Raw genomic sequence first — 144,179 nt, forward strand, 5'->3', positions numbered from 1 at the left:
AAGTGAGAGAAACTCCCAAGATCAGGAGGGCTTTAATAGGAAAAAGCCACCGATTTCCTTGTCTAGAGTGTTCAGAGGACCATGGCGGAAACTGGACAAAGGCTGAGGCAACCACCACAAGATTGGTTAGTTCTCTGGGCTATCACAGGCCAAGCCAATGGAGGGTCCCCTGGCTCCATGCTTGTCCCAGCGTCCCACCAGAGAAATGGTCATGATCTAGCCACAAGCTTCCCACCCAGTTAAGAGTGTGTGAAGCCCTCATCGTCTGACTTGTGCTTTGTTAGCTATTGACCCTGACTGCTAGCTGTTAACCCCGGTTAGTATTGCCAGCACTGACTTTGCAGATGTCTTCAATGTCAGTTAATTAGACTAAGCTCTCTTTGTTCTCATATTTACATGACCAGCCTGTAACTTCATTAGGCAGGAGACCTAACTCTCTCCAGCCACCAAGATACAGCTGAAGTTTGGGTTACTCCACACTTAGTTCCTCGTCTGTGGGGCGGTCTGCTGCGACAGCTCCTTGTTAGAATCCATCCCCACTTAAAAGCAAGCATATTGCAATTAGCCACATTAGAATAATGAATATATATGGAAAGACAACAATGCCTTGTATGTACCCTGAGGTCTTTGTGGGGATTAGCTGGCTGTCACTAGCCCAAAGTCATCTTTCCCCTTATTTCCTCTGCTTTGACTGTCTCATACCCAGCCATCAGACCACTTCCTTATCTTACTCAGTACTCCATACTCTCCCTCTTTAACCCTTAATGTTCTTTCTCAGCTCTCAGCGTCATTGTTACACTATGTGAAGGAATGGCCTCAATCACTCTGACCACAACAGGGACTAAAGGATGCAGGACTCTGTCTGTGCCCAAAGAAGATGTGGAAGTTGTATGCTGTACCAGGAACTTTGGGTTTCTGGAGATCAGCTGGAGGACAGGAATTCTCAGCCTGGGGAAGCCATGCGTCTACCTGGGAATTCCCTCCCTCACAGCAAACCAGAGCGGGCTCCAGAAAGGGACGGCTTGGGGTTTGATAGCAAGTTTGTGAAAATACTAATTGGGCCACAGTGGAGACATTTGCTTCTGTGTGAACCCCAAGATTAGCCCAACAGCAGATGAGAGACTTGGAATAGAATAGAAAACCAGGCATCCATAAATCCCTGGACCCCTAGCTTCAGGGATGAAGATGAGAGCCAGGGGAACTATGTTGCTCAGTGCATGCCAGAGCACGGATGAAGAAATAGCAGGTATGGTGTAGGTTATTGTAATTACTCCCCCTCAAACGGTAGAAACAAACTTATAGGCCAGTACTAATTTTGACATGTCAAAACCCCAAATAATACCTTAGCTGATAGAATATGGAAAATATATCAAAACTACAGATCAATATGACAATGTGGTGTTTATTTCAGAACTACGAGTGCCATTTAGTATCAAGGTGGTTAATGGCCCACTTCATTCCCTAGACAAATCTGGGGGAACATATAAAGTAAAACTGTGACAACAGATCCTGGGAAGGCATGGTAATTTAGTAAGCAGTCAGATATATGTCATGTAACATAAGAAGACAAGAAAATTTCCTTAATGTAATTAAGCAAAGGCAAATATAATTTTAACAGGAAAACATGAAAGACATTTCAATAAAAACAAGAAACTGGCTATTAATCCTGCAAGCCACATCCCTTGAGAGCTAGTTGAAGCCTTGTGAAGGCGTGGTTTGGGTACCCTAAGAGGGCTGAGTGAAGCTGAGGTGCATCTGAGTGTATGGACACTTGCTTTGCATACCCGATGACCAGGGCTCCAACCCGACAAAAGAGTGGATAACTAATGTGGTCTAAAACAGTTTTTAGATGAACAATATTTTTTTTTGTTAACTATGTACCTAGAAAACACAAAGGAAATAGAAAAAAAGTTGAGTAAAATTAAAATAAATTAATGACATGATTTGATTACACCCGAATACTGTAGCTATGGGAAGAAAGGTCACAAGGATTTAGGAAGAAAAAAAAAGAGCTCACAGTTTCTATGCAGTCTATTCGGAAAGAAAGTCACACATCCTCAGTCGCGAAGTGAACCTGGTTGACAGCAGGAAGCTCTCTGGGTGAGAAGGAGTTAACGCATGGGCACCACTGCCTACAGGTGCAGCTGAAACCCCAGACAGTGTGCCCAAAGCAGTGGTGTGAGGATGAGCTCATGGCAGTGGGCATACTGGGAGATTGACAGCTCGCCCCCAGCTGTGACTCAGCCCAGTGAAGCCCAAGCACAGAGGTGGCTTGGCAGAGACGGCTGCCGGAAGAACGTCCAACCAGTGCTCAGGGTTTGGGAATGGACATCTGAGTGCCAGAAAAGAAGTCACCAGACCAGTGGTCCCCAGCCTTCCTAACACTGCCACCCTTTAATACAGCTTCACATGCTGGGGTGAACAGCCCTAATCATAAAATTATTTCCGCTGCTACTCCATAGCTGTAAATTTGCTACCGTTATGAATCATGATGCAAATATTTTTAGAGACAGAAGTTTGCCAAAGGGACTGTGACCCACAGGTTGAGCACCTCTTAGAGGATTTGTTACATTTAGTCCCCCACTGGTGGTTTGGAGAAGTTCTGGGAACTTTTTGAGATAGGGTCCAGCAAGAGGAAGTAAGTCACTGCAGGAGGGGTCCAGGGGCTCTGTTATCCCTGTCTCCTTTGTTGCTGTGATAACACGGTCCCACTGCTATGAACTTAAAGAATTCTCCGTACTTTCCACGCACTGGTAGACCAGAAGGTTGGAACTCGGAGCCTCAAAAGATGTTTCCTTTCCTGAGTTCTTTACGTGCCACAGTGTGAGAAAGTAACTGACATGCTGCTGTGTCCTCCTTTTCTATGTTTCTCAAGCTCTGGTCCTCAGTAATGGAGCAGCATTAGCCGTGGGAGCTATGGGACCTGCAGACCTTACAACACTATGGGAGAGTTCATTTCTCAATTCATTAGAAGGGACCTCGGCTGCAAAGACTCTGTCATTCTCCTTCCTTTCTGGCTGGAGTATGTAGAGGTGTGTGGTGTGTTAAGCGGGCAGCATGTGAAGTGTGCGGAGTGTGTGAAGCGTGTGCAGAGTGTGAAGCATGCAGAGTGTGGAGAGTGGGGGGTGTGGAGAGTGGGGAGCACCTGCAGTGAGCAAGGCATTTAAAACCTGACTTCTTGCTGTATGATGAACAAGTGGAACCCTGAAAACTGGAAAATTCTGGAGCTCCAAAAATTTAATGGAACCGATTACTGATATGGAATATTCAATTGTTGGCGCAGAGGAGGAGACTCAGAGGTTAAGAGCACTGGCTGCTTTTCTAGAGGCCCCGGGGGTTTCATAGCCAGTACCCACACCGCAGCTTATAACCACCCGAAACTGCAGTTCCAGGGAGACCCAGTGCCCTCTTCTGGCCTGCCTCACTTAGGGTTTCTATGGCTGTGATGAAACGCCATGACCAAAAGAAATCGGGGAGGAAAGGGTTTATTTGGCTTATGCTTCCATATCATAATCCATCACTGAAGGAAGCCAGGTCAGGAACTCGATTCTGGCAGGACCCTGCAGGCTGTTGATTCAGAGGCCATGGAGGGGTGCTGCCTCCTGGCTTGCTGCACACGGCTTGCTCAGCCTGATTTGTTACAGAACCCAGGACCACCAGCCTAGGGATGGTCCCACCCACAATGAGGTGTGCCCCCATCAATCACTAGTTAGGAGAATACCTTACAGCTGGATATTTTGGAGCATTTTTCTTAACTGAGGTTCTCTCCTTTCAGGTAACTCTAGGTTGTGCCAAGCTGACGTAAAACCAGCCAGCACATGTCCTCTGTGGCCACTGCATGGATATGGTGCAGGGACACACATGCAGGATAAACACTCACACACATAAAATAAAAATAAGTCTTTTTTAAAGGAATGTTAAATTGTTGAAATAATCTAAAGCAAGAAACAAGAAAACAGAGGGAGGGAGCATAGTTGAACAAAATCCACATAATGAGTGGTAGACATCAAGCCAAACTCATCAATGGCTATATAAATTGAGAATTGTTTAAACAGATCAATAAAACATCATATTGTCAAAATCAATAAAACATCATATTCTAGCCATACACAATCTGGATAGAACTCCTCAAATAAAGAAATGCAAACTTTAGAGGTGAAAGTAGGCATGAGGTTTGGCTTAGTGTCCCTTAGACACTATGAAGGTTTGGAATGGAGCCTTCAGGTCTTCTAGGATGAAGTCAGGTCTTGAAGGATCTACTCTTAATGGGGTCATGGGGATTTCGCCTTCCTCTCTTTTTTAGTTTCCTGTCTGCCATGAGATGAGTAGCTTCCTCTGTCCCATCCTGTGATGTTCCATTTTTATCACAGGCCTGAAAACAATGCCTCAAAGTGGCTGAGGATCAAAACCTCGGAACCCATGAGCCAAGATAAAGCTTCCTTCCACAGAAGCCAATTTGTCTTGGGTATTTGTCACAGCAATGGGAAATTGTCCAGTACAGATGAATAGCAGATAGCGTGCCAATAAAAATCAGAAGGGAATCGGAGGGGAGCTACATTAATACAAAGATGTAGAATTCAGATCAAACATGGCCGCAAGCTGTTTAGACAGATCAATGAAGTGACAGACACTGTCAAAATCAATAGAAGAGATTAGTCCAACCGTAAGAGATCTAGATAAAAGTCATCAAATACGGTGTTTATACAGTATAGGAGGATGTTTAGAAATAGATAAGGAGGGACATTTCACTGTGATTAAAGGGGCAGTTCTACAAGCACACAACAAGGCTAAGCAGACATGTGCATAATAGCAGCTTCAAAACATATACTACTAAAAGGCAAAGCAGGCAAGTGCACAGAGAAATGCTAGCTCCTTCCTCCCTGCAGTGGACAGAGCAGGGAGATACCATCCTAGAGGGAATGATGAAGGCCAGAGACACTGTCATCTAAGTGTGTCCAACTGAGTGGCCACCTACAGGCCACCCGCTCACAAGGTCACCTGAAGTGCATGCTAAGACAGAACACACCCTGGTTCACTATGATGCCAGACTTCATAGACTTGAAAGAGAAGAAAGCATGTGATGTGTAGTTCCATACTGAAAGAACAGAGTCAGATTTTAAATTACCAGACAAAGAAGATCTTTGTAATGAGTAACCCACTTCTAAGGAACAAAATCAGTGGCTAGCCCCCACCCCACAAAAAAGAGTTCTAAGAGTGAACACAAATAAAATATATCATAGTTTATAGAACATAGTCAAAGAAGGGCTAGGAAAGATCTTTACAGACTTACTCACTTTATTAAAAATGAAGTCAGACCAGAGGGATGGCTCATTGGGTAAAGGTACTTGATATCAGGTCTAGTGACCTAAGTTCCACAAGGTGGAAAAAGTGAGCCCACTCCTGCAAGTTGTCCTCTGACCTCCAATATGCCAGGGCATAGGGGAATGCCCCCCCATACTCATAATACAGATAAATAAACAAATGTAGAAGACGATTTATAAAATGTCTCTAAAATCGATAACACAAACTTCTGTTAGAAATTAGGAGAAATTAATAACTTGTGGGATGAAAGATGATGAAAACAGGATAAATCATATCCCTTCATACTGGTGATGAACAGTTAAATATGAAATTAATAATGCGGTGTCATTTATAAAAGGAGTTACTTAAGGATAAATCTAACAAAACATCTATAAACCCTCTGGGCTAAAAATTACCCAGGCTCTGATTGAAGTAATCAAAGGAGAGCTAATAGAGGGGCATACTGCGCTAATGGACTAGAAGAGTCAGCAGAGAGAAATGTTAATTTCCTGCAAGTTTATCCACAGATTTAAATGAAATCCTGTTTAAAACTTAGCACGGTACTTTTGAGACGTGGAAGGGCTGTCTCTGAAATGTACACAGAGAAAGCAGCGCTGGCTAAGCAGTCTTTAAAATGTAAATCTAGGGGAACTAGATTTTTTCCTCCAATGCCAGCTTGCCCTGTGTGTCTGCATCCACTGCCAGCCCAGAGATCGATGGGCAGAAGGAAGAGCCAGGAATAGGCAGCCCAGGTAGGGCCAATCGATGCTACACAGTGGCTCAGCAGCAATTCAACACCGAAGAATGGTCTTCAACAAAAGATGAAGCCATCCAGCTGGCTCTTCACAAAGCAGTGAGCCTGGGAGGAAACTTCATGACTTAGACAGAGTTAACCCTGAATGGACCATATATCTAAATGTGGAAAGCACAACTTTAAAAAATTTAGGGATCCTGCATGACAAATACAAACCATCAAGTCACCCTGCATGCACATGTGAAATGTCATAATGGTGCCCATTATCCTGCACAATTATAACGTACAAAACATTTAGGAAGTGATATTAGAGAAAGGCTTTGTGTTCTAGTTTTATTCTGATGCTGTAATAAGACACTGTGAACAAAAACAGCTTAGGGGAGGATAGGGTTTCTTTCAGCTTATAGGTCACAGTTCATCATCAAGGGAAGTCAGAGTAGGAATCTTGAGGAAGAAACTTGAAGAAGAAATCATGGAGGCTGCTACTGGCTGGCTGGTTTTCTTGTAGACCTGTGCTTAACTATCTTTCTTATACAATCCAGGAATGCCTGCCAAGATAATGGTGCCACCCACAGTGGGCTGGGTGCTTGTGTATCAGCTAGAAATTAAGACTGACCCTATAGACATACCTGCAGGACAACCTGGTATGGAGAGTCTCGATTGAGACTCCATTTGCAGGTGACTCTAGACTTTGTCAAGACGACAGTTAAAGCTCACTGGGACATGCTGTGACTTGGGTTAAGTTACCCCAAAGTTTTTAGACATGATAGCTAGAGTAAAATACAAAGGAATAAAACTTAAAAGATAGAAGTCACAAAAACCAATCACTATTGTCTGGTAGAAGACCATATTGCATTGATTAAATGATTAAATGACAAATTTGTTGAGTGAAAGAACAGGTTCTGCAGACTGCATATGTGATGAATCCTTGTATCTAGAAAACACAAAGATCTCTGAAGATACAAGAATAAAAACAAAAGGGCACAACAAAAAGTGAGTGGAAGACTTCAACCCTTTACTAGGTGTTACTAATAGCACAAAAAGAAGCTGAGTTGTTAGCCAGCAGGTCAGGACAAGTTACAGTCACATTGAAGTCTTCCATGGCCCTTGGTGAGATAGCCAGATTAGAAGTACTAAGGAAGGCTGGAGAAATGGCTCAGCAGTTAAGAGTGCTGGCTGCTCTTGCAGAGGACCTGAATTCAATTCTCAGCACCCACATGATGACTTACAACCACCTGTAACTCCAGTTCTAGGGGATCTGGTGCCCCCTTCTGGCATCTGTGGGTTCTGCATACATATGATGCATATAACACACAAAATAAAAACAAATGACTCTTTAGAACTGCTGATGCATGAGTGCCCATAGGGACAGAGATTACAACCATAGCTTCCTGAGGGTTACTCCTATGGTTACTATTGCAGTAGAGGTTCCATTATTTTTCTGGGGCTCAAGACTAAACCCATGACCTCCCATATGGAAACTCCAGTTAACAATTTATCATAAAGTTTAACAGACACCTTTTGGGTACTTACTAAAAACCAAAATTCATCTCTGTGTCAAAGTATTTCAGGGCTCATTGTGGCTTTCTGTTCATGACTCCAGAGTGGAAGCAGTCCACTCATCCTGCAACACATGGACGGATGAGCAAACCGATGAGTTATGCTCATGGAGTGCTGGGAGGGCAGCAGGTGTGAGGCTTGAGGTCACCTCTGCTCACTAAGGCAATAGTTCTTAACCTTCCTAATGCCACAACCCCTTTATACTGTTTCTCATGCTATGGTGACCCCCAAGCATAAAATTGTTTTCACTGCTACTTCATAATTTTTATGCTGCTATGAATCATAATGTAAGCATCTGATATGCAGATGGTCTTAGGAGACCCCTGTGTAAGCATCATTTGACACCAAAGGGGTCATGACCCACAGGTTAACAACCTTGGCACTCAAGAATACAGATCTTCTTCTGTATCTAGGAAGGGCAGTAGGAGAAATATGATGTTTATTTAACCAATTCTGTGACACGGGGCCTTCAGCAACAAGTACCCAAAGTCCCAGAGAAAGATGCCCATTTCTATGTGAAGATTCAAAGAACAGTGGACCGTGGGGTGCTCTGAAGGAATTCACCTGTCTTCCCAGATTATTCCTGGCCCTCTGGGCATCCATCCCTCCTCTGGGGTGAGCAGCCCTTCCCTCTGGAAGGTGGAGAGTAGGGGAGATGTGGAGAGGTCCTGTCTGAGTTCCATTCCTTAGTGCTCTGGAGAAGTCTGTCTTATATAACTCTAGAGAAAGAACTTCTAGTTTCTACACTCTAATCCAGGGGTCAGGAGGGGCAGGAGGGGCAGGAGAGGTAGGAGGGGCAAGAGGGGCAGGAGGGGCAAGAGGGGCAGGAGGGGCAAGAGGGGCAGGAGGGGCAAGAGAGGTAGGAGAGTCCAGGAGGAGGGGCAGGAGGAACAGGAGGGGCAGGAGGGGCAAGAAGGGCAGGAAGGGAGGAGGGAAAGGAGGGGAAGGAGGAGGAGCAAGAGGGGCAGGAGGGATAGAAGCCGAGGAACACTAGAAAAAGCCTTGCTACAGAATCCCCCATCCCTGAAGTTCAATGTTTTCCACATGCCACGGCATCCTGTCTGTGACCTCTGAGGCTAACAGTGGGATGAAGGCTAGCACAGAACCAAGGCTAGAACAATACACTCTTCAGGAACACAAATACCCTAGACAGACACTAACACAGACAACTGGATGTCAATCAACCTTAAAAGCTAAGTAAAGTAGACAAAGCACAAGAAAGACAGAGCACAGATAAACACCTTGTCTGGGATGGCCTCTTATGAAGGCCAGAGATGGGGCTCTTCCCAGAAAATACAGTAACTTCTGAGAATGCAAATTCAACCAAACATTTATGGAATAAAATACATCGGTACCCTCCTGTACAAAAGAGCATGTGCAAGCCGCTCTGAGTACTGTTATGCCCCAGAAGAACACTGATGTCAACCCAGTCACTCACAGGAAGAGACAGGGAAGCCCACCAGCTGCTGCCCAGTAAATAATGGCACAGGGCCCTGACATCAGTGGCCACAGTGGACGGTCAGGATCTCTCCAGGAGTGACCAGCAGATTAAGAGCTGGGATCCACCCCTGTGCAGTCCACATTAACAAATTAAAAGACCCAAGTCATAAGCTTTCTGCAATTACTTCAGGTAAATTGATGAAGCTGAGCATTTGGATAGTGAAGAACATGGCATCCCCCAAATCTGGAGTAATAATAAATCTGAGAAAAATACAAATGACATCTTTTAAGTCATTATGAAGTTCCTGAAAAAATTTAATAAGACCCAAAGTTTCTGAGAGCTGTGCCATAGACACAGATAAAAGATGTTAACTTACTCAATAAATGAGGAAATCAGTTCAGTTCTAAGAATCCTAATGTTTTCTTCCCTTCCTTCCTTTGTCTCCTTTTTATGTTTTCTTCTCTTTCTGAGAGAGTTTGACTAACCCGGCTTCAAACAGACTAGAGAAGAGAGACAGCAAACAGCAAAGTCTGCTATAGACCAGTAAGAGGACAAAGAGGAAAACTCACTCAGACATTTAAAGACCAGCGCTGAGTCATTCCCATGATTCAAAAAGAAAGTGAAATTTGATTCTAATGCACAGCGTACACAAAACCTTTAGTTGCATTAAAGACTGAAATGCAAAAGACAAGCTAATGAAGCCTAGAAACCACTGTCGAGGAAGGTATTTATGCCCACGGGTTAGGAAGAGGCACAGAGACACAGTGGGATACAGGACTCTGATGATTTTGAACTCTAGTAGAAAGTGAAGGTGCGAAAACAAGTTGCACATAGGGAGAAAATAGCCCCCATGTTTAGGATTGATGGTGGATGTGTGCTAAAAGTGCATGACATCCACAATCAGGGAGAAGGAAAAGAAAAGCCAGTGCGAATAATGATCCCAGAAATCAAAGTCTAAACGACTGATATATTTATAAAATGATACCTGGTGTTCTTCATTAGCAGAGAAATGTGAACCAACTGGAGCAACTCTCTCTCTCTCTCTCTCTCTCTCTCTCTCTCTCTCTCTCTCTCTCTCTCTCTCTCTCTCTCTCCCTCCCTCCCTCCCTCCCTCTCTCTCTCCCTCCCTCTCTCTCTCTCTCCCTCCCTCCCTCTCTCTCTCTCTCTCTCTCTCTCTCTCTCTCTCTCTCTCTTTCTCTGTCTCTCTCACACACACACACACCATGAACATGGAGCCTGTCAGCTAGAGGATGCCCCTATGAGCTGCTGCTATCAGTGTGGTAAACCCATCATTAGCTGGTATGTACACACTCAGGATCTCTCACAATGTGACATATCCATTTTCTTTCTGTTCTTCCTCTCTGCCCATTTCTGTTGTGCTTTTTATTTCTTATGTCCTTTGTTTTGTTCCAGTGTGAGTGATGGATGGAACCCAGGACTCACACATGCAAGGCAAGTGCTCTATCACTGAGCTATACCCCCAGCCCCACAATGTTTCCAAGAAGACCTAGAGTTTGCAGCTGTTGCTCAGAGCAACTAGAGGCATGCACAAAAAAATACCTGCTGGCAAGTCCTCGGGCATGGACAGCAGGGTGGCTGAGGCCCACAGAGCCCAGCTGTGAAATGGCTCATAAGGCCTCAGTGTGCGCCACTAATGCCAAATACAGCTCTCAACGTATGGTATGGAGAAAACACATAAGCACATTGACCCACCAATTATCTCTACCACACCACTCTCAAAACATGGAAAAATAAAGGGTTTTCAGTCATCAAAGGAGGCTGTGGAGGCACAATGGTCCAGCCATGCTCCCATTCTTAGACTAGATAGATGGCCGCAGAGATGTCTATTGGAGCCCAGCTATCGTTATGATTATCTTTAAAGTGGACATGCTAGTTGTGACTCTCTTTCCAGTGTGCCTTTCAGAAGAGAGAACAATGTTTCTGGTCTATGTTGGATGTGGCATTGATGGGCTGTGGCAAAGCAGGCTTGGTGCCAGCAGAAGGGTGGGTGTCTTCCTTCAATGATTGGGTGACCATCCCCTTCTCTGGCCTCATGACTCAGAGCTTCTCTATGTATCCCGGATACAGTAAGATTTGAGCTCCTCGGTGTTCAAGCAACAGGAGTTCACGAACCATGCTCTGATTAGGAGAAGTGAAAGAATTCCTTCCTCGTGGGTCTCGTCTGTCTGGGTCTAGCATCATCAGATTCTGAGGGACAAGCCAGAGTGCCCTGCAGCTTTTTGAAAAGAGCAGGTGGAGATGGATTGTGAATCAATGTCTGCAAAGAATTTCCAGGGTCTCAGGGTTTCTAGCAGTATACAAGGACTTGACATACAGCAGTCAGCCTTGCCATCATTTCAGAGATCCAGGGGGTTGCTCTCTGCTGTCTGTAATCACCAGTTACCCTCAGAAGTTCACTAGCAGGACTTCCTGTTAAGTGCATTCTGAGAGACTGAGATAGGAAAACTGCTTTCCAGAAGGCTAAACTTAGGTTCCTATCAAGGCTCCTTGCTGAACAAGGCTGACTATATGTCTGTGTGTGTGATTATGTTTCTGTATGCATATCTGTATTTGCAGGGGGAATGTAGCTATGTGTGCATCTGAATGAGTGCGACTATGTATGTGTGTGTGTGTGTGTGTATGTGTGTGTGTGTGTTGGCCATGTGTGAATGCACCTGTGTGTGTATGTGTATGAGTGTGGCTGCCTGTGTACATACATGTGTTTGCATGTTTGGATGTGGATATTCTTGTGTGTATATGAATGCCCATTCTTGAGTGTGTCTATATTTCTGACTCTGTATATCTGCATGTGTGAGCATGTGTTTGCCTGCCTGTGTGTGCTGCATTAATAGTGTGCACTGTACTCGCAGGTATCCATGCTTTTGTATGCTGCAAAGCAAAACCCAAATCAAGTCACAGAAAGATATTCTTCCTGTCTGGTACCTGTGTTTCCCTTTTCTTTCCTAATGTCATTCTCTGTCCTTTGAAATGCATGCGGATCTTTCTAATAGCCAGACCAGCCTCTCCAGCTCCAGGGCACAGCAATGTCTTCACAGACCTGGATTCAATCTTTGTATGATGCAAACTGAGAGCAGCAGTGCCTACCACCTGCTCCTTTGGGACTTCAGCCATGTTTTTGTGTGGGAACACCAGACCTTGAGCAGAGACCCACTTCCCCTTCTGCCTGGGAGTAGGCAGCTGTAAGACAATGTTTACTAAAAACATGTTTACTAAAAACAATACAATGCCTGGGGGCATTAAGTTCCTGGAAAAGGCCTGCCCACAGAAACTGCCCTGACCTCGACCTTGTCCAAAGACTAACCGCCTCTTCTGCCACGCCCAGATCAGTTTTTGGGGTCAGAGCAGAACCAGCCAGGGTAGAGGAGAGAGCAGAAGCTTCTCTGGTGGGAGCCTTTCTTAGGAAGTTTTCTTGAACCTTTTTGGGGCCTGCTTAAAGTTTTCTTTACATCGTTGAACAAGTCTCTGTGTTGTCAATCCCCAACACCCTCCGCACGTTCTCGGACACAGGCCGCACAGCAGACGCGACAATTGGAGGTCCTACCGAGATCGTGAAAGCGAGGTAAGTGGACGGGGTCGTCCCTTTTGCCAGCCAGGGACAGATGGAGGAAAATAGGAAAAGAAACAATGGAAAATAGTCCCTGGAAGTTTAAATTACAGTATCACGTAAAAAAGTTACTTGAAGAACAGGGGACTACAACCATGGCAGGCTTTTTAAAATGGATTGATCGAGGGAGCCCATGGTTCATTACTGGGGAAGGCTTAAATGTCCCAGATTGGGAGGATGTTTGCTGTGATATTCAGAGAGCCGGGAGTTGGTGGCATACGCCTTTAATCCCAACAGTCCGGAGGCAGAGGTAGATAGGATGGAGGCCATCCTGGTCTATAGAGCCAGTTCCAGGACAGCCTCCAAAAGGATAGAGAGAAACCCAGTCAAAAAAAAAAAAAAACCAGGTAAAATAAGAAATAAAATAAAAAATCTCCAGTCTTTTGCCTGATCCACTGAGGTCAGGAAAGTAAAGGGGAACTGAGAGATCTAAAAGCCTGGCCAATAAGGCTATGCGGATGTGTTAAAAAGGGGTACCAAGCTAGGGGTACCGGATTAAATCTCCAGGCCTTCGCCTGACAAAGGTCAGGAAAGTAAGGGGACCCTGAGAGATCGCCCTCAGTTGGAGGGGGGATTGGATTAAATCTCTAGGCCTTAGCCTGACACTAAGGTGGGGGGGGGAAGGGGAACCCAGAGATTGCCCTCAATTGGAGGGTGGATTGTGTAAATCTTAAGGCTTTTTGCATGAGGGAATATTCTGGGTCCAAGAATGGATTTAAAATGGGTGAATAGCCGGGGTTGGCGGCACACGCCTTTAATCCCAGTACTCGGGAGACACAGGCAGGCAGATCTCTTGAGTTCAAGGCCAGCCTGGTTTACAAAGCAAGTCCCAGGACAGCCTCCAAATAATACAGAGAAAAAAAATTGGTAACAAGCTGGGCGGTGGTGGCACACGCCTTTAATCCCAGCACTTGGGAGGCAGAGGCAGGCGTATCTCTGTGAGTTCGAGGCCAGGCTGGACTGACAGGCTCAAACAATACAGAGAAACCCTGACTCAAAAAAATTGGTAACAGTAAAGAGGTAATGGTATTAAGTAAAGAAAAAGAAAAAGACAAAGGTATATAGAATGGAAAATTTTGTTTACATTTAAGTTCTATTTTGTGAGTCATCTCTAAAAACCTTTGGCCAAAAGCTTGGCCTCTCCATCTTGCATCTACAAAGTTACAAGGAGTAGGTACAGCTGTATCCCATGACTGTAGCTCAAATAGAGGAATGATAAAGAACATACAGGACTTTTTAACCCTTTTAGTTCAAGGATTGGCTGGAGTTGTTCTTTTATATAGATTTCAATTAAGGAAGCTTCATTGCAACAGACTAATCATGACCTAGGGAAAAAGGATGACTGAAAGATGCATGTATGTTCTGAATGTATGGTGTGGCCACACCGGTATGTATGAAATGTGATTGTGAATGCGTGAGTGTGAACTGCTTATATGATTAAAAGGATACTTAAATCCCTTCAAAAATAGTTAAGAAGCTACCTAGATTGCTTTAAATATAGCCAAAAGGAACATCCAGCCAGTCTGTTAACGTTTTAACAGAAAAATTTAAGATGCAAATGAGGCCTTGTCAGCTAGTGAGAGCTCTACAGGTTAGATTGGGAAAGACTGCTCACAGACTTCAAATAATTTTCAAAAGTTATTTGGACACAGTATAGTTTACAATCTTTGAGTGATTTTCAGAAGTTTTTGGGAAATATTTAATGGATATGTCCTTTTTAATGGGTATCTACAAATAATCTAAGTAGTAATCCCAATTTACCTAGATAGTCAACCAAGGAGGGTAGACAAATCCTTCTACTATTATGGTCCAGCTTCAACAGTTCAAAAAATTTTTTTAGAAAATAAAAAAGGGGGAATAATGTCCCCAGTCCCCATATGACTCATCAAATAATACACTCCTCATTTAAAAATTTTATAATGTGAATGCCAGTGAGCTTCAGACAGATTCTGACATGATGGAACTTGAGCAACCATTGCTCAGGTCAAATGGAGACATCCATGAACTAGACACTGGAGAAGACCCTAATTTGGGGTCGAGGGCATGTTTGTGTTTTCTTGTAGGAAAAGAATAAAAGCTTCGGCATGGAGCAGAGAAAAACTGGACCTGAGACCATGGGAGCCTACCTAAGCCAGTTTGAGATCTCCTAAATCAGTGTTCCTGAACCTTGATGTCATCGAATCTAGAGCCCAAGAAAGAAAGAAAACAGTCGGTTCGAGATTTCCAGTTTCTCAACAGACCTGCTGCATCAACCTTCCGGACCCATGAGTTTTCATCATGAAGCCAACAGAGAAAAAAGGACCCATTTAAAACATTTGGACATTGGTATGGACTGTGATGAGGGGCAAAAGCCTCTTTTCAGTAATTGAACAGGACATGGTCACTTGAAATATCAGACTTGATGGTTCCTGTTTCTGGAATCACGACTAGGCCAGTGTATTTTTCTAGAGAGATGCAACTTGTCCTAATGCGACAAAAAGGAGACTTTGACTCAAGTCGCATAATCAGCTGACGTTAAATCAACAAACTGCATCACCACAGGAACAAATTGGTGCTCTGTGGATAGTGCAACAAGCCTATTGTTCATATTTTTCATAATGCTACATGTGTAACATCAATGATTGTACCTAATGTATCTGTGCAAGTGCACTTTCTAAATGCTTTCCTGAGCAGATCTTGGAACAATTGTAAACTTTATCAAATTGTAAATGTAAATCACATGCGGGTTACCCTTGTAACAGAATGTAAATCACGTGTGGGTTACCCTTGTAACAGACGAAGGCTGGTAGAATGTTATGGCCCAGATCTGGTGATGGGTACGGTGATGGAGAGGCGCTATGTCAATGGGGGTCCTGGAAATGGTGGCAGTGGCGGTAGGCATTCTGGCTTTATGCCGAGCTCAAACGTGCCTTGTTCCAGAGGCAAGAGATCCGTAACCAAGTATTGCTTAGCCTAGCCCATGGCAATCCCGATAGCCATGAAGGTTGGTTACAGATGATTTAAAGTTGGGGTGCTCTGATGACGGGCAACCTGTGGGGAAGACCCCTCCCGCCTAAGACAGGGGTTCAAGGTCCCCCAAGGACAGGAAAGGGAGGGTGACCCTACTTGACCTAAGCCAGGAGTGCCTCATTTAAAAATAAAAAGGGGTGAATTGTGGGAACACCAGACCTTGAGCAGAGACCCACTTCCCCTTCTGCCTGGGAGTAGGCAGCTGTAAGACAATGTTTACTAAAAACATGTTTACTAAAAACAATACAATGCCTGGGGGCATTAAGTTCCTGGAAAAGGCCTGCCCACAGAAACTGCCCTGACCTCGACCTTGTCCAAAGACTAACCGCCTCTTCTGCCACGCCCAGATCAGTTTTTGGGGTCAGAGCAGAACCAGCCAGGGTAGAGGAGAGAGCAGAAGCTTCTCTGGTGGGAGCCTTTCTTAGGAAGTTTTCTTGAACCTTTTTGGGGCCTGCTTAAAGTTTTCTTTACATCGTTGAACAAGTCTCTGTGTTGTCAATCCCCAACACCCTCCGCACGTTCTCGGACACAGGCCGCACAGCAGACACGACATTTTTGATGGCACCCTCCTCACCTTGCAAAACTGCCTCACTCTAACATCTGAACCACTGTCCAGTCCTGGCATCAGAGCACAGTGAGACTCTGTGTGTAGAGGGCAGAGTTGCTACTGTCAAAACTTCTGTCGTGGGTGTTCAATCACAGTCTAGGTACCTCTATGTCTCTCTCAGAAACTGGGCCACATCTCCATCCACAATCTTTCCCTTAGGATAGAGAACTGACAGGACCCTGCTGTGACATTAGACTATACTCAGGTGTGGGGGGCAGAGGCAGAGACATGGGCAGGAAGTCCAGCATCCTTCCTATAGGTCATTGTCTCTGGACCAGTGTTGATGAGAAAGCATGCTATACTTCAGCCTTGCACTAGCCTGTCACACATTGCAAGAAAAGCTTATGGTCCTACCTAGTGCCTGCTTCTGCATCCCTTGGATAATGTGGTGTGTAGCCCACCCATCCCTCTGGAAATCTGTAAGAATGAGAGGTACCCTTTGGGAATTGACAGGCAATCCATGGCAGCTGTCTCTCCTACTGCAACTCTTTATGGGATTTGAAAGGTAGGCTCCCTCCCTCCTTCCCTCCCTCCCTCCCTCTCTCCCTGTTTCCCTCCATCTCTCTCCATTAAAGGCCCCACATACCACCAATGGTCTGATGTTCTGTCTTCTAATGCTCCCCCACTTAGGGTTGCCACACAGGCTTGAGGGGTAGAGATACAAAGTGGACTCTATGGCATAGAGTTCAGGGTGTGGACTGTTTCTCGTCATATCTGTTACTGAGATCTGTCATCAAGAGAGGAGGTAGAGCCCCTTCTGGTTTTGCTTGCTCATCACAACTTGAAACCTTTGCCCATCACCTTTAAAACAAGCCCTAGAAGAAGGCTGAGGTGCTGGGAGTCTCTGGAGACAGGAATCACATGGTGGTGAGCATTCTACCTAAGAAACCAAAACTTGGGAAGGCCAAGTACAGCCCATGACCCACTGGCAGGAGCAACTTTTGGTGGCAGGGAACCCTGGAAAAGGTAGGCACACAGGGCAGAACACTTGGATAGCGGGCCCTGCAGGGAAAGGAGAATAGGACAAAACCAAACACTCTACACCCTCAGTCCAGCAAAGAGTCTCAGCATCCACCACCTGAGACTGCTGTTGAGCCACCATAGACAATAGACAAAGCGACCAAGCTCAACTACAACAAACATGTCACTATCTCCACAGACACCTTGCAAAAGAAGATGCAATGAACACCCATCAGCACACACATTAGGAAAACGGAAAGTCAAGCAGTAGTTATGACATGAGTGATCAGAGTGGCAGATATCTAAAAGACTGACCACACCATCTGCAGCCCAGGATGAAGAGACCAGCCCCACACAGTAGCAGAGGGAACACAGAATAGCATAGCTGCTGCCTAAAATGCTATAAAATCAAGCACGCCTCTGCCATGCCATCCAGCAACAGGACTCTGATATTTACCCAAAGGAGCTGCAAACGTATGTCCACAAAAAACCTGCACATGGGTGTTTATAGCAGCTTTATTCATAATTGGCAAACTTGGAAGCAGCCAAGATGTCCTTCAGTCGGTGAAGGGATAAACAAACCGAGGCCCATCCAAACACTGGAATATTGTTCAGCACGAAAACGAAATGAGCTACCAAGCCAAGAAAAGACACGGAGAGGACTTAGATGCAGTTTATAGAGTGAAAGGAGCCAATTTGAATAGGCCACATGTGCTGTACAACCCCATCTCTGAGACATTCTGGAGAAGGCACAACTCTGGAGACAGGGGAACGATCAGTGATTTCCAGGGGCTGGAGACAAACAGGGATAAATAGACAGTGTGCGGAGGATTCTTGGGCTGGGGATCCCACTCAGCATGGCTTTATAGCGGTGCGTAGGTGCTATTATCTGAACCTGAAAGCTGTCTGGTCACAATGCGTTGTCACAATGTGTTCTTTAGTGAATGGTACAAGCTACGGGCTCTGGGTGACAGTGATGTGGGGTGGAAATCTATCCATTATGACTTGTAAGGATGTTGACAATGGGGGAGGCTGTTCCTGTGAGAGGGAGGGGTATGTAGGGTCATCTTTCCTCTTGAAAGTACAAACCCATCCCCCACATGTCTTTTGGAATCTGGACCACCTTCCTGCCTGCCCTGTGACAAAGGCCATCATCAGACACAGGTGCTGTCTCCCACCTGTTCACTGGCTTCTTGTCTCCTCTCAAAAAGAGTTTTGGCACGTCTGCTGCTCTTCCTGGCAGCTCTGGGCAGTGCCTACTTGGTGCAGAGCGTGATCTATGTTCCCCACAGCCTTCAGGCTGGACATGAGTTAGAAAGCACAGTGCCCAGCACGGGGCTTACCCACCAACCCTGCCATCCATGAGGAAGTGCAACCTCCATTTCCTGCCTACTGACACCTGTTGCTTATCCTTTACTAAAGTGATCATGAGACCAAATGCCCTAAAGGAAGCTGAACTTAAAGGACACAGAGAAGGGAAACCTACCACTGTAGACATCAGCATAACCTTCCTTAAGTCCCCACTGAATCTCAGGGGAGTCCTGTCCACTGCAGAAATTTCTGCCAGTGCCCATTCCCTGATTCTGTTGAACTTGGCTTATGAATGAAGGGAACTCGTGTCCTCAAGCGAAGGGAACTTGTATTCTCGAGTTCAGCACCACAGTGGCAATGAAGCCATGTGATCAACCAGGATACATATAGGGTGTTTTCAGTTCCTCCTTGGCCTCACCAACTCCAGAGCATTTATGGTGCAAATTCTACCCTTGGGTCCTCCATACACCTCTGCCCGCCCCTGGGAGCAGAGGCAGAGGCAAGGTGATGGGGCTTACCCCGAATGGTATTGGGCCCTTCACTTTGGGACGCACATCTGCAGAATTCCATTCTGACTCTCCACACCTGTCAGTCTGATATTCCCTTTGGTACCTTAGCCTCTGTGGTTCTCACTTGCCTGGTCTCCATTCATCCCCACACCTCTATGCACCATGAAAGCACTTCACCGCCTCCCCTACCCCTACCACTGCCATGAAGTTCAGCTGTCTGTAGTATTTCTTTCTCTGACTCCCCAGCTATCATCTGGACAGGGGCTCTGGCAATCTTATAGTCTGTCCAGGAACCTCTAGGGTGTGTTGTGCATCATTTGGCATGGGTTCCCTTGGATAGGAACCCATGTTCCCTGACTCACCCTGGGAATGGTAGAAGCATGTGCGGTCACTTTTGGGTTTAATGGAAAGGGCCACTTAGCTGAGATTAGAAGGTTTGCCCTCACCTGGGGTTGACTTGCATGTTTCTGAAGGCTTTCAAAGTGCCAAGAAAAGCAGGTTGCCTGTTTCTAATAATAATCTGTCCATCTTGAACAGAGGGTACAGTGGGGTCTCAGGCTGGCTTTCCAGAAATCTCACTCCAGGCCATGGGAAAATAAGCTTCCTGGCACAGGTGATATACTTTTCTGATGCTCTAGTCCCAACTCTTTCCTCTGTGCACACGTACCTACATAGTATGTAGGCATACAAGCACAATCGCTTGCACAAGCAAAGCAGGCATAAACAGACGTGCCCGCTTGTCTCTGCCCCTTTGGAGTGGAAGGAAAATAATGAGCTGGGTAGGGTTCTTGTGGCCACCAAATGTGGAAATAGTGACCTTAGAGTGGATCAACAGGACAGGACTAGCTGGGGGCAGGGACAGGGGCAGGGCCACAGTGTATGGATGTCAGATTGGGCTAACTCTTTGCTAGTAGGAGGCCAAGTGAGTAGTGAGTTCCCTTCCCTTCATCCCTTCATCCTTTCCTTCCTTCCCTCCCTCCTTCCCTCCCCCTTCCTTCTTTTGGGTCTGTAGCCCATACTCTCCTGGAACTCAACAAAGCCTCCGAGTCCCCTCTGCCTTAGTCTCCAAACCCAGCACCAGAAGCATTTTCCAACAGTTCATGCTCCCTGCTCATACTGCCTGCTCCAAGCACCTGGATGCCATCCACTCCCACAGTGAACCAGGGCCCCAGATTCTGGAGCCTGCCCTGAGTTGGGGGTGAGAGCTCTGTAGTTCAAGTCGCCCCCACAAAACTGTACCACAGGCTCGAGAGAGAGCTGATTTTTCACAACTCTTGGTTCTCCCGTCTCCCTCACTGGGCATCACTGGCTGACACCCACCCACAGTTTCCCTCCACTTAAGCCATATTTGAGAAAGCAATTGAAAACTCGACGAATGCGGGACCTCCACGACTTTTTTATTTAGGCCTGCGCTTGGTGAAGTTGAGGACTCCGTGCAGAGGCGCCTTGCTCATTATGTCTTTCTGGTGGGGCTCACTTTCAAGGTCAGGACAGCTGCCTATCTCTCAGTGCTCACCCTGCAAGCCAATCTCCAGGCCTCACCGTCCCAATCGGGTGCTCTCTCAAGCATGAACTATCAAATTATTGTCAATTCCGGCTGATTTTCTAACAGACAATGGAAAAGCCTTCTGTGGACTTCGTGTGTGACTCCTACCCACTTTCTTATTTATTCAAAAATAACAGTGAAAGGTCACGGGCCCAGCACACGCAGTTAGCTCTTTGCTGTTTATTGAGTTTTTATGCTTGGTTTAAAACTGAATTACTGGGGCATAAAGTGAAAATGCATTTATGCCCTTCAGGAAAATCTGTACATAAAAATTAAATTGTATTATGAAAAGCAGAGGGAGCCATGTGGGAGGCTCCGAGGAACTGATTAGGAGATCAAAGTGCCTGTGAGGACGGGTTCTGACAGCTCGGGATAGTCTCTGTGAGTGCACTTTTGTCATTCAGTGTCATCACCTGGAGGCCTTGCCTCATCCTGGGGGCACACTGCAAGGCAGGCATTTGTAGGACAGATAAGGTCAGAGTGGCAGGACCACAAAGAACACCCTGTCCTCAGTGGATCTCTCATTTACTAACCAATGCCTCAAAACAGAGTTCTGGTGTATTGCCCTTTGAGACTGTGTCTCTGGAATTCTGTAGTTACTCTGGGGTCTGTCACAGTCCAGAGGGGACGTATGGGGTTCCATGGGTACAAAGAAGCCTGGGCAATGGTAGATCCTGGGAACAGTGGCTGGACAGAGCCCCCAGGCTGCAAGTACTGTGGAATGCAGCTCCAGAGCAGTAGTCAGTCAAATTACCTGGCCCCTGCTTAGATGATGGAGGCCTTAACATGAGAGAGACAGGGGAGGAGGGTATTGCAGTGGGAGCAGGCATCGGAGGTAACAGCTGCCACGGAGTCAGCATGTAAGGCCTCTTTGACAGGGAGCACCTGCACACATCTGCAGACATTTCCCAAAGGTATTTCACCAGTTCCTCTTTAACAGAGAACTCAAGAGCTACAGATAGTAGAGAGCATGGATGCGGGCTCTTCCTCGGGTGACCAGCAAAAGTCTTAGATGGCCTGGGCCTGAGAGAATGAGTTGTACGTCTCCATGTAGATGATGGAACCATGAAGCTCAACACTGTCACCTCCATTCCCTGCTATGGGGGCTCTAAGCCCAGGGTCAAGAGAATACGGCCCGTGTTTCCATAGGCAGGCACTGCCATGGCTTGGTCATGCTCCACACTGGTGAGCACAGCGCCCCAGGGCTGGCAGTTTCTTTGTCACTTGTATATCAGCGACGGGCTTAAACATGTCTGCTGCTGTAGAGATTAGAAGAGCGGCTCTTGGTCTGGCACCCGGAGAGTGGCTACCAGAGGGGCCCAGGATGGTCATGGTTGTCACAGAGCACATTGTTGCTTGGAGCTTTCAAGGATATCTTCTATTTAAGTCAAAATATGCCCCCAGACGTAACATCAGGGCTATAGCCACTTAGGACTCCTGCAGCTCAAAGCCAGTCAAGTTGAAATCTCTCTTTGGGTGCAGGTGTCAGCTACAGCCCATGGTGGTACTCACGGACTGCAGTGACAAAGAAGGAACTGGCAGGTGGCAAATGAATTTACCCTTTAGGCCAGAGTTGGAAGAATGATTTACTGAGCAGACAGCAATGGGGCAACAAGCTGGGTAATAACTAGAGCAGTACCAGCAAGTGGGAGTGGGCTGTAGGCTCTCCATCTGGGATAAGCATGTGCGCGTGCGCGGTCAGGAGTGTTTCCTGGAATACCGTTCACACCAGACGAAGGGGAAGGGTTCTACTCTGGGAGCACGTGCAACTTCCAAACTTGTGATCTCTGCCGTGCAAAGAGAGAGGGGTTGTGTAAATCAGGGTTATGCAAATAAGGGCAGTCTAAGTTCTTCAAATGAGTCCTAGTGGAAGGGTCAGGTCACAGGGCACCACAGGGTGGGTTACCACATTCCTATCCTAAGGGTTTGGATCCCCTCTCTGAGCTTATGAAACTCGAAGGTGGGAACCAGGTCTGCTTTCTGGTCCCTTATGAATGACCTTGTAGTAGTGACAGTGAGCAGGTGAGGGGGAGTGGGGGCAAGGTACCAAGCAGTCGTGTCGTGAGAAATGGTATTTTCTTAACCATTTTAATCTGTAGATTAAGAACAGAAGGAGGGAAGCTTGGGTGGCATCCTCCTCTTCCTGGAGATGGCCACCACACCCTTCTTGGGAAAACTTCCAGCAGGCTCCAGGAGCTGGGAAGTCCCCTCTGTACACAGATCCATGCCACCTCCAGCTGCTCTTCTGAGCTCTACATATATGTGAGTGATCCCCCAGGGCCAGCGTCTAGGCTGTGAGGTCCTGCCTGCCTTGTCTACAGATTTCCTGTGGGGAAGGGTCTATCCCCACCAACTCCACACAACAGTGTGACCCTTCACTGTGTTGATGATGATTTGACCTTTCCCCCAGAAAGGTCACAGCGTCTAGTTACCTATGGCTCTGAAACTGAAGCAATTTCCAAACAGAGAGAAAATTTCGCTCCATCTGGGCCCCAACTGCGCCCAGTGATCCTGCAGCTAATGAGATGTTTTAGCTCCACAACGCTGGCTTGCTCCAGAGCCTTCAATCAATGAAGATCATTCTACCCCTTGACTGGCAAATTAATAGACTCGCCCTGGCCTTTCCCGGGAGTTTATGACTTCGAAATGACTGTGATGGTTACTCCGCTTTCATCTGACCGGAACAGGGCTGCCTGCTCAATGGGGAAGACTTAGCTGGGCAGAGGATGGCCAACTTCTCAGAGGCATGCAGGGGCCTCCACTTCTCACCCTCCACTTGCTGAGCTTATACCCGGACATAAGCACATTTCTGATCCTGTCAGAACAGGATTCACTAGGTAGCCAGTGTGACTCTGTCAAACATGAGAACAATTTTGCACATATTTGGATGTTGTGGATTCTGCAGTCTCTTCTGGCCCCCATCTGGAGCACTTCCCACAAAATGCTTTTAGGGTGTTTCCCATAGAAGTCACTTCTTTTGAAGTGATGCCCACTTGCCCCATGTGTGGGTGTCTCTGGGAGGCTTGATCTTCCATGTCTAGGACGTGATGTCAATGGCAGAACAGGGTAGCTGTGGCCTTCTCCAAAGCAGAACCTGTGTCCTGACCCCTGACCCAAGGTTTAAAAATTCTGGTACCTCCTCTCGTCACCTCCCCACACTCCATAATCACCAGCAACCCGAGCTTCATTCCTGAAGAGCACCCAGGATTCGAACATTCGCCCTGTCTCCTGTCTCTTCCGTGGATGGTGTCATCTTAGACACTGGCTTTCTTGCTATCTCTGCATAGATGCTTTGCACAGCCAAGGCACAACCATCTTTCTGTTGGTGGCTTTGAGTTCCAGACTCTCACAAACAGGGCTTTCAAGTTGATTCTTCTAGCTCTAAGCCTTGAGAACTGAAGGCTTTAAGGCCTCAAGCTTTCAAATGCAGAAGCTTATTGCTCAGGGTTTAAAGTGCCAACATCTAGCAACTGGAGCTACAGCCCCTGAGCTCTGGGTGCTGGGACCCATGGCAGCTCTCTGGGATGTTCTCGTGACTTACGACTGCAATCTTTGTAGCTTTGACTTCGTCTCCAGCTCCTCTGTCTTTCCTGATTCGCCATCCTTCTGTTGTTCTTAGTCTTAGTTTGTGCCTTTGGTCACTCTGGAACTCTGCAGCTGTCTCCTTGTGTGACAGCTCAGACCTTTGCATATCAAGATTCTTGCTTTTCTTTTTTCTTTTCTTTTCTTTTTTTTTTTTTTTTTTGGTTTTTTACGAGACAGGGTTTCTCTGTATTGTTTTGGAGGCTGTCGGTCCAGCCCGGCCTCGAACTCACAGAGATGTGCCTGCCTCTGCCTCTGAGTGCTGGAATTAAAGGAGTGCGCCACCACCGCCCGGCAAGATTCTTGCTTTTCAATGAGTCGCCGGAACTCTTTGATAGGCACCCACAAGGACTTCCCAGTTCTTGGGCAGTAGTGCAAAGACTTGCGAATTGCGGTAGCAAGGAAAGCAGGAGACTTTAATAAGAAAGAACTCACTTCCAAGGGAGTGGAAAGGGAGATTGTTTAGAAGCTCAGATCCTGAACCAAGGGCTGGGGTCTGTCTAGCTCATTTGCACAGCACTGGCTTCCTGCGCAGACTCTGTCTGCTGCCTCTCAGTAGGTGTGGGGCCATTCTTAGTCTCCTTTGTCAATAGGTCTCTCTGTTTGTTTGCTCATTTTGCATCCTCTTTTTCATGCCTTTTAGACCCCTTACTGCCCTACCCTCCCGCTTCATCTTCAGCTGCCTTCTGGTTGCTCTACCACTGTTGCTGCCTCCAGCACTAAGGCTAGAAGCCTCAGCTCCTTGTCTGGTCTTCTTGTGGCAAGCCAAGACTGGTGTACCTGTGAGAAATATCCCAATAGGCAAAGAGAACATCCAGGAAAGGCCATTTTCAGATCCAGTGTTGTACTGCCAAGGCAGGACAGGAAATAGGACAGATGCCCCCCCAGATTACTCTGATAACACTAAGAAATGGCTAGAGAAGAAGTGAGATGTACCTGTGCCTGGATGCCATCCCACCAATCAATCCATTTAAGCAACCACCAAGCTCCCACCACACCATTCACAGGCTTGGTTCTGTTTCCTGGATAGAAACAGTGGCAAGGTGAGCAGGTTGCTTGCCATTCATGAAGCCAGTCTTGACTAGAGTGGAGTCTTCCAAAGCCAGTGAAAAAAATACCTGGAGCAGTCATGAGTGGAAATGGATCCTGATGCTGGTATGACATCTGTGGCTGCCATGACAACAGTTCTTCTTGCAGACAGAGTATGGTTTCCTATAGGCTTCGATGACTGGTAACAGTCCAGCCAATCATCAAGAGAGGACAAGCTTCTTGGTTATTTGAAGGACATATAAATTAAAGGGAGCTCAGTGGAGGCCTGCATTTAACTATGACCTCTCTCTCTCTCTCTCTCTCTCTCTCTCTCTCAGTCTGTCTGTGGTGTGTGTGGAGAGGACAGAGGACAACCTTGGATGTCATTTCTCAGATTCTATCTGACCAATACTTTTTATTGAGGCAGGATCTTTCACTGACCTGCTCACCTGGAACTCACCAAGTAGGGTAGGCTGACTTGCCAGACAGTACCAGGGATTCACCTGTCTTCACCTTCCCACTGCTGCAATAACAAGTGTGTGGCCATGCATGGCCATTTGTACATGGGTTCTAGGGACTGAATTTAGTCCTTGTGCTTGGTAGGTTAGCGCTTTGCGACCTGAAGACCCTGCAACCCATTCTCGACATTCTTATCATCACAATAGCTTCACCATTGCTTAGCTCCTCGCCAAACACCCCTTTTCTCCAGTGGTGGAGGGTTTCCGTCTGCAGCCTCGTCATCAGCTCCACTGCAGGTGGAGTTTTTCATAGGGAACAATGGTCAGCTGTGTCCTGCCAGCTGGCTTCCTAATGACCACACAGAGACTTAATATGAATTACCAATGTTCAGCTGACAGCTTAGACTTGTTACTCTTACAATTAAATTACTCTTACAATTTAAATTAACCCATATTTTTATTTGTGTTCTACCACGTGGCTCTATACCTTATCTCAGTATGGGATGCACATCTTTTGCTTCCTCTGGATCTCACTCAAGATTCCTCAGACTCTGTCCTTCTCCCCAGCGTCCTCCTAGTCTGACTCTCCTGCCCAATCTCTTCCTGCCCAGCTGTTTATTAACCAATGAGAGTGATGCATATTTACATATACAAAGATTGCTCCACAGCAGTCCACTAACTCCTCTGCAGTCTCCCAACCTTTCTTGCTCACACTTTCCAAGGCACAGTGGCATCAGGCTCAGTCTGACCAGCCCTCAGTCATCCCCAGCCTTGCTGTCTGGAGCTCTATATATTTAAATCTTTCTCCTTGTTTCCCTTTCCTTCTCTTTCTTTCTTCTCTACCCAATTTGGTCCTCCTCAGCCAGCTCTCTTAGAGACCCTGGCCCCACTAGGCAGTTCCTTTGCAAGGCTCCTGCATTTGCTGTATCCATGGCTGCCTCTTTTCCCTCCTCAGACCCTAGAAACCACATATCCTCTCCTCACTCCATTGATCATGGAAAGCCTTATCTTGGGTCTGTCTTTCTGGTGCCTTTATGGAGAAACACTGGAAAGCCCTGAACCTAAGATCAGCTTGAGGTGCATTCTTCCTGTTTCCCAGGATTCCAGGAGAGCAGACTGGAGTCTGCGCCATACTGCTGGCCAGCATGGCACAAGGCAATTGAAGCCTTGCGCTTGCCAGATCAGCCTGATTGGTTCCCAAATTCACTGCACCATCACCCTGCGGTGGAGCAGTCTGTACTCTCCTTCATGTTGTCATCAGTAACTCAGTTCCAAGGACCCAAGGAGTGATATCTTCCTTCTAAAGCCATCAGCGCCTTCCATATTTCTAAAACAACGCTGAACACAGAACTCACCTCCTTTTCTGGTTTCTCTCAAGGGCTGCTCAGGCCATGGAGATGGGAACTGCTCAGGGTGGGAGACTCTCTGCTGAGGTGCCTGGCATTTAGCCTCTTGGCTCAGGCAGTAAGTTTTAATCATGGCGTGTTAGTTTGCTTCTAAATGGAACTGGTGGGAAATGTTAAGCGATATCTTCTCTAAACTCTCAGGAAGTGGTTGACCCCAATGACGGCCGACTCTGATAAACAAGAGGGAAATTAGCGGGTGTCAGTTGTGCTTAAAGCTAAGGATGATTGTGTGGGAGTCCAGCCAGTCGGTTTGAATCCACTCTGGTTCCCTGTCATTAACGAAACACAGGCACAAGCAAGATCAGGCTGTGAAGGAATGGCCAGCATCACTGGCCAGCTTTGTTGACTGGCAATTACAGAGGACCCCAAATGCCAGGCCAGATGCCCTTCTTTACCCATGCAAGAGGTCACAATAAGGTGAAAACAGCCAGAATCAAGGGTGTTCCAGCTCACTCCCCTCTGCATTCAAGTATGTTCTGTGGCTCATCTATCTACCTGACATGGCCTAATGGCCAGAACAAGAGCTCCCTGTATTCATTACTTCATTGAATAACCCAGTTGGATGGCTGCAGATCCCATGTTTGCCGCTGACAGACATGGATGGACAGAAGAGGGACTAGCACTGCCCACAGGAAGCTCACTCTGACCATGAAGCTAGTCTTAGCACCATGCAAAAAGTCAGGAATTGTAACAAGAGTCACTAGGAGCCAGAATCAAATGCCAGATGACGGTGGACACGAAGATAGCCCTACTGTCCGCTCCTTTTCCACAGTGGTCAGTCAAGTTGTGTGGGTGGACTTGGCTGTGTCTGGTTCCCCAAGCCATGCCATCAAGGAGTGTGATAAAGGACTATCCCATGGTCCTGAGAAAGAAGAGACACCAAATACCTTACACTGAGCTGTTAGATCAAACCGAACCTGAAGTTCTTTTCTTTGCTTATTTCTCTACATTCTTTGATAGTTTTTCCAGGCTTGTGTTGAGATCTTTCTTCACCAGTTAAAAATCCAAGGGCCCTCGCAGTACACTGATGATCCCCTCAAGTACTCAACCTAGTACTGCAAGGTGGTATAAACTTCTCTGGTGGTGTCCTGGGACATGGAACAAGTTTTGTGACTCACAGTTTTCCTTTTCCCCAGTGACAAGCTCTTGATGTCTCTTAAAGCTGTTCTGGCTTGTATGTATGCCTTTGCTTTTATTGGTCAGTTGTATTTCCTGGCGCTGCCAATGTGGTACTGAAGGGTTTGTAATTTCCCCAGTATGAGGGCCTCATTCTCATGTGGGGACAGACACACTTCACTGCTGTCTGTAACCCTTTAGCTGGCCCATCTTATCTTCAAGTCTTATGGTATCACCCCTGGCAAAATAAGTCTTCTACAATTTCATTCCACAGCCTTCTAGTCTTTTATTTTATTTTTAAAAGTATTTTACTGATTATCTGAGAATCTCATATAACACATTTTGATTATATTCACCCCAACTCCATTTTTTTAACTACAAGATTCACACCCATCACTTCCGCCCAACATTTTGTGCTCTTTTTAATTTTTATTATGAGCTAATCACCCTTTGACTCCACTTTGTGCTTCCCATACACTCTGGGTATGGAGCCATCTACTGGAGCATGCCCAACCTATCAGGAGCAACACCCTTGAAGAAAATGGACTCCCCCTCCTCAGAAGTCATCAGCTGTCTGTAGCAACTCATTTAGGAGTGAGAGCTTGTGAACCCCTTCCAACTCATGAAATGTGTGTTTTGGAAGCTTGCAAGATGTCTCAGTTGGTAAAATGTTTGTTTTGCAAAGCACAAGGACCTGAGATCAATCCCAGAGTCCACATTAAAAACAATTTCAGGCATAGTGGTACATGGTGCATGCTTATCATTAGCAATGGGGAAGCAGAAACAGGGGGATCCCTCAAACTGGGAAGCCAGCTGGCCCAGACTAATTGTTAATCTCCAGGCCAGTGAGACCTTGTCTTTGAAAAGAGTGTGAAGTGCACACACACACACACACACACACACACACGCATGCACACACGCATGCACGAGTGCATGCACACACAGGCACACACACACAAGCACATGCTCACTAGAGCGTTAATGCATGCAATGTGTGTGTTCACAGGTATGCATACACATGCCATACTCATATGTTGTCCCTATTAACTTAAATCTTGCAACAATATCTTCAAGAGATCTGTGTGTGGAGTCTTTTAACAAGAAGAGACATGCTCCCCACTTTCCCACCTGCTTGAAGGGGACTGACCCCTAGTGCCATACTGCCCACTCTGATTGGCAGGGATGGTGCTGTGCCTCAGTCCTGAGCATCATAATCCTCCTGGTAGTCCAGATCCTACACCCCAGCTACCCTCATATCACATAACATCTTGGCACCTGTCAGGCTAATAGAACCATAGGGCTGTAGAGCTCATGCCTATAACTTCTTTTCTCTGCTAATCAATGAGCTTGCCACTGTGTGTCTCCTGTCCCTTAAGCTGCCTCCCTGCATCTCGTCCTAGTCTCCATTTGAGCTCCTAATTTGGTAAGCCTTCTTGCTGCCCCGGCTATTGATTACTTATTCTCTTTAGATCTTACAAACAGCTTGTGACCCGCCTGTCGAATCCTCCCACAGTGACCTTCACACACAGACACCTTCTGCCTTCATGGCTGTGCACACACGTACCGTCAAGGGCTCTGAGCCCTGAGGGGGATGGGACGGGTGTTTTTGTTGAGCCCTCAGGCAAGGGCTGGTGGGCAGAAGGTTTGATATTCCCTCCCTCAGTGAACTGTTGCTTGCATGAAGAGGAGCTCTGAGGATCAGCCCCTGCCTGGAGTGAAATGAGTTTTTTTTTATTTTATTTTCCAGTTTAAATTTAGATAAGAAACAAGGTTGCTTCACAAGTCAGTTCCAGGTCCCTCTCCCATTCCCTCCCTTCCTCCCGAGCCCCCCCCCCGTTATCCCCTCATTTCACCAGGGAGGGTGAGGCCCTCCATGGGGGTGTGCATAGTCTGTCATTTCATATAGGGCAGGGCCTAGACCCTTCCCCAAGAGTTCGGGGTGAGAGTGCACCTCACATTGTTCTATGGGAGTCCAAAGTCCGTGTGTATACTTGGGATGGGTACTGATCTGCTGCCCAAGGCTCAATAGATTCCCTAGGCCTCCTCACTGACACCCAGATTCAGGGGGTCTTGATCAGTCCCATGCTGGCTTCCCAGGCTGATGCCTGGGATTCAAGAGTTAACCTTTGTCTGGTCAGCTGCTTCTGGGGTTAAACCAGCCCAGTCTTAATCCCTTTGATCATCAGTCCTCCCTCTCTGTTACTGGCTTTCTTGAGTTCGGCTCAGTACTTAACCAAGGGAGTCTGCCTCTTCTTCGATCAGCCACTAAATAAAGTTTCTGTTTCCCTGACTCTCTGGCCATAGGATTGTAGGCTAGCACTCCCCAGATCTATGTCTAAAATCCATATATGAGAGAGTACATGCCATGTTTCTCTTTTTGTGACTGGGTTACCTCACTAAGGATGGTTTCTTCTAGTGTCATCCATTTGCCTGCGAATCTCATGATTCCATTATTTTTTTCTGCTGAATAGTACTCCATTGTGTAGATGTACCACATTTTCTCTATCCACTCTTCAGGTGAGGGACATCTAGGTTGCTTCCAAGTTCTGGCAATTACAAATAAAGCTGCTATGAACATAGTGGAACAGACATCTTTGTTGTATGAATGGGCATCTTTTGGATATATGCCTAAGAGTGGAGTTGCTGGGTCTTGTGGTAGGTTTATTCCCATTTTTCTGAGGAATCTCCATACTGATTTCCAAAGTGGCTGAACCAGTTGGCACACCCACCAGCAATGGAGGAGTGTTCCCCTTTCACCACATCCTCTCCAGCATAAATTGTCATTGGTGTTTTTGATTTTAGCCATTCTGACAGGAGTGAGATGGTATCTCAGAGTTGTTTTGATTTGCATTTCCCGGATGGCTAAGGATGTTGAGCACTTTCTCAAGTGCCTCTCAGCCATTTTAGACTCCTCTATTGAAAACTCTCTATTTAGTTCTGCAGCCCACTTTTTAATAGGGTCCTTTGGTGTTTTGGAGACTTGCTTCTTGAGTTCTTTGTAAATTTTGGAGATCAACCCTCTGTCGGATGTGGGATTAGTGAATATTTTTTCCCATTCTGTGGGCTGCCTTTTTGTCTTGCTGACTGTGTCCTTTGCTTTACAGAAGCTTCTCAGTTTCAGTAGGTCCCATTTATTAATTGTTGATCTCACTGTCTGTGCTAGTGGTGTTATGTTCAGGAAGCTGTCTCCTGTACCAATTCGTTCAAGGGTACCACCCAATTTCTCTTCTAAGAGGTTCAGTGTGGCTGGATTTATGTTGAGGTCTTTGATCCATTTGGACTTAAGTTTTGTGCATGGCGATAAACATGGATCGATCTGCATTCTTCTACATGTCAGTCTCCAATTATGCCAGCACCATTTGTTGAAGATGCTTTCTTTATTCCATTGTATATTTTTAGCTTCTTTGTCAAAGATCAGATGTTCGTACGTGTGTGGGTTAATACCCGGATTTTCAATTCGATTCCATTGGTCTACCTGTATATTTTTGTGCCAATACCAAGCTGTTTTCAGGACTATAGCTCTATAATAGAGCTTGAGGTCAGGGATGGTGATGCCTCCGGATGTTGCCTTGTTGAACAGGGTTGTTTTGGCTATCCTGGGTCTTTTGTTTTTCCATACAAAATTGATTATTGTTCTTTCAAGGTCTGTGAAGAATTGTGCTGGGATTTTAATGGGGATTGCATTGAATCTGTAGATTGCTTTTGGCAGGATTGCCATTTTTACTACATTGATTCTACCTATCCAAGAGCATGGGAGATCTTTCCATTTTCTGAGGGCTTCTTTAATTTCTTTCTTTAAAGATTCAAAGTTCTTACGATACAGGTCTTTCACTTGTTTGGTTAGGGTTACCCCAAGGTATTTTATGTTGTTTGTGGCAATTGTAAAGGGTGATGTTTCTCTGATTTCTCTTTCAGCCCTTTTATCATCTGTATATAGTAGGGCTACTGATTTTCTTGAGTTGATCTTGTAGCCTGCCACTTTGCTGAAGGTGTTAATCAGCTGTAAGAGTTCCCTGGTAGAGTTCTTTGGGTCATTGATGTAAACTATCATATCGTCTGCAAACAGTGAAAGTTTGACCTCTTCCTTCCCAATTTGTATCCCCTTGATCCCCCTTTGTTGTCGTATGGCAATAGCTAGAACTTCAAGTACCATGTTGAAAAGGTATGGAGAGAGTGGACAGCCTTGTTTTGTTCCTGATTTTAGAGGAATTGCGTTGAGTTTCTGTCCATTTAGTTTAATGTTGGCTGTTGGTTTACTGTATATAGCTTTTATTATGTTTAAGTATGTCCCTGTTATCCCAGATCTCTCCAACACCTTTATCATGAAGGGGTGTTGGATTTTGTCAAAAGCTTTTTCAGCATCTAGTGAGATGATCATGTGATTTTTGTTTTTCAGCTTGTTTATATGGTGGATTACGTTGATGGATTTTTGTATGTTGAACCATCCCTGCATCCCTGGGATGAAACCTACTTGATCGTGGTGAATGATTGTTTTGATGTGTTCTTGGATCCGATTTGCCAGTATTTTATTGAGTATTTTTGCATCAATGTTCATGAGGGATATTGGTCTGAAGTTCTCTTTCTTAGTTGTATCTTTGTGTGGCTTGGGGATCAAGGTTATTGAAGCCTCATAGAAAGAGTTTGGCAAAGACCCTTCTGCTTCTATTGTGTGGAACACTTTGAGAAGAATTGGTATAAGCTGTTCTTTGAATTTCTGGTAGAATTCTGCACTGAGGCCATCTGGACCTGGGCTTTTTTTGGTTGGGAGACTTTTGATGACAGCTTCTACTTCCATAGGGGTTATAGGTCTATTTAAATTGCTTATCTGTTCTTGATTTAATTTTGGCAATTGACAGCTGTCCAGGAAGTCATCCATTTCCTTTAAATTTTCGAATTTTGTGGAGTACAGGTTTTCAAAGTATGACCTAATGATTCTCTGGATTTCCTCAGAGTCTGTTGTTATGTCCCCCTTTTCATTTCTAATTTTGTTAATTTGCGTGTTCACTCTCTGCTGTTTGGTAAGTTTGGACAAAGGTTTGTCTATCTTTGATTTTCTCAAAGAACCAACTCTTCGTTGCATTGATTCTTTGTATTGTTTTCCTGGTTTCTACTTTATTGATTTCAGCCCTCAATTTGATTATTTCCTGGCGTCTACTCCTCCTGGGGGAGCGTGCTTCTTTGTGTTCTAGAGCTTTCAGCTGTGATGTTAATTCTCTGGTATAACTGTTCTCCTGTTTCTTCATGTGAGCACTTAGCGCTATGAACTTCCCCCGTAGCACTGCTTTCAAAGTGTCCCATAGGTTTGGGTATGTTGTGTCTTCATTCTCATTGAATTCAAGGAAGTCTTTAATTTCTTTTTTTATTTCCTCTTTGACCCAGGGATGGTGCAGTTGAGCATTATTCAATTTCCATGAGTTTGTAGGTTTTCTGCAATTTGTGTTGTTGTTGAATTCTAATTTTAAAGCATGGTGGTCTGATAAGATGCATAGAGTTATTCCAATTTTTTTGTAGCTGCTGAGGTTTGATATGTTGCCAAGTATGTGGTCGATTTTTGAGAAGGTTCCATGTGGTGGTGAGAAGAAGGTATATTCTTTTTTATGTGGATGAAATGTTCTATAGATATCTGTTAATCCCAGTTGGGTCATTACTTCTATTAGACCTTTTGCTTCTTTGTTGAGTTTCTGTTTGGTATTCCTGTCTAGTGGTGAGAATGGTGTGTTGAAATCTCCCACTATAACTGTGTGGGGCTTTAGATGAGATTTAAGTTCTAATAATGTTTCTTTAACGAATGTGGATGCCTTTGTATTTGGGGCATAGATGTTCAGGATAGACACTTCATCTTGGTGGGTTTCACCTGTGATGAGTATGTAATGACCTCCTTCATCTCTTTTGATTGATTTTATTTTAAAGTCTAGTTTGTTAGATATTAGGATTGCTACCCCTGCTTGTTTCTTGGGTCCATTTGATTGAAAAATTTTTTCCCAACCTTTAACTCTCAGGTAATGTCTGTCTTTAAGGGTGAGGTGTGTTTCTTGTATGCAGCAGAAGGAAGGGTTCTGTCTTCGAATCCAATCTGCCAGTCTGTGTCTTTTTATGGGTGAGTTAAGGCCATTAACATTGAGGGATATTAATGACCAATGATTGCTCATCCTTCTTCGATTTGCGATGGTTGTTGTTGGTGGAATTATGTGTGGAATTTCACCCCTTTGTTCTTTTGGCTGTTGATAGAGAGGGATTCTCTAATGCTTATGTTTTTCTGGTTGTAGTTAGCTTCCTTGGGTTGGAGTTTTCCTTCCAAAATTTTCTGTAGGGCTGGGTTAGTGGACACATATTGCTTGAATCTAGTTTTGTCATGGAATATCTTGTTTTCTCCGTCTATAGTGATTGAGAGCTTTGCCGGGTATAGTAGTCTGGGCTGGCATCCATGGTCTCTTAGTGTAGGTAGAATATCTATCCAGGACCTTCTGGCTTTCAGCGTTTCCATGGAGAAATCAGGTGTAATTCTGATAGGTCTGCCTTTATATGTTACTTGACCTTTTTCCTTAGCTGCTCTTAATATTCTTTCTTTATTCTGTATGTTTGGGGTCTTGATTATTATGTGGCGAGGGGATTTTTTTGTGGTCCACTCTATTTGGTGTTCTGTAGGCTTCTTGTACCTTCATTGGCATGTCTTTCTTAAGGTTGGGGAAGTTTTCTTCTATGATTTTGTTGAATATGCCTTCTGCCCCTTTGAGGTGGATTTCTTCTCCTTCTTCTATACCTATTATTCTTAGGTTTGGTCTTTTCATGGTGTCCCATATTTCCTGGATGTTTTGTGTTAAGGATTTGTTGGATTTAAGGTTTTCTTTGGTTGATAAATCCATTTCTCCTAGCGTATCTTCAACACTTGAGATTCTCTCTTCCATCTCTTCTATTCTGTTGGTAATGCTTGTATTGGTAGTGCCTGACTGTTTGTCCAGCTTTTCTATTTTCTGCCTTTCTTCAGATTGTGTTTTTTAATGACTCTATTTCAGTTTTCAACCCTTGCAGTGTTTGCATTGCTTCTTGCAATTTTCTGTTTATCTGTTCGTCCGTTTGTTGCTTTTTATGAATTTTTTGGTTTGTTCTTTCTTCCATTTCTTGCATTTTTTGGTTTGCTTTTTGTTCCATTTCTTGCATTTTGTGCTTTGTTTCTTCTTCCATTTCCTGCCTTTTTTGGTTTGTTTCTTCTTCCATTTTTTTTCATTTTTTGCTTTGTTTTTTCTGCCATTTCTTGCATTTTTTTGCTTTGTTTCTTCTTCCATTTCCTGCCTTTTTTGGTATGATTCTTCTTCCAATTCTTGCATTTTTTTGCTTTGTTTTTTCTTCCATTTCTTGCATTTTTTGCTTCATTTCTTCTTCCATTTCCTGCCTTTTTTGGTTTGTTTTTTCTTCCAATTCTTGCATTTTTTGGTTTGTTTTTTCTTCCATTTCTTGCATTTTTTGGTTTGTTTTTTCTTCCATTTCTTTGAGGGATTTTCCAATATCCTCTTTTAGGGCCTCTATCATTTTCATGAAAGTGCTTTTAAGGTCGTTCTCTTCTGCTTCGTCCGCATTGGAATGTTGGGGTCTTGCTGGTGTGGAGTCTCTAGAATCTGGCGGTGTCATATTTGTTTTTCGGTTGCTGACTGTGTTTTTGTATTGTCTCTTTCCCATCTCTTCTTCTAGTGGGTGCAGAAAGAGCCCCTTACTGGTCTGGGGACCAGAGTTCCCTTTTGGTGGGTGCTAGCAAGTCCAATAATCTGGTGGTTCTTCTATTCCTTGTCCGAATGCTGGTCCCGTGGGTGGAGAAGAAGAACAGGAATCTGGGGCGCTTATCCTCTTACCTGGTCCCCTGGACCCTATGCTGGGTCCTGTTGTACTTGATCCAGAACAGCTACTCCCCTGGTCTCCCTGGGTTGAAATGAGTTTTATTCCAGTCGCTCTTTTGACCTAGACATAGGGTTTTAAGCAGAAGAGTGAAGGCACACCCACATTTACTGTGCCCGTCATCCAGGATGGAGGCAGGCCTTAGGGAGCTCAGTTGCAGAACGAAAGGCGAGCCCATACATCTGCCACTAGGACAGACACACAGTAGGGGTGGGACATAGCAGAGCTGCTGGGTCCCAGCTGGTGTGAGGGTGATCCCACCATCCAAATAGAGGCAGGCAGTGTGTACTTCGTGATCTGTGTTTATCCTCCTTAGGCCAGGGAGAAATGGGATGCTGGGAGTGAGGCAGGTCAAACTTTAGACAAGCCTCTTGGTGGGTCTGAGGTCTGTCAGTCAAGAGGAGGAGCTGGTAGCCTGAAGTGGGAGGAGCTGGCTCTCCTAGAACAGGGATGGCAGCCACCACTCACCAGGGCTGCCAGACCCCTTCTTGTTGAGTAAGAGAAAAGGGTAGACTGGGAGATAGAAGAGGACTGGAAACTGCTCTGCCCAAATGTTGGAGAAAACGGTTATAACTCTGACCATCTCCAGCACTCTGGGCAACTCCTGTTCTTTGGGGGAGACTTTCTCTTTCTTTTCTCTATCACTATTCATCTATCCTTGGTCCAATTCTTTGTAGAGGCCAGTGTGGACCAACCTTGGCCCCAAGTGCTGGGTGTGAGCAGAGTATGAGATCAAGGCTGAGGCACAGCTTCATTCCAGTGGTGGGGACAAGACAGAAGCAAGTGTGGCCCTGGGCACTAAGGCAGCCCCACACCAGTCCTGTGGGGTAGGGTCTGAAGGGACAGCTAGAGCCGGAGCAGAGCCCACATGGGTGAAGGAAGCTATGCCCGTAAGCAAGCTAAAGCCAACCTGGCCTATGTGGAGCCTACATGCTATACTGATACCTTGAGGGACAGCAGAGCTGAGCATCCTCTGCATTTCTTTGGGGGCTTCCAGGAGCAGGCAGACTGGGGCAGGAACTTGGCCATATAGAGGCAGGGTGGGCTGGGACAGCTTGGTGGTCAGACTGGAGACTGTATTTTTAAATTAAATTAAATCCAGTTGGGTTGTTCAAAGGGTAGGAGTGGGACTGAAAGACTGAAAGGGTTTTTTTTAAATCAAAGCTATATAGTTCAGAACTTTCATGGTGGGAACAGGACCCTTGGGGGACAAAGACATCTTTACCCAGGGGCCTGGGACTCGGGACTGACACCCTCAGCCAGAATCACAGGCAGCTGCTGATTTGCCTGCTCCTGGCTGAGCGACAGATGAATGTGAGTCATGGTATGAAGGCACTTGGACCATGTTGTGCTTGAGACCTTGGCAAGCAGAAAACATTTAGGATCATGTCCTCAACTGAGAAAATAAGTTGACACAGTTCATAACTGAGGTCAAGTGTTCCGAGGAATGTCCCTGCTTCCTGTCACGCTGCACCTGTTGACTCCTTAGCCACCTGTTTCTTTTGAAGAGGCACAAGCATTCAGGTCTCAAACTCAAGGCCAACTCAATAGAGACACCTCCCCACCCTGCACAGTTTCCCAATGCTCATGGAAGGTCTCCCCTAACCCTAACCCTAACCCTAACCCTAACCCTAACCCTAACCCTAACCTAACCCTAACCCTAACCCTAACCCTAACCCTACCCTTACTCTTATAGCCTGGGCCCTGGGTATGTTTAGGGGGGTGGGTGGAGTGACATGTCCTCTTTTGAATTCTATATTGGTCAGACAGATATGGACTGAGCCTCAGTCTTGGTGGTTTCACAGTCAAGCACAGCTATGACCAGAGCTCACTCTTCTGTTCCCAGTTCCAAGGCAGTTCCTCCATAGAATCTTCTAGATTCAGCATCAAAGAAGTACAGCGGTCATTTATTCTAAATTCTGTCTACTTCCCCTCTGCTCCATTCTGGCCTCCTATTGTTTGATCTCCTCCTACTAGCATAGTGTTGTGGCAACTGGTTCCGCTGTAGCATGACACTGCTTCTCAGAGAAGCCTGTAAAAGCCAGGATAGCTTATGTCCACGCACCCTCAGCCTCAGACCTCACTGCAATATTTATGTGACACATTGGACCTGCTGATGGTGCCCAGGGCCTTTCACCATCCTGAACTGCCTTTATAATTCAACAGCCTAGTGATCTCCTCACAGTTGGCCCAGTCACTTCCTATGGGATGACCAGAATAAAGCCCAGGCTTGGCTTCTAGAAGGTTGCATTCTCCCTGCTAATCACATTATTCTAGACCACAAAAGAAGTCAATTCCCAAAGACCCTTTTCACACGCTAAAATGCTGGCTGGTCACAAAACAAATCAAATACACAGGGTAGGGCTGTCTCTCAGGAGCCTGTGGTAGCACTCAGCCCTGTGGTCACACACAACCTTGCCTTTTCAGCCTAGCTACAAGTCTTTGGTGCATTTGTTCCTTCAAGCATGTGTCATTCACATTCCCCATCCAGCGGTACCTTAATTGGTCAGCACGCGTGCCCAAGGGCACATCCACTATGTTCAGCAATAGCAAGTCAGTGCCTGACCCTTATCTCCCTACCTTCCAATGCACACACATCTCACTCTTGTATTCAAGGCGACTTCAATGTGCTGTCCATTCTCTTGCTTGGAGTGTGGAGTGAACTTTGTAGAGGCCCCTGGCTCTCCATGCCAGACGATGAACCAGCCGGTGCTTCAGTGGGAACATGCACAGGCTGGGTGGGCAAGAGGAGATGAGGACATGAACCCACAGGCAGCATTCCCAGTCCCAGTGTCATCTCCACAGGCCCCGAGTTCCTCTCCTGTCTGGCCATCAGTAAGCCTGTCTGCTGCAGGTATGGTGCTTAGCATTTCCATTTGATGTGAGAATGTATGATACCTGGAGACCAGGCCATCGTCACTGTATCCTCCTCTTCCTGATAGGCTCCTGGAGGAACCCGGGAAGATGGCAGTCCTCCATGCCTTCCAGATGCCCTTCCTAAGCCTCCAGGTAGGATGACCAGAGCTACATAGACTTCATTCTAATCACGCCTTATTGTCTTTGTGGGTTCCTCTTTGCCCTCATTGACTTCCTCCAGACTCCGGGATTGGGGGTTGTGCAAGATTCTTCCCACCAGTTTCCTTTCTCTCCATGGGAGAACTTTCCAGACTCTCTCCCTCTGCCTCTTTCTTAGTCTCTTTCATTTTTTTGTTTCCTTCCCTTCTCTATCTCCATCCTTTTTTTCTCTCATTTATAAAAAGGCACATAATATAAAGCAATAAAGCACTGATTATGCAACTGATTAACATTTCTCATAGTTAACTTCAGGTACAGCAACATGCCCTGTGCCTCCTTTTTCCTCAGAACCTTCTGGGACCCCTACTCTCCTCTACCCTAAATGTCCCTCCTTGAGTGTCTGTGTACCCACAGAAACTGCTGTCTTCCCTGCTCTCCAGCCTGTCATTTCCATCACAGGACCCCATGACCTGAGATCATGTACACCCCACCCCAAAGCAGGACAGATGCTCTCAAGGGCAAGCCACACATTAACCACCAGGATTTCCAGATGTGTCCCAAGTGCAGAGAATGGCCAGTCATTAGCAGACACTAGCTTGATGATGACTTGCCACAGCTCTGCTGCCTCAGCCTGTGCCAGCATGAGGACGCTACGCTGTGAGGGTAACAGAATGTGTGGAAGACACCTGGGGTTGCCTGGAGCTGCTGCTGATCCACACCCCAAGGTTAGTGAGAAGGCAGGCATATCTTGTCTGGGTTTGCAAGTTTCTTCTGAAGCTAGACTTCCATTTGGAGACCCATGGTCACATCACGTGCCCTACACTGGACTTCGGTTCGCTGAGGACTCTTGCGGGTCTTGCAGTCACCTTGTGCCATAAGACACAATTGCAAGGCCTTGGAGGTTCTATGGGGCCAAGTGATGGTTTCTCTTCAACTCTGATGGAAGTGTTTATCCAGAATAGTAAGGAATGAGAAAGATCACACTATGATCAGCGTGTATATGGGGACATTGCCAGACACAGGACCAACTTTGGGTCACATTTGGTGCCTAACAGGAGTGATGAAAGCAGAATCCTGACAGCACCGGCTCTGGCATGCCCTCTTTTCAGGTTGAGCATAGGTTGCTATTGTCCACTATTCCCGAAGAGCCTGAATCCTATTCAGGAGAGAAGGACCAGAAGGAAGTAGGATGCTTCGTGTTCAAACTTCATAAAGTTGCTGTCCTATATTCAGGCCCATGTGTGTACTCATTTCAAGCAAGACAATATGGGTGACAATAATGACAGCATCACCTCTGGATCATGTGGTTCATCCTGTCTATTATGTTTTCACCAGACCTTGTCTGGTGGTTACAGCATCTGGTTTGGATGGAAAGAATACAGAAATACAGGTGTCTACATGGCTCACCAAACATGCAGCCACCCAGGGGGATCCCTTTAGAATCTCAAGTGCAGGGGCTACATCATCTGACCACACCATTCACCGATGTCCAGACAGTGTTAGCCTTCACACCATGGTGTGTGTGTGTGTGTGTGTGTGTGTATTAAACAAAAGAGTTGAAAGCCTCAATAGACATGAACTGAACCCAACCAGCTTCATCATTAAGTGGAAGGACTTTCTCTCTCTTGTGCTGGGCTTGGGAGCTCTGTGACTCATCAGGATTCTGCAGCTGCTTGTCCTGCTCAGACTTCCCCACAAGTGCCACATTGCTCATCTGGATTATAGCTGACACCCGGACTCACCGTTCATCTTGGCAAAGTCTGGGTAGTATGGTTCTGCCAAATCTCTAGCTGTTTGTGTCCCTGGCTCTCTGCCAGTTTCTTATTTAGTGAGTTCAGTCCTTGGGCCATTAATACATATGGAGACTGAGGTTGGAGTATATCCTAGGTGAGAACAAAGCTTGATCTCAAGGAAGCAGGGCCTTCTGGGATGGCTGTGGAGATGGTATCACAGCCTCTCTTGCAGTTATGAGCATCGAGCTCTTGCTTTCCATCCTGTAGAATATGCATGGCCTCTCAGCAGTGGCAAAAGCATATGGATGCAAGTCAGGGTACAGACAGCTTGATGCTTAGATTCCAGTATCACAGAGGCTTGGAGCCTCCCAGGGTCTCTGGCCTGTACTTGAGCCGTTGTGCTGAGTCATGAGGAGAGAGCATTGGGCAGGAAGCATGCAGGCACTGGCAGAGAGGAGGGCATCAGCTAATCCACGACGGACAGAAGGTTCCAGGAGGTTGGTCCATCACTGCATCATAGATACAGAGGCTAAGGAAGTGCCAAGTAGTGGTGTATAAATATTAGAGATGTTGCTGTGTATGGCTTAACAAGCCTTAATTAAGTGTCTCTCTGCAGACACCCAACTAATCACGGGGTTAAAGGATGACCAAGGCACTGCCTCCCCATTAAGGCAACCACAATCAGTCATCAGCTTCTGGGATGCCAGAGCTCAAACCCATCTGCAGCGAGCTTGAGCTCAACTCCATCTGCAGCAAGCATTCTGTAAATGCACAGGGCAACTGACCTATGTCTGGAGAAGGAGCAGGGCACACACTGAGGTCCAGCACCCTCGTGTCTTTTGTAGACAGATGTGGAAGGCATCCCCTGGCCCTCTAGACCTTCTCTAGGCATGAGGGTGGAAGAATATGTGAAATGGCTCTTCCTGCCCTTGTGTGTGCAGCCAGCCTGCTCATCTGCCCTACCTTTGCACTACTGACTTCATCTGCCCTACCTTTGCACTACTGACTTTTTCCTTGGTGTCCTTCAGCTGCTCCCCATGGCTATACTGATGTACAGGTAGCTGAGATCCTGTGCCTGCCTGCAGAGCATAAACCATGGGGTACCACTGTTTGCGTTGATATCCTGGGAGATGAGTTAGGACCCTGGGGCATCTTAGGGAGATTTTTACCTGCTCAATATTTTTGTAAAGAGTTTCTTTGTTAATCACTGCTCCTTGACCATGGTATCCTGAGTGATCTGTTAATTTTTCACAGGGGTCCTGTGCTTTCCCAATGACTCACTGTATTGACTCATCAGAATCTTCACCTGAGTAACTGATGAATTAATAATCCCCAATAATGGATGGCATTACGTTATGTTAACGCACCTCTGTGGGATAAATGAAAGGCAGAGTGCAGCCGGGGAAGGGGAGAGGTCTCCGAGCTTATTAATTTAGTAGTCTAAATGAGAGTCGGAATCTCTGTCTGAATAAATATCGGGAGTTTGTTTCTGTCCCCGAGGTCTTTGAGAAAGTCAGTTATTGAAAGGCTTGCCTCAAAAGCTTTTAACCCCCGCATAATTACCATGACGCTCACCACCATTTCACTTCCATTAATCCAGATTTAAAGCGATTTTCCTGCTGTCATTAGCCCAGGTTAAACGAGTTTGTTTTTTATATATATATATATATATATTTTTCATAATCGTGTCCTAGTAATATTCATGCAGAAAAAAAAGTGCTATTTTGCTGGCTGGGAGCCCTGCAGGGCAGCCAGACTTTCCTCAGCAACTACCTGAGGAGACACTCAGCAGAACTATAGTATGGTCTCAGTTTCATTTCTAAACAGTGCATGGGTTCTGTGACCACACATACCCAATTCCCCCCCACACACACTCCTGGGCCACACACCCAGAAACACATTCACTCCCACATTCACACTCATTCACATACTCACATGTGCTCACACACACTCACATTCACTTACAAATATAAATTAGTCTGGAGAAGTCAAAATGATCCCAGGGCTGTATCAACATTTAAACTCTGGTTGTGTTTGTATGCACATAACAGAAGATGATGTTGGAGGGCACTGGTAAGGTTCCTCTCTGTTGTTGCTTACAACTGTAATTACATGTACAATTACCTTAAAATAAACCATTTAATTAAAAAATGATGTTCACAGTCCTATTTAGAATCCCAATGAGCCCACAGCATTTCAAATTCCCCATGAAATATTGGCAAAAGTAACTTCAACTTGTCCATGAAAACATAAGGATTAATATGTTATACATGCACAGTGCATAAGATGTATGTATGGCATATATTCATCGTGGTTTGTAGCTACTTCTGCTCAACTTTGTGCAAAGGTTATCAAATAAAAGTCTCTGGTTTTGAGACATTAATAACATCACTATGGGGGCACTTAACCAAATTTGTTTTCCTATGAAGTATTCTACACACAGAAGAATTCAGTCTCTCTACTAAAGTTTAAGTTAATACTGATATGTAGATTACTGGCAAAGGGTTAGGCTAACTGTCACTCTCAAGAATCTGCCACTGCCCTATGTATGTGTGGGAACAGAGCCATAGAGGCATGCTCAAGCTGCAAGGCAGAGTCCCTGCAACAGGGACCCACATTTACATCTGGTCATTTCTTTTTTCTTTTTCAAGTGTGTGTGTGTGTGTGTGTGTGTGTGTGTGTGTGTGTGTGTGTGTGTAGTATCTCTGAAGGCCAGGAGAGGGCACTTGTTTCCTTGAAGCTAGAGTTACAGATGATTGTGATCCACCTAATCGGGTGCTGGGAACCAAGCTCAGGTCTTCTGTAAATGATATTGTACACTCTTGACTGAAGGGTCATCGTTCCAGCCCTATATTTGAGCTCTCCATGCAGAATTCTTTGTAGTCTTCGGAGATGTGAACAAAGAGAACTCATGTTCTGGAGAGATGGGTGACAATGCTGTGGTGACTTCGCTGAGGTCATTAGCTTTACTGCTAGCAGCATGAAACCCAACACTGGCTAGGCTCTGGACTCTGTCCTGCTCATCTGCCCTTGAGCACTTTGACACTACTGCCAGGCACATATTTCGTCAATTGTGGGACTAGCATCTCTGCCTTGTGCCTGCTCCACCTTGTCACTTTTTAATTTACAGTCTCTAGGAAAGCAGGCATTACATCCTTGGGATGTGTGTGCAGAGACCGGTGGAGCACAGAACAGATTGTGAAGATAATAGAGGAGCTGTGTGTGAAACCAGTGATGGAGAAGGGCAGGAGTGCGGATAGACAGCTCTCAAAACAGAGCTTTCTGTGCACACTGAGAGAATCCAGAGACACTGGTTTATCCCTAACACAGGAGCATCAGACTACAAAGCCAGGAGAAGCAAGAGCGTAACTAGTTTATCCCTAACACACAAGCATTAGATTCAAAGCTAGGAGAAACAAGAATGTAACTAGTTTATCCCTAACACATGAGCATCAGACTACAAAGCCAGGAGAAGCAAGAGTGTAACTAGTTTATTCCTAACACACCAGATCAGATACAAAGCCAGGAGAAGCAAGAGTGTAACTAGTTCATCCCTAACACACCAGCTCAGATACAAAGCCAGGAGAAGCAAGAGTGTGTTTATCCCTAACACACCAGATCAGATACAAAGCCAGGAGAAGCAATAATGTAACTAGTTTATCCCTAACACACAAGCGTTAGATTCAAATCTAGGAGAAGCAAGAATGTAACTAGTTTATCCCTAACACATGATCATCAGACTACAAAGCCAGGAGAAGCAGGGTAATCTTAAAAGCTGCAGAGGGAAAGACAGATCTTCCTGAAGGAAGGAAGGAGTGGCAGTACATGTACCCTCACAGACAAAGACAGAGTGGTACAGGCAAGGGCAGGCTGTGATAATCCCACAGAGATAAACTTCCCTAATGACAGTTCCAGGAGCAAGTCATGATGTTGGGATATGTGGCTGCAGTTGTAACTGAGAGACAAGACAGGAGGAGTCGATTATCCCAAAGCTCATACACAAAGCAGCCCATGGCCTTACAGGAGCTTATGAAATGGACACAAGTGCTCAACTCTAAGAATCATTTAAAACACTCTACTATTAAAGGCAAGAGCGTAAACTGGTAAAGTCCCTTGCAGCCAATGTGAGACTTATTGCATGCACATTTAAATTGAAATAGAAAAAGGCTAATAAGAAATTAAGTGGCTACACTAGTTAATTAGAAAAGTGAACAGATGCATCCTCATCATAGTGCCTGCATCTACGGCTCAGGAAACGTGGTAGAAGAGGGGCCTGAAAGATTGCAAAAGCCAAGACAGCAGGAAGTTTGCTGTGCGACAGTCTGTCCTAGAAATGGCTATGTGAGCAACACTTGGAATAATGGCATCGTCAATGGGCATGTTAATATGGAAGGGGAAAATTTTCATGTAATTCCACCCATAGACAAAACTACAGGAAATTAATGACTGCTGGAGAGGGAGACTTAGACTCTCCATTATTGATTGTCTATTTACAGGAAAGTGAGCCTTGAACAATTTACACATAAACAACAATAAAAGGACTCACCAATTTGTGTGTGTGTGTGTGTGTACATATCTGTGCATACACTGAGATACCTACATACATAAATACACACACATATACATGTATCAATGATAACCCAAGTAATAGGCTATCAACTTGAGGGAGGATGAATATGAGAAAGTTTCTGAGAAGGGCACCTGGGAAGGACTGTAGTAAAGAAAGTGAGGACAGAAATGTAATTTTATTTCAACTGAAAACATATTTTCTAAATAATTACTTCATAGGTCCAAGTGAAATGAGGAAAATGTATTAAACTATATGACACCAAGATAAAACACGAAATGAATACAACTTGAAAAATGTCGAGGTAAACAAAGCTTAATGGAACTGCTGAGCACTGTTCTTTTGCACCAATGTTAGGACAAAGCTGGAAGGGGTCCTGCATGGGGGTCCATGGCGGATTCCATGGCAGGCGAGGGTGACCAAGGCAGGGGACAAACACGGCAGGCAGATGGAGCTTGAGTGAGAAGTTTTATTAGAAAGGGGAGGGAGGGGGAAGGAAAGAGGAAAGAGGTAAAGAGACACAGAGGGAGAACAGAAGAGAAGAGGGAGACAGGGGCAGAAAGAGAGAGAGCAGAGAGAGAGAGAAGAGTCAGAAATAGAGCAGAAAGACCAGTAAAAGAGCAAAATAACAATAAGAGAGCAGGAAGACAGAGGACAGAACAGGGAGAGAGCAGAAAGAGAGGAGAGCAGAGAGGGAGAAGAGCCAGAAAGAGAGCAAAAAGAGCATGAGTGGGCGGGGGCCTATCTTTTAAAGGGGTTCTTTGTACCTGCTTGCAGACTAGTACTCATGGAACCCTGGACTGACCACTGTCTAAGTGCATTCTGCCAGGTGACAGTGGCAGGCCAGAATAATGCCTGAATCCTTACACTGAGAATGATTTTAGTAATTAAAAATGGTTTATTTGATATCCCGTGATGATTAAAATACCAAAAAAGTCAGTTTTCTCTGTATATGAAGTCTACGATATAATTGAGCACACACATGATAACACTTAGCACACTTGGTGTCGATCAAAGACATCTTACAGATATGGCAGCTAATGATGACACTGTAGACAGCATTTTCAGGTTTGCAGAGGACATGGAGCTTCTTAAAAGCCCCTTGAATTTGACTTTGTTGTCAGCTAGAACAATAAGACAAGGAAAATAAGTGCCGTAAAGTTTAAACATGACTGTAACAGTGTAGTAGACAATTCTACTAAATCCAGAAACAATTAGAACTGGAGACAAAATTAAATATAGCTGTTTTGGATTCAAAATCAATGTATATAGTCAAAATTAATTCCTCAACATCACTAGTAACACTAAAATCTGAAACAGAAAGAAACAATTCAGGTATGCTAAGAAGAATGACCATGGTGGGGAAGAACTCTAAGAGAATTCTAAGAATTCTCACTTTCCATTCTTCAAAAGTTTCCCCTGTGTAGCCACAAAATTGTCTGTATTTTCTCCCTTTTAGTGTTCTTGTTGCATTTATAATATGCTTAACGGGATCATTATAGAGGAACAAAAACTAAATCTGCGGTGCTCTGAAACACAAGTCCAAACAGATCAGGCAGAAACTGCCTTTTTGATGCCCACTGCTGCCCTGTGTGACCTTACACTTTCTAGGATGTCTACAAAACCACTCTATCTGGGTCACAGATAGGAAAAACGACATGCACACAATTCAAGGGAGAGATAGAAATTTATGACAAATATTAAAAAGAGACTAAAGAAAAGGAGAGAGAATCAATGTTTGTACATTAGATCTCTCCATATTTGTCAAGACAATCACAACAAAATCCAACACTGATTTCCAGGCAACTTGGCAATCTTGTTCTAAAGTCTATGAAGAGGCAAGAAACAAAGAGTGGAGAAAGAAGAGTCAAACCAGCATTGAGGCACAGTGTGATGTCTGTGGTCCCAACAACATGGCAGGTCTTAGGTTTGGGGTAGAAAGGACCAGAATGAGAAGAGCAGATTGTGAGTGTTTGAGTAGATAAGGGGTTTTACTTTACTCTCCCGTCCCTCCCACCTCCCTCCCTCTCTTCCTCCCTCCCTACCCTCACTTATCTTCCTTCCCTCTTCTCATTTCTCCTCCCTTCTTTCCCCTTCCCTCACTTCCTCCACTTCATTTCTCCTCCTCTCCCTTCTCCTTCCTTCCTTCCTTCCTTCTTCTCTTCCTTCCTCCCTCCATCCCTCCCTCCCTCCCTCCCTTCCTTCCTTCCTTCTTCTCTTCCTTCCTCCCTCCATCCCTCCCTCCCTCCCTTCCTTCCTTTCTTCCTTCTTCTCTTCCTTCCTCCCTCCATCCCTCCCTCCCTCCCTCCCTCCCTCCCTTCCTTCCTTCCTTCCTTCCTTCCTTCCTTTCTTCTTCCCTTCCTTCCTTCCTTAGCCCTTTTCCCCCTCCTTCCATTCTCTTCATTTCTCCTCTCCTCCCTTCCCTTCCATAAGTTTTTTCCTTCCTTCTTTTTTCCCTCATCCCTTCCTTTCCTTGCCCTCCCTTCTCTTGCTCCCTTTCCCCCTTTCTCTCTCTCCTCCTTCCCTTTATAAGGATCCAGGCATTATGCAGGCCTGCCCTTGTCACCTGGCAGAATGCGCTCAGGCAGTACCCTGGTCAGCCCAGGATTCCATGACTACATCATCTGCATGCAGGTGCAAAGGACCCTTTACCTTTTAAAGAACCCACTCACCCATTTACACTGTCTTTCCCATCCACTTTTCCTGTTTCCTCCTTCTCTTCTGTCCTCTCTCTGTCTCTGTGTCTCTTTACCTAAGCTTTCCCTGCCTCAGTCACCCTTGCCCGCCATGGAATCTGCCAAGGTCCCCTATGTAGGAAAAGGGACAAAGGGACCAGTCAAAGAAACACACCCTGAGCAGAGCCAAAGAAACACACTTTGTCCCTGGAATCAGAGTCAGTGAAAGAAATGCACGCTGGCTCTAAAATTGTAGCCAAAAGGCTAAAAGGACCAGAGAAAGAAACACACTTTGGCCCTGAAACCGGAGCCAAATCTGGCCCTAGTCCTGTGCAGAAAACTAACCAGTCCTTGGGCAGGAGCTCTAGCCGATCTGAGCTCAGCATTGAAATGGGACCAATCCCTATCCTGGAAAAACTTCCCCTGCCCCCCCTGCAAATCCCTATATAAACCCTGTGCATGTTCAGCTTGGCCAGTCCAGCTGCTTCCTTCAAATAAACCCCTTTGGCCAGCTTTGGGTGAAGATCTTTTTTTGCTTGCGGCAGTGTAGCAGAGGCGACCCTGGGCAGAGCAGAGCAAGCAGGGCTGTAACACTTCTGCCTGGGAAATATTCCCTTAGCAGAGTGGAGTTGTTACCATTCACTCTCCAGAGCTGAACTGTGCAACCTCAACTGGGAAACCTGCTGGAGCAAAACTACTACACTGGGCAAACATCCCCAGCTGGAAGACCCCCTCCTTTCAGAGCAGAGCTGATACACTGGGAAGCCTTTCCCTGAGGCAGGGGTGTAAGCTGCTAAACTTACTGTAACCTGTGGTAATCCTTGGCTCTCGAGCTCCAGGATACCTTTCCATCTGAGCTGTGTAATACTCAGTATTCTGTGACTCCCGAGTGCCAGAATACCTGTCCCATCCCGATCCGCCTGAAATGCTTACACCCCTCGTGCTCTATCATAACTTTGTTATAACACCCTTCTTTTCTCTCTCCTTTACTCCTCCAGTTCATTTTTTTCCAAGCAGAGTCTCTCATTTTATAGCTTTGGCTACCTTGGAACTCACTTCTATAGATCAGGTTAGCCTTGAACTTCCAAGTGCCTCTGGTCTTTACTTCCCCTAAACTGGGAATATAGGTGAGCACCACCATGCCCACTGCTAATGCTTTCCTAGATACTGTAATCTGAAGCAACAAATGACAAAGTATTCTTGTTTGTCTGACTCTGTTTCAGGCGTGTGGGTGAACACCTTTCCAGGACTCAGTCCTGAAATGCTGGCTTCCTGCAACAATGGTGACCCCATCAAAGAAGTGCAATGATCCCCAGGACCATGGCCTCCACTGTAAGGGCCTATACAGCAAAAATCTGAGCAAGCTTAGAATGGGGTGGTTGGAGTAATATGGGGTCTTTGGGTTCCAGGCTGATCTCCAAATGTTGAGTCTATGGCCTGAGTGACCAATGACAAGACACACCGTTTGGTGAGTTAGTGGGACGGGTGATGGGCTGGACTGAACTTGTTTCTGCTAGAAAAGCAGGTGTACAGGCTACAGCTGACTCTCTCCAGAAATTAGCTCAGCAATGGGACAACAGTCTTTCCCCTGCCAGCATCAAAGAACACCGCAAAAGGAGCATGTTGAACAGTTTTACTGAGCAAGGGTTTAGTATGGGAAAGGGTGTGGAGAGGAATGGGGAGGGGCAGAGTGATGCTGCAGGCTAGGGTCCTAAAAGAGAAAGGGCAGCTGGTCCAGGGTCACCATGATGGATGGGACAAGACGTGGATTTTGAAGCTCTTAGGATTTTTGTCAACTTGACATGAGCTACAGCCACCTGGGAAGAGGGAACTCAGCTGAGGTAACGCCTCCATCAGAATGGCTCATGGACTTGTTTACAGCACCTTTTTTTAAATTAATGATTGAGGTGGATGGCCCCATTCAGTCGGGGCAGTGCCATCTCTGGGCAGTTGTATAAGGTCCTGTTATATGCCGAAGGCCACTGAGCAAGCCATGGGAAGCAAGCCAACAAACAGCATCCCCCATGACCTCTGCTTTAGTTCCTGGCAGTGGGTTCCTGCCATGACTTCCTTTAGTGATGGACTGTGTGATTAGGGGTTGTAACAAGAAATAAAACCTTCCCTCTGCAAGTTGCTTTTGGTTATGGTGTTTGTCACAACACTAGGAAGTACACTAGGATAGAGGTGATGGCGTATGTCCATATATGTATATATGCTTCTCTTATTGTTTGATGAACAAAACACTGATTGTCCAGTAGCCAGGCATGAGTACAAATGGGGCTACCAGACAAGGAGAATGCAGGGGAGAGAGGCTGCCAAGAGATGCCAAGCTGCCGAAAGAGTAGCATGCCGGATTACAGGTAAACCACAGCCTAGTGGCAATACATAGTTTAAATAGAAATGGGTTAATAATTAAGAGAGAGCTAGCTAGTGAGAAGTAAGTGAAATGGCTGCGGGACCAAGCGGGAAAGAAACCTCCACCTTCACAGAGGTGAAGGGTGTAAGTTGTGGCTGGTCAGCAGAATGGGGTTCAAAGAGTAACTTAGCATCATCCTCACTGTCTGGGCAACCAGACTGAGTTCAGGGAGGCAGGCTGGCATGGTAGACTTTGAAAGAGGGGTGGTGTCCTATCTTAATAAGTATGCTGACTTGCCCCAGTTCTCAGAAAGACGAGTTTGCACTCCCATCTCTGAGTTGACCTTTCTGGTCATCATTTGCACTTGTTGGTAGGAAGTAGGGTCATTTCTGTTGAAAGCTCAGCTCCCAGGGCTGCCCAGTGCTTGTCTCAGTGTCATCGAAATGTCCTTTGATTCCCAAGCTGGAGCATGTCCCTGTGGTATTAGAACCAACTGCTATTATGGTCATTCCTTCTGAGCCAACTTATTAACACACCAAGTCAGTCTCAGGAATAAAATCATGAGAAGGAAATTACATTCGAGAATTTCCCTGAAGATTTACAGTGCCCTGACATGCGGGCCTGAAGCCTCAGCAGCTCTCCTGAGACAAGAACTTCCATTCTGCACTCTAAAACACATAGACTAATTAGCCAAATAAAACCTGTGCCCAGAGCTAAACTCATTGGCACAGGCCTGCAGCCCATAACCACTTTACACTCACCTGGGAGAGGCTGGATAGAGTGGACAGCTGGTCTGGCCTGATGCTCAGCTTAGGAAGCGTGTCCTCTCACCCTCAGGAAGTAGAGCATGGTCTAGCACCATTGTAGTCCTTAGGGCCTGGATGCAGGCCTTAGTCCTGATTGTTTCCCAGGGCTCCAGCCTCTTGTTCCCAGACAGAGGGTAGCCCAGCAACAGCACAGGGCTGCATTTTCATCCAAGCAAGCACTTTCTTTGTGGGCAGGGTTTGAGCATTTGACACATCAAACTTAGACACTTGCCTTGGCCTTCCCAATCAGTTTCCCTTCCCAGATGTGGAGCTGTTGATACCCTGTCGCTTCTGGAGAGTAACGGTCACTGAGTGGGGTAGGAAGTGACCAGAAGAAACTGTATTATTAATTAAGTGATGCCCGTGGGCTTCCTGTCATTATCTCCCACCTCCACCTGTTTCTGTGCTTTTTCCAACACTGCCTGTGTATGGATCTATCCACCCAGAGACACACCAGGACAGGAAGAATAGAAGCCTCAGAGAGGGTGGGTCTCTACAAGCGAGGTGGTCTTCTGTGCTTCCCTGTACAGATAGCTGGGTTGGCTTAACTGACATTTCAGTAGAGCAGACCCAGAGAACTAGCTAGACCACCCTGTGGCTCACAGATCCCAATGATTAGGTTCAGGGAAATGCTAATCTACAGAAGAAATTGGAGCCCTGCTTCCCTGGGATCACTAGAAACTCTGTCCACAGCCCAGACTTCAAGACCCATAGTGACACCTGGGAATGCTTGAACTGCTTCAGGCAGGGATGGGAGGTGGTGTAGTTCTGTGAAGAAGCTGGGCATAGCAACACAGGCTTGAAGTCTCAGCTCTAGGGAGGCAGCGAGGATACAGGGGGCTTGGTAGCCTCATCAGAGACCATATGGCTGATGGGAGATCCTGTCTCAAAAAGCAAAACAAAACAAAAACAAGGCAGTTGGCTTTTGAGGAACAGCAGTCAAGGTAGGCCTTTTGTACATGTATACATTCATACATTCATACATACATACATGCAAGCAAACACACACACACACACACACACACACACACACACACATACACACACACGCCGACTCCATTAGTAGGCTGGGATGTCATAGCCCACTTCACAGCCCTGATGGCTAAAACATAGGAGAGTTTCTTCTGCTCTTTGAGATTCAAGACTGAGTCAGGCCTCAGCAGGGTGCTAGGATTGCTACTCAACAGGACTTTGTGGTGCCTGGCACTGACCTGTCTGATCCTTCCTGAAGGCTGCTCTCTCCTGGGCTCTTCTCCTGCTCTTTTCTCCCTACACCCAGTGTGTCCCTGCATCTAGATGTCTACTTTCTATAAGGACAGGAATCACAGTGTCAGGGTCACTCTGGCCGCCACTTTACTTGTTGGCCTCTGGGGAGGCATTATCCACAGATGAGAGCTCAAGTTGAGGCACGCAACTGCAGCACATCGATTGGGGGCCAACAGTTCAACTCAACAGTGGCTGAGATGACCATTTTAGGTTTGAGAACCTCATGGCCCAGGTCCACAGACTCCACCTACTCTTCCCAAAGTGCTAGTGTGCCAGAGAAAGCCAGGTTGACCCCGTGCAACTCAAGAGCCCCCATGTTCACATGTACGTCTCCTTTGTGTGCTTGGATGCCCCCCCAAGAGGCCCACAGTAATCTGTGTCTGTGCTCACAGACACCTTGGCCTGCCTCTACCCTATAGAGAGCACATGGTTAATTCCTGAACTAGGCCAGGCAGCCTGGAAGGTGGACACACCATCTGGGAAACTTGATTTGGTCGCATTGAGGTTTGGGCTGCAGTAAGTTCATTTCTACCCACGTGATTACATCAGCACGGAAGCTAATCGAATCCGGGAGAACGTATGCCAGCCAGTGCTCTGTCTTCCTGGCCAGGCTGCAGAGCCCTCTATGTCTGAGCCACAAACAAGCCCGTGCTGCTCCCCTGTGGGTTCAGGCGCTCAGCCTGAGGGATGCAGACTGTCAGGAGGTGAACGGGGGTCAGGAGTTAATACTACGGGTCCATGTAGGGAAGCAGCAGAGGACTGTACCTCCCCTGGCGCAGCCCTTCTCCCGACCTGGTGCAAGGCAGCGACCCGGCTTGGTTTTAAATAATACAATTAAAAATTCCACCTCTGAAGCATAATTGTGATCTGTCTCATCTCTAAGTGTAATTATATTAAACTCCAATTTTCCCTCAAATATGCATTCTAATTCAATTTTCCTTTTTTTCTCTTCTTAACTAAATCTATTATCATTCCCTCAGTTAAATTATGCTTATTTAATCTTTGATGAGACCTTTCACCAGCAATCAGCTGATTTAAATGAATACCCCAAGCTTTTGGAGAGTGCCTGGGCTCAGCTCCCTGAGGCTCTGGCAGGGGTAGGGAAGAAGCAGGAAGCAGGCAGCTGATCCCTGGGTGTATGCTTCGAGGACCCCGCCCCACTCTGTGCCTCCTCCCTGAAAGTCTACACAGCAACAGTCACCCAGGCAATGGAGAGAAAGCAGCAAATAAGAACAAGTATTTCTAGGATTTGGACCACATGGAAGGACAGAGCCCACCCTAACCTTCCAGAAATCCCCAAAACAATACCATTTAGTTACACCCTGGGGAACTGTCCACTTGGCAGGCTGCCAGGGTTTCTGGCCCCACGCAGCCTGGGATCCTCACAGGAAGCAGTCATTGCTGAAAATAGTGGTTGACCTCAATATTTCTCATTATCATATTACTTAATTAGGTATAAATCCCCTGGGTTTATAGCTTTTCTGCAACCATTAAACTGAACTATATGAATTAGATACAAAAATAATTGACAAAGCAAAACAAAAAAGTCAAGTTAAGTCTCCTTCTTAGATTCAGGCAATAACAAAGTGGAGTTACTTTCAGGGCAGGGGTGTGGTTCTGCCCTGCAGGGGGATAACTTTTAGCCTACCTCCCCATGGGTGACAGCAGGATTGGGGAAGCTGGAGCCACCACATCCTTGCTCAGCTCCTCTCCTGGGAAGTCTTGGGTTGCAGTGGTCTGTGGTTGTATCTGGCCCCTGCTCCTCTTACCATGGATGGAAGACATTAAGTTCCTAGGGGGCCACACTCCATGTGTGGCATGGATTCTCCAGTGTGGGGAACCCTAAGAGTTGTAAATGGGAGATTTCTTCTGATGTGGTCCCCATGATGCCCTCCAGGGAGCTTGGGGAAGACAGGGACATAGATGTGGCAGCCATTCCCATCACCTTCTATAGACATGGCAGGACTCCACATCTCAGAGTTTGGGTCCAAATCTGTCTTCTTATACGGGAAGGCCCTGGGACTTTCAGCCTCAGGTGCTTCTCCAAATCCCCACATGTTAGAAGCAGGGTCTTCAGGCACTGTCCATTTGACCCTAAAACCAAAGTTCTTCAGGACCCAGAATTCCCTAGCTCTGAGTCACTGGGCAGCAGGAGTCTCCCATATCTGAAGTCCCTTTGGAAACAACTAGTGGGGACTTTCTGGGTTTATCCCCAAGAAAGCCAGTGGGGTACAAGAATACAGGGTCATATGCATATAACATCCCTCTGATCCTCCATTTCTCTGATCCCAACCTGCATCTGTGTGACCACACTTAACACAATGCCTAGCACAGTGCCTAACACAATTCACTAATGCATTCATTCATGTGTGCATGCATTCACTCACTCATTCATTCAGTGTACATTCACCCGCTCGAGTGAGCTAAGTGATGATACACTGAAGTAACCAGGATATCATTTTCTAGCTATTTGCCCAAAATCGTTGCTATGTAACAGATTTCATTATTGTGGAGCCCCTGATTGGTTACTTAATAGACAGGCAAACACCTCTTCTTGCTTCAGACACCCCACTTTTATAACCACACCACCCAGCAGCCCAGTCTGGAGGACCCGACACTGTGCACGGAGGCTCAGCTGACTGTGTCTGTTCTGCACACTCACACAGCTCTCTTAACTGCTCTACCAATGCCATCACCATCTTCCCCTCCCTCTAGCGCCCTTCCCCCCAGCCCCATGTTCCACACCCACTCACGGAGAATTAGAACACACAAGCTCGGTCTTGTGCCTTGCACAGGGGAAGAGTGAATCTGATGGCCTCTTACTATAAGGGACCCACAGACTGTGGATATCAGAGATCTGTGTCTCAATATGACAGCAGAAGTGGGAGCGGCCTTGTGTGGACACTGACCTTGAGGGACCAGACAGCAGGAATCTACCGGTGGCTGTCCTCTACCACCTCTGCTGATACTTCAGGGCACATTGGGTCACCCAGCAGCTGAGACTGGAAAGCAGATCTCTGAGGAGGACCTACTGTGAAGATCAGGGTGTACCTGAAGATGGGGTGCACCGGCAAATCGACTCAGGCTCAGCTCGGGGTCTCATGGACACAAAGGAAATTTTTGGTGGAAGCTCTTTCTGGATTTCCGGCAACCCAAGCGCGACCTGCTCAGGCCTCCATCCGGGATGCACCTAACAGGTGTTTCGTCAGCACAGGCAGGTGCTTAGAACTGAGTTTGTCAGACATCATCCACCTGCAGAGGCACTTGCCACATCCCACATCCCTCAGCAGGAGTGGGAAGGGAAGGAATCCCTGCTGAAGGCCATGGGGAGGAGGACAGATACTCAGCTGCAGTAGCTGCCTTGGAGCTCTGTGAATGGAGCTCCAGCTCAGTAGGCAAACTACACAGGCAGAAAATGTGATTTCCTCAGTGAAGTTTCAGTACCCACACCATTTCCATATTTCCGCGGGAATGGGTTTTAATTGTGAAAACATAACCACCACCATCATTTAATTTTTTTCAAAGAATTAAAAGAGCTTTGGAAATTGTGACATTCCAACATTGCACTTCAAAACCTGATGATTTAAATGTGGAGCCTAAGCGTACTGTAATTCACGTTTAGAGGGTGGCCAGGCACTTTTCAAACAAATGAAACTGCCCCGGAAAATCAATTCAGTGTGTCATAGCTACACACGGCTGACATGCTGTTACAACACCATCATTTGTGTGGATGAGAAAGAACACCCTCTCACCTTGCAGACATGCTCACATTGTCCTTCACTTGAAGGGACCCACCTGCCCCCAGAGCAAATGAGGAGGGCCTGGGGTTCCCCAGTATCAGCATGTGGGGTAGAAAATGGTCTTTCTTGTTTGCATCCACAGAAGCACGGGTAAAGTGGTTTTTTTGTAAGGTCTCTTGCTTAAAAATTAATAAGCCCTTCAGGTTAGTGATGGGATAATATGAACCACAGCCAGCCATGAGCTGCACAGCTAGTCACCCAGAAAGGATACTCTTGGTCAGACCGGAACTGCCACAAACTGTGGTCAGTCTTGCCAAGAGCAGTACCACAGCCTCGGTCACTATTATCTGAGCAACACGGAGTGACAGATTGTTATGTGTAGACAAAACATGAGAGGAACCGCACACATGTGTGTGCCTATGTGTGCCTATGTGTGTGTGTGTGTGCATATGTATGTATGGGGTGTGTGTGCATGTGTGTATATGTGTGTGTGGGTGCACACACATGCATGTACAATTCAGCAGGCATACATTGCAGTTTTCCAATTACTGTGGCCCCTTATGATGAGGACAATAACCAGGTGTCTCCTCTTGTCTCTATAACTGACACCTCCACTCTCCATATGCAACTCAGTTAGGAAAGGCCTGGCTGAGGGGCTCTATCTCCCTCTCAGTGGATGATGACATGTTGCAGGATGCCAAAACTACCTGAGCAGAGACCTCCCTGGAATATTCTTCCTCCTCCAACAATCCTCATTCAAACAACTTCAGCCATGTGATCACAAGTGAAATATGCCCATCTCATTTATTAAACTTCTGCCCAAACTTAGACATCAAATGTTTTATTAATACTTTCTCTCATCCTTACAAGTTAAACCAGCCATGAAAATTACCTTCAAGAGAAAAAAAACCGTTGAAATGTATTCATTTACAGCAACGGCAGAACAGCCCTCCTTCCGTAATTTAATCAGGAGCAACTGAGGTGTGCCCCGGTACATTTCCTCCCGTAAAAATATTGAAATCTGTAATTAATGTCCACCAGGTCTGGGAGAATGACTCATGCCAGTCATCAAAAGGGTCCCGGAGCAGCCACCAGGCATAGCTCCACACCCCATGCCTTGCATCTGACCTAGACCTCCTCCAACTCCACGGGCAGATGTCGCATAGCCCAATGTGCAATGGGGCTTTGAAGTGTCCTGTGACTCAGAAGTACAGGAAGTACCCCAGAAGTAGTCAACCAGTCCTCTCTCCTCCCTTCTCCTTCCTCTTTATTTCCTCTTTCCATATCATTCCTCCATCCTTTCCCTCTCCCCTCCTCCTTTCTTCTCTCTTCTCTTCTTTCTCTTTCATACCTCCATTTTCTTCATCTACCCTTCCCCTCCCCTTCCTCTCTCTGTCATTCCTCCTCTGTCCCTTTCTTCCCATTCCCTCCTTCCTCTTCCTCCTTTTTCTTCACTCTATCCCTTCCTTTCTTTTATTCAATTTGGGTTGAATTTCCCTTTTGGGGACGTCTTACCTTGTCGGGAGTATAGGATTTGAAATAGTCCTTTCACTGCATGGAATGAGAATTCCGTCTTTCTTTGTTCTTGGAATGAGGCTGAGTTTGGTTGAGACACCAAGACATCTGGGGCATGAGGAGAGCATGTTGCAAAACTGATGGGAGTGGGGCAGAGCTGGGGTACCAAAGATAGGCTCTGGAGGTCTGCAGGCTTCCCCTGCATCAGGATCTAGGGGAATGGATCTGGAGTTTACCAGGACCCCAACACCCACTACAGTAACTTGGTCCTTAGTGAACCTCAGGGATCATGAGTGGGGTTAGGCCCTATTGGCCCCAAGAACTATCTCTTTAGGCTTCTGTCTCTTCACCCAGAACACCCCAAAGCTGGTTATCCATCACAAATAAGATAGACTGAGTACATCAGCCAGCCCTCATCCTCCAAGCTACATAGGCACCCATAAAACAGACAGGTCTGCATCTCCCTCCTGGGGAGTTGGGGGGTGCCGCCACCATGAGAAGCTGAATCAGGTATGAAGCAGGTACCCAATGAAACTCCACCCAGACTAACACACCGGCATGAGCAATGGGAGACACGTGTTCTCCTCCATCTCTCGCCAAAACAAAAAAAAAAAATAAAACTGCATCATCCCCAAACACTGGGGAAGGAAACACTGCAAAGAAGAAAGGATCAAAGTGTATGTCTGCTTGCAGTCCCTAGTGGACACAACCACCATATCACAAAATATCTCACAGGAAGAGCTTAAGCGTGGAAGGGTTTATTTTGTAGTATAGTTTCAGAAAGTTCCAGCCATGGTCACTTGTCACCATCTCCTGAGACAGAACAAGGTGGTGGGAGCTTGCGGTGAACGAAATCCACTTCACCCTTGTAATTACCACATATTTGTTCATTGCACAAAGTGGTGGCTCATTGTAGCTTTATATGTGGATATCATGAACTTGGATCATATTCAGTCCCAATCTTCTCGTGCTCCTGCTGGCTCCCTATCTCCCCATGGCCCCCCTTCTACTTTCATGTCTTGTTTTTGAACCCTAAACTGTACATGTGAGAGAACATGTGATGCTGTCTTTCCAAACCTAACTAATTTTACTAAACATGATGAACTCTGGTTCCACCCATTTTTCTGTGAATGGCTGTCTTAGCTAGGGTTTCTATTGTTATGATGAAATGGCATGACCAAAAACAATCTGGGGGGAAAGGGTTTACTTAGCTCACATTAACATATTATAATCCATCACTGGATGAGGTTTGGACTAGAATTCAAACAGGCCAGGAACCTGGAGTCAGGACCTGATATGGATGCCATGGGGGTGGGTCCTGCTTACTGGCTTGCTCCTCATGGTTTGCTCTGCCTACTTTCTTATAGAAGCCAGGGCACCAGCCCAGGGATGTTACCACTTACAATAGTTAGGAACTCCCCTACCAATTATTAAGAAAATTCCTTACAGCTGAATCTTATGGAAGTATTGTCTCCATTGAGGTTTTCCCATTTCAGATAACTAGCGTGTGTCAAACTGACATAAGACTAGTCAGGTACAATGACATAATTTCATTCTTTTAAAATTAAATTTTTTGTATTTGAGAATTCCAATCATAAGGACTACATTTACATCATTTCTACCCTTCTTTCACCCTGCAACTCTCTCTGCACTGCTACACATTCCAGCTCTAATTCATGGTTCTTCTTTATTATTGCTACACACACACACACACACACACACACACACACACACACACACACTCACTCATGCACACGTGCACGCAAATCTGTGTACAAATGCAATCTACTAAGTCCCTTTAACATTGCTTGTTTGTGTATGCATTTAGGGCTGATGATTAAATAGGAATCATTTAACTTATCTGGGGGCTCATTCTGCCATGTTGACTGGTGCTGTCATTATGCAGGTCTTGTTGAGATTTGAATAGTTCAGTTCCTCTGCTATATACAAATGATACCTCTCATAGCAGATATCCTGGTCCTCTGGCTCTTGAACTCTGCATTTCACTATCCTGTAATATTTCCGGAGCTTTTGGTGTAAGGGTTACATTATAGATATATGGTTGTTTTTAATGGATGAATAAAATTCAGCTGTGTATGTATCTAACATTTTCTTCATCCACCCATCTATTGACAAGTTCTTAGGTGGGTTAAATAATTTGTACCCAGGGCCTTGATTTAACCCAGATGTGTAGGTATCTCTCTGTTATTCTGACTTAACATTCCTTCTGGAGTATTGTTCTCAGGAGTGGCATAGTTGGCTCTTCGGTAACTCTGTTTTTAGATTTGAAGGAGCCTCCATACTGATGTCCACAGTAGAAGCACAGGTTTACATTCTGCCAGAAGTGGCAAGAGTCACTTTTTCTGTGTATTCTTTTACTGACTGTAGGCATTTTGATTTGAGTGGTGTAGAATCTCAATATAATTTTAATTTGCCTTTCCCTGACAGCTGAGAAAGGTGTGTGTGTGTGTGTGTGTGTGTGTGTGTGTGTGATTATTAGTCACTGTGTTCAGTTCATTTGCCCATGTATTCCATGTATTGACTGGCCTTTCTTGGAGTGTTTGATTTTTTGAGCTATAACACATTGGATGTGAATATCTCACAGGTGTACGGCTGGGACACATTTTTTTCTGATCTGGGGGTTGTCTTTGCATTCTACTGATAGTTTACCTTCCTTGTAGAATCTTTAGATCCAATACAATCACTTTTTTTGTGGGCTCTTGCTGTTAGAGGCCTTTTCAGAAGGCCTGGCCTTCGCCTCTGGCCTCTGTCTTGAAGTGTCTCCCCTATGTTTTCCTGTGGCTGTTTCAAAGTTTCAGGTCTTACCCTGAGTCATCGATCTGTTTGTGTTGATTTTGTTCAGTGTGAGAGACTCTTCACTCTTCTATTGCAGAGTACCTGGTTTCCACAGCACCTGCTGGTCTGTCTGTCTCCTCGTGTCAAGCTGCTCCTGCCAGGTGTTTTGTTTTCATACCATTGTGAAAAGTCAGACAGAGACAGAATGCATATTTCAGTGTTATATGTGAGCTGGTGGGAATTACTAACATCATTGTGTAGAGAAAATACACAAACAGCCCACATGAAAGGATGTACAAAGGACTCTAAAACACCGATCAGCCTTTGTACGATGACAGCAGTATCAATCATTACTATACTCTGCTACGAGTTGACACTTAACAGGTTGGGAGAATTTCAAAAATATGATTAAAACACTTTATTATTATAAACGATCATTATTATCTTACTTAATGGTAATATTATAGGGATAGAGGCATAATCATATAGGCAGACTTCAAATACATTTTAAGTTTCCTGTTCAAGTGCATTTTTAAAGGTATTGAGACAATTGGGTAGACAACCGAAAAAAGTAAGTTTTATTGATTTGTATTCTTCAAAATGTATGCTATTTCTCTCATATTCAGGAATAAATTTACCTTCATATAAAGTGAGATAAACTGTTTTAGTAACTGTTAGATCTTCACATCTTTTTGACTTGGGATATGAAAGTTTAATGCCTATAAGTATTTAAATGTCAGAGAAAGTATTGCCTGATGCCTCAGGTCATTAATTATGAATTATTTTAAAAACAACTTCATGAATATTGCTTTCAGTTATGTATTTTTCCACAAAATTAAGATATTTGTTTTTTTAACCAGATGCCTATAACTATGCAGATTTAATTCTTTATCTTCTATTTTTTTCCTATCGGTTTGTGTGTATGTTTTTGTACAGTACTATACTGTTGTTTACAATTTGCTTTTGAGACAGAGTCTTACTGTGTAGCTCTGACTGGCCTAGGACTCATTATGTAAAGCAGACTGGCCTCAAAATCATAGCGACCTGTCTGCCTGCCTCTTGCCATACTGTTTTTGTTACAACAGCTTGGTAGTATAATTGAAGTCAAGTATTATGATACCTTCCACACTGCTATTTCTGGAAAGAATTACCTTGGCTACTCTGGGTCTCTGTTTGCCTATGAAATTTAGAATTGCATTTTTCTTTTTCTGTGAAGAATGTCATTAAAACTGGGTGGCTATTGCAATGAAGATATGTCTTGTTTTGGGGAATATAGCCAGTTTTCACAATCTTAGTACCCTGATATGCAAACATGAGATATCTTTTCATGTCCTCCACAATTTCTTCCTAATTTTTGAGTTTTCACAGCATAGGTATTTTACCTCCACAGTTAGATTGATTTCTAGATGTTGCAGTCTGGTTTATTTTCCTGAATCTTTTCTCATTGTGCTCACCATTAGTATGTAGAAAAGTTTCTTACCTTTGTAAATTGATTTTGTATCCTTGATTAGATAAGAGTGTTCATCAGGTCCAGGAGTTTCCTGGTAGAGCCATTAGCTGGCTTGGCAAATTGACTTAACACTGTTTTTCCTGTTTTGTTTTAGTGAAATTATTTGAAGAGTATTATTGTTACTTCTTTTAAAATCTGGTAGAATTTGGCAGTGAATCTACCCAGTCTCGAGCTTCCTTCATCTGAAGACTGACACTGCTTCAGTAACAGTAATGAATCAGAATTGGTTGTTTATGCTCTCTTCATTTAAACTTAGCAGTTCATGTATGTCTAGAAATTTCTTCTAGATTTTCTATCTTATTGGAATACAAAGGATCAAATAATTTTTGGATAATACTCAAGATTTCACTGATATCTGTTTAATTACACCTTTTTCATTTCTAATTTTACTTATTTGGTTCTTTGCCCTCCTTTTTTTTTGGAAGTTTGGCTAAGGATTTGTCAACTTCATTTATCTTTTCTAAGAGTTAACACTACTTCTCATAGATTCTTTGTATTGCTTGCTTGGTCTGCACTTTAGTAGTTTTCTCAATGATTTTTATTATTTTTTCTACTAATTTTGAGTTTGGCTTGTTCTTTATATGAGACTTTGGGATGCACCTAGATTTGTTTGAACTTTTCTGAATTCTTAATGTAAGCATTCACACCTATAAGCCTCTCTCCTGAAATTACCTTTCCATATCCCAAAGGTTCTGGTAAGTTTTTGTTTTCATTTTAATTTGATTCTAACAGTTTTTCAGTTTCCTCCCTAATCTTTCATTGTCCCACTGATCACTCAAGAGTGTATTACTCAATTTCCACATGAGTTGTAGTTTCTGTAGCTATTCTTGATATGATTTTTAGTTTTATGCAATTATGTTCTGACAAGATATGTGAAGTTAGTTTGAACTTATTGGTCTAAATTGGGATTCATTTTGGAAAAAGTTCAGTGGGTCTTTGAGACATGTGTGCTTCCCACAGCCATTGGATAAAGTATCTAGTGGAAGACTTTGAAGTCTATTTACCCAGGGTATAATCTCACTCTGAAGTTTCTGTGTTAAATTTTAGTCTGGATGATCTGTTGTTGAGAATGTAGGGTTAAATTTGGCCACTATCATTACACCTGGACCTGTCTGTCTGAGTATACTTGGTTGCTCTTGTTTTGAGTCATAGACTCACCAATGTGTGTGTGTACTGGTGGATATTCATAATCATTATATCTCTTAATGGGATGTTTCTTTATTGGTACAAAATGACTTCTGTACTTCTATTAGACATTGGCTTGAAGCCTGCTTTGTCATACATGAGCATAGCTAATCCCGCTTGGCTATAGATTTGCTTCCCTTGGAATATAGTTGTCTATGTTTTTATTCAGTCAGGATATGTTTTTTGCCAATGATTTCTTATTTCAAGCAACAACACCATTTTCTTTTTTTAACCCAACCTGTGTCTTTTGATTGGAGAATTTATACTATTTACGTTTAGCTGTTATTGAGAAGTATTTACTGATTCCTATGATTTTGTTGGCCTTACTACTGGTTGGTTGAATATTATTTTTTTCTATTACCTTATTTATTTCAGGCATTTTCTAGTTCACAGGGTTGGACAGTCCCCTGCTTTATTGAAATTATTTCTTTTACCCCATCTTCCATGCCTAACATTCTTTCTTCTACCAGCCCTAGCTGTATACCTGAAGGCAACTAAATCAGTAGCATACATCAACATCATTTCCTATTTATGTTTTGTACCAATAGTCACAACAGCTGAGATATACAAGTACACTAGGAGTGAGGAAGCAAAAGGAGACTGCGGGAAGGCAACTTCAGAAGCCAAGTAGCTGCTGGATGTGAACTCAAGGCTATCAGCTTTCAAGGCACGCTCAGGCAATGAGGCTTGCTCTTCTCCACAGAGCATAAGACCAAGGCTCTCTGCATTCTTCACACTTCTCTGCATCCTAAGCTCTCTGCTGTTTTAACTTCCCTATGTGTCTATCTCTGACCCGTCCTTCTCCCCAGGGGCTTCTTGTGTGTATATCCCACGCCAGCACTGCTGCTTGGTGTCCCCAGTCTATCTGGCTTTCAGCGACTCCTTGTTTTGCTATTTTCTGGTTAGCTCTGTCCTTAAGAATGTTCACACTTTCAGTATGGTTCCTGGTTTCATCACCTAGAGCCACAGTCATATAAAATACCCACCGAATATAAGCTTCCCAGAGCTATTGGTTGTCCTGTGGCCAAGACTCCCAGTCTGCTGCCATTGGGATACTTTCTGGTTGTGATTCAGCTTTCTGTAGCCCCAGAGAACCAGGCCTGGGACTGCAGGCAACTTTCTACTTTCGTATATATGGCCTTTCTGTTTTCCCAGGCTTCCCAGCCACTATTGACTCTCGGTGGTTCCAGATTAGTTTCACCTCTTTCTGTCATCCAAGCATGCTCTGTCCTTGTTATCTTGACTTTTCAGTCACAGAGGCACCTGGAACCCCAGAAGAGGATCTTTATGGGAACAGGAAACTCTTGAAAGTGCACTCACAGGAAGAGTGCTGGGAAAGACAAAGCCCTCAGTGGCCCACTTCCTCTAGCTAGGCTCCGCCTCCTGCACTTCTCCATCTCTCTATTGTATAACCCATCAAGGATTAATACATGCTTACAGCAAGAGAGCTCTCCTAACAGAACCTCTCTGGAAATACTCTCACAGGCACACCCAGAGTTGTGCACAGTTAATTCTCCGGGTGTGTCTTCATCCATTGAAGTCGACAGTCAAAGTTAGCAACATCCAGAGATAGACCTGAGTTTCTACTAGCCTCCTTAAGTCACAGTTTGGCAACTCACAGGCCGAGTAGGTGCCCAGTCATTTTATAGACCAGGAAATCAAGGAAATTCAGACACCAGCCTTCCCTGGTTTGGATCCACTGACAGTGACCATAAGCCTTGACTCATACAGTCTGGTCTGACCCCAGCAGGTCATTAGGCATGGGATTCTTCCTTTGTAGTGGCCAAACCAAAAGATACTCTACAAAAGCATGCACAGCCTGGCTGTGTCTGCTCTCTCTGTGCTTGGGGCTCATCTCCATGACTAGTGAACCTTCAAATCCATGGAGTGTTCACCCCCTGGCCTTCCTTACCACCCCCTAGCTGAACTTCCACACCTCTCATTGTCTTCCTTCCTGACTGTCAGGACTCTAGGAAGAGTCATGCAATTGTAGGCATTACAGAATTTGTCTCTCACTCTGGCTGGCTTGAGACCAAGAGTGGATAGACCATGCTCCCTCCAGCAACTCCAAGAGAAAATATTTCTTGCACCTCCATGCTCCTGGTTACCACAGTGTCCTTGGCTTATGGACAAATCACTTCAGTCCCACGATGTCTGCTATTGTTATTTCTGCAGAGATTCATAGCCATGGGTAGTAAGGACATTGTCTCATTTGATGGGCCACTGGAACAATGAAGCTCTTGCTGAGGTCTCTTACAATCTCCAGAGCATCTCCAGTTGCCTCCATAGAAACCCAACTAAAAGATGTGGAAATCAGACCTGGGACACAGCATCTCACTGGAATCAATCAGGGAACATTCTAAAGGATGGTTCCACTTTGAAGTGCCCTGGGCATCTGGCTTGGGGGGATGATGCAGGTTTCAAATACACAACCATACAAATAATCACATCAATTGCTGAAAACAATACACAATTCACATGACATCTAAGCTTAATAGAGAATCCTGTGTTGTGCTGGGGAATCCTGTTTCATAGGCACATGTCTTGTCAATCACCCAACAATAGCAAACCAATAGGCAATAAGCACATGCTGCAGTTAGGGGAGGAGTGGTGGGGAGGATTTCACCTGGGTGAGACATAGTGAGGATGTTCATGCATTTACATACACCTGTGTGTGTGCATGTGTCTGCATTGTGCTTGTATGTGTGAATGGGTTTAGTCACATGCGCCAGGGGAGTGTGAACCACTTGTACCCCTGTGTGAGGGGTACTTCTCTTCCCTCCCAGGGACATCTGCAGCCCCTCAAGAGCGAGGCTCATCAACTCATAGGATGGATATGTCTGTAGCTGTAGAGTCTTCTTGGACAGGCTGAGGATGAGCAGGAACCACCATGATGAGCAGGCCATTGCCAAGTTGGAAGATGCCAAAATGACAGTCTCATCAGGGGAGATGAGAACACAGGACAGGGGAGGGGCTGATGACAACCAGGTGTCTCAAACTCCAGCAGCCTGGTCCAGCAGGCAGCCTGGACCTGCCTGGACCTTTCTCAGATCTCCAGCTCCATGTGGTGACTCATGAGCTGGTGTGCTAGGGTCTAACAGCCTTTGTGGCCTTGACTGAGATGTTTGCTCTGTCTGCAGTCTGATTCACTCCAGAGCCTGACCCATGGGCTCTGAGGGGACACTGCTAATGTCCTATCTGTCCACACAGCACTGTGTGGAAGCCAGAGGTTGAACTTCTGAATGTAGTGAGAAGGGGACACCCCGTGTCATGGTAGCAACTGTGTGTTCAACAGGATGCATGTATGGGGCACATCAGGATATCTGTCCAACTAGAGGGGAGCCTTTAAGGGGGCATAGTGGGGTTGAGAAGGCAGCTTTCAGAGTGGATAATGATGTTTGGTGTGGGGGTATGGGGTTGCCTACTACTGGTTTGGCGGGGACACACTGAATGCAGCTGGTTCATTTTGGTGTGTAGCTGTCTGCCAGACCAGTCTATGCCTGTAATTCCAGTGTCGATACTTCCTCTCACACATGCACAGTGACCACAGCTCTCTAACAGCGGTACACCACAAGCTCAGCCTAGGAGGCATCCAGATTATGTTATGCCTACTCTTACCCCTCCAGTATCTCCCTAAGAATCACTTGCTTCTGCCCACGTCCATGTGGCTCCTTGGTCATCATGTAGGCCAGCGAACTGTTGGCTAGAAGGAACCATCTCCCTAGCAGCAGCTGCTCCCCTCCCCAGGCACTCTCACTCAAGGGAGGTGCTCTGTCTAAACTCTCCATGAAAGTTCAAGAGGACCCAAGGGGCTGAAGATGCAGTCTCCCCCACAGTAACGAAACCTGGGCCTTCAACCACCAGCAAGTAAAGCTGTTCAATAAGTTCCATCCTCACAGATCAAGAATGGAAGCCCAGCTTCCCTGAGCACTACCCTTCCAGGGCTCAGCTCCTTACATCAGATCTGTTGGCTGTGATCAAGGGCCCCAGACTCCCTGTCTGCCTCTCAGGCTCTTTCCTGTCTCATATCCACCTCTCCCACACCTGTGTCTCCTATGGCTCCGAGGCTTGTCTTTCAGCTTTCAAATGATTTTCTCTGAGCACAAGTGAGATACTGTATTGCCTTTGTTTCCCTTCTTTCGGTACATGATTATTTCCCATGACTGCTGTCTTATACTCTAGGCCCTGGTGAAGGTGTATGCTAATGCTGGGGCTCAGAGGGGACACGAAGGGTACAGCTAGGGTAAGTGGAAGGCTAAATTCCATGCCTCTGATTCTCTCTGTCTCATTCCCACCATCACATGGCTGCAGAGGCCTCAGCATCACCACACAACACTGGATCTATCCTAATGGGAGTGTTGAGACAGGGGTAATGGGGCCTGGCCAGAGCCAAGCAAGAGTGGCATCAGCACGTGGGATAGATCATCAGGACTCAGAGAGATTCATGGGATTTCCATAGAGGGGTTTCTGGTCCAGAGGGGTGGGGTGAGTGGAATCTGGTGATTCTAAGCAGAAAATAGAAGATTCCAGGCAGTTCTGTAGATACTGGGTAGAGAGACTCTGGAGTACACATGTCCTTGTCCAGGTGGGTATCAGAGCCAGGTTGGGACCGTGACATTTGCTTAAGGAACTGGAGCTGAAGCGAGTCTGTCATAGCTGGCTGTGGTACTCTCTTCCTTCATGCTGATTTCCCTGGAAAATCCCAAGGGCAGGCAAAGGCAAGTGCATGGCTTCAGGGGCATCCAGGTATCCTGGGTATGGTGTCTTGGCCCTAGATGTAGGAGCATGTTATCATGGGACAATCTACTGACAGACAGTTTGGAATGATGCAGGATGATGGTCTGACAGAGGGGACAAAGGAAAGATGTGGTCATGTTGACACAGGTATCCAGCCCCTTTGCCTTTGGGATACTCTAGAAAGGCATGATATTTATGGCACAGGATATGAAGATACAGGTGAGATCACTGAGCAGACGATGTGCGACAGATACCAGAAGTGACAGGCCACACTGTCCTAGGCTCGCGTTCCTTATTTCCAAACTCTAGACACCTGTAGGCATCCTGGGCCTGGCTCTTCTCACCTGTCTTCTACCTTGCTAAAAAGAAAAGACCATCTGTCCTAGAAATCTGCGCCTCTCTATGTTGAAAGGGATCTCTTGTCCATGGGGCATGTAGTTATCTTAATTAAGAACATGCCAGGACTAGAGAGATGGCTCGGCAGTTAAGAGCACTTGCTGTTCTTACAGAAGATGTGAGTTTGGTTCCCAATGCCCACATTGGGCAGCTTACAACTGTCTGTAAGTCGAACTGCAGGGCATCCACAGGCACACACACACACACACACACACACACACACACACACACTATCCACACACACAGTGATAAACACAACATGCACATGCATAAATAAAAATAAATATTTAAACAAAAAAACACATCCTCTAGGCCTTAGTTACCATGGAGACCAGCACACATCCTCAAATGGAAGCTTTGTTGGTGACATTTGCCCCCCACTGGCCAGTCCTCTTCTGCCACACCTGGGCATCTGAGGGAGGTCTCCATTCCCACTTGTCAGCATGCTAATTTTGTTCTCCTTTGCTGTGAGATGCACAGAGCAGGCCACCTTCATTTGCATAATTTGTGCTGGGATATCTGCTTGGTGCAGCCAGCCTGCTCCCCAACAATCCCATCCAGATTGGAGCCTCGGCAGCTGCAATTCATCATGCTTGGACTGCGGCCTGCGAGCTGGTGACGGCTGTCCACTCTCAGGGACTGGCCCGGCCCAAGCCCCAGCGAGAGCAGTGATTGATTAACGCGCACAAGCCGAATTACTCTCTGTAATGGTGATGAATACAGCCCGGCCTTTCTGGCAATGATGGTTGTTTATCCGTTTTCAGACCCACGAACAGCAATCAAGTTTCCTCAGCTGGTTATTAATTACCACACAGCCCTTGGGTGGGGAGATGCAGCTTTCTTTCCAGGGGTCCCATCTGTCATGGCGAAGTTTCGAGGGCAGGTCTGCACCGAGTCTCTCCCTGTGAAGAGAATCTTTCCAACACAAGCATCCCAATGTCAAATGGGTTCACACTGTGGGTTCTGTGATCATCATAAGCAAGAGCCTGCTTCAGACGGAGAGCTGGATGCTGCTAGATACGGTGGAAAGGAGCTCACTGGGCTGATGGGCCATGCCACCTGGTAGGGGGACTTACATGTAAGTAAGTAAACCATCATGGCTGTCCTTTGGACTGAGACTAGCCTTGTTAACTGGCCTACCCACCCTCCCCCTGTTAGACCTGCTCCTGGTTCTTTTTTTCCTATAGGTTTATAACAGCAGGATTCTCATGGTACCCTGGATAACAAACAGAATGTGGGCAGCTTTGCTTTAGAAGAAAGTAAATCGTATAAAACTGCATCTTAGGCTAGGGGTGTAGCTCAGTTGGTATAGCACTTGCCTAGCCTACCAAACCCATGGGTTGGATCCTTGGCAGTATTTGAGCTGGGTATGGTGACTCATGGCTGTAATTTCAGCCCTTGGGAGGCAGAGACAAGAGTATCAGGACTTTGAGGTCATCTTTGACTAACACTGAGTTTGAGGGTATCTTGAACAACATGAGATCCTTTCTTAAAACAGAGACCCTACTTCATCTTACAGATGGGGAAACTGAGTCACAGCTCCAGTGAGCTTCTTGTATTTGAGATTTGCCTGATATGGGGCATCTCCGGGTTTTGTCTCTACAAGTCCCCATCAGGAGGGTGGAGGACTTTTCACAAGGACATGAAGCCTGGTTCATGTGTCCAGCCTCATCTGGACATTCAAGGACAGACCGGGTCCTCTCTATGTCTGTCTGATGAAATGGCCAGCCTGAGGTCCCAAGATGTTCTGCTTGCTGGGATGAAGGAAGCACTCTGGGGTGCCCAAGAGCTCAGATCTTAAAAGTACAGCAGGCAGTAACCAGCACACAGTGTTGAATTCCTGTGCTGGGGAGCCCTAGATCCTAGCCAATGAACTCTGTCGGAAGGTCTGCTCCTGGTTGCGAGTGGGGTGGGGTAGGGTGGGGTGGGGTGGAGAAGCACTCAGAGTTTTTGTCCCAGTCATTACGAATTGTTCTCCTTCTCAGAAGATGTATTTCTTTCTCTGAACATTATCTGCAAGGAGACATAAGGAGGGTCTACTTATCTTAAAGCCACGCTCTGGGGGAACATGATGTATGAAAATCAGGATCTACACGGCAGATACGTTTAGGGGACATTATTCATCTTGTAGAGAAGCCAAAGAATCTGTCTTGCAAGAGGACACACAGGTTTTCTTCAAAGGCAGCTGTCCTGTGCATGCAAATATTTATTTAAAATTCAAATATTCCTTGAAGTAGGAGCACTCAGAGGGAGGGCGGGAGACCTGGAAGTTCCAGAGCTTCTAGGAAAGAATCAATCTGTTGACAGACAGATAGAAATTGACCAGTGAGCTCTCAGCAGCACGAAGTTATAGGCTACAGGGAGCTCAGAGGTACCTGGGTAGGCTTTGGTTGGGGTTGGTACATCAAGCATGTGCTGGCAAATATTGGTGAAACCCTGGGCCCTGAGAACTACAGCCAAGAGAACCACAGGTACCACAGGGAGGCACCTGCTAGGAGCAGTGTGGAGGGGCAGGGGCTGGGAACACCCGCAGAGAATTGGACTGGTAGACCTGGGTCTGGCCTTCTGGCCGTGATGCCCAGGGAACTGGTTTCAGGTTCACAGACAGGAGGGGGGCTCTGTGAAAGTCTGCAGAAGTCAGAGACATTAAGGATGGAGAAGTTGTCCCAGGAGCTCCCTGAGCCTCAGCTGAAACTTCCAGACTAACTCCCACTTCTCCTCTGGGCTACAAGCAAGAGTCTCAGAAAGTCAGGGAAGGTCCTTGCTATGAGCCTGCAAGCTCTGAATTGCCACTGGGCGATAAGAGGTAGAAAGCCTGACAAATAAGTGATATGGACTGGGCCATGGTTGCCACACAAGAGGCCTTTGTTGACTCACACATTCACTCGCTCCTGGGATACTTACTAGGAAAATCCCAAGCCTAACAGGAGACAGTAGAGGGAAAAGAGATGTGGTGCTAGCCTCTTGAGGTCCTTTCTTATGGTGCTATCAGCACATACCTGTGTCTACTTTGGTTTGCTATGTGTCACGCCAAGCAGAACAGGGGTTCAGAGGACAAACAAGACATACCAGCTGCTCTGTCACACAGATGTGATACCTGAGGGTCCATAAGACCTGTATGTGGCTTATGCCAAGACCCTGAGGTAGACTGAACTCACTTCCACAAAGACATGCAAGATACAAGGGCATCTTTGGGGGGACACCTGGGGACAGGAACAGAGTGTTGGATCCACAATGAGGAAGGAACAGAGCAACAGTTTGACACTGCTTGATACAATGCTCTTTGTGGCTTCTATGGCAGCTGCAGGAACAATAATAATAGTAGAGATGAGATGAGTGAGTTGCAGAATGTCCTGCCTCCTCTGGGAAAAGGGGACTCTAATGGAGCTTGGAGAATGCAGGGATGGGTTTGAGAGCTTTAGGGGAAGACTTGGGAGTGATATTTACCTGTGGATTCAGGAGGTGAGGGCCATGCTTCTGGTGTTGAGCTTATACTAACAGTCCTGAAGGAAAGCTCAGGAGCCTCTATGAGCTGATGAAGACACCAGCTGGCATATTGATATTTTAATCTGCATCTTCCAGGAGACATCAGGCTCACAATAAGGGACTTCCAGATGGGGTAGAATCACGGTGATGGCTGGAGTGAGAATTGAGAAGACGCTCCACCCGGAAGAACCATACTCTGTACTCCAGGAGGACCTGGTTGTGTGGTCTAGGCTTCCCTCACCAGGGCCAAGGAGATGGAACTATGATCTCCCCAACCAGTGAGTGGCGCTGGGACAATTCTAACCCATGGGTCACCTGAATGGGACACAGGACAGAGAATACTCTCTGGGTGATGTGATGTTAACTTTAACTTGGCTGACTATATAACAAAATGGAAACACACATCAGGGCAGGTCTGTGAGGGAGTTTCCATAGAGGTTTAACTGAGGAGGGAAGACCCACCCTGACTGTAGCAGCATCATGCTACTGACTGAGATCCCAGACTGACTTAAAAGGAGATATAAAGGAGGAGGAGGAGGAGAGAGGAAGAAGAGAATGAGGAGGAGGGAGAGAAGGAGGAAGAGGAGGGGAGGAGGGAGTGGAGGAAGAAGAGAACGGGGAGGAGGAGGAAGAAGTGGAGGGAGAGGAGAAGGAGAGGAGGAAGAAGAGAAAACGTGGAGGGGAAGAAGGAGGAGGAGGAAACAGAGGAGGAGGAGGAGGAGGAGGAGGAGGAGGAGGAGGAGGAGGAGGAGGAGGGAAGCTAGCATTCTATGCCCTGGGCATCCTGGTTTGTGAAACAAGGAGGTACAGACTCAGCAGAGGCTGCTTTCCCTGCTGTGCCAAACTTGAGCCAGAACAAACTCTTCCCCTCTTAATTGATTTCTTGTTAGACATTTGGTCACAGCAGTGAGAAAATAATCCAGCACTAGGAAAGTCACATCCAGCACAAGGCTGGCTGGTTGTGCCTAGCAATCCCAAAGGGCTTGCTCTGGGTTTAATCCATTTCCAGTGGAGAGCAGGGCAAGTTCTGAATTCTAAGCTTGTATTTATCTGTTATGTATTTTATTTTTATCAAAGATCAAGGTCCCTATCTCAGTGTGTGTGTGTGTGTGTGAGAGAGAGAGAGAGAGAGAGAGAGAGAGAGAGAGAGAGAGAGAGAGAGAGAGAGAGCTGAGTCAGCACTTGCTTTCCTCAGAAAGAAGTCTGCTCTCAACATTACTTTTTTTCCAAGACAGAGTTTCTCTGTGTAACAGCTCTGGCTGACCTGGAACTTGCTTTGTGAAACAGGCTGGCCTCAAACTCACAGAGATCTTCCTGCCTCTGCCCCCTAGTTCTGGGATTACAGGCATGCTCCACCACTGCCTGGTTCTGCTCTCAACATTTTTAACCCTCACTTTTCCCCTGGTCACTGTGATGCTCAAGTCCCAGGCTCATGAGGTTGTGCCCTCCTGCCAGTCATCCTGAGATGGCCATCAGGGCTACCATCTAGATCCTGATGGACCCTGACTCCCTTTGCATCTGTGTTTCTTTTCTCATCAGTTCTCATTCTCTGGGTTCTCTTTGTAAGTAGAGTATGCTCAGCCCCGAACCCCTCCTCCAGCTGCTGGACCCACATGGAGGCCCCATAGGCAGTGTGTGGCTGAAGGCACAGCTGGGCTCTTATTTCCACAGAGTCTTAAAGCAGTGCCTGCATGGCTCATGACAAGGACAGCTGCAGACTCAGAGCCAAGCAAGGCTCCCCAAGTCTCCTTCCTGCCTATTTTAAGTTCCTATGATTTGCCTTTAATTATTTTTCCTTGCATTTTTCTTCTTTATATCATCCTCAAGTACTTCCCGTGGCTTCTGGTGCTCCCAGAACATCAAGGAGGACACCATGGCCTTGGGTGTGCAGCTGCAGGGTGGGGCATCAAAACAAGGAGCTCAGCAAGTGAAAACTTCCTTTGTAAGATGCTTAAAGCCACTCAAAAGTGACAGAACAGAAAACTTTACCACTCCAGGGAGGTCTTGCTCCTGCTCATGACCCAGAATTCCCAAGAACCTTCTGGATCTGTTCCACTGGGGTCCTGGCAGATATCAGGTGACACACTCTGACACTTAGACCCACAATCTGCTCTCCCTCTTTATTACAACCCTGGACCTTGCCAACTAAGAGCCTGGGTGGTGTTGGCAGTTTCAGGAAGGGTCTGGGCATTAAATCTATGAAAGGGGAGCTTAGGGAACCCACACTGGTGAACTTTGAGGATGCCCATGCAAGTGTATAAAAATAATAGATGCACTTAGAATGACAGTATCTGGTGCCACGTACCTGCAAATAGAAACCCAGCAGCGTGAGCCCTTGGAGAGCAGACACTGGAACAGTGAGCACTGTGAATGGGGATGCTGCGGTGGGCATGTTGATGATCACATTGGGGTTCCCCAGCTCCCCAGGCTCCAGAACTCTGCTGTGCTTGCTCTTCTCTCTATGGACTTGCTCCTGAGTGTTGCCCTGCAATGGCCTGTGCAAGTCCACCCATCTTTCTCCCCATTCTTCCTGCTGGGGATTGTGGGTATGTCTTCCCCAACACAAAGCATACTACACATACTACGTATATCACAAACTCCACATGCCACATATAAAACACACAGGCATGGACAAAGGCGCGCACGCGTGCGCGCGCGTGCACACACACACACACACACACACACTCACGCATGCACACAGCATACAGGTAGGTCATATGCCATACAAAATATGCTCCAAACATAAACCACACACAAGGCACATTACAGAAACCACAGATATTGCATGCATACTATGTACTATATGCACAACACACACACCTAACACCATACAAACTCCACACACCAGCACATGCACACTCTTCCTGTCTACCTCCATGCTCGGCTCTGTTACGGGCTGCTCGTGACTTGAAAATGTCTTCCGTACTCTTTCTATAAGAAAAATATTTGTTTCTTCCCTTTCCCCTCCCCCCTCTCTCCCTCTGCCATGCACGTGCACAAGATTTGCTCTGTCACTGTGTAGCTGTGTTTCTGGACGACAGCCCAAAACACCTGTTGTCACTTTTGAACTCCCCATGATGTCGGGATTCCTCCAGAAGGCCCCCTACACTGAGTTCTATCTTGCAGGGAATGGTGGTGATTTTCTGAGCATAACACCAGGATCTCTCATTTTCCGGCTATCTACAGATAGCACCTGTGACATCACACTCAGGTCCTTTTCTGCAAGCACTGTCAGCCATGACTTTTGATCTTGCTTTTTGTGTGTCTGTTTTTTTCCTGAGACAGGGTCTCATGTAGTCCTGGTTGGATTTTAACTCGTTGTAGCTGAGGATAAACTGGAACTCCCAATCTTCCTGCCTCTGTCTCCAGAATGCTTGGATCAAGTTTGCGTGGTGTTAGGTGTAGAACCCACGGTTTCATGCTCACCAGGCCGTGACTCTACACACTGAGTCCCCATCTCAGTCTCTTCATTCGCGACTTGAGACATTATTTTCTTCTCTTTGTCTCAAGGGTTAATCTGGGTTCTTTCCTGGGAGGTGACACTTTGTCCTTTCTGTACCCTTCTGGCCAGATGAATTCTGGCACCTTTATCACAATGTTGCTCCTCCTTGCCCTAGAATAAAGGCTATTGATGACATTTATGGTTTCAGATCAGGTTTGGAAAAGCTACCTACAGGCAGCAACAAGTCTCTTCAGTATGCACTCACCATGCGTCCTTGTCACTTTCTCCAGTGCCCTGACAGCTCCTTGGGTGTGTGACACTATTGATGCTATGCTGTGTCCTCCTCCAGCCTCAGGCAGGAGCACCTGTGGATTCCTCCCAACATTTTTCATTCCTTATTGTTGCACTGTCCTTCATCACCAACAGTACCCATGGTTGAAACTGCTTCCTGTCCACCCGAGTGCCTGCCTTCTCACACCTTCCTGCAATTCTGGGTGTCGTGGCCTAGGGTAGCACCCTGGGGTAGGGGCAGCAGCCCCATCTGGCCCTGCTCCGTCAGTTCTGGCATGAGAGGTGTAGTGTATGCTGGGATACAGCTGTCTCAGGACATCTCACAGAAGGGAACAGGAGCAAACAGGGTGGACCTCCTTGTTCTGCTGTCGCCTTAGCCCAGGAAGCCCCCCGCCCCGTGAACAGGCTAGGTCTTCCAGAGTGTGAGCCTGCACTAGATGGAGCCATTCCTCCTGCGATGGCATCAATCCCCACAGCTCCCCCACATGTGCACTAGAGACATATCGACACAACGCGGCTGCCTTCATTCCTTACCCGGCTCTGTCTACTCTACTCCATGCTTGGGGGCTTGGTGTCATACATCCTGTAAAAGTGCCCCCCCACAAGTCACATGCACATTCCAACTGACTCTGGAAACATGCAGGGCCTCGTTCACACAGATATTGAATCTAGCGCCTGTTTCCTCTTCTCAGAGAAATATGGGGCAGTGACAGCCAGGCCCAGTGCTGGAGAAACTGAGGCACTTGTGGTCTTCTTATGTGAGGACAGCCGGCCTATGGTTGTCCTCTCTCAGACTTCACCATGTGGGGAGTAGGATGAGGACCAGAGTTAATCGGGGTTTAATGACATCCTGCTGACGATTTGGATGCTCGGGATGAGAGCTAACCTTGGACTATTAGGTTCTTAGCCAGAAGACAGAAAAGGTCTCACCATGGCTTCTGGCAGAGATTCTACTTGACTCTTCCCGTGACTCCTGTTTCTTCTCCTTCTGGGCACTTGATGAAGCATTCCGGTTAATTTTTTTCTTGACACCTTGACACAAGCTAGGGTTATCTGGCAGAGGAACTCTCAAACCAGGAAGAGGTGTGTAGGCAAGTCTGTAGGGGCATTTTCCTGACCAATGATTGATGTGGGGGATCTCAGTGACAGTCCACTGAGGGCAGGGCCACATCTGGACACTTGTGCAAGAAAGCACACTGAGCAGAGGGAGAAAGCTAGTGAGCCGCGTTCTTCACAGCCTCTGCTTCAGTCCCTATCTCCAGGTTCCTGCCCCAATTTCCATTCTGGATGGGCTGTAAGACATAAAATAAACCCTTCTCTCCTCAAGCTGCTTTTGGTCACAGCCGTGGTTTACGACATCGACTGAAAGTGAACTAGAGCATAAAGGGAGAGCAGCTTCTCTTCATTACAGACCAGCCACAGGCCCAAAAACCTGAGCCAGTCCAGAGCTAAATGCAAACAGGACCCCACCTCGTGCTCCGACCTCCCTCTTGGGCCCAAATGCATACCTTTCCTTCATATGGAGTTCTAGGCTCTCACCCCAAGGGTTCCAGACATGAGCAACATTCCCTGCTGGCATGGAAGAGTCAACAGCATTCAGTGGGAGAAGCCAGGGGCAAAAGCAAAAAGGATTATATCATATGGCATGTGGGCTCTGGGTACCCCACACAGGTGCACTTTTGTCACCCACCTTATATAGGGAGACGGGAGAGGCTCTGGCAGGAGCCTGTGTTCTGTGACTTTGGAGACGGGAAGGGACCATGAATGGACTGCACCCTCAGTTGCACTATGCCATGACATTTTGCTGAAAGATAAACCTGCCATTGATTCCCGAAGGCTCCCAAACCAGCCAGCCAAGTGTCCGAGGGTAGGAAGTCTGGATGCCACGCTGGTAGCACTCAGCCAAGGCCACGGAGTGATGGGAGACTATCAAGGCATGATGGGATATGAGAGCATCTGTCTTCTCACCTGGCATGTTCATCAGAACCTGCCAGACCAGAGCAGGGCTTTCTGCTCAACTCCTGCAGGAGAACCAACCTCACCTATCAGTTTGGGAGCCTGGCTTGTGCTCCTCTCCGCATGAGGCTATGCTGAACAAGTCCAGAATGTGGGCCAGTCCATCCATGCAAGCTAAGAGGACCTCCTGGGTCACATGATCTTCTGCCACCAGAGACATAGGCAGTCATTTTTATTTCAAGGGCCCCAGCTCTGGGGGCCCACTGGCAGTCTTTAGCCTGAGAGAGGCCTGGGCCACTTTGACCCTGAAACATCTGGATGTCTCCTGGGGCTCCTCATCCTCTAGAGGTGGGGGTTCTCCTGGGTGAGGCAGGGAGATCTGAGGGAAGAGGAGTGGGGAGGAGCAGTGGCAGAGAGGGTATGGAGTTAAAATTGGATTTCTGCTCAGATTGATCATCTAATGTGATAGAAAAATATACAGTCTGGGAGCAAATTTAGATTTCAGTGAAAAATTAAACTGTTTTATACCAAGTTGCCCAGTGGAGCATTAAATGCATTCTCTACATAATTGTATCTCAGACAGCAGCAGGGACGTGGCTGTCACTCCAGCTGCCTCCAGAGGCTGCAGGACACCAGGCCCACAGCAGCCAACCCTGTGCAAGGGTGAGGGGTGTCCTGATTGATTTCCACACTGTCTTCCTGTGGGCTGAGGAGAACAGGCTGGGAATACCTTCCCTGGAACTTCTAGGGCAAAATAGCAGGACACACAAACAGACTCTGATTTGAGAGTGGGCATGGGGCAAGAATCCGATGGTGACCTTGGAAGCAGGCCAGGAGGCCACATCCCATGAACTACTAAGATGTCTGTCTCTGTGACAGAGATCTCTGGAAAATAAATTCTTGCTGCCAGCAGCCTTCATGCCACCATCTGTCATTTTAGCCATTAGTGGTACAGAAATTAGGTTTGCCCCCCAGGCCTAGAATGTAGAATCAATAGCAGAGATACATTAACATGATTGACTTTCTGCATGGATCCTTTTCTTTCTCTTTGTCTTTAAATGACTTCTGTTTGTCTATCTAAGCTAGTTTGCTCCCCCTCCAGTCACCTTTATGTACCCATTTCTCAGATTGGTATTGTGTTAGTTGCTTTCCTGTTGCTGTGATATAAGACACCTGGTAATGACAGCTCAAAGGGAGAAGAGCTCATAGTTGCAGCTATGCTACATAGTTACAGTTTGATTGCATAGGAACTTAAGACAGCTAGCGGCATTGTATCCAAATAGTCTGGATCCCATCCCATGCCATGGTGCCACCCATAGTGAGAAAGTCTCCCCACCTTATTTAATCAAGATAACCCCCCACAGGCACGCCCAGAGGCCTGGCTTTGAGGTGATTCTAGATAACATCAGGTTGCCGCTTGAGAGTAACCATCACAGGTGTAACAGTTTTCCATCAGCACACAAATACTCACAAGGCATTGCACAGGAGGGCTAGGCATGCTCTACGATGATAAAAATGAGGCAAGGTCCTCAGAACCGTCCTCAAGACCCTCCTGGACAGAAGACCCTCCTGGACAGGACTGCTGGTGGCTGCTCAGACACAGCCTGGACTCATCTGTGCCTGGCCCCTGCAAGGCTGTTTTTTTTTTAACTTTAGGATTCTCCATGCTTCTACCACTTCCTATGCACATGAAGGCCTGGGAATGGGAAAAGATGATGTCAAGACCTACCTATCTCTATGTGCAGCATATACACATGCACGCACCTACGCAATTGTACACATGCACATACAAGCAGAGATGCACAGAGACATGTGAGTGTGTACACATGCATGCACATTCACACATTCACATAAAGAAACATATGCATTCATGGATGCATGCACACACATGCACATTCACGCTTTCACATAAAGAGACATATATGTTCATAGATGCATACACACATGCACATTCACACATTCACATAAAGAGACATATATGTTCATAGATGCATACACACATGCACATTCACATAAAGAGACATATACGTTCATAGATGCATGCACACACATGCACATTCATACATTCACATAAACATATACGTTCATAGATGAATGCACACACATGCACATTCATGCATTCACATAAAGAAACATATACATTCATAGATGCATGCACATACATACGCATTCATACATTCACATAAAGAACCATATACGTTCATAGATGCATGCACACACATGCACATTCACATAAAGAGACATATATGTTCATAGATGCATGCACACACACATGCACATTCATGCATTCACATAAAGAACCATATATGTTCATAGACGCATGCACACACACATGCACATTCATACATTCACATAAAGAGACATATACATTCATAGATTCATCACACACATGCATATGTATGTCCTTGCCATCAGCCAAATTACACACACCTCCTGACTTGCAACTGGCTTCGAGGGACAACAGAACTACCTCAGCAGTGCTGAAAACATGCCCCAAGCTCCAAGGCTTCTTCTGTGTCCCTGGGGAGAATCTGCTCTGAGTGACACAGTGGTGAGGTACTGGGAAAAGCAGTGAGCTGTGGTAAGGAACTTCCGTTCCCCTCTTGCTAATTTGCTATTGTTTTCCAGACAAATAGCTCTGATTGGGAGTCACAGGAGTTCATGGCTGAGAGCAACTCTGGAGAGATTCATCCCCACAACCTCCCCCCAGGAAAGCTCTGCAACATTCAGGGCATCCAGGCTTCATATGAGCTCTGTGCCCAATTTGTAAGCAAGGTGCTGGATGATTCCAGCTCCCTGGCGTCTAGCATCATTTTAGAACCGGACATGGAGGAGAGAGTAAGATATCAACAAGACTCCCAGATCTACCCTCTCCTTCTGTTCGTGGTGGGAGTGGGGTGGAGACCGACTCCTGCACCATGTGGACATGTGGTACAAACAAGTTCTCAGAATATTCAGCACCCCAAGAGACCCTCAGGACCCATCTCTGCTTCTTAATGAGCACAAGCCAAGTTCATCATTGCCAAAGTTGGTTTCCTTCATCAACTCTTCTCTCTTTCTCAAGGTGAGAAAGCTGTATTGTGAATGAACTCCCTGCTCTAGAGGTGATGGGTCCACTCCTGGCTAGATTGTTGTGGTTGACTACAAGGCTATCAACTCCATCTAACTCTCCCTTTTGGCAGACAACAGGTAAGAATTAACACCCCCAAACTGCCTCTGGGCAGTGATTGCATTCTTCAAGATGTTAGTACTCTTCCTAACTCAGCAAGAGGGGATGCAGAGGGATTCTGTAAACACAGAGACAGACACCTTACTGATGCTCTGAACACTTAGAGGAGCCCTGTTGCCTCATGGATGCTCATCAGGCAGGGACTGCTCCTCCCGGCTGCTTCAGATGCCTGCACCATCCTGCTTTATCATGGTAACCCCAAATACTTCACTCACCCAGCCTCATAGATAGCCCCTCTGAAATTCTCACTCAGGGGTCTCCCCATGCTACACAGCATGGCTGCAGACCTGTCTCCTGAAGACTGAGCAAAGAGTAGTGTAATAACGTCTGCTGTGCTCCCTGAAAGTAAGTCCAGATTGCTCCAGCCAGTCAGCTGAAATCCAGGACCACTGGGATGGGGAGACTTTGCTTAATAGTTTGGAGCCCATGAGACAATGTTCACAAAGATGAGTATCGTAGTGACTGCTGGCTGCCTTTCTAGGTCTTAACCCAAAGTTGACTCGAACATGGGCTAGGAGACACAAATGGGAGCTATCACTTACCTATGTCTTGTCCTAACCAAAAACAGCCATGCAGGACCACACACTATCATTTAAGGGCTTTTGTAGATCCCCTGGGCCCTGGCCTGACCACACAACTCAGCCATTGGAATTCAAAAGTGGCTGTAGAGAACTCATGATAGAAGTAGCATGACTGTGTTCTAATAAAGCTTTATTTATAAGGCTGGCTCATAGGCCCTCACACATTGGCTCTTGACCTGAATTGACACAAATGAATTACAGCGACATGGCAGGATGGGTGTCAGCATGAACACACCGGGGGAGTGGGTTAGTGTGTATACCATCCTGGCACACAGTTCAAAACGTAAATCTACGGCTTGCATTCAGCTGATTTGCACACACACCTACTAGAAATCCACTGAGAGAGAGAATGAGTGCCAAGCTCAAGGAGTTGAGCCAGGAAAGCCTGGGGTACACACAGGTGCCCAGGGACAGGCTGGAAGGGACTGTGTACCTAGACACCTGGCCGACAGCCACAGGGTGAAGTGGGCTCCAGAGTTCTAAGGATGTCGCAAAATGATGCACCCTGCTCACTGCAGCTTGGGGGAAGGAAAAAGAAAAGACGAAATGGGAAGAAGGGTAGGCAAGGATGGAGAAAGGGAAGAAAGAAGGGTAAAAGAAGGCAGGGAAAGGATGGTAAGAAGGCAGGAAGGGTGGGATGAAAAAAGAAGGGAAATGAAGGAACTCAGTGAGGAAGGAAGAGAGGAAGAAGGAAAGAGAGGAGACAGAGAGGAAGGGAAGGAGAGAGGGAGGGAAGGAGGAAGGAGAAAGCGAGGGAGGGCCAGCCTGAACTACTTGCTTTCGCCAGGAATGGGCAGACCTGAGCTCAGCCTTGGGTCCCTTTCTGGTCTCTCATTGAGAGCAAGGACAAGGGACAGGAGAGATATGAAGCCAAGAGGATGCTGCAGGAAGGATGTGGAGTTTCAAGCTCCTGAGCTCTCTGCCCAGAGCTTGTCTCCTGGGATATCCTGGGCTGAGCCAAGTCCTGCCTGTCACTGTCTAAGTGGGCTGAGCCTCTGCAAAGGCCTGTCTGTGGTTCATTAGCACAGTTTTTATCGGCTAAGTGCTTTTCAAGGGTTGAAAATGCCCTGAGACTCTTCAAAAGCTGTGGGTGGGAAACCGCCTTCGCTTTCCCTATTTATCAGCCGTCGGGGGCATGGGGGCAGCGCCTGTCAGCTTATAGATAATTCTGCCCGGCATTTCCCTCCCAGCTCCAACCTCCTTCCTTGGCCAAGTTCTGCTCTGAGGAAAGATGGGCCAGCATGAGGGGCCTTGAGGGGCTTATGTGAATCAAAAAAACAGCCATAAATAATGACAGTATTTACTCAGATTAGGAAAACACTTTAGACTGTTCAAATCCCCACCACAAACCCTTTCTTCTTTAATCCTGATGCCAATCCTGGAAGGATGAACAGGGATGAGCAGAAGCTGGGTCATCTTGACCCCTGAGAAGCTCTAAGTTCCAGGAATTCTGTGATCTGGCTGTGAGCTCAGCCACTGTAGGGTGTTAAATCAGCCCAGCGTATAGTGAAATGGATTATACTAAAAGCAAAGGAATGGCGCAAACACAGCACTGATGGGGAAACCGAATCCCGCTAAAAAGTGGGTACAGGGTTCGGCAGGAGCCTCAGTGCCGGTCCTGCTAGGCAAACCTAGCTTCCGGCTCCAGGGTGTCCCCACTTCGAGCCACAAGATGCGTGCACGCAGCAAAACCAGCAGTAGCACGCACTGGCAAGGCATTGGTACTGCTGGGGGAATGTGGACCAGAAGCCACTGTTGAGTGCATCATGGCAGCCCCTTAAGCAGCTAAGCACAGGACTGGAACATGGGAAGATGCCTTAGGGGGGAAAAGTGAGGGAAGTATCCCTTGCTACACACTACTGATGGTCACTAAAGGGTAGGAAGAAACCCAAGTGTCCATGGGTGGATGACACCACAATCCACCGCATCCACCACACAGTGGAATACTATTGGATATAAAGTGGAGGTGAAGTACAAAAGTGTCTATGGTGTGGATGAATTTGAAACTGTCCTTCTTATTCCATTAAATGGTGCAGAAGCCACTAACACTCTCGGATTCACTTTCACAAGGGCCTCAGGACAAGCAAACTTACGGGACAGAAAGTAGAATGGGGTGGGGGGCGCGGGTTGCTGGTCCAGGTGTTGGAGGGAGTGGAGAGTTAGTAACTAACAGGTATGGGAATCTATTTAGAAGATGTTGAGGGGGATGGTGGAGCTGGCTGAGCAACACACAGTGTGACTAACACTTCAGAAGACAATTGTCCTAATTAGGTAACTTGGAGAAGGAAGGTTTTGTTTACACGTTGCAGTCTCTGTAAGGGAGGTCAGGGCAGGAGTTCCAGGCAGGACCCTGGAGGCGGGAACTGAAGCCAAGCCATGGAGGAGGAGGAGGATGCTCGCTGGCTTCCTCTTCTTTGCTCCTTAGCCTGCTTTCTTATGCCACCCAGGACCACCTGACCAAGGACAGCACCACTCACAGTGGCCTGGGACCTCCCATATTTGTCACTAATCTACAAAATGCCCCCACAGACTTACCCAGTGGCCACTGTGATGGAGATAGTTTCTCAGTTGAGTTTTTGCCTTCCCAGATGACTCTAGTGTGTGTCAAATTGACAAAAAACTAACCAACACAATGTTTACAGGTGACAAATGACCTCAATAGACAGCTAAAAGACCATATCCAGAGGTCAAGACTTCTCCCTTTGCCAGCCCATCTTAGCTTCTTCAGGGTGGTAGATAATATACTTGCTACACTGTCTTTTTTAGATAATATACTTGCTAAACTGTCTTTTTTAGATAATATACTTGCTACACTGTCTTTTTCTTTTACCTGTGAGTCTGCACTGTGTCCATCTGCAGCTCTTGATCTCACAGACCTCACAGAGAACGTTAGGACCCAGAGATATACCTTCTGCTTTTGGTTTAGAGAAGTAAAATCGGCTGAAGGAACTCTAGTGATCTTCATGGGACAAGATGGGTTGGGGGAGGCCCATCAGGAAACGCCATACATGGTCCTTGCACATGCCTTTGTAGACAGAGTTTCTTTCCTGCCTGGCCCCACAGCTATTTAGCCAATGGCTTAGGCTTCTTACTGGCTTGCTCTCTCTTAATTATTCATCCATAACTACTAATCTATATATTTCCACATGGCCTTATCTTACCAGAGAATGCCTGGGTGTCCTACCTTCCCAGTAGCTCATGGTGTCTCTCTGGTGATCCCTCTCTGCCTTCCTCCTTCCTGCCTTCTCCTCGTCAGGTAGCCCTGCATATACTCCCTGCCTGGCTACTGACCAATCTGTGTTTTACTCATCAACCAATAAGCGAAACATATAGTAAGAGCATACAGAAGGACATCCCCCATCATGCTTTGGAGCTTCATGAGCCCTCATGGAGTTCCTAGCACTCTCACAGTACAAATGCATTCTGGTGCAAGCCTGACCTATTAATATCTCATCTGAATTTATTCAATCTGCTGTGAATTCAGTCCCCTTCCCTTCCCAGTCAGGATGCCATCTCTCACACACAGCTGTGGATTTCCAACTTAAAGAAATAGCTGATGGGTTGGACGGCAGCTCAGTGGTACAACACTTAACTAGAATGCACAAGTCCCCAAATGGAACTTATAACAACACATCACACACACACACACACACACACACACACACACACACACACACAGTGAGAGAGAGAGAGAGAGAGAGACAGACAGACAGACAGACAGACAGACATCCAAAGCACCCAGAAAACCTCCTTTGGCTGGAAAGATGGCTCAGTATTTAAAATGGCTTGGCAGCATTTGATGCTCTTCCAGAGGACCTGAATTCACCCACAGCAGGTGGCTTGCAATTGAGGATCCAATGACTTTAGGCTCCTCAGAAACCTGTACCAATATCCATATACTCCCACACAGATACACACATACACATAATTAAAAACAATTATTGAAAATCTTGAAGACAAAAAGACATAGATGGCTTCCTAGTTGTGAGAGAATGAATACTCACCCAGAAAAGCATGATGGCAAAGAATGTTGGTGAATGAGCACTGATCAATAGTGATTAAGCAGGCCTGGTTAGCTGCTGGCTTAAACTCTTTCAGGCTTCATTCTATGACAATATATCATTTCTTCCCTAAAATTGGAGTTCTGCTTTCTATGTTGTTTATGACCAGGTTTTATTGAATTTTTTCTGTTTAAAAAGATAATATACATCTTACGAAGAACACAGAAGAGTCAGAGAAAAAAGGAAAATGAACCAAAAATGACTCCAAAGACTGTTTGGGAGAATTTATGTGGAAGAAAATTTTAGAAGGTAGAGTGACTAATGAAGAGGGAGTTAAGAAGCAGCCAGACAGTACTGTCGGAGAACCCAGTCAGTGTTGGAACACTCAGTTCATGTCAGTACTGTTGGAGCACACAGTTAAAATCGGTACTGTTAGAGTACCCAGTTCATGTCAGTACTAGTGAAGCATTGAGCTAATGTCAGTACAGTTTGAGCAATTGATCGATGTGAGTAATTTTGGAACACACAGTTAATGTCGGTACTGTCAGAGTCTCAGTTAATGTCAGTAGTGTTGGAGCTCCAAGGTAATGCCAGTACTATTGGAACACCCAGTTAATGTCAGTACTGTTAGAACACCTAATTAATGTTAGCACTGTTAGAGTTCTCAGTTAACCTCAGTACTACACATGCATGCACACTGTCTTAGTTACTCTTCTGTTGCTGTGAGAAAAACACTATGACCAAGGTAACTTATAAAATACTCTTTAATTGTACCTATGGCTTCAGAGGGTTAGGGGCCATGATGACAGAGCAAAGGTGTGGCAGCAGAGACAGCTGAGAGCTCACATCTCAAGCCACAAATAGGAGGCAGAGAGTGGGGAGGGGGAAGGGAGGTGAAGGGTGAACACACTGGGATTGTTATTAACTTTTAAAACCTGAAAGCCCACTCCAGATAGATAACACACCTTCAAGGAGGCCGCACCTCCTAATCTTTCCAAAATAGTTCCACCAACTGGATACCAAATATTCAAGCATGCACTCATATGGGGGCCACTCTCATTCAAATCACCACACACAAATACAATATGCATAAAATACCCCAGTGATCTTGGAGTTGATACAAATGGTTATTATACTAAGCAGAAAAAATCAATGGAAATGTTAAGAAATACACATGAGCAACATGGACATATTTGACCAAAACATGTTTCAGCACTGATGAGGCGTTATTTAGTGTCTCATTAGTGTTCACAGAACACGTGTATGTATGTGTGTGTGAGTGTTAGTGTGTGTGTGTGTTGAGACAGAATTCCTCTGTGTAACAGTCCTACCTGTCCTAGAACTTGCTCTGTAGACCAGGTTGACCTCAAACTCACAGGCATTCCACCTGCCTCTGCATCACCAGTGCTGGGATTAAAGGCCTGAGCCGCAATCACCCAGCAAACACAGACCTCAGTTTTAAATAGAAAGACCTTTTCACTACATGAGAGAGCTTCCTTTAGAAGCGGGAAGATATTTTTTCTGACCCAGGCTGTGATAGACATTGGTGGGTACCCATAATGCCCTTGAGGACTTTGCCTGTCTTCAATTTGATGAGAAAATTCTGTTCAGATTCTTGAATGAGGTTTTTGGTCTTCTGTGTTGCTTCATGGTTCTTGTCTGAGCCTGGAGGTGTGGCTGGGCTGGTTCACAGAAGCAACAGCGTGGTCCCTGTCCTACATGCTTGCACACAGGCACAGATGGGTCCACTGTGGTTTGGAAGCTAAGAAGAAGCTGTCAAGGTCCTGATTCTGGATTCCCCTGACCTAAGATGAATTTGGCCATGTCGTGTGTGTTGTGTGTGTGTGTGTGTGTGTGTGTGTGTGTGTGTGTGTGTGTGTGTGTGTGTGTGTGTGTGTGTGTGTGTGTGCATGGATGCAGGGGAAGACACAGAAAAGGGAAAAGAGACAGAAAAAAATCCAAGCAACCAGTCATTTAGCCAAAGACTCTGTTTTATCCTGGGATAGTAACAGTCAACCATTCCTACTTCAGAAACCCCAGGGTCATTTCACCTTGTCAAACCCCTTTATTTTCCCTGGAATTGATGTGGGCTGAAGAGAAATTAGTTTGTGCCTATTTTCTCTTACTTACAAAAGTTAATTTTTCTACTCTTTTGAGAAATTTTCTCTTTCCCAGTTCAGCGTGTTGATCTTTTAGCTTGTTTCCTTCCACCCTTGCACTTGTGTGAGGAAAGTGATTCATTCCTGACTCAGTTCTGATCACCTGTCTCTATTATGGTCACATAGAGCTGTACATGTTCTTGTATCCTCATCTTCTATAGCTGGTTGGTATTATTCTTTTTGCTATTTAAAGTTGTTATAATTTCTCCCTTATTTCCAGTGGCTCTGGTTTATAGTTAAAATTTTATTATCTTGGTAAGGAAATGTTGTCTTAAATTTTCGGTTTTAAATTCTGCTGTCTTAGCACTTGTGGTTCACAAGAGTTTGTGAAAATTCTCACCAGTAATGTGACCACTTCTCAGTATTAATGTGTGCACACTTAAAGTGGAAGTGTAGGGGGATTACAGCCTAGGAAACCACACAATGGAAAGTTTTCCCAGGAGCCTATTTCCTTATTGAGAGGCACCTCTGAGCCTGAGTTACCTCTGTCTATCTTTTCACTTTCTTGACCTCACCCTTTCTTTAGTAAATATTTATCTTTATCTTACAGGTATAGGTGTTTTGCCTGCATCCATGCACATGGAGACCAAAGAAGGGCATTTTGTCAGACCTCCTGAGCCAGAGTAACCAGGTAGTTGTAAGCTGCAGCGTGAAATTTGGGAATCCAAGCAGGGTCCTCTGGAAGTGCAGCCAGTGTTCTTAACCACTGAATCATCTCTCCAGCCAGGTATTTTCTGGACCATTCTCTGTGATAGGGTGGGTATTGACCAGTGGGGTCTATTTCAAGCCCCTGGCAAGATCTCCAAGGCATCTGTTTGTTTACTTTCTTTAGTCTATACTTTGAAGATGTTTTACTTTGCTCTTCTGCAATTATTTTATTGTTTACACACTGTTTCTTATTTCTATGTAAGCTATGTTTAAATTCTAGAATCTCTATGATGACTACTGCTTCCCTCACAAACGCACAAAGAGAATAGTGTTTATGTGACATTTACCCTCAAGCCAAGGAATTGGGGGGATTTTCCTATGCACCACCCCCATCCTTTAATATTAATGGTGCCTGAGGTTGATTTCTTGGTATTTGTTTTCCAACTTGTGGTTATTTTCATTTGTGCTGCATTTCATGAACACACTTCACAGAGCTGTTTGGTCTTCTGTCTGCCATATGTATTCTGGTATGTGCAAGTGTTAGGCTTCCAGACAGCTCGCTTGTGATAGAAAATGCAGCCTTGTCTGAAACCTGTCAGACTCACCATGCACTGGAGTCACCTGGGCTCCTCTAGGGCACCGAGGCTATAGATGGACATGTCCAGGCAGAAAAGGTGATGGGAGCCTCTCGTGATATTTCTGCCACTCCTTCACACCTCCTGAAACTATGTTTCGCTGTTGGCTAACTTACTAGCTGGTTGGATAGGGCCTCAATGCCTGTCTCCAGGCATTCTGTAGCTAAGTGGTGGCTCCAAGCACAGTTGTGTCTCCTGGATCCCAGCCATTTCTTCTTCTTGGCCATCTAGCCCAGGCCCTGCTGGTTTTGTTCTCTCTGTCATGGTTACTAGAAATTACACACCCACTTGCCTTCCTACTGACCAGGGGACTTCTGCACTGTGTGTATAGAGGGACACTGTGTTGAGGAACACTGGTGACAACGCAATGGTCTCATGTTCAAGAAACAACATGCAATATTTTTTGAGAGCTTCCTGGAGAAGACTCAGAGTAACTAAACTACCTGGAAAGGACACTATAACCTGTTGAGCCTCCTGAAGGCTACATAGTGTGTCCCAGGTTTCCAGGTTTCATAGGATGTCACCTGTGCTGGGATTGGCATTTGGTGATGCAGCTGCATGTGATATTTCTGTACTTGTAACTCCTCATCCATATTCCTGTAAATAATCCCATAAAACCCTTTGGTTTACCAAGTTGCACTTTGGTGGTATCCATACTTTGGTCTATTGTCAGTTCCCTATCCGAGGTAAATAGATGCTTGGTCACATCTCCCTGGGAAGATGTCACACAACAAACTTATGCTGAGGCAGCCTTACAGATATAGTTAGAAGCTGGGCTAAGCAGAGGGTGGAGTGGTTGCTCCTGTGTTGGAAACTTGGCATCAGTTAACTGGAAGCAAGGGCCCTTCTGACCTACCATCATGTCTCGGGAATGGATTCCTACTCTGCCAGGTGCTGTTTTCTTCTGTTAGCTACATGGGGCTGTGCATTTCTCAGTGTGAGCATGCAAGTGGGAACTCATGTCTGCACTCTGCTTTCCAGCTCTGCCTATTCTAAGTATAGGCTCTTTGCTGTGGCTGGCAGATTTTGGATCTCTAATTCGGAGTTCTCCAAGTTTTCATCTTGAGATGGAAAGGACATGTGACTCTCTGACCATTCCCCCACAATGGGTCAAAGTGATGTGGTCATAGCTTTCTCTCTCCCAGAGGCCCTCCAGGGGTGGCCTCTGAAGGGAATCTTGCTGATGGCTTTTGTCCAGGTCCATCTCCCTTTCCCTGACTGCTGCTGATTGCATTTAGTTGTGAGACTTGAGAAGGAGAAGGTATCTTTAATTCAACTTCCTTAATGTATATGATAGGCAGGCAGACAGACAAAGTCTGCAATCTGCATCATGGGGGGTCTTACAGAAAAGCTAAATTTAATTACAACAGAGCACCAAATCCCTTTTTCAAGTTTTACTACTATTCAAACATCTTTAATTAATGCCAGGGGTGGGGGAATAAGGGATACTAAATTTTTTAATTCTGGAGTAATTTATACAAAACTGTTAATATCCCTAGGCTGGTGATCACAACGTCCTAATGGCTATTGACCCAACTCTGCCCTGGAGTGACTTAATCCAGAGGGGACTCAGCCTGCCTTCTATCTCAGAACCTCAAAGGTCAATGCCATTGGCTTTGTTTGAGGACAAAAGTCAGAGCCAGATGGCCCTGGAGCTTAGGTTCAGAAAATTAATAGTGTAATTAATGGAAATCATTATTAAACTACACAATTAACATCTGAAAGCAAGCTCTGCCTTTCATGGTGCTTCTAGCTGTGCTTGTAGATGGGCTTAGAGAATGTTTATTGAGTTTCTTCTATGGCTATAACTCTACCTAGGCGAAGGTTAGAGACCCCCAACTGTGATTTCCTACAGGGAAAGTGGGAATGTTCTAAAAGAGGATGCACCGGGAGGATTTGTGGACTCACCAAGTTCAATGTGGGAGACCCTGCCTCAAGGGAGTAAGATGGAGAGTGATAAAGAAGACCACATACTGCTCGCACGCGCGCGCACACACACACACACACACACACACACACACACACACACACACATACATATATGATGAAAAAATCATAGTAGTCCTTGATCCAGCTTTCCTGATACATAAGACAAGCAAGGCAAAGTTTATAGTCATTATTGTTATGACCAAGGACACCTCAGCCAGTGGCAACACAGTGACACTTCCATCTAGGGAATTTATCCCAAGGGATAGTCAGAACAGCATAGTGGCTTGCATTCTTTGGTGCTTGCATCCTTGGAGAAAACATAGGACACCAGAGCGTGTCCAGCAACCCTGGTTAGTTTAAAATAAATAGTGGTATACCATGTCGTCCAATACCACACAACTGTGAAGCGTGGCAGAGTGTGCGTGCCATGATCTGACAGAGTGAATAGAAGGGGGGTGGCCTGAGGCTGTTCATATGAGAACTGGGCATCAGGAGACTCTGCCTCTGCCGGCTGATGTGCAATGTGTGTTCAGATCGGAGGGTGGAGCTTGTGAGGATGAGAAGTAGTAGCACGCTGGGTGTGGGTGGAGAATCTGGTTTCAGGGGGAAGGAGGAGCACACAGCCAGCCAGCGGGAAGGGTGGGTTAAGACACGCTGTTTATAGCTACCACCTTGGATTGCCCCACAGATGACAGGCAAGTTCACAGAAGAGAGCCACGTGAAAGACACAAAAAAAGCAGTGGCAAAAACATCACACCTGGCATTGTCTATGAATGCGTTAATCAATCTTTGCCACTCACCATCCAGACGGAAGAAACCATGCATTTTCCTGTTTGTTCAAAGATGAGTCACATACATTTAAGCAGTCCCCGACATGTGGTCACACTCCATGCACATAGACTGAGCAGCAAATGGGGAATGGGAATTCATTCCCATTGAGTGATTGCAATGTGCTAGCCAACCCCTGTTGGGTTCAAGACATAGAAGACTGAGAAAAATAAAATCACTGATCTCCTTATAGAGTAGCTGCACCCAGCTTTCAACACCCACTATTTATCATTTAAAAAATCTCTGCATTGCCAATACATCCCCAAGAAAAGGAGCACAGAAATTTGGAAAAAAAATGTTAGAAATGAACCTAAATGAATGACTCATGGAGTGGATGAGCGCATACCCTAAACATCGCATGTCTTCCCAAAATGAATCTGCAAGTACACATTAACTCAGATAAAAGTCTTACTGAGTTTTTAAAAATTAATTTGGAAAATAGATGCTAAATTTAATTAGAAGAGTGAAGATGCGAGGGGATGAATATTCTGAGTAGATATCAAGATTTTATAGAGTAGATACAACATTTGATAAACCAAGAGATTGATAAGCCAGCAGAACAGAACAGAGGGGCTCCATGGAAACCAAAGCTTATTCTAGGCAAAAGCCCTGCTGCTGCAGAAGAGAGGGATGTGCCCAGTAGCTGCTTAGAGGGAAGGGGCTTCTGTGTGGTGTGTATGCATGTGAAACAACCCTATGAACATGCAGTGGCAGTCTGCACATGAACATGTAGTGCCATCCCACGTGTGTTTAGCTTTGTTGCTGTTGCTGAGATAAAATACCCCGAGAAGAAGCAATGCAGGCAGGAGGGTTCGCTTTAGTTCATAACTACAGGAAACTCAAGCTAGCAGAAACATGAGGCAGCTGGTCACATGACTGCCACAGTCCAGAGCGCAGTGAATGCACGCAGGCTTCATGTCCAGAAAGCTTTCTCTGTTCCACAGCCCAGGGCACCAAACCAAGGAATGCTGCTGCTCACTTTCAAGCAGGGTCTCCCCACAGCAATCAAGATGCCTACGACAAACACTCATAGACATTATCACAAGTAAACATGATCCAGACACCCCCTCATTGAGACTATCTGTCACGGCGATTCTTGGCTTATCAAGATAACAATTACGTTAGATCCCCTAGTTGTCAAGTTGGTTTCCAAACATTTTAAGCTATAACCTTTTACTAGCCATTCCCAAAGTCTTATATTTACTTTATAGTATAAAACATAATTTAACTTTTAAAAGACCTAAAATTTGTAAAAACTTCCAACACTTTGAAAGCCTGGCACTCCCCATGCTAATGTGTCATGGCTGCGAACATGTGCAGCATGCCATGCACTGTTGTGCAAGAGGCTCCATGCTTTAGCATGCCGTGCTGTTTACGTGCACATAGAACCACCAGCATCCAGATGCTGCTGTGGTTAAACCCTGTGAATGGTCCCTCAGGGGCTGGCACTATTGGGAGATGTGGCTTATGTGGAGTAGGTATGACATTTTTGGAGGAAGTGCATCACTGGGTGGGGTGGGCTTTGAGGTCTTAGCTCATTCTCTTCCTGTTGCTTGTGGATCCACAGGTAGAACTCTCAGCTCCTGGTCCACAAGCGTGTCTGCCTGCATGCTGCCACACTTTCCTCCATGATGATAATGGACTAAATCTCAGTTAAATGTTTTCCTTTATAAGAGTTGCTGTGATCATGGTGTCTCTTCGCAGCAATAAAGTCCCTAAGACACATCACCTTTACACAGTGCACAGATATGGAATTCAGGATGACAAAATGCTTACAAAAATGATAGTTGGGAAACAACCTCAGAAAATATTTTATGGCTTTGGGGTAGGATAAGTTTCTTATACAAGGTGCAATGGAGCAGTAACCACAAAGAAAATGTTTCATCAGCTTGAAGGCTATTAATTTGATACCAAAAAATGTGTAAACACAGACTTCTAGCATAAAGTAGTGGGCAATGCCTGAATCTGCAAGAGTTCACATTTGAGCTCCAAAAAAATGGAAGTGTAAAATTATCAAGGAAGTGGTACATGTGTGCCAAGCATGCTATGAACAATCCCAAGAGAATAAAGAATACCTTGCAAGCTGAATGCAGAGAGGTCCCTGGGCAGTAAAAGTTGGTGTTGACAACATATCCCAGCAGGGAAGAGCTTCAGCTTTAAAACAAGCACACTGTATTCTTATGGGATAACTCTTGGGGTGCACACTTAGGTCCAGTTCAATTGTTTTCTGATATATTCTGTGTGCTTTCAAGACTCCATAATTAAAATAACGTTTTTAAAGTTTAGTATTTAATGATGTGGGTACAGCTCATATCCTGCCCTAGAACACAGACGCCTGTATTGTTTTGCTTGAATGTCACCTCTCTTGAGAGCTGTCCCCAGACACGCAGTGGCCACTCCCCCACCTTTACTTCTTTTTGGAGACTGCATCGTTTGTATGCTTGCCCCTTGGTATGAGACTGACCCTTCCTTCACAGTGAGAAGCCAACCTCAGCACTCTGAGGTGGTGACTACCAGTCCCAGAAACAGAAGGCAGTGGCCACATGGACAGTACTTGTCACTCAGAACGGAAGAAGATCCCCGGTCACTGCATTCTTCTAGCTCCAAGACAAACACAGATGAAGGTCACAGATGGTACCTATGGGACAGCTCACAGGAATGCCATGTCTGCACATTTCTTCTGACAGAGAAGTCTTCAAGGAGGGGGGCACCTGCACACCTCACCCATTTGATTTCACATGCCACTCAAGAGGGGATTCGAATTAGGGTATAAAACAAATGAAAAGCTGTCTTCATCCACAGAACTTGGAAATAAATTTATAGCACCATTGCATGCACATTTCGTGGTAAGAGCTCTGTTCTGATCCCTATGTAATCCAGAACTTTCCACTGGGCCTTTCTTCAGTGTCTCCATCTCTGTCTCTCTCCCTCAAAGTTCTTTCCCTGTTGGTCATTGTCTCCCATGCTACAGAGATAAGCATGCAAGTATCACAGACTGAACACAAACTGAAGCAGCTTATTTGAAAGAAGTGTGGTAGTTTGAATGTAATGGTCCCCCATAAGCTCATAAGGTGTTGCACTACTGGGAGGTGTGGCTTTGCTGGAGTAGGTGTGGCTTTATTGGAGGAAGTGTGTCACTGTGGAGGCAGGCTTTGAGGCCTCATACATGCTCAAGCCATGCCCCGTGTTTCAGTTCACTTCCCATCGCCTGTCCATCAAGACACAGGATGCTCGGCTCCAGCACCACGTCTGCCTGCGTGCTGCTGTGTCCCACCATGATGATAATGGACTGAACCTCTGAGACTGTAAGCCACCCAATTTAATGTTTTCCTTTGTAAGAGTTGCCCTGGTCATGGTAGAAACACGAAGACAAGAAAGTCTTTCCTTCATTCCTTCCTCCCTCCCTCCTTCTCTTCCTTCCTCCCTCCCTTCCTTCCTCCCTCCCTTCCTTCCTTCCTTCCTTTCTTCTTTTTTATGTGAATTGGCGTTTTGACTGAATTTATGTCCCTGTGAGAGTGACAGATCCCCTGGAACTATAGTTATAGACAGTTGTGAACTGTCATGTGGGTACTGGAAGGACAACCAGTGATCTTTACTGCTGAGCCATCTCTCCAGCCCCTTCTTCTTTCTTCTAATGGAGATGTTTCCATAAGCGCTCACGTCTAACAATAACATTACTGTCTTTAAAGATTTAGCTACTTTCAGGCAAAGCCTAGACCACTCTTTCTGTGGGATCCACCCAAAGCTGAGACTGTGTTCTCAGCCCTCTTTACTTTCCTTCCCAACCCTATCCTGCTGGGCAACTGACAGGAGGAGTGATCAGTCTGCCATTGGGGAGCCATCTACACCCTTTATCCTGACTCATGGTGAGACTGGACAGGTACCAGCTGATCCTGGGTGCCTTGCCTGGGGACAAATGAATATTTATGGTTTTGAAAGCAAGAATGTTGAACAGGAACCTTTCACTCCATTTCCCGCTAACACCAGTTGGTTCTGTTGACACCCACGCTGTGTCAGTGACCCACTGTGTGGGTGACCACATTCTCTAGCTCAGCAGCGTCAGGAGTGGGAGGACAGTGAAATCCACACTGCCTGCCACTAAGGTGAGAAAGGGATTTTGACAAGTTGATCTGGATAAAGGTTGTCTATTGATGTTTAAACACAGTGTTGTGGTGGTAAAGTCTCTTAAAAGGGAACCCTGAAAACCAGAAAAGGATGGGGTAGAAAAGAACTCCATTGAATGTCTCCTGGCAGGCAAAGTGGGTAAGGCAGAGCTGTTGGCTGTGCCCTGTTAAGCACTCTGCAGGCCACAGGCATGAGTCATCTTTACCACTGAGATGAGGCCCAGATACGGATTCCAGGGTGTAGGGTGGTCCTAACATCAGCCTCTGAAACCTGGACAGAGGTTGCCCACTCTCAGGCCCACCAGAGCTGTTGAAACAGGAGCCAGACATGAGGATGAGCTGGGAATTGAAGCAAAGTGCATAGGGGTTAAGAAAGACCAAAGTCACAAGCGGAAGAACCACTTATAAAATTGCTGACCTGAACTGGAGGGCAACATGAGACATGCCTCCTCCTCACACAGGCCCAAGGCAACAGAGCCCACACATAACCGGTTCAAACCTTTAAAACCAAGACTCAACCAAAATGAACATTTTCCTTTTAAATTTTCTTTTTCTCAGAAAGCTATCACAGAAAGGGTCGTATGGCCCAAGACTGTGAAAAGGGTCCCAACTATCTAGAAATGCAGAGGTTAATTAAAAATATGAGCTAGCCCCTGCACTCTGGAGAGATGGCCCCATACCTCACCACAGGTGCAGGTAAACTAACCCTGAAGCATGCTTGTTTGGGAAGCTCACTCCACCCCTCACCTAAGGCAGGTGGCCCCAGTGGCCCAGACTGACTACCTCAGCTACCACCCAGGGCTGCAGTCAGGCCTTGGGTTGGTCCACCCTGACATCTACCCCATCTAGGACATCTGGAGCTCCTGCAGGGACTGGTCCTGTGGAACAATACCCGCAGGATCTTCATGACATGGAGGAGCCACAGGATATCCCAGAGGAGTTCTGGTGAGGAACCAGTGATGATGGTGTACTGGAAACCAGAGGTCTTGAACCAGACCAGTGGCTCATTGCAATGGACACGTGCCAGTAAAGCTGATGGGACAAAGGGTGTACTATGTGACACACCGAGGTCACCATTGCCACAAACATGAGTGAAGAGGTGGTAGAAAGGTGGGAGAGAAGTAAAGAGGTGTGGGTTGTTTGTTTGTTGTTTGTTTTGTTCTTGTTTTTGTTTGCTTGCTTTGGTTTGAGTTTTTAAATTTTTTTCTTTAGTGTGGGGGGTGCTGCAGGAGTGAGGGAAAGATATGGGAGTCTGGGAGATGGGCAGAATTAGGGTGCATGATGTGGAACTCCCAAAGAATCAATAAAGAGCTAAGTTTTCAAAAAAAAGTAAAACTCCCATGTTAAAGTGATGACTTGGTGAGCAAAGTACTTATTGGGCAAGAATGGGGATCTGAGTTCGAAGCCCCAACACCCACATAGAAGTGGATTCGGTGGTGTGACTCTAGAACCACAGAACTGGGCGGGGCAGACACGGGTGTATCCATGGAACTTGTGGGTAAATCTCTGGTTCAGCAAGAAACGCTTTCAAAGATAACATGAAAGGGGAGAGAAAGACAGTGGATGTCAACCACTGGCCTGTGCATGCGCATGTGCGTGCGCCTCCCCCTAGACAGAAAAGTCTTGTGACCTAGAACAAAAGCTAAAACACAGGCCAGAGATTAAAGAAGCTATTTGTAAAATTTTACTAAACGTGGGATCTTATTCAAAACATGAAAATCATTCCTGAAAAATCACCCAGAAGTGTGCTCTTCAGCATTGTGAACAAGGACGATTCGCGGGAAGGAGAAACGTGAAGAGCTGGCTAGCATGCTCCCAGGATCTTCTCAGTCTCATCATTAATCAAGGAAATTAAAATGCTGCAGATACTCCACATCATATCCCCAAGGATTAGCAAGAACCACGCAGCCCGACTGAGCCGAGTATGGGTGACACAGGCCAAACTTGGGGGGCTGCAGCCCTAGGATCCTTGGGATTGTGGGTGTGCAAGAACTTTAAAGGTAGCCAACAGCGTCTTGCTCACATGTGTATACAGTGATAAGCCTCTCAGGATGCCCTGTAGAATCAAAAATAGGAACTAGCCCCAATAGAAAGCAGGCGGGAAGCTGGCACCATGTCTGCATGTATATAGATACATGTCAAGGTCAAAGGTTTAGAAGACTGAAGATGCTGATGAAAGACATGGAGGAAACTACTCATCTACTTGGTGTGTGTGTGTGTGTTAAATGTGCATGTGTGTGGTAAATTCGTGAATGTGTGTGCCAGAGATCAGAGGAGGACATCCAGTGCCCGGCTCTGTCATTTCTGCCTTGCTCCTTTGAGATAGACTTTAACTGAACCTGGAGCTACACTCATGGCCAGGAAGCACCAGCCATGCCCCTGTTTCCATCTCCCACAGCACTGGGCTTGCAGAGTGTGAGCGAATGCCTGAATATTTACATGGATGCGGGGATGGAATATCAAGTCCTTTTGCTTGCATGAAGTCACTCTTACCCAGAGATCATTTCCCCAGCCCTCACTGAGCTGGTTTATATAAGGCATATAAGGTCTCCTAGCTCAGGAGACATGCCTGTATCAGCTGAGAACAGAATGGAGAAGGCTATCCATTACCTGTTGAACAGAGCTGGAACCCAGTAGAGGACACAGGACACCCAGGAACTGGGACTAAGTCTTGCCAGCTCTTGAATATCCTGGGCTCCTTAGGAAAAAGTTAAAAGCAAATATTTCATGAGTTACTAAATTTGAGGGTCAAGAAAGGTCTGCTTTGTATTGTTAACTTCTCTCTGGGTCTGAAGTATTTAGTTTCCTAAAATGTCAAATGTGATTGTGGTTTTACACCATATAGAGCTTTTGGTGGTGCTTTTGGATATAGGTAAGAGGCCTGGATGTCACAAGCCGAAGAGTGAGTGGACCACAGGCAGTGTGCAGGGTGAAGACCAAGTCAGAATCATCAGCTCATAATTTATCCTCTCTCTCTCTCTCTCTCTCTCTCTCTCTCTCTCTCTCTCTCTGTGTGTGTGTGTGTGTGTGTGTGTGTGCGTGCATGTGAGTGCATGAACACATGAACATTTATATCTGCATGCAGTCTTTCTATTAAGTAAGTGTGTAAACACCTCTGTTTACACCCTCACACAACTCTCACTACAGAAGTATGTGTATACATATTACAACTACATGTGTGTGCTATGAAATATGCTGTTTGCTTAATACACTTTGAAGGTGTAAGTATATTACGTCTGTGTGTTCATGCAGGTTTGTGTATGTGTGAACACATGTGTATCTATGTATGATACCTACTCACTGTATGTCTGTGCATGTGTGAATGCATGCATATCTTTATATACAATTCAGTCATTCTGTGTGTATGAGTGCATGTGTACCCACATAAAAGTGTACATACATAAATACACATTCACTATTTCTGTGTCTGTGCACATGTGTCTATACACACGTCTCTGTGATATACACTCACAGTATGTATTGTACATGTGTGAACATGTGTTCCATGTATAATACCCACATATTATGTTATTTTGCATGTGTGATCATGTGTAACCATCTATAATACTTGCATACAGTTGTGTGTATGCCTGTGCATATCTATATAATGACAAGATTTTTGTCTCTGTGATGATTCCCACTTCTCCACGCTGTTCATGTCCTTTTTGCCCCAGGTTTTAATCTTGGAGCCCAGGGTCACTAGGCCTTCTATTTGCTTCAGAATAGAACAATATGTCCACCTTCCTGCACTAGCATTCAGGCTATCCCACAGCAGCACACTCTATTTCTGTATGTATCTGTTCACTTGTCACCATCCGTTACTTGCTCCAGATTACAAGCTCCACTGGGAGAAGGCCACCACCCACTCCATGTGCTCACTGCTCAGTCCCAGTGCCCAGTGAAGCTTGTGAGTTGCTAATCAACATGTGCAACGAGTGCAAGTGTGTGAGCAGTGAGCACCTGCTTCTGCTCACAGGAGCATGCATGTGAAAACATGAACATGTGACCGTTCATTTGCTCATGGAAATGCATATGAGTGTTTTACCCCATCTATGACAATGTCGATGCACAGATATGTGTGAGGGTCTGCATATGAACATGTGAGCATAAACATGTGTGAAAACAGATGCACATGCCCAGCACATGTCATCATGAAAATGTGACTGGACTTCCACATGTGTAGACCTGCATAAGTACTTGACCACATAAATGTATCAACGCACTTGAACATTGGTCCAGAAACATAGGTGATTGATTTTTCTATTAACTTTAAGTCAGAATTTGGTCGCTGGTCCTTCCTGAATGTTCTGTCACAGTGTAGAGTCGGCCTGGTTCTGAGTTACTTGGTATTCCCTGGATAGTGAAGTCAGGTGGTCATGGACTTTAAGATATTCCTATGGCTCTGACCTGCATGAGAAGGTCAGGAGCTCAATGTGACTGCTGGATTCTACCCTCAGATGCCGAGATGTCTCTCAGACTCCCTGAGGAAATGCTGTTTAATGCTTTCTGCCCAAAACTTCCACTTTCAGAAATCTGACTTAGACAGAGAAGTAAGTTCCTGCCCAGAGGCAAGGACAGGGTAGCGAGGATGTGAGACAAAGAAAGACTGTGTTCCTGAGAGGTGGCAACTGCTGGGCTTCCCATCGCCACCAGTAGTCAGGGATAGTCCAACGCCAGGGGTCTTTATCTGAACCAGAGCCAATGAGCTTAATGAGAACCAAATTAGCACACATGGGGACGAGATCATGCCAGCAAGAATACACAGAAGCAGACAGACAAAGAGGATATTAAAAGTACAGAAAGCGATGAGCAGATAGTCAGGACAAAGACAAGACACAGAAAAGGACACTGGGCGGATATTGGAGCAGATAGGTCTGAGTGGGGAGCACACTTCCGGGAAGATTTTCCATTGACACATAGGTTGTCTGCAGAGTGGAGTCAAACAAGGGCTGAAAGGCATGAGAACGCATCAGGAAAGGCGGGGTACAACTCTCCTGGTACAGGTTGTGCACTGTGGATGAGGATGTGACGAGACCAGCAGACCTGGAAGCAGGGAAGGCTTCCAGTGCACCCATGCATCAGGCACTTGCCTCGAGCCTGAGTGAAATGAAAACTGTTCTAGAGAGAAAGTGGGACAATTAAAATCATCATGTGCATTTGTATGCTGGTTGCCAAAGACCACAGAGACCACTGGTGCTGGGCAAAAGACAGTGGGAGATGGCTTTGTCTGTGTGGGAGATGGCTTTGTCTGTGTGGAAGCAATGGGAAAATGTGTCATAAGCCTCGGACAATTCCCGTGGGGGACACAAATGGGCCAGTACAGATCACAAAGGCCTTATTTACATGTAGCCAAGCAGTGGAGCAGGCAGAGCAATGAGCCTGTATCCAGATTTTGGCTTTGTAGGGCACCAGCCGCTTGTCCCCATGCTCATCGAAGGCCCAAGGGTGGCAAGAAATAAACCCCACAACATAGATGCTTAGGTGCGGCAGTTATTTCAATATTTAATTTGTTAAATGTGTGCAAGAATGTCTAGAATAATGACCCGCAGTTTACTCTAATTTAATTAATAATGTATGTATTGTTCATCTACTATGGCCCATCTACCACATAATTCTGAGTAGGGAGAGGAAGGCGGAGTCACAGCCTCTGAGTGCTCATGATTATGGAACATCTTCAGGCCATCACTGTTCTCATGAATATTTCCTGAATCTACTTTGCATGTTCAATATCTGGTTGTTGTAGATCCTTGGTGACAGTGGTACAGGAAGAATGGTGTCCTAAGGGGTAGATAAGAACATCCTCTTTGGGTGGAGGAGGGAATCTGAGATGGTTCCCTACAGGAGAGAGAGAGAGAGAGAGAGAGAGAGAGAGAGAGAGAGAGAGAGAGAGAGAGAGAGAGAGAGAGAGAGAGAGAGAGAGAGAGACCAAAGGGTAAAACAGATTCTCACAGAGGTGTGGTAGGGTGTGTGTTAGCTAAGCCAGGAATCACTTTCTCATGTAGGAGCTACCAATGAGTGGACAAGGTCCCCCCACCAGCGGTTCAGAGAGGTCTGTCTGTAGTTCATAAAGATGAACGTGCTGGCCCCAAGCAGGGACTCTGATGTCAGAATACCTCAGGGTATTTGTATGTGCTAGTCCTCTGTTGGAACTCATTACCATGTCTCATGATCCTGGCTATAGTCCTGCCCTTAGAAGAAAGGCCTGCCTCCATGTTGGGATCCTCACTGGGCTCTCTTTTCAGGACACAAGACATCTTCCTTGGCATCAGTCACCCAAATACTTCTTCCTATGGTTTTCCTCCAGATTTATGACTCCTCAAGTACAGATCCCTTACTGGTTAGATCTTCTGTTGACTGAGGATGATGCACTTGGTGCAGGGTCCACACAGGCATCACCTACATGCTGGAAAGATGGCTAGTTCTGGCAACCCAACCAAGCCAGGTTCCTGGAGATCTGTCATCCCCTGAGATCCATGGTCCAGATTGCTATAGACTGGAGTGTGGACCAGCTGGTGTGGTGTAGACTCTGGGTTTGAAAAAGACTTGAAGACATGCTGTGTCAACTCCACTACCCATGTTCTGGACACTAGATCACCTCATGGCAGGAGGTAATTGGCTGTAGACCCTTCCTTCTTGCAGAGGCTGGAGGTACGCCCTGGTTCTCTGGTAAGAATGTCTATGCAGCCCTCCTGGGGTGGTGAACAGATCAGACAGCTTTCTGAGTTTATTTTTGTAGCTCTTACATTTATTTATATTTATCAGCTATGTACCCATCACTAAAGTCTCTTTGGAGGGTTTTCAAAAATTAAAGAATCACAACTAAAAATACTGACCTTGATGCTCAATGTGCATGGATAACTCCCAGTCCTGAAATGCCGAGCAGGAGAAGTGACACAGCCTGCCATAGCTATGGTGGCCAAGGCTGTAGAAAAGGGGTGTCTCTCCATACTTTGCACTCCCAATAGCTCCCCCTAGTGTCTATATGGATCATGCCAGGAGGAGAACTGAAATCCTTTCCTCTCATCTCATCCATTTAAGGTACCTTGAATGAGCCTTCAATTATTCAGTAAGGGACCAGAGGCTCTGTGTAGCCTGGGAAACGTCCACATGTGTATTCCTGGATGCATAAAGCTTGTGTTCCAGGGTCATGATCATGTTACAGAGTGGTTCAGTGTGTTCTGTGATAAGGACCAAGGACAGAAGGGTCGAGGTCCTGAAGAACCCATGAAGGGCTAGGATGGGCAGAGGAAGCTGCTCAGACCCAGTGTAACAGTAAGAAAGAGAAGTGGAGACAGAACCATGTCAGAATCACATGAAGGTGTCACACTGGGCCAGACTGAGGCTCAGAGTCAAGGACAGGCACTGCATTCCAGATTGAGGGGATGTGAGAGCAGAGACAGCAAGTAGAGAACCTGCCTGCGGCTCTCAGGATGTCCTTGACACGAAGAAAGAGGATGCTCTCCTCTACTTTCCTACCCATCAACCAACAGCTGGTCCCTTCTGAGGCCTGGAGAGGTAAGGTAAGGAAGGTTCTGAGTGACAAAACCCAAGGTGACTTCTTAACACCAGAAACTTTGGGGACCTTGGAACATCTGATTCAGAAGTGAACCTTAAGATGAAGGACTCTTGAGGAACCTAGGTAATGTGTGGTCAGTCCCTCCACTGGAGGAAACCTCCTATGAACCATGACCATTTCAGTAGGGAAGAGTCTATGATGGCCCTACACCACGGCCAGGAAGAAAGCAGTGACCTTGAAGGACAGAGAAGGACCCCACGGAAAACCAATTTCACAGAAAGCAAGTATCATCCCACAATTCCTTTGTGTCTCGGAAGGAAACTGAACCCCAGTCTTGCCTCTGCTGTATCAGAAGCTTAGGGGAACTTCACTCTGAAGGAGTAGAGAGTTGGTGGACCTCAGATACCTTACAGTAAGGGCAACAAGTGACCTACAACATAACCAAGTCTATACAATGACTCGGGTCACATAGGCCATCTCTTCAACTGTGTGATCTATGTGGTGACACACAGAAGAGCCGTTAGAACAGTGTCCAGAGTTCAGTATGTGTCATGGCTGGTTTTTATTATATTGGTTTGCTATAACAAAGGGCCACCCAAGAGAAGAGAATCTCAATTGAGGAGTTGTTCAGATTGATTTTGAAGCTTTTGGCTGAAAAAAAGCTATTGAATAATCAGAACTCAATGGGCTGTTCTGGGGGAACTTGAGAGGCAAGATAATTCCGAGAGCAGTGCAGACCGTAGAAACCCATCTTGTGATGTTTCAGAGGGAAGCAAAGACGATATTGTGGCTGTTCATGTGACATATTTGAATTAAGAGTTGGTGGCTGTGGTCAGCTGGGGCTGAAGAACCAGCTGTGGTTCATCTAAGATCAGTATACTTGAGGTGAGATCTTCTGGGAGGTATTTCCCTGGGATCAGCACCCAGAAGTGATTGTCAATGGAGTGGCCAATGCTACATGTCAAGCTGCTTGCAGAACTTCCAAATAATTTGTAAGTTTACCACACAGTGTTGGTTTTAAAGGCATGAAGGGTCACAGAGAACAGCCAAGACTTGGTACTGTGTGGCAGGGTCAGAGTCACTCTGAAGAGAGGCCAGGAGAGGCCATTGGTGAACGTGCAGCCTCATTTATAGTGAAGACTCTAGGATATTGGAGATACCAGGACCATGGGATTACTGCTAATGATAATGACAGACACGGAGTGGGCCAGACTAAGCCTATGAGGCAAACTGTATGTGCTGTGGGTGGCAGAGCTGGACAAGTAAAGCTGCCCAAGCCTTTTGAAGCTGAGAAGATCACAAGTGTGATCCAGATGCCAGACATTGAGTGACAGGTCTGATTTAACACGGCTGGATTCGGGGTTTTGCTTTGGTCTGGTTGAAATTGTGTGCTTGCTCTTCCCTTTTAGAATAACAAAGTTTAGAACTTTTTTAAAAAATGGGAGCCCAAAGATGAGGTTTTTGGACTTTTTAAAGAGACACTGAACTTTTAAAGGGTTGGAAAATTTAAAGACTAAGGAACTTTTGAAGTTGTATTTTATATTATATTGTGATGATAACATGAGACGTTAGAACAAGAAAGGAAATGTTATGGTTAAATGATGATGTGTTTTATGACATTTTAGCAAGGAGCAGGGAGACTGTTCTGGTTAGTTTTTATTGTCAACTGAACAATAAAAGCATCACCTGAGAACAGAAAGTCTCAGCTGAGGAACTGGCCACATCAGATTGGCCTAGACGGTGTCTGTGGACAACAGCTTTGATTGTGGATTGATGTGGGAGGGGCTAGTCTACTGTGGGTGGAGCCACCCTTGGGCAGGTGCTCAGAAAGCTGGCTGATCATGGACTAGAGGGATTGAATCAGTAAGCCTCATTTCTTCATAGCACCTTTCTACATTTCTGCCATCAGATTCTTTCCTTGAGTCCTGTGCTGACTTCCCTCAATGATAGAATGTGACTCAGAAATATAAGATAAAACATTATCTCCCATAAGATAGAATACTATCTCTCTTAAGTGGATTTCGTCATGGTGTTATCAAGGCAACAAAAAAGCAAACTATGACTGCATGTATAAAGCCCCATGCCTATGCAGAGGGCCAGCCTGAAGTTGGTCCAGTCCAAACTGCACTCTGAGGGAAGAGCCTTAGTGTTCTCCAGAAACCAATGTACTCTTGGTTGTTTGAATAAAAATGATCCCCATAGGCTCATAGTTTTGAATGTTTATTCACAAGTGAGTGGCACTATTTGAATAGGATTGGAAAGATTAAGAGACGTGGCCTTGTTGGAAGAAATGTCATGGGAGTGTGTAGAATCAATCTCTCTCTCTCTCTCTCTCTCTCTCTCTCTCTCTCTCTCTCTCTCTCTCTCTCTCTCTCTTTCTCTCTCTGCTTGTAGATCAGCATGTAGCTCTCAGCTACTGCTCCAGCACCATGCTTCCCGCCACAATGATAATATACTAAGCCTCTGAAACCATAAGCAAGCCCTCAGTTAAATGTTTTCTTTTATAAGAGTCACCTTGGTCATGGTGTCTCTTCACAGCAATGAAGTAATGTCTAAGACAGCACCCAAAGCTTGCACTTACTCAAGCCTTACCCACTGTGGTTTTTCTATACATTGTACACATATCACAGTGGAAATCTCACCTGATCCTCTACCCTTCAACTCCTGCCTATTTCAGGATTCCCACCTGGGTCCCGTCACTTCACCACTTTAGCCCCCAAATAACACATCTCCTCTTTTCTGTCTAAATAAAAAGAAAGGTTTTAACTTTTTTATAGTCAAATTATATATACCAGAACAGTTATCAAGTAAGAACTATAGTTACAATATTTTGTCCATTAATGTTTAGTAAGGTTTAAAGAAAGTATTTTATCATCTACCCTATTTGTGTGAGTTAAAGTCTTATATGCAGCTTATCTTTTATCATAACTAAGGAAAACTATACCTGTAACTATCTGTCTTCAACTCCATCAAAAAATACAGAAGGATAATATATGAACACTAGAAATGACAGAAACATCTCGCTATCTGTACAGCCACCCGAAGATCTTCTGTAATGTTGGGGCATCCATCTTCAGCCCATAGGCTATGGTGTGTCTGGAAGACTTCTAAGCAAAGCAGGAAATTTTAAACTGTCCATCTGCATTGGAAGTTTGCCAGTCATTTTTCTGTGTAATGCAGAAAGTCTGGCAGACTCTTCCATGAAGCATGAACCCTGTAGAACTGTCCATCTTGTTTTATAGGTTTAGCAGTCACTTTCCTGTGGGTTCTGCATGTCCAGTTTATAAAGGAACAGTCAAACAGTCCAAGCAAGAGCATTTTCTTGCCCAAATGGTTAATCTTGCCATGTTGAAAGCAAACTCCATAACGAGTTTCTTCGATGCCTATCTTCCTCTCAGACATAATTGGTGTGCCAGGAAGTAGTTGTATCCCACTATCATAAAAAACCCTAAACCATTTAAATGCCATTTTCTGAAGGTCTTTGAAAGATATGAAGAATATCTATCCAACTCATATACATTTCTGCATATCTAGAAAACCTAACTAACCTAACTATCAGTTCTGACTATTTTAGGTGACTATATACAATCTGTATTTAATTATGCATTACATTTAACAAGATCATTATAAACACAATACTTAAACAAGAGGAGAAATATGCATATCACAAAATTGACATTAAATTTGTATCAATAAATGAAAATCCATTCCAAGACAAAGCATTCATTTCTATACCATAATCCTCTTTTACCTTTAAAAAAAGATTGGTTGTGATCATTAACCATTTATAAGCAACCCCATTTAAATGAAAACAAAAAGTTATAAACAATATTTGGGAATTTGGACATTGTTTATTCCAAACTGCTTCCTGCTGGTTGGGGGCTCTGTCCGTATCATGGGGATTATGATGAAACACAGAAACCTGGCTAAGTTCTTGTTTTTTGTAGTTTGTAAGGCTGCAGCATCTCAGCTGTTTTAGATGTTGGATCATCTGGGCCACTGCTTCATCAAACCTCTCTATTATGGAAGGAATCCATAGCTTTACATTTTCTGTGGAAATACAAGCAGAAATTCTTTTCCCAAGCAGCCTGTCCTTATATTTAAATTTAGAATTCAGATAATTTTTAAAATATATAAGTTGAATTAACTTAGTAGCATTTCTTTTGGCAGTTGTTATTATTTCCTTAGCAGTCAAACAATTCAAAAACAAATAGCATATAGCATCCAGACTCTCTTTGTACTTTTCATCTTACATGGCTTTTTTTTACTCTATTACTTTTACTTTTATTTATTTATCTATTCTCTGAGACAGGGTTTCTCTGTAGAAATCAGCCTGCCTCTGCCTCTGTCTCTGGAGTGCTGGGATTAAAGGCTTGTGCCACCACAACTAGCCATTATCCTGTTTATTTTTCTCTGACAAGCCTATGTATATTTTTTAACACACTATAAACCTTTTAGAGATTTCACTTCATCTGAATTTGACTTTACTATAAATCTTTATGCTTTTCTGGTCATGTGTCTATTATCTGCTAAACAACATTTCTAAAATCAAAGCCACTGCTGTTTTAACTGTGGTCTTTTCCAAGATGGCGGGCATAAGTCTCTGCTTGTCTCTAGCGAAACAATGCCCACCTGGAAAAAATGCTGCTACCAAGAAGCTGTGCTTGCCTCTGTTCTTTTGATTGTAAAATCCCTTTTTAAGCTTTTGTCAAGTTTTAAGTGGAAGTTCTTAATACCCACATTGTCGGAACCATATTGTTGGGGGATTCCTGCCTAGGTCCCATTGCCACTTTAGCCCCCAAATAACACATGAGACACTATATTAATTATAATGCTGTTGACCATTTGCTATGATTTCTTATCGGCTAGCTCTGACTTAATTATTAGCCCATAATTACTAATATATATTTTATAAGGTCTTATCTTACCGAGAATGTCAGACTTTAGTTCTCTCCTCCCAGGATTACATGGTGACTCTCCACCCTTGACTACATTTCCCAGAATCCTCCTTGACTCCTAGTCCCACCTATCTTGTTTCCTTATTGACCATCAGTACTTTATTTATATGTATAAGACAAACATACACAGAAGACCATTCCCCATCACCTGCTAGAGTAAGATGCATGAAAGTTGAGCACCAGAGAGATGAACCAATGGACATCTGGGAGGACTAGCCTGGTCCAAGTTGTCTAAGGGTCCTGGCCTTTATGCTGCCCACATAACCTCTCTGTGATGCACATGGCTCAACCTCTGGATTCCCCATGTCCTGGCTCCCCATCTCACAGATCTGGAGAAATCCAACAGGCCAAACACGAGTGTCTATGGGAGAGCCCAGAGAGCCCACAACAGGCTTCAGTCACCCAGATATGCTTAGACAAAGGATCAGTGATCATGGTGGTGAGCCTCTAGAATATCTCATTTCTCCCAACATACCTCATTCCCCCAGCATACACCATGCCTCCAAGCATACATGATTTCTTTCACTATTCCCTTCCCCAACCTCTCAACTGTTTTTGTCCTCCCAACACCCAATCCCATTCCAAGTGTGCCTTACTCTAGCCTAGTCAACCCCTTTTCTCCAAGCATGCCTGTTTTTCCCAGTTGCTACCTTTTGCTCCTTGGAAGTTTTTTCACACACTCCCCTCCCTATACTAGTCCTGGGACCAGTGGGCCAAATCCTTGGGTCTAGAACACCCCTCTGCCATGTACACACACCAGGCCAGGCAGCTTCCCTAGATAACATGGGGTAAATGGCCTTGCAAGCCAGGAGAACTAGGCATGAGGAAGCCCTAAGAAGGGCATTTTAGAACTCCAGGCCAGCACCTGAGGGTCTTGCTTGCCAATGTACATGTTAGGAAGGTGCTGGAGTATGGGGAGAAAAGGAAATATATACCATGGACACCACCATCTTTTTCTGAACTCCAAGTTCCTCTGTGCTATTTGCACGCAATTCTAAACACCACCTGCATCCCTTGGAGTCACCCATTGGTCTCCCCTGAGTAGTGTCCATTGCATCTGTGTCTGAAGAGGGCAGCGCACTCCTAAAGCCACTTTTCTGAATAGGTACCCTTCATTCCCACTGGATGGTTCTTACCTCCCAACTCTTAGATGCTGCCAGCCAGCTCCATTGAAGCCCATACCATATTCAGCATGGTTCCCTTTGATCTGCACACTGCAATCATATGAGTATGTGACCCCCAAAATGCAGGCAGTAAGGTGGTGCTAGGGAGTCATTAGGGCATGATGGAGGTTTCTCATAGTAAGATCTATCGGGGTCTTTGTAAAGAGATCTTGGGGACTCTTCATCTCCCTCACAATTGGAGGATGCAGAATGGAGGTGTATCTGTGGAGGTCAGTCCCTAGCAGACATTGTGCCAACTGTCTGAGCTTCCTGGCTCCAGAAGAGGGAGAAATTCTGTTCTGGTGAGTGTGGTATTTTGCTTCAGTAGCCTCAGTAGATTCAACAGCTCCTGTTCAGCTACAGCCAGCTGCTCACTGCTAATGAGCTCATCTTCTGATGACCACATCCTAGTTCAGGGTCTCGGGGCCTCCTCTCTGCGCACAGACCTGCTGCCCTCACCTTAACTGACCTTGTATTGTTGGGTAGGTTCACTCACTCCAGGCAAGAATCTTTTCCTACTTTTTATCAGACAGAAGGTTCTGTAGATAATATTCTTCTTTAAAACTCAGTAATTATGTATTTAGTTGCTACCAACCGCAGAGAAAATATGCATATTAAAGATCCCATAATTACATAATAAGCATTTACTGTCAATTGCGTTTTGTTACCCTGTACTTTCTGTCCTGTCCCCTTTATCTAAAAAATAAAAAGTCAAAAACCATTACCATAAATGTTAAGATAAATCAAGCACCAAGTGTCAGGTTAATACAAAATTGGAGGTTTTCTCCGAGCATGGAGACAGGTTTCCCATCAAATCTGCTGAGTTCCGGTCACAGGGGCTCTCGGCTCTTCACAGGAGATACCGCTTCATCTAGACTGCCCCTGATGGAAGCCCTTAGTGGGTACAAAGGTTCTAATAGATGGTACTAGAGTTGACTGTTGGCTTCAAATCCATCCACTGCTCCAGAAAGTTCTGTCGCTTCTCTGAATCTCATGGAAAAGGCTGACTGTTGACTTCGTAGAGATTTGGGGGAAAGCGATTTCTCCCTATGAGTGCATCTCTTCCTGATCCCTCCAAACAAGGAAGAAAAATAAAAGGAAGAGGGTGATAACACTTCCAGTCTTGAGCTCACTGGTCACATGACCCACTCCTTGCCGCAAAGAGGAGTAGAAATGACCTCCAAGGCATCTTTGAAACAATTCCATAAAGGGTGGTTTTTACCCTTCGTGCCCCCCACCTTTTCTTTCCTCCCAGAGCAAAGATGCAATCCTGAAGAAAAAGTTGCCAACCACATCCAGGAAGTAGGCTCAGTTTCAGAATGGCTAAGGAGAAAGACAGGAGGAGGCACCATAATGGAGTCATGATGTCAACATGCCACCTTGGGTTGCTTTCCCCTTGACCATCTTAGTACCAGTGAAAAGATGCTTGGGAGCATCCTCTTGAATGCACTGGAGTGGGAGGTTGCAAACACTCAATGCAGAAGTTGTCACTATCTGATTAGAAATGCTCCATTATAAAAATCTTCAGTGTCTTGCACCTTGGGCTTATTCCAGGATGGGGCCTCTGACAGGGGGTGGATGGATAACCCAGGTCAGTGCCCTCCCTTCTGTGGAAGTCTTCTCCAGGTTTAACTGTAATCCCATTTTGCCTGCTCTAATGGGCAGGAACTTCTGCCTCTCTTCCTGCCTAGATGTCAAAGGAATGATTACTCTGGGTGAGACAGCCCCTCTTCCCAAAGTCCCCAAACATCAGGCCCTTCTTTGATTCCTGCTGGTTGCCTTACCAAGTAGGCTCTGTTTACCATCAAATCCTTAGCTGGGAGCCATGGTACACAGCTCCAGCTCTGTGATATTGGGCTTCCTCAGCATCTCTTCAAGGATATTGGGGACTCTGCACTCCTTAGGACAGTAGACTAGGGTAGGGCTCAACACTGGCCACTAGGACTTTCCCCTTGCCTCACTGAGACATTCCTCACACATGCCAAAGCACCAGAGAGTGAATATCCCCAAGGGGCTTGGTTTTTAAGTTGTCCACTACAGAGGTTGATGGGAAGGGTCACCACCTTCCTCTAGTCCTCTAGTCCTGCTTCTCTGATGTCTTGAGGCTGCATGCATTTGTCTATCTCCAGAGACCCACAGTTCCCTCTCTCTTAACCCAGGCTGTTACCATCCACCAAGCCAGTGTCCTGCTCAGTGGCTTTCTTTGCTCCCTCTCTCAAGCCCAACCAGGATGGTAACCACCACCACCACCACCGCCACCACCACCACTATCACCACCACCACCACCACCACCACCTGGCAGGCATTTACTTTGTTCCTGAACTTGAAATAACAACACACTAGAGCTTAGTTGGTTTTCAGTGGATATTTGTGGAATAAACGGGGGTGGGGGTGTGAGTGAACAAGTGATCAGGTGAGTCAATGGGTGAGTTAATGAATGAAAGCTCTGGTTTATCCAATTCCAGCTTCCAAGCCCTCGCTCCCTGGTTATCTGCAGCCCTCAGCTCTCCCCAGGTCTCTGAGCCACAGGACAATGTTCTGCACATCTGGAGGTGTTTTCTTGAGCCAGTGCTGGGGACACCTGCTTACCCTGTACAAAGAGACATCTGACTCCAAATCTCTGTGCCTGGCCAGAGTCCCTGCTGATCATGTACATGACTCAATGAGAAATGAATGGCATACATATAAACAAAAATTCAAATTGTTTTCAATCCAAGGATAGGGAGATTGTTTTTCAAGTAGAAGATTCCAACAGTCAAATTCTGTATAGAATCACAGGAGCCAGGGTCAGAGAAATGATAAATAATCAAGCTATTCTGTCCTCTGGTTCTTCTGCCCTGGAGGCATCGCTGAGTCTCAGGTTACCAAAGCCATCTGCTAGTTGGCCTCCCTCAACCTGACAAGAGACAAGAGACATGGGCTGCAGCCACATGCCAGGTAGAGCTGCTGCTGGTCTGGTTCCAGACACACAGGTTCTAGAAGCTGTTTTCCTCCACAGATCAAATGCTGCCTGCACCAGGAGACTTAGCTTAGGTCAGAAGTAGGGATTGTTTCAGCTACCAATGCCTTCCTCATACTGCAAGACAACAGTCTATGTGGGGAGCTAAGGTCAGTATCACAAAAAGCTCTGCGCCCTCAATATTCATTACGGACCCTACAGGCATGCAACATAGATGTTCATGCGTGATAAGTGTGTGATAAATGTGCAGGGGTGTGTCAATGCATGTGTTGATATGTACATATTTATGAGCATACTTTTGTACACATGTATGATGTAAGTCCATAAGTCTGAGTGTGTGTGTATGTGTGCACATACCTATGTGCATGTGCGTATATGGTATTTGAGTGTTTGCGTGTACATGTTTGTGGCATATATGTATACATGCAAAAAATCGTGCTAAGTGGAAATGCATCTTGGAGGTGTAGACCACCCCAGGCCACTGTTACTGCTCATGTAACTATGAGGTAGTGCCTGAAGAGGACTGAGGTTTCATGTGCAGATTTCCCTAGAGGAAGCCAAAGTAGAGGGCTTGAGATGCAAGTCCCCTAACTTTCACCGAAGAATCATGGGTAGCAAGGACTCTGATGACCATAGTTATCACTGGTGAAGCCATAAAACTGGAGTCCAAAAGAACCTCTAGGGTGCCTATGGGCCAAGTAGCTGGGCAGATGAATTCAATATGTGGTGGGGCTCCCACATAACCCAAGTTTTCTCAGTGACATTCCATTCCTGACCTGGTGGGAATTATGAGACCTTTGTAACTTAGCACTTCTGGGTACCCAGAGGGCACAGGGTGTGGACAACCGAGCAGTCTCATCTCCTTCCCAGCTTAAGATGAGGTTCAGAGTCCTCCACACTGTTACTCCTCATGGTCTCCCGTGCTATAGGCATCGCCACTACTGCTACCCATGATCACATTCCTAACGAGTGCTCTGCCAGGGCACCCCTCACATGCCTACCCTTGCTGTCAGCTGTCCAGTGCTCAGCAGATACCTGTAGTTTCAGACCATAAGCCCATCCTGGAGTTGAGGGTCAGTTGAGTCACAGAGCTATTGAGCGAAAGAGCAGGACTAGACCGTTTGCTCAGCCATTCCCTCTGTCACCCTCCCTTCAGCTTCTGTGGGGAATTCTAGTGCTACAGATCAGGGTGCTCTGGCTTCATGAGTGGGCATTCTAAAATTCCAGTACCACCAAGAGGAAGCAAAGAAATGTAAGATCAAAGAAGAAAACTTCCCAGACAAGGAAGTTCAATCAGTAATTATAAAATTCCTAAAAACCTTCCTGGGGTATTCAGAGCCTGCTGATGTATATAGAGTCGGACACAAACAAATCTTTTACACAAACCAAACTGTTGTCCCTAGAAGTAATAGTCATAGTGACAATCATAATTGTTTTGTGCAACTTATGGAATCAGAGACACAGGCCTCATTTGTGTTTGGAGAGACACTTAGAGGACAGTGAAGTTTTCCCTGATGTCCCCATTGTCACTTTCTTGCCAAGAGCTGGAATATGAAGAAGGTATCTTTTCCACTTAGCATTCATAACTTGGTGGTGAGTGAGGAAGCCGAAGACACCAGAATGTAATTGATGTGGTGTCTTCGCAGCCATGCTCCATCCTGACTGATGGTTTACAGGTGGATCTTAACTTACAGGAGCCAAGATACTGGACTTGGAGTCTTCAGGGAGTAGTTTTCCACTGGCTAGCTTCCCCTGGAGCTGAAACAAGACTGGGAGAGTCCAGAACCTGAGTCTTCTAGAATGGATGGTTTTGGGGTGGGGGTGCTACCTGCTTCGTTTGATGAGGTCCTGAAGCCCAGCATGCATCAGCTCTGTGGCAAACAGTCATACCAGGAATCATTACAGTCCAGAGAACCTAGGAACTACGTCTCCTAGATGCATTCAAACCCAGGCAAGTTGATCATCAAGGATGACCATCAAAGTGTCTCTTTTCTTTTACATGATGGGTTTCCTTTGGTGTCTCAATGACCTTAACATCCTGTATCCACTGCTAATCTATACCTGGCCCTTCCTGAAGCCTGTGGGTAGATGCATGCACACATGAACATGGAGACAGCTGGCACTCTGCCTTCTGCTGTTGAAGTGGACTCGGACCTCATCTGTGGTGGTCATGCAGAGTCTAAGGGGACAGGAGGCCATCTCTTCTTATATCTGTTATATAGAAATGATTGCAACTGTCTTGGGATTGCTCATTTTTCTTTTTTATGGATTGAATTTCTTTGACAATTACGTACATGTGTATATATTATATTCCAATTACTCTCACCTCACCGTCTCTTTCTTCCTCCCACTTCTAACATCCTTTCCTCTACTCTACAAGACTCTTTACCGCACCCAAGTCTTTTTGCTTGTTTTATGATCCACTGACTTAACCATGGCCATCGCTATGACTACAGGTTTGGAACCTTTGACTTGAGACTAGCAGGCTCACCGTTGGGTGTATAGCTGAGGTAATGACTCTCCCTTTCCAAAATTTATCTGTAACCAACAGCCCAGCAGAGCAGAAGAAACTCCTGAACCCCTCTTTGATCCATGATTATCTGAGCAATTGTTTATTTTTCAAAAAGACCTTTCTCTAGTGAGGGGAACCTCAGTCCCTTCCAGCTGCGGCCAATGGCTTTACACATAAATGCCGGACCTTCTGTGTGAAATCTGAGGGTATTTACTTAGCTTGATTACATACATACAGGTGTCTGGCACAGGGAGATTTATTGAATTTTTAACTGTCAGTTAAAATAGAGAGTATTGAACTTTCTATTTCGGTAGCCTTTCTGAACAAGGTCAATACTGTGTTATTTTAGTCTGGAGCTGAAGGTTGGCAATGTCTGTCACCTGTCACCCACCGTGGATATTCATAACCTACACAATTCTCTGCCTGTCAGAGGAGCAAGAGTAACACATGTCCTCTGCTTCCCTGACATGGGGGACAAGACAAAACAGAGGCCAGGTTGGGAGGGACATCAGCCAAGACAGGAAAGGCATAGATGGGTTCCTGGGCTGATAGTATATACTTTGGGGGCACATGCCTTGTCCACAGTGGAAACCTTTGCCTGGCTATTTGGTCATCATAGGATACTGAGAGTGCAGCTTGTATTTCAACTCACTGCGTGTGTAAGGCCTGCCTGGGTGGAACTGGACTTCAATGACATTGTCATCAGTGCATCTTTATTTGTAATAAGGGATGATTGCATCACAGCACTTGGTATGTGGTCCCTGTCTACTCTCTGTTGGTTTGTCCTAGGCACACTTAGAAGGGCTTCAGCACCTGGGAAGATGTCCAGAAAAAAGGCCTGAAGTACCAGACCCTTTATAGTGTAGAGTCCAGAGATTGACAAGTCGGGGACCCAGGAGAACTTAGAGCTGGTCACTGGACTTCAGCATGATGGGTACACCATGGGCCACATGAGGAACAGATTGGTACTGGAAGATGACACAGGAAGAGATGACTGTCACCCTAGAGGTAGAAATTCAGTCTGCAATACTTCAACAAGAAGTGAGACTTCTGAGCTACACAGCATGGGACAGAAGTTGAACTGAGCCCTAGGTGATGTCCCACAAAGCTCTGGGGACGTTGTGACCTCCCATTATGCCCAGGGAACCAGTTATGACCTCCCATCATGTCTATGGGACTGGTTATGACCCCCCCATCATGCCAAGAGAACCAGCTATGATCTCCCATCATGCTAAGATAAACAGTTATGAGCTCCCATCATGTCCAAGGAACCAAGCTTTGGTAACATTTCACAGACTGTGGCCTCCTGGCCTGGAGTAGCTTTTCAGCAGCAAAGACCTTCAGCGAGCTGAGGTTGAACCTGTCTCTGTTAGCAGGGCCTGTGAGTTCACCCAGGACCAATAGAGAATGGAAAGACAGCTCTTGAAAGGGATTGTGAAAGACTGGTCCAAGCCAGGTAGAAGAAGAAGAGGAGGGAGAAGAAGGAGGGCTTGGGGTCAATATTGTAGGGAATCAATGCCTCCCAGGACCTGGCACCTCTTCAGAAAACTTGGGGGGTAATGAACACTTCATTCAATCATTGTGATGTGGGAGGGATAAAGAGACCCAGACCTCTACAACCCCAATGTCTGTCAGTCTATCCTATAAGGGTCCACCTAAGCAGTCTGTAGAATCCAAGCTGAACTCAAAGCCTGACTGCTGTAGATCTGTAACCCTCAGACACCCAGAGCTCTGTATCAGACAGTCTCCCCAGGAGCTGCTGAGATAGGAATAGTCATGATTCCCTGTCATTTTGATTTAAATTAAACCTCAAGCTCTTAATCCAGACTTGAGTGGCATGGATGCATTGTGGTCTTTGGGCCTGGCCTTCTGCGAAAGTACAGTGAAGCAGAAGCCACATACCTGGGCTTTGAGGAACCTGTTCTTGTGCTAAAAATAGGTATCAGCACCAGGGGGCACATGAGGACTCTCTGTTCAATGTTTTATGTAATTTTTGGAGTCAAGTTTAAGTATAAAATCAAGCAGAGTGACAAGACACGGAAACCATGCATGGGAGTAAGAGAAGCTTGCAGACCCATTGCAATTGCATTCTGCATGGAGAAAATTGCAGGATGCAAGCCTGGACACAGGGAAAGTTCCAGAAATCAGCAGACGGGGCCTGCCCTCCTCCTCCAAGAACCCACTTCTTCCTAAAGGCTTCCCAAACAGCACTACCACCTGGGCACCAAGTGTTCAACATACGAATAGGAGGTAGGTAATTCTCAATTAAACCCTATCACTGGGATTCTGACCACCATACATTGCAATTCATTTCCTCTATTCTCCACAGGATATCTGGGTCCATTGAGCATACTTGTCCCTCACTAGGAAACAGCAGTACCGTGAGATCCTAACACAGATGCTGAGATCATCCTCTTAGCTGCTCTCTATCTGCCTTCATGGTGTTCAAATCCCTATGTGGGCTGTTGTGCTAAGCCAGTAGTTTGTGTTGGCATTTGGAGATGCTGCTTCAGACCACTGTGGACAGTATGATTCCTCAGCCCGAGGAACATATCTACAGTCTCCTCCAGGATATGGAATGGACTCAGCTCAGCAGTTGGACACAGCCATGAGAGTCATGTCTGCCAGCCTAGGCTGTCTGGCGGCTGCCAGAGGACTCATGAAGTGAGCATCCTTTGTTGTGAAAAGGTCACGGAGAGGCTAACCTTTGCAGTGTACAAAGGAGACAAAGGCCATCCTCTCTATCTGGTCCATCCAGCTCACCGGGCCAGCAGCTACATCCAGTCTTTAGAAACCACAGACTCTCAACTCCAGCCTGACATTCTAAAAGCTTCTAAGGAGGACAAGGGGGCAGTTTGTTAGGACCTGAGACTTCTAGGTTCTCTGCTCTTTGGCCTGTTTCAGGACATTCTGCCTGACAAGGTGTTTGGAGCCGGAGGATGACTCCAATATCACGACTCCTCCAGGGAAATGCATGCAGAACAGAAAATGTCAGAGAAATCCTATAGGCAACCCCAGGGATGCAGCAACTGTGTCATACTGGTAATGCATCCTGATCCAGGCACCTCAGGCCCTGAACACTCTGCTGGTGCTGCGTGCCATTGCTCTGAGTCATTGGTCACATGTCTCTGTGGCCTAGAGCCTGTGTGCCCTCTGTGCCTTCAGCAGCCGGAGTGGGAACCTTAGGAAGTAAACTAAGCACCACCCAGCCCTTTAGTTTTCACAGCTGCTCTTACTGGTCTGGTGGTTCCCCGTGGCCTCCGGTGGAAAGATGAGGTTTGAGAAGCCAACCCCAGCACCCAGTACCTTTCATAGCCAGGAACTGTTGACATGACAGTGGTGACAAGGAAGCTGAGAGCTGATTGGACAATAGGCTCCTTAACCACACTCTGGCCCATTATGGGGACGACTGGTACCCGTCTCTACCCCAGTAACAGTCTCGGTTCTTACGTTCCTGAGAGAGAAGGATTCACACACTGAGCACTGCAGCTGGCTGAGCAGTCAGGAGTTTAGCGAGAGCAAGTATGGAAGCAAGAATATATTCTAGAAAAAGAGTGGCTCAAACTGAGTACCTCCCCCAACTCCCAGCAGACATGGGGCTTTGTCTCTCTTCCCCTGTCGTCCCTGCCCCTGTGTCTCCCGCAGGGAGGGTCCTTTCAGGAAAGAGTCGTTTTTTCACCATAACCCATTCTACCCAGAATTCAGTCTGACAGAATTAGATGTCTGAGATGCAAGAATAGTATTGGGGTTTAAGTTGAAGAGTTCACTGGGGGGGAGAGGAGGGGCACCCTGAGTTGCTCCTTGGAGAGGACTCCCTAAAGTCGGTTTGAACTGAAGCAGCTAATAGTCCATAATAATTTCTTTTGTTTTTGAAGAGTGGGGTCACTGGTAAGCTTCTCCTGGCACTAACCTCCCGGCTAACACCCCAGCTGTGCTGTCCTCCACAGCAAAGCTCCCAGGTTCACCAAGAACAAAAGAGCTCTCACCCCTAGTGAGAGATGGAATGAGGGAAGCCCCAGAAGCCTTGAGGGGCAAAGGCAGCAGCCTCCAGGTAGAGGAGGCAGGCAGAGCAGACAGGGAGCCAGCTGTGTCTTCCTGCGGGAGACCGCTGGATGCCCCTTGAAGATGAGGAAGGGGGTAGGGGAGAGGTAGAGGGAGATGAGAGGAAGAGGAGCATGAGGTTATGAGTGTGGCTGACCCTCTGTGAGATGGGGGATTGGGACTTCAGCAAGCAGCATGGAGGCCCTCAGCCTCACATTGTGAGCAAGCTGTGGTGTGTATGGACCTGGCTCGGCAAATGGATTCTGGCTTCTCAGGCAAATGGCAAGTATTTGCTGAGTATGAACAGGCTTTTGATCAGCCCCTTCTGCAGCCAGGCTGCAAGTCTCTCCTCACAAGTGTGGAGTGCCTACCCACTGCCTTGCTCTCTCCTGGCAATTATTTTAAGCCTTGTCAATCAAAGTCTTGAAAGACAGAAAGCCAATCACATATATAATTATTAGCAAAATGAGTTTGAACTTCTATTAGCACTTCTTCTTCTTCAAATTGCCTATTTACACCCTTCATTAATTTTGCATTTTGCTATCACAATGTGTCCTCTTTGTTTCTAGGAACGTCTAGTCCTCGATGGGTGTTGGACTTGGGGGTTTCCGAGCTTATTGGGAGGCATTCCTTCAGTTCTAGATAATAGAGCCACCCTTGCTCTGAATGACTGTGGGCACAAGGGCCTCTTGGGACCTGATGGTCTCTTTATACATGCGTGGAACCTGTTTTCCTGGGGAACAATTGTTGTGCAACCCTCCCTGCCACACATACAAACACTGGTTTATGTAGTGGACTGGATCAGAATCCCAGGACGAGCTAGTATCTTCGAGATCCATGAGTAGAAGAAGCACAACCTCAAACACTTTGCAAACGCGTCCCTCTCGCCAACTGGCTCCTGGTTTTTGTCTCCTCCATCACTCTTGCATGAAATAAGATTCTGCACTAACAAAACAAGATTATTAAGGATACCTGCATCAAAAAGAAATAAATAGGAGCTAGCCACTTTCCCCCTTTACTGGCAGGTTGTTAGCATGGGATGAACAATAACCTTTCACTCAGAACTAGACATGAAAGTCATGCACTGTGCATACAACTGCGCAGGAAGGGGACAGATCCCCCAGGAGGACAAATTCAAAGTTGTGCTGAGACAGACTGTAAACAAATAAAAAGGTGCTTTGGGTCTGATAGGAAAAGTCAGCAAACTAAAAACATGATTTTTTTATGTAGCATTTTCTTTAATCAAAATATAAAGATGTTCCAAATAGTGTTGGAATGTGGTTTTCCTGACACACACCATGGATAATGTTAAAATTATCCCACCTGAGAATATGCTTAAGAAGGCTGACAGAGAGAGACATCATTCCTTGTCAAATATCAGAGGCTAATATGGAGTGGCAGAAACCAAAGCAGCAGGCTCTGACCCTGCAACCAATAAACACACAACAGAAACAGCCCTGTGCTCTAAGTCGGTCAGATCTGATAGAGAAACTCTGGTAACAGTAGAAGGGTCCTGTTTTCAGAGAGAAAGACCCTTGTTTGATTGGCATTTATCTAATCAGCCATTATTTACAGTAAAAAAAAAAGCATCATAACCTCACATCTGTGTATAAGTCTATCACGGGTCGACTACGGGAAGGAGACTACAGGAAGAAAATAAAAATCTCAGGGTAAAATTTAGAATATCATTCTGTGATTTCAGAATACCCAGAAGCTGTATTTGAGAATAAAAGGGAAATTTCATTGCACAGAACTCTAATAATGTTGAATGCCAGACATTGTGTAAGCATGCACCAGGGACTGGCGGTCCTCAGGGGAACCTGCCACATCTGACCATGAAGAGCTAAGGAAGCGCAAAGCACTCTGGGAAGCAGACAAGCATCCGGGTAGCACAGTCAGTACAGGTCTGAGATGCATCTTAGAGAAGATGGGGGCTAGCGGAATGGGGGTTAGCAGAATGGGGGCTAGCGGAATGGCTTAGCACCAGCTGCCTTTCCAGGGGACTTGAGTTAGGTTCTCAGCATCGTGTGGCAGCTCACAACTGACTGTCACTTAAGACACAAGGGATCTGATGCTGGTTTCTGGCCTCTGTGAGCATTGCACTTGTGTGTAGCATGCACACGCACGCACACACCACACACACACACACATGTGCACGCAAGTAAATTAGTCATACACATAAAGAAAAACTTAATCACTTTTTTAAGAGAAACTCACTGTATGTTCAAAGTCAAGTTCCTTTTATTAATTATATCACTAAGTATACCTTATTAATTATACTAATTATATTGCTAAGTATTTTGCTATTCTTCCTCTATTTGATTGGCAAGCTTCAGTAGGTAATTGGCAGGAGGCAATTGTTCAAAGGTGTCAGACAGCGGGTCCCTTTGAGGTTGACAAGGAGTATCACCATAACTCCTTGCTCTGGGTGTGAGGTGTCATGGCTGCAGAGAGCTCCTAGCAGAACCTTCCACAAAGGCAGAGTGTCCAGCAGGGTCTGCAGACATCTTCCTGTCTGTGCCTCTGTGTTTTAAACAGCCGTGTAGATGGTTTCTCTTAAGGAGGAGCATAACTGTTTGAAGGACACAAGGACAGGGGCACAGAAGGATGTCTCCATGTGGGTCAGCATTACATTTTAAACTTTATTCCTGCCATTCTTCAAATGTTTACTGCAGCGTCATCAGAGAACAAGGAAACCATACATCAGGGTTTCCACTGTCATAGTAAACCCAGGCCTCTTCCCATGCTGACTCAGAATGGAAGACATTGCACGACTCTGTGAATGCTACATTTTATGGTGTGGTGACAAAATACTTCACCAAAGCCGTCTAAGGAAGAAAAGGTTTGCTTTACCTTGCAGTGTGATCTCTCCAAAGGGGAGAGAGCTGAGAAGAGAAGCTACTTAGAAACACAGGAAGGTTAGGAGAACTTGGGGCTCAGATGCACACGTCCCTGCTCCCAGCACCAGCACTAGCCACACAAAAGTACAAATCAATGTCAGAGGAGTGGAAACCCACCACAGCCAGGGTACCTGCTTCCCAGGATCTTCGTGGTCTTGGAAGAATACATTGCCTCTGAGGAGTTCAGAAGGAGGCCTGGTCAGTGGCTCAAAGAGCAGCAACCTGAGTCTGACATTATTAAGAGGTCACTTAGGGATCTCTGAGAGTCACTGCCATTCTCTGTGCCCTCCCTGGTACATGGTCTTAGTGAATTTCCAGGTGTCACACTCACATTTCAACTGGAACAATGGGGTGACTCAAAGTGAGCAAGGACTTTCTCTAATTCTGGAGTTTTCTGAGGGCCAAATAATTCAGACTGTGAGCTAGAAGCCTGGGGGAACTGAGGCCTTACACAGTGACGAATATGCATATTTCCTATATCCACTGAAAAGAAAAATCAATACTACATGTGTATGGGTGTTAGGCAGGCAGTAAAACTACAGAGAAGGACATGGCTCTGGATTCCAAGCTGTGGCATTCCAAATACAGTAGAGATAGTCTGTTTTGGACAGCTTCCAATGGTTTGTTTTTATTAAAAACTTGTCCTGAGCAGATTGGGAACAACGGGGGAGGGGAGAGGGAACCAGGAAAATGAGAGGGGGATAAGAGGAGGGTAGAAGAAGACATGGAGGAGCAGGAAGGTTGAGTTGAGGTAAGAATAGAGGAGAGCAGGATGAGAGATACCATCATAGATGGAGTCATTATAGGCTTGAGGCGAGAGCTGACACTAGGGAGATCTCCAGAGATCTACAAGGATAACACCAACTGGCAAACTAAGCAATAGTGGAGAAACTACATTAAAAGCCCCTCCTTGATGGTAAGGTTGGTGACTACCTTATACGCCATCCCAGAACCTTCATCCAGGGACTAATGGAAGCAGAGAGAGATACCCACAGCTAAACACTGAACTAAACTCCTGGAACCTAGTTACAGAGATGGAGGAGTGATGAGCAAAGGGGTCAAGACCATGATGGTGAAACCCACAAAGACAGCTGACTGGATAAGGGGGAGCTCTTGACTCCCAGACTGATGCCTGATGACTGATCCAGACTCCATGAATGTGAGGAGGCCACAGAAATCACTGGGCCTTCGGTAGTAGATCAGTGTTTACCATGGTGTATGAATGATCTTTGGGAACCCATTCCAAATAGATGGATGCTCTCTCAGCCTGGACATATGGTGAATGGCCTAGGTCCTGCCCTGGATGAAATGACAGACTTTAGAGATCCCCCCAAGGAGGGCCCTGGAAAATGATTTGGGGATTGGGTAGGGTGCTGGGGTGGCTGGTGGAGGGACAAAGGAGGAGGGGTGGGAGAGGGAGCTGGAATTTACATGGGAAGCATTCGTGTTTCTAATTTAAATAAAAACATTACAAAAAGAAAGATTCTCAAAGAATAAAAAAAAAAACTCATCCTGGCTAGAGCTGACCAATCAGACTTGGCAACCCAGTGCAAATCTTCCCCCAACAAACACACTTGTGGCAAGGAGAGGAGCTCAGGGACCATGGGCCCAGAAGAGGAAGGTTGTATATGTGGCAAAGCCAGGACAACAGGAGGAACCTGTGCTGGCTGCTCTGTCCCCACCTGAGTGCTTTTGTCCTTTGCGATCACTCAGTCTCCACCATCAGACTCAGGAGGATGAGGCTGGGTTTACCCCTGTTCACTAGTCCTCTGCTTTCCGCCCAATTTCCTCTGGGGGCGTGGGCATCTGACCATCAGTGCTGCCATGATTCTTCTCTACAGCAGCTTTCTTCATTACTGATCAGCTCAGTCACCAGTCACACCCAGCCATACCCAGACACACCCAGCCACACCCAGTCACAACACACTATCCTTTCCGCTGTGCAGGCTCACTTCAGTAGTAGTCCTGAGTTCTCATGTCGGTCCACATGTCTCTCTTCCCTACTTGACTCTGGATGGATGACCACACTGTGACTTCCTGGAGTCCACAGAAAGAGTGGGTCTTATTGCTGGGCCCTGAAGCAGGTTTCCACACACTCCAGGCTGTCATGGAGCTTTTGGAGCCAAGATGAGTAGCAAAAACCAAAGACCCACACTTCCAGTGTGGAGGGCTGTGCCAGGTCCTCTTGCTCCGGCCGTCTGCACTCCAGTCTCATGGGCATGCTGGGTCCACAGAGACTGGAAGCTCCTAAGGGAGGTGCCAGGAGACATCTGCTCTCCTCAGCTGTCATTGCAGCTCGGCCTCTTGCTGTTGGCACACACAGGGAGGAGGGCGTCTCGACTTGGCACTTTCTGGAGGTGCCAGTCACTGGGGGTGAGCTGATGCTGTTCTTCGTGGTGCACAGACTACAGTGAGTGTGTGTGCTGCTTCCCACCACAGCTTCCACCCACTCAGACGATGCCACGCTTCTCGCAGCCCTGGAAGGCCCCGAGAGACGCTGCTTCCTCACATCTTGTTTATTTCTCAGCTTCCCTGACCTGGGTGACGATTCTCTTAGGTTCCACAACGCCAACTCCCAGTACCAGCCAGCTATAGGAGAAGCAGAGCCTAGGCGAGGGTAGGTCCACAATAACCAATGTGTCTGCCCACATCACTGCTGTAAGACCCTGTGATCACACCACACACCTGCTAATCTGATTTCTTCAGTGCTACAGAAGGTACTTCACCTGTTTGTTCCAGGGCAAGTCCTCAGGGCGCAGATTCATCCATGGGTGAGTGGGCCAGCCAGAGCTGTAGGTAGATGTGCAGAGCTGTGGAATTCTATGGAAGCCCCCAGAGATGAATTTGTTCTCTGCATAACATTCATTCCATGGCCAATAACAAGACACACCCCTCTTCTATTGCTTACATTACATATTGCTTTGAGCTACTCTTGCTTCCTCCTCCCCAAAGGTTGGTGGTGGCTTGCAGGGCCAGTCCTTTGGAAACCATACCGGGTAGAGAGAGGAGACCACTTGAGTGATATGGCCTCTAACGTTACTTCCTTGGAAGACTAACAGACAACAGATCACAGTTTCCATCTCTCCCAGGCCAGGTGAAGGTAGATAGGTTAGTTTCTTGGGATCATTCTTAGACCACCTTTTTTGGGGCCTGTGTCTACATAGCATCCTTGAAGGGGATAGCAGAGAAGAGAGAAGCTGAGGAGAGCCATCCCTTGACTTGATTTTGATGAGGAGAACTAAAAATGAGAAGGTTTCATTCCGATTCTGTGCCTGTGACCAATAGGGGATGAAGAAGGAAGATCTATTCTCTCCAATTGAAGAGATTTACATCAGCCGCCACGGGACCAGGGGAATGAACTTCATGATCATGAAGGAAGCAGGGGCTTCCTTGGGAGTTCCAGGACCTCACAGCAAAGACTCTGTAGATGCATGCACCAGTCATGAAGGGAGGAGGATCACGGCATATGTTCCTAGATTCATCCATCCATTTAACAAACATCCATGAGGTGCTAGTCACATAGGAGACAGGTAACTGAGCCAGGCAACTTGAAACTGATTTTGTAAAACACCGTCATACAGGGGCTTACTTAATTCTATCTATCTATCTATCTATCTATCTATCTATCTATCTATCTATCTATCTCATCTATCTATATGTATGTATCATCTATCTATATGTATCATCTATCTATCTATCTGTCTGTCTGTCTGTCTGTCTATCTATCTATCTCTCAGCAGTCATGATGCTGGAAAGGAATAAAGTGACTTGTAAGTGAGACTCTGAAAGCAGCCAACAGAGAAGAAAGGAAACCAGCCTCGGCCACCATGCTTCACTCCCACACTGTTTCCCTTGGATGGGGAACCTCTGAGAAGAAACAACACCATTGTGCATGTGTGAGGGAGGAGAGAGGCACCCATGGACAGGGCCCTGTGGATTTAAACCTTCCCCTGAGCTGTACGCAGAGGATAAAAGCTGGAAAACTATCCAGATTCCTTACAGCCACAGTAGGTGTGCTGTGGGTAGATCTCTATAAAATCTCATGACATTAACCACCCTCCAGGAAGAATCCAAGGGTGGAGGATCACTGCGGAAGGCCCCTATGTGACCTCAGTGGCAACTGTGGCTTCAGAGACAAGAGGAAAGAAGGTACTGAAGGAGGCTTGGGAGAGGCTTCCCTTCCAGATGAGCTTCCTGCTTCCTCCCTTGCCACAGCCTAGAGGCTGACCCACTGCAAACACATGGCTAGAGTCTTATCTGTTGTTATGAGTAGGGAGGCTATAAGATGTGTTTGGGGTGGGTCAACCTCTGCCAAGATCCTGCCAGACTCCTCCAGATACCCGAGGCACACTCTCTTCTGAGCTCACAGAATAATGGACTCAAACTACCTAGCTATTCTAAGTCCCACACACATAGTCACAAACTTTCCAAATGTGAATAAATCGGTTACTTACTTCCTGCTCAGTCATGACCTATCCCAGTGACAAGAAGGGTCCTTCAGAACCATGGTTTATGGCCACTACCCTTGCAAGGACAACAAAGGACTTCAGTTTATGGTGATAATCTACCTGCTCAGAGATCGGGCTGCTGGTTCTGCTGGAGGTTCCCTTCTTGGAGATGGGCCATCAGGACACCAACCACAGTAAGGTGGCCACCATGGGTGGTGTGAGACAGCCTCCATGCCTGTGGTCTTAGGTGTTCTGAGCTCCACTGTGGATGCCCAGATCATTCAGGTCAGATTTTCACCTAGAGTGCCTCCATGCCAGAGACCAGCAGCAGAGTAGACTTTACCCATACCTATCTTTTCTGCAGTCCCTATATCTGGGCTTCCACAAGTCCATACCCAGAAGCCATCTCTTCTTTAGGGTCCTCGTGAAAACCCACTTTGATCCCCGGCAGTCTAGACAACTAGATGGATGGTCTGGCTCCTGGTATCCACACCCCCGTTGTGAGCACTGCACAGTACCCATAGCTTGTCTTGTAGCTCAAGGAATGTGTCAGAAAATCGGACAACTGAGTGCTCTTGGGGTATCCTGACTCTCACTTAGCCATGTAGAAGGCTGCAGTGGCATAGCCTCAGAGGAACACATGCTCCTGTTATAAGCCATTCAGCTTCAGGAGTAAGAGTTTATTAAGAAGTGACAGACAATAATAGCATCAATAATTGGCTTCAGAGTCCAAGTCTCAGTGAAGCACCCACTGATTCTATGTTCAGTAAAAATTCATTTTTGATTTTTAATTTGATTTACCCTATACGAGTATTACTGCACAATCTACCATCTCTTCTTGAAATTCCAACAGAGCATCAAGCTAGACATTAGGCAAGATCCTGGTATACTGGAGGCCCTGGCTTGTCCTGCTCTTTCTGCCCTGGGGGTAAGAACGCTGATCTGAGACTCCTCAGTCCTCAGAGCCCATGCCTGGACTGCAGTTCCATGCCCAGCAAGTGCACAAAGCCCTGGGCACCCAGGGTACTCTCCATTCATTTCAGAGCTTGGAGAAGTAAATTCCTGGTTTCTGTTCATAAGACATTGGCCTGATTTATTTTTGTTCTTTGGGGAAATAAACTGTTTGTCTTTAAAAAATGGGGGATTGCAGAAGCTTTGGTGAAGTCGGACCCACTCTGCACTACTGTAGGGAAAACACAGATAGTCTGGCTGGGCTTCCTGAGTACAGATCTGTGCCAGTTTTGGAGGCATGCATGATGTGTGTGGTGTGCGTGCGAGGTGTGTTGGTGATGTGTGTCTGAGGCATTCGATCTTTATATGAGGTATGTGGCAGTGTGGGGCAAAGGGCAGGGTGTGTGACATGTGCCAAAGGTGGGGGTCATTTGTATAATGTGTGTAAAATGTGCACTACAAATGAGGTGGTGTAATTATGTATAGTGATGTATGTGCTATGTACACGGAGGATATGTTCCACACCTGTGTGGTGTAGCATGTGGTATGTGGCATATGTATTGTGCATTTGTGGCAAGCTGTGGAGGGTTTATGTGTGTGGTTCATGTGTCATGTGACTTCACGGTGCATTTGCATGTGTCACTTGTGAGTGGGGCATGTATGGAGTATATTATAGTATGTGGTGTCTGACCTACGTTGGGACAGAGTCTCCTGTAGACATGTAGTTGGACATGACTCAACAGGAGCTAAGCCACACCTCTTGCATATGCCAGCCACTCTCCTCCTCAGCATCCCACCTGGACCCTATGTTCTCTAGACCCCAAGGCTTCTCTCCTCGCTCAGCTCAGGACAGCACTTCTCATCCCGGAGAGGAAGTGGTGGAACGTAAGGTATTTAGGCACACATGCTGATTTTCAGCCGCAGCTGAGAGACACATTCACACTGAGGCCCTGCTCTGCAGCCCACGTCCCTTCCTTGCTTTTTCCTAATCCCAGCCAGCTCTACCCCCACCATGGTTCTGAAAGTGCAGGCAGGGCTTTACAGCTCATCTTCTTTATCCCTGTGCTCTTTTCTCTATACTTTGTCTAAAGCCTTCGGTCCGTCTGCCCCAGGAGATGGCCTTTCATTATAACATCTTTACTAAGTTTTCTGCTATTTCTTCGACCTTCTAGTGTTCTCACACTGAGCTTGCACAGATGAATCCAGTAGTTCCTCCGTGGTCCACACACACCATGGCCTTTTGTGTACTGACAGTGTGACCTGGGGCAGTTTCTACATGTTCACATCTTACCTTGCTTCAGTATCTACTGCACTAATGTTAGTCTTCTAATTTCTCCCCTTATGTTCTGAAGACTCGTCACTGTCACATGTCTGTGATGTAGATGGGATGTCTTCCCATCTCTGGAGACAGTTGTCCTCAATGGACGAATGATAGGTACTGCTTTTGGTGCTCTGCTCTCCCCAGACTTCTCCATGGATGCTGAACTCCTTTCCCGGTCTGCTGATCCTGGTTCCTGCCTTTCGTAACAGATGTTTCCCAGGGATGCAGGGTACAGCCCACATGCTCATGCTTGGCCAGAAGAGTCCACAAGCTAACCAGGAACTGGGTAGAAGCAGAGCCTCACTCACTGCTGGGCCTAAATGGTGGAAGGCAGGTTAGTCACCTGGCCATCTCACTAATCCACCATAGTCTTGAGGGACTCTCTCCAGCCTGAGACTTACTCCATAGAAAGTTCTGGCATTAATCCAACAACCACAACACAGGACACACAAGTCAGAGCAGGCTAAGGGCCTGTTGTCCATATACCCGGACTCTCCCTCTGTCCAATCTGGCATTGCCTTCTAGGTGTGTCCTTCCTTAGTCCACCACGGTGATATAAACAGATTTCTGCTGTCAACAGTTCCTCTGAAGGACTTGTAGCCACCTCACACCCACGCCCCTGGCACTGCATCCATGCATGTCTCCTCTAGCTTCCAGTTCCCAGGATTTTATAGTGTCCGTGGTTCCAGCAAGTCATGCCAGATCCTGCTTAGGTCTCTTTGTATCTGTTACTTGAAAGCCATTTTGTTCTCTTCACTTCATAGACTTCCTCTCAGCATCTTCCTGTCTGTACTATCCATGTGGATTGCATGCGTTCCCTCCCTTGAGGTTCTCTGAGGATGAGGAGGAGAGGAAATAGAGTCCCACTGTAATTCCAGGCCTCACAGGCCTTTACTTCTCTAAGCCTCTTGTGTGTCAGATAGCCAGCTGGGACCCATGACCAACAGGGGACACTTGGTTATACCCAGATCCATTTTAGTTAGGTGTTTGCTGTACAAAGAGGACCACAGATATTAGGGTAAAGAAGACTTCACTAAGCTCATGTCCTAGGAAGTCTCTCTGTGTGCTCAATTATCATTTCACATACCTAGGTATTGTGTGAAGGACTAGTTTTTGTTCATATAATGATTATAGAGACAACGATGGTGGTGATGGTAATAAATGATGGTGATGTTGATGACAGGGTGGTTAGGGTGATGATGATAAGGAGGATAATGGTAATGGTGTTGGTTGTGTGGTGATAGTGATGTTGGTGGTGAAGGTGATGATGGTGGAGGTGATGGTGAGAACAATGGTTGTGTGGAGATGGTGAGGATCTTGATGGTGACAGTGATGTTGCCGGTAGTAAGGGTGATGAGGATGATGGGGATGATGGTAATGATAGTGGTATGTGATAATGGTGAAGATGTTGATGGTTATGATGAAGGCAATGGTAGTGGTGAGGATGATAAGGACAGTGTTGAGCATCACAATGGCAGTAATGGTGGTTGTGGTGGTGACAGTGATGATGAAAATGATACCGGATGATATTGTCCAGGATAGTTTTATGTCAACTTGATACAAGCTGGAGTTATCAGAGAGAAGGGAACCTCAACTGAGAACATGCCATCATAATACAGGGCTGTAGGCAAGCCTATGTGGCATTTTCTTATTAGTGATTAACGTGGAAGGGCTCAGCCCATTGTGGGCAGGGACAACCCTGGGCTGGTGGTCCTGGTTCTATAAGAAAGCAGGCTGAGCAAACATGTGTAGCAAGCCAGTAAGCAGCGCCCCTCCATGGCCTCTGCGTCAGTTCATGCCTCTAGGTTCCAGCCCTGCTTGAGTTCCTATCCTGACTTCCTTCATTGATGAACTGTGATGTGGAAATATAAGACAAATAAACCCCTTTCTTCTCCTGAGTTGCTTTTGATCATGGTGTTCCATCACAGCAATAGTAACCCTGACTGAGACAGATGAGCTAAGGTTGAAGGTGTTGGTGGTGAGGATGAGGATGATAATAATGGTGATGGCTGTGATGATAATGATAGTGAGGGTGATAGTGGTGATGGGAGTGATGGGGATGGTGACAATGGTGATGGTTATGGTGATGATGGTGGGTGATGTTGATGGTGGTAACGATGGGGGGGTGGTGATGATGGTAATGGTGGTTATGTGGTGATGGTGATGTTGACAATTGTAAGGATGGTGGTAATGAGGGTAATGAGGACAATGCTGAGTACCATGATGATGGGTGGTAAGGGTACTGAGGAGGAGGATGGGGATCCTGATGATGGTGGTGGATATGATGACGTGAATGCTAATACTCACTGGAGGATGTGTGAGCATGTTCCTAGAGGTTATTACATCCTTCCTTAAGAACCATGAGAGGACTAACCTCCCTGACAGATGATACCATAGTTCAAGCTCAGTGAGGTGACACGGTTCACCTGAGATCAAACAGGAAACAGCGATAAAAAGGTCACTAACAGATGTCAGGTGACAACATTTAACTTTCCATGGTGACCTGGTCCAAAGAGTATCCTGTACCTCTCTTGAAGTTTGTTTGGGCCACTTGTGCTGTTCAGCAAGAGAATGTCACATAGGAGCCTGTCCATCAATCCCGCCCACAGCTGCTCTTGGCCCCGCTTTCCTCTCAGCCAATGCATTCCACGCTGCACTGAGGAATCCTTCACCAGTGAGTTGTTTTACTTCTACAGAAAGAGCCAGATGCAGGGACTGGAATCTGCCCATAGGCATCCATGCTGGTGGGTGGCACAGTATCTTATAAATCGGCCAGAGCCAGGCGCTGTGAGGGAGAACGTCTCCAGCCAGGTTTCCAGATGAGATCAAGGTCTACTGTGTCTGAGCAGTGTCTCTCCGCTGGAGACCACTGATCAGAGAGAAGGAGGTGATTAACATCCAACTGAAGCTTCGTCAGGGGGCAGGGCTGGAATGCCAAGGCTGCACAAGCCCCAGAATTAATTTGCTTCTGTTGTTTACGCATTTAAGGATAACTGGCAAGGGGAGTGGGAGCTGCAGACAGTTGCAGTGGCCAGGGATTTGGTGCTCAAAGATGATACGATGATGTTCATACCTTAATTTCATCTGCCTCCTTTTACCCCAGATAGAATGCAAGAGTGCGATTCCTCATATGTGTGACTGGGGGACCAACATGGAGGCTGGGGCAGCTCTGCATGGGACTGACAACAGTGAAAGCCAGAAGGAATGGAGTCAGGCCAGTGTCCCTGTGTCCCACACAGAGCTCCATGCCTCCTACACTCACCTCAAGGTTCTCCTTCACTCTAAGCTTTGCCTGGATCTGCATCCCTAATAGCTCCCCGTGCCCCACTCTGGTCACCTTCCAAGGCTCCCTCGATTCTACCATTGCTTAGGATGTCTCAGGCCTCATGCAGCATAGCCACAGTGTCCTTCAGACTAGGCCAACACCCTTCAGCTTTCCCACAGTGTTCCTTCCTGTCTACCCAGCAGACCCCGCTGTGTCCTGTCATCTAACCCCAGCCCACCCCACCCCACCTTCAATGCTACCCCCAGACCTCACTCATACCTCCACCATATCACTAGCCTTATGGCTGAGCTGTGTAGTGTGAACCCAATACATTTACTGAATGGGAGGAGCCAGGGGTATTCACACTTCCACAGAGCAAGGATCAGAGACAGGGCAGGATAGGATTGGTCCAGGAGCAGGGGCACCATGGGAGGCTAAGAGTGTGACCTCCCTAGGTGTGAGTTCAGGGAAAGGTTTCCCTAAAGACATCTATCTTCATTTAGTTTCCATTGCTGCAATGAAGCACTTGTAGCTAGCTAACTAATAAAGAAAAGAGGTTTAACTCAGTGGCCACATTGTTGCTTGTAAAATCCCAAGACAATTCAGAGCATCACATAGTGAAAGACAGGCAGGAACTCTCTCTCTCTCTCTCTCTCTCTCTCTCTCTCTCTCTCTCTCTCTCTCTCTCTCACCTCCCGTCTCTCTACCTCTCTCTCCCCTTACTCAGTCCCCCAGACTCAGTCACAGGCTCTACTCTGATGACTCTGGTTCTGCTCAACTTTCAAAGCTCTGCCTCCAAACCCAAAGGTCAAACCACTCTGTGACTCAGGGTTTGTTTCTAGAGAGCGGATGGGTGCAGAGAGCAGGCATGGTATCCACTTCGTGCTATAACACTTGTCTCAGTGGAACCCTGGATGGAGTCACAAGCCTAGAGCTGCTCTGCTTTTATGAATGGGGACCTGCCCATAAGGAAAGTCCACAGATGCTGTGCTTATGTCTTTGGCACACTTCCTTAGTCTGGCTGTTCATCTGACTGGACAAAGGAGTCATGTGACATAGCCCTCTATCCCATGCCCAGCCTTCAGATGGTTTAATAATGGCATTAGATGTGTCTGATGTGGAATTGAGAGGGGAGAGATCCATTCCTTGTCTTCCAAAGGTAGATAGATAGATAGATAGATAGGTAGATGGATTGATAGATAGATAGATAGATAGATAGATAGATAGAGTTATGTATCCTTCTAGGGACTTTTAGATATCTAATGTGGGGGACTCTTGTCCTTATTTTTGGAGGATATGCACTTCTTTCTTCCTTCCTTCCTTCCTTTCTTTCTTTTTCCTTCCTTTTTTCCTTTCCTTCCTTCCTTCTTTCCTTCTTTCCTTCCTACAAATTCACTTTCTTTCATCCTTAGCCTCCTAAGTTCTGGGATCACAAGCCAATGTCCCCCAGCCTAGATCACACATACTATTGAAAGCATTTCTCAGGCTTTCCCAGCAGCACAGAGCCTATCTCATTTAGCCCTTATGGCTACCCCATGTGTTTGAGTCCAGAAAACTAGCTCACAAGAGTTTAGGCCTATAGGTATAGCTTTTCAGAACCATTAGCTGAAGCTGAGTTTTTCTTTAGCTCGTAAGCATGAGGGTCGTCTGGCCATCATGCACACCAGGGGTGGGGTTAGGCTGCCAGCCTTCCCCTCACCTTTGTAGTTCCCACTACTATGCTTTGACCCAAACCTGCTCTGAAGCTCCAGGCTAAAGTCATCTCTCCCAGGGCTGATGACAGGGTATAGGACTGGTCTGCATGGTTGGGGGCTTGTAGTCTATCTACCAGCACATCCTTCAGGATAGCCCTGACACTGCCCTGTGGAGAGCTGAGCCACACCGCACCCTAAAGATGGTGCAGGCTTCTGCCTTCTACCATCCCGCCGGTGAGTGCTCTCAGTGATAAACAACTCCTTATTTGGCCTGCTCCCATCCCACCGGGATCACGCCATGATCATCAGACTGCTTATGCATGCTACTGAGCCTATGGTTTGCGCACATGTGGCTGTTTAGGGTTGGCTGGCCTCGGCTACTTAAGGGCAGGAGGGGATCGCTTGGGGGCTGCCTCCGCATTGTTCATCAAGGTCCTGAATAAACCCCTTGTGAGAAGGATTCCTGAGTCGCGTCTTCCTTGCTGGTCGAGGTGGTCGCGGCACTGCCCCTTCTTCCATCTTTTGTAGCCTGAACCAGGGCCATCGCCCAGTGGCTTACCACTTGCCTATCATATTTGGGGTTACTTCTAGCACCATAAAAGAACAACAAACTCCCAAATTTCCCCATCTCTTGTATACTATATGTGGCTCAGCCAGAAAAATTGCCATGGCTGTGCTGTAGGTTTTGGCCCTCTGGTTTCAGTTGGGAGCTGTCACCTAGGCTTATGAACAAGAGAGGAAATGGGCCTCTGCCTTCTGACCCTACCCACAATGTCCATCTCTGATACCAGTAGTCCTGATGGAGTTTTCAGTAGCTCTGACTTCTCTCAGTCCAAACTGAAGTTTCCCAAATCAAAAGATGATAAACATAAGTCCATGAAAGTGATTTTTTTGGTCAGGATGAAGGTACCCCTAAACCTGATAGAGGTGCACTGAACCGCAGTGATTGTGGGGTTATTCTCCACATCAGGACATGTGAGCCCCTTCCACAGGAATCCAAGTCTCTAAACTAAAGTGTCAGTTAATTCACACAGACAGAGGCAGGGCATAGCAGCTAAACTCACCCATTTCTTACTGGCACTGTCCTCCTAGGTCTGAGCTCACCCTTTCAACCAAGCCCTCCAGGGTCATTTCCTAAAGAAACAGAGTGTAATGGACATCAAGAGTCATGCACACAGGCTAGCTGCTTGCAAGGGGTGTCTCCCTCCAGGATTACATTGCAAAAAGTCTAGATTCGTTGTGCATTGCTTTCTTTCTCTAAAGGAAGATTCTATAGTTCCTTTAGTACGAGGAAGGTGGGAAGGAAAGAAGGAAGGGAGGAAAGGAGGGAGGGAAAAAGGGAGGGAGGGAGGGAAGGAGGGAGGGAAGGAATAAAGACAGGTAGGCATCCTCACGGTGAGGCAAGGTAATTAGAAGGTTGTAGTTGTACGGTGACTCAGCAGTGATATCCATGGACCCTAAGCCCATGGTGGCAGTAAATCCTCTTTCTGAGGGCTTCCTGCATGTCCTGGTGTTTCCTGGAGTCCACTAACACGACGGAGGAAAGCAGGCAGGCTGACAGGAAAGCAGGCAGACTGACCTCTGACCTCAGTACCTCAGGAGATGAGGGTGACTGGAGAGAAGCTAGCCAAAGTGCCAAATGCTTGGTAATACATTTTCTCAGGAAAATCTCCACCACAGGCTTTAAATCAGGGCTCTGAGAGTCATATTCATTGTCTGCGTTCCATAAACAGACACAGGAGAACAAGGACAAGTCACTTCGAGGTGAGCCTGCTTCAAATGCCCAGACAGCAAGCCTCCCCCAAAAGGCTTTCTGAAGTCATTGCCAAGAAAGAAGGCCAACAGTAGCTTCTTTTCCGGGATCATCAGAGCACATGCTAGATAGAAATCTCTTACTGTGAACACCACACACCCCAGGCAAAGCTGACTTCGTGATTAGATAAATTATAAACCATTCCATTTATCGGCCCATCTCTCTAATTAGACTTCCCAAACTCTGGTATCTGCTGCAGACATGCGGATTCTGTACCTTTAATAAAGGCAAGGGATTGATGCCACCTTAATCTCCCAGAGCCACTGAGATAAAAGATTTACCCTGTTTACTTTGGATTAGAGAAGAGTTTTGACCTTGAGTGGGAGTCATTGTTTTCAGGGCCAATTTTCAATTGGAAACATTGTTGCCTTTCAAAGGAAACCAGACCCAGAGAATGTAGCAAGGTACAGACAATGCCGGGCCACAATGAGGACTGGGATAGATCAGGAGCCCGTATTAAAAGAAAATAACTAATTTCCCACTGTTTCTGCCTTCTGAGGCCAAGACCAAAGGCGAGAGGGTTTGCTAAAGTCACAAGCTGCAGGGCTGAGCCTGAGAATGAATGCCTGGGTAATAATTAGATGCTTAGAGGGCTAATTATTTTGTGAATAAAATCAAACGAAATCAAGTAATTAAACGACAGGCAGAGCAAGGTGTCTAAGTCCTGTTCTGACCGTTGTTGAGTGCCTGACTTAACAAAGGACTTATAAATAAGTGAGGGGTGGGCCAGAACACTCTGCCATCAGCCACTGCAAAGTCTTTTCTTGCTGCTCAAGCATACCAGAGCCTCCTGGCTTGCTTGGAGTTCGGGGGTCAGGGAACCATAATGTCATTGAGGAATGTGTCAGACAGATGAGGTAAAAAGTTCACCAGGGACTGAAAGTTATTTCCTCCTTTAACCGTGAGCCCACTTGGCAGGACTCCAGCATCTCACCCATCAGACAGTAGCTGAGGCCGGTCTCATCTCTATCTGGGGTCAGCACTTTTTGGTGGTCTATATCCCGAGTACAGAGTCCTTCTCAAAGTCCTGAGACGACTGTTTGCCACCAACCTCTACTCTTATTACCTTATGGCTCTGCCAACCCCTGCACAGGGCTTCCAAGTATAGCTTAGGTGGGTGAGCATCTGTTCCCATGAGGCCTTGCAGGTGTTCTCTAGAGAAATAGAAATGTGCTAACTCTGTGCCCTTCCACTCTACGGAGCCAGAGGCTGACAGAGCCCATTCCTCAAGACAGGAGGAATTCCAGGTTGGCTTGAGCGGCCACCAACCCTCACAAGGCACTGAGTTTGATCTATATATGTTGGTTATGGTGTGATTCCCTCCACCCTTTCTCTACTATCCAGTTGTCTGTCAAGATGGGCATAAAGGGGGAGGGGAGAAAAAGGCACTGGGGGAATGGAATGGATATGTGCTGTCCATGCTCAGAGCTGGAGAACGTAGTGGCGTCAGGATCTACAGTGGGCATGAGGTGAAAGTCAGTTCTCTGTAGACAGTTGGGTAAAAAAAGACTCATGATAAAATCAAGCTGACCACACAGACATGACAATAAGGAGGACATCAGTATAATTAACAGCTAACAGGACACAACCAGAGTCAGGCACCAGCAACCCCTGCACTGTCAGTCAATGTCCATGGCAGCTAACAACATGAGGCAAAGATGGATGGAGAAAAGCTTCAAAGTGGGAGCATTGCCCTAATTGGGTAATCAATGCATGACCATCTCCCTAGGGGGACATACATAGAGCATGTGGGTCCCCCATTGATTTAGCCGGCAATATGAATGGAAAATCATTTAATTGCAATAGAAATAATCTCAGCTTTTGTTCAGTTTCTGTCATAAGTCCGGTAAAAATAAAAAAAACGTTCCTGGGCAAGCAGCTCAGCGTCTGGCACCTCCCCAGGTTTCAGGGTTTCACTGAAGTTTCCTTAATAAAGCCACTGTTGCTTTGTTCAGTTCATTGTCCGACCAACATGAGATTGAGAATCTGAGAACCACTGCTTTGGGTTGACTTTGGGTAACCATAGATTACCCAGTGCTGCAGTCAACTGGGCATCAAGAGGTCCCATTACTGTCAAAGATCTGTTTCACAGGGAGGTCACTCTGGCTCAGTGCATTTGAGCCATTGAAGGAGCAGAGTAACTTGCAGAATCTTCCAGAAGGTTTGACTTTGACACAGGAGAACAACCCACCTAAAAAAGAAATTACTTTACTGGTTAGCATTCTGACTTGAGGACTTGGTTTGATATCCATTCAGTAGCCTCTGTCTGGACTCTCTACTGATCCACATAGTCGCCTAGGCATATGTCAGATTTTCTAGTGATCTGTGTGACATGGGATCCCAGGAATCTCCTAACATGTCCTGTAGAATGCAGAGAGGGGCAGGACAGTAGTGGAGGTTATACACAGGACATCTATAATAAAATCATCCGACATAGCTATATGAAGTTATCATAATGGCCCATTGTGTTGTACAGTTAATACACACCAATAAAAGGGGGCAGTTGCAAATAATTTGAGCTTGGTGGGCCATAGGATCTCTACCACAGACATCAAACCCTGATACAGGTATGCAATGCCCTGAGCAGTAATGAAGTAAAACACAGGTGGGTTCTGACAAAACTTTATTTGTATCAAGCAGAGGGCTGTATTTGGACTTCGGAGCATTGCCACCCTCTCCCAAAGTACCTGTCATGGTAGTTCTGCCTCTGTCAATTTTACAGGACAGGCTTGTCAGCAGAACTTCCTCAGGACACAGGCCCTTTCCCTGTGGCTAGCCACTTGTAGATATGAGAGCAGGTCATGTGGACCATACTCCAAATGATCTGAATGCAGAAGGGCTCGATGGCGATCAGCATCTTGGAGAGAACAAGTTGGTCACATGTGCAGCATCCTGGGGACTCCAACCCTCCTCACAGCTCCTTGTCCCTTGGGCCACTTACTTAACTTCTCGGACATCTCACTTTTTATATCACCTTTCCCTTAGCTGTTTTTCCAGGCTTTCTCAAATAGATGTGTTCCTGAATGTGCAAAGTCAGTTGGAGCCCGCCCTCCCCCGCCCTCTGCCCCCCACCACACACACACCGTGGCAGCCCAGTGAACAGGGCAGTTTCCAGAAACCTACTCTACCCAGAAAATGAATGAGGTAAAGGGCAGTATCTGGGACAAGTTCCCAGTTGGGCCAGGCAACACATTCTGAAGCACTTTTCTCTTGAAAGGATCAAGTTTTAAATAATAGCATAAGGGGAAGGGGGGAGAGGGGGCGCTAACTATAGACTTCTTTGCATGGAAAGCTTTGGAGCTTGGGACTCAAGGAGAGAAGTCTGGCCAGGCACCCTCAAAATAGTACACTTACATTCAATCTTCACCCAAAATACAGACGCCACGTTGGCGCAGGTACAAGCTGTCTGTTTCTATACAGTCTGGAAGTCTGGAAAATAAACACTCCCAGAGCCGCCTGCCTTGGAGCCACAGAGGAATCCGATTAAGTCATTCCTAGGAGTGGCATTGCTCTCTCTGCCTGGGAGAAGACAGATCGGGAAGGCACTTCGGTCAGGGCTGTGGATGTGTGGGACGAGGTGTTTATGGACTTCAAATTGGTTTTAAACATTGTCTGCCCTTTAATAAGATTTGGCTGGACAATGTTATCTTCGAGCTGGGGAATGCTCTTTCCCAGAGGCTGGAGTAGGATGGACAAGCGCAGCTTTTCACTCACACACGCCAGGCCAGGCTCTGCCTGAGGGGCACTGCGGAGGCCTAAGCGGCAATCTGAAAGATGACTGAGACGTCCCGGGTCCCCAGCTCAACTCTACCACAGCCACAACCAGCCTGTCTGGAGGCCTGGTGTCTCCTTCCTTCTTTCCAAGACATGAGCCAGACTGTCTTTTCCATCTGCAGTCTGTCCTGCCTCCCAACAATGAACAGAAGCATGTGCCCCCGGGGACATCCATTCCATCCTGAGGGGACAGATCACAGACAAGATGCACTTAAAGTAAGCAGCCTTTAAGACAGGAATGAGGCTGAGGAGGAGCAGCAGCACCAGCAGGAGGGACGGTAAGGAGGGAGGGGGGCTGAAGTTTGGGTGGGGAATCCAGGAGCCTTTCCAGATAGCTCAGCTAAGGACAGCATCTGCCTCAAAGAGTTGAATTTAGAGACGAAGGATAGAGGGTCACAGGTTGAAAGTCCTGTGACACATCCAGGAGGCTGCCTGGAGCTGAGTGGGGAGGCAGAAGGCAAAGACGCAGCAGGAGAGAACACTATGGGTGGGCCTTTCCTTGGAGGAAGGCAGCGGGTCGTGACTAGGCTGTCCGTCAGTGTCCAGTGCCACTTTGTCATTAGAGGCTGGTGTCAAGTGTGGGATCGAGATGCCCAGGCTGACCAAGTGTACTTCTGCAGTCAGCTAGGGGAGGAGCAATGATCCAGCAGGGGGCACCACATACCAGCCTGTTCACCCTATACCCGCCTCACCTCCCAATCCAACCCAGATAGAGGATCCCACGGGACCCCAGTTTCCAAGTATGGTACTGAGAGTTTGTTTTCGTCACGTCTGTTTGCACCCCAGACCACGTGCTCCAGATGGCCTTAGTGCATACACGTCTGTGGATGAGCTCATACATGTCTGTGTGCACTTGGTGTACATATGTGTACTTAGTCATTCACCTGTGACATGCTGGTGACACACCTGTAGTGTGGAGAGCTGATGGGCTGATGGCGTGTTACCTAGTACTTCACACCAGAAGAGGGACAGCTCTTGTGGTGTCACTAGGTGACAGGCTTTGATGGGTACATACTGGGCCTTCAACGATAGGGTGAGCATATTGGGGAGCCTGGCTGGGGCTGGTTTCTGTCCCATAGGCATCCCTTGGCTTCTGAGAAGCCCTGAGTGGGGCTGGATGAAATGCCTTCCCATAAGGAAGTCAGAGGATGGGGTCTAAGAGCCCCTGTGGTCCCAGGGCCTGAGAGGAGAAGTGGTGACATCCCTACTTGGGACCCCCAGCTCTCTCCCTTCTAGGGCAGAGGAAAGCCATATATTGGAGCAGTACCTGACACCCTAGAAGCTGTGACCCACATGGCCCAGTCTCCTGAGGATACCTAGGCTCTGCCCTGAGCTTTTCCTCCTCCAGAGGGAAAATACTTCAGCCCTCAGGAAGGAGAGCCCCAAAGGGTGGCACTGTACTCTTAACCACCCCCCCCAGTTGCAGCGTAGCTGATTCCATTTGGAGGACTCAGGGTTCTAGATGAACCCCGTCTGGATCCAAAAAGCAGGTCATGGGGAGCTATGTATCTTTAGGGGTCCTGAAGCCTGCTTCTCATTTTGGGTCAAGAGCCTCCATGCTTACAGATCAGCCTAACAGGCAGGGGCAACAGCCCCACTGTACAGATGTGCATTCATATGCATAATGCAACTGAGGGATGATGGGGAAGTCCTGTGTATATGTCAATAAAGCACTGTTGGCCAATAGGGAAGCAAGATAGGTGGGACTAGGAGTTGAAGAGGATTCTGGGAAAGAGAGACACAGCAGAGACAATATAGCCCGCCAGAGAAGTAAGATGTCTGGACCCCTTTCTCCGTAAGAGAAATACTTAGATTAATAATTATGGGTTAGCCAGAAAGAAACAAGCAAACGGCCAACAGCTTCATAATTAGTATAGCCTCCTGTGTGTTATTTGGGGACTGCAACTGTGGCAGAGTCCAAGTGGCTGGCGGGGAAAAACCAAAGCGGCTGGTGGAGGAAACTACACATTACAGAGGGACCTTACCAGGGCCCAGGTAAGAATATGAAATGATAACGTAATATGCACTATCCACAATCAGAGCTGGGGAGTGGCTACTGCCAGGAAGCTTCTGGGCTGAAATCTTTGAAAACAGGATTGTGGACTATGCGGAGTGTCTATGCTAATGCTGATGCTCCATTAAATGTGTAATGCCTTCCAGTTCTTTATGACCTGATCTGTAGATGGGCAGCCAACCAGAACTTATCAGCTTACCCTGATCATGAGACTCAGTCCAGAGTGACCCTCCTGCATCAATGAGCAGGCGTCCCTCTGGGCTCCAGTCGTCTCAAGCTTTTACATAGCCATCTTGGGACACATACCTGTTCAAGTCCCTTCTTACGCTATGTGGTAGGGGGCCAAGGCACCTGGTTCATTGCACATCTACCATCTCCAGGATCTGAAGGGCTGACAAACATCTCAACACATACATTCATCACCAGTTGACCTGAACTCTTTTCTGTAGGGACACTGGAATCTCATAGAGGCCTTCCTAGCCACTGGTGAGCATTGATGCTAAGTTCTCAGCCATTCCTGCTAGCTGGTCTGGCTGGGACCAAGGGGAAAACTCCAGGGACCACTAGACTCAGGGACATAGCATATCGGAGTGTGGTATAAAGGTGGCAGCTTCAAAGGACACATCTGTGGGAAGCAGGGATAAAAGGGATTCTGCAGGTGCACACACCTTATAAATCTCTAGATGAGCCACTCTGCCTTCTCTTGCTTGATTCTGGGCTATGAGAAATGGAGGGAGGTAACACAGAGCAAGACAAGCAATGTTACCAGGATCTGCCACCAGGAGCTGGCAGGTGCAGGAGGAACCTGCCCAGGATCCCCATGGCAGAAGGCACTGTGTTCTGAGAATGAAGCAGCTCACATGTGCCAGAGGGAAGGAGCCGCTGCACCTCAGGACTGGGAAAATATCTTTGCACAGGCCTCCCCGACACAGGTGAGAGTCATAGGAGTCAAGTCTATCTATCCTCCCCTCTCACAGCCTTTACCATCTGACTTCTGCCAGGCAGGGACTTAGGTGCTTCTTTGGGCCATTCTTAAAGGAAGAAAAGTCCTTGAGGCCACACCACCCTGAATGCACCAAATCTGGCCGATCTCAAGGTAAGCATTTTGGGTGTGGGTCAGGTGAGGAAGCACAGAGCTGGAAAGATGTCTCGGTGGTGAAGAACATACATTTTTGCAGAGGACTCAACCATCCGACGGGGCAGCTTTCAACCACCTGCAACTTCCGTTTTAGAAGGAACAATGCGTCTGATCTCTGTGGGGATCTGAACACACAGACACATATACATACAATTAAATCATTAAAGAGAGTCATAGGGAAGTGAAGTGTCCTCTTTCAGCCCCAGAACATCTACCCCAGGGAGTCTTCTTCAAGTTAATATGAAGGGCCACCCTTACCCATCATGGTCCCCTTTCCCAGTGGAAGGTAGTTGGAGAAGGACCCAGATCCCAGCTGCTATTCTGGGCCTCAGAGGTTGGCCTGAACTAGAGACTTTGAACCCGTGGGTTGTGACCCCTTTTGGGGTTGTATGACCCTTTCACAGAGGTCATCTAAGACCATCAGAAAACACATATTTACATTAAAATTCATAAAGTACAGTTATGGAGTAGCATTAGGAAGGTTGAGACCCACTGGCCTCACCATTTAGTTCCCCCACCCTAGCCTGGCTTCTCTGCCGTGAAGCTGATGGTTCGGGTTGGGTCCTTTCAGCACAACCTGAACAAGTGTTCCTTTAGTTCAAGTCCAGCAAAACCTATGACCCAGGAAGGAGCCAAAACCATAGGCTGCACCCACAGAGATGTCCTCTGTTCTCCAGCACCATTAGTGTCCTGCAGGGCAGCCAGCAGGGCCTGCAAGCACTCTACCCGCTGGCTTAGATTTAGGCTGACTTGTCCCTGGCAGCAGGAGAGAGGTGTCGAAAGGGGCCAGTTCCATCCATTGAGCCAGGAGCTAGGTTTTCCTGAACCCAGGGACCTTCAAGTCATAACTGCCTCCTGCTTCACACAGGGCACCAGGCTGGGCAAAGTCCTGTCTAGTATGAGCCTTAGACTCAGAAGACGAAACAGTACTGGATTCGGATGTTTGGTTCTGAAATGTATTAGGACAAATGAAGACGCAACAGGACTCTCTTTCTGTCCACATATTCAGACACACACACACACACACACACACACACACACAGAGAGAGAGAGAGAGAGAGAGAGAGAGAGAGAGAGAGAGAGAGAGAGAGAGAGAGAGAGCAGTGCAGTATCTAAGGGATCCATTCTGCTGGGGATGTGTTCCTCTCCACATCTGCACTCTGTGGCTTGCCATTTCTGGCTGCAGATCTGATCTGCTTGTCATTCATTGTCGGGGAGACCTCCGGAGGCTGGGAGACTCAACCACACTCAGCAAAGGGACCCCATTGCTTTCTGTTTCTTGCCAGTGAGTTCCAGATTCCATCAGGCCCATTACAGAATTGTGTCCTCTTCAGAGTCCTGGGGTCTAGAGAGCCCATTCTGAACTCATTTCCACTTTCCCAAAACAGAGATGTGACATTTTTGCATTTTGCTGGCAGGCAGGTGCTGAAAAGGCCATGTCACAGCTGAGGTGAGCCACAGGGATCATGGGAGGATGTGTACCAGCAGGCAGCCTGTACTTCCTGGCCTCATCTGAGGTCAGGGGAGAGTTTAATTGTTTTTCAATACTCTCAGTTCAAAATACCCACAAAATACTCAAGAAAGCGCTTCATGAAGCCATGCCATGCCAACACACTCAGTGCATACACAGGTGCACACACTCATACTCACAGGTGTGTACGAGTGCGCACAGCGTTCACGTATTCATGCCAGTGCCCATGCTATCAACTCCTTGCAGGTTCTGGAATCTCAGCCTCAAGCATCTCTGGAGTGCTGACAGAAGATGTGGGCTGCTCAGGCTTGAACAGGGCGAGTTAGTGGGACTGCCCATGAGGAGGCTAGTTTGTGTGCAGGTGCTGGCTTTAACTCTAATGGTATAACTCGTTTGTGCCACAATCGAGGGACTTGCTGTGATCATCCTCTTCCACAGACAGTGAACCAGCCTGAGAGGCCTTGTTCTTCCTAGGAAAGGGGCAGCTTGGCTCTAGGAAGCACATGTGTTGCTGCTCTCTGTAGGGTTGTCAGG

The sequence above is a fragment of the Mesocricetus auratus genome, unplaced genomic scaffold (genome assembly GCF_017639785.1).
Source record: "Mesocricetus auratus isolate SY011 unplaced genomic scaffold, BCM_Maur_2.0 Super-Scaffold_100010, whole genome shotgun sequence".
In the NCBI taxonomy this organism is placed as follows: domain Eukaryota; kingdom Metazoa; phylum Chordata; class Mammalia; order Rodentia; family Cricetidae; genus Mesocricetus; species Mesocricetus auratus.